Source organism: Ostrea edulis, chromosome 2 (assembly GCF_947568905.1).
Source record: "Ostrea edulis chromosome 2, xbOstEdul1.1, whole genome shotgun sequence".
Taxonomy (NCBI): Eukaryota; Metazoa; Mollusca; class Bivalvia; order Ostreida; family Ostreidae; genus Ostrea; species Ostrea edulis.
This window is the reverse complement of record NC_079165.1, coordinates 88,321,864-88,439,612: the sequence shown is the minus strand read 5'-3', so window position 1 is coordinate 88,439,612 and position 117,749 is coordinate 88,321,864. Positions and strand designations below refer to the sequence as shown.

The following is a 117,749-nucleotide window of genomic DNA, read 5'->3' as shown; positions in this document are numbered from 1 at the left end:
TCAGTTTACCCGATCCAGATAGAAAGCTCACAGTAGATGTCATTGTCTACAGGTGATGCTCACTCCTCCTAGGCACCTGACCCCCACCTCTGGTAGTTTCAGGGGTCCGTGTTCGTTCTACTCTTAATTTTGTTTTGTTTTAATAGGAGTTATGAGATTGATCTCCGTTTTCTTCACCTTTTCATATGGAGACCATCTGTATGTAAATTTGTACTGCCACAATTTTAGACTTCTGCATGACGATCAGGTCTGTAGAGTGAGGGTTCTTTTCATTAAGCCAACGCCTGCCTTGACAAGAATCCTCGGTTAGCAGAAAGACTCGCTACTCTCACTTCTCAGGACACTTTGATTGGGAAGATCAGGTAACTCTAGAGTGATACTTGTGCATGCGCAAAGGCTAGATTCCATGAATGTGAATATAACAACTGTTGCTCTAGTGCTATTCTGAAAAATGGCGATTGATATGAAAATCGTATCAATAACAATTTATTTATATGTGGTAGTTCATTTTGATAACGAGCAGTATTTAGTTCCTATAGGCAATTTCCGAGTTCCTCAATACCTCTTCCCCTTTGTGGAATTCTTACGTGCAGTGAGACGCAAAACGTACCATCGTCCACACGCAGTGGGTACAAATGCTTATCGCTGCCTTGAGGCCGATTATCAGACATCGTGTAACCACCCAAACTACAGGGACACACAATATTAGCAAGTTTATTAATGTTTAATAATAAAAACAAAAATTGATAATCACCATTTTTCCTTTGATTAAAATAGTTCTCGTGCAGAGGAGGAAATAAAAGATAATTTCATATTCAATTTGATGGTCTAATTCAATCAAACATTATTCTTGATACGGTCAGTTTAATGTATACCAACGGCCGATATAAACAAAATTTACACTTTCTTTACTTTTTTCCGTGTTTGCATAGCTAGTCTATAATATATGTACACATCTTGTACCCACCCAAGCGTTCAACAGACCACTGAACGTACCTCTATCACAGAAGAGCTGATATCTCGGAAGTTGCGCATTACACCAATATGCCAATATCTCACCAGAGGGCGTATTACGCTGCGCTACACCTCTGTCAACGTCTAAATGTCAAGATTCTTGGCAAAACTTACATATACCTATAGCATCATGGATAATAATTTTATAAGTTTAAGTTTTATGCTTTAAATCTTAAAGTAGGTTCACAAAAACAACGAATACCATGATTATACTAGTATTATTGAATGAATGAATATTTATATAAACCTTCTAATTCGCTCAGGTGTCTTATATTTACCATCTTCTGATTTTAAAAAATTCAGAGAAGAGTTTGATTTGCTCAGATATTATCATTACAGTTCGATATGCTAAGTTAGTTTTTGTACATTTTGATATAACTTTTTAGACGTTGACAGAGGTATTAGTGGAGCGTAGCGGGAACGATAACTCTGTATAGAGATTGCCAATATGCATGTACATCGAGTACTAAAATAGTGTAGATATCATGAAAATTAAACGAAATGTAGACCGTATATAATCCATCCCCCAAATTGACTTGATTCATCTACAATATATTGAAATCAAAACATACATCTAGCAATACTTACAAATATATCAAGAGTAAACCTTTCCAATAACTATGTTATGGAATACATGTTTTATTTACAACACTAGCAACTCGCGTTGTTCAATCAAACCTTGGCGAAGGAACAGCAGTCACTACCTATTATTTTTTACATCTTCGGTTTGATTCTGCCAAGATAAGAGCAGGATTCGAACTCACGACCCCCTGGTCAAAATGCGGCTGTTCTAGTCACTAAGCCATCGCAACTTGCTTATGCCGAAAAATGTCTATAACATCATTTAGCTATGCAAACAAATAGCATGCAATATGTAATATTATGGTTATTTTCTAGCATCCGAGTAATATTCACATTATCAAATAGATGGGCTGTCTTCTGTCGCGAGTGCGCGGAGCACACGTGTGAGAGAAGGGCCGCCCATCTCTTTGATAATGTGAATTTTACGAGGATGATAGAAAATAACCGACCTGTCACATATTTTAAAAGCTTCTCATTTTACATTTATTGAACCATACATTCAATACAATGGTAGAAAACCCTATTGATGATAACCAGATACAATACCTGAACAACAAAAGAAAATCGCTGTAAATATGTGACAAGTACTGAAACCCCGTGAACTTCTCCCCCTGGCACACACACAGTTTCGTCATCTGAATGCTTGAAATATACTTTACAAATAATTTTTAAATCTGAATTCAAATTCTAAATTCCTGGAATATACCACATGGATCCAAGATGGTTGAAAATGTTATGGCATACCGGTAGATGAATGACATCTAGCTGGTGCGATTGGGTGGGAGGGTCGGCTCTTTTATATTAATGGTTTAAAGAGCCCGATCACAGACAAATTAAGCATCACTTTGAATTAGGTCGCCTCCTGACTATTCTGTTTCTTTGTGAGTGACGTCAGCTAGCACACAGATACCTGGGTCCATGTTTAAAAGGCAACAGCATCGTATTAGTCAAGATTAATTTTCAAAATAATCATCCGATTACTAAATCTTCGCTTCAGGGAGGCTAGATCTGAGAAATAAAATTGTCAAAAGGTAGGCAAAGTACCAACACCGGATGATGCCGTTGCATACCCACTTTTCAATATGGCCACAAAATGTCACTATTTAAAAGCAGGGGTAAGAGTCAAGAGGAATCGCAGATAATGTCAAAAGTAGTTCCAGCTAGAATTACCTTATACACATTCACAGAATAAACAGATAGACTCTCAACTTCATCTTTCGACAATTGTATTGAACAAAACTTTATTAAATCCAAAACATAGAACAACAAACGCTTTCCTAAAGCGTATACAAAAAATAACACAGACATAAATACTACAAAGCAACCATGGTAACGAGAATGTGATGGAAACAGACGAGTGTGACTTAACTTGACTTGAACATGTCACAGAGAATTCTTTCTATCGGAATGTTACCAATTGTTCTCCGGAAGAAGATTTCCTCCATTGCGCGCGAACTTACATTGCGCAGAGCGGGAAGTTGTAAAAGTAGTCTTCCGAACCTGGTTTTAGCAAGTTTTTGGTTCGTGACGTAATCGTAGAGCATCATCTGCGCTTGGTCCTGTAATGTTTCCACTTGTAACGGATCACGTAGGCCTTTAACATCTGAATTAACAGAAGAAATTACAAGAATATATTAATACAAAAAAAAGTAAACATGTTTTATAAATCTAGGCATTTGATTGGACGACAAGCCGGGAATTTGAGGCCATGTACCCTATCAAGAATAGATGGGATATAAAATGGCGTCGATATTTCTGTATACTGAACCGCTTCGTAAAATAAACATTGCTCTGCAGTAGGACATATTCGTCATAAGGATTCTTGGCAGGGTATATGTACTCGCATTCCCTGTCAAAGTGTATATTCTCCCTCGCTTAACGGCTAGGGAGAATAAAATTCGAGTCAATATATCCTGCCAAGAATCCATTTAATGCGTTTGAGTGAGAGAAGAACTTGCCTGGCTTAAACAAAAGTAAAGCTTTGAGACATGCGTACTCTGTTGAATCGACCCGGATATTGTTCAGGCGGTAAATGATGTCCTGAACCTGCCTTAACTGCACAGACATCAGTGACGTTTTTTCCATGTGGGGGCCATCTAATGTGTATCCGTTAGCACTCAACAGGTAACCTACAAGGTAAAAAGTGGCACTGACATGTCAGATAATTATAATCCAATTCACCTGGTTCGTGAATAGATCGATCACATTGTAACAAGTTAAGGGTAACGATATCTTACCGATATCAATGTTAAGTGACCATTGAGCAGCACTGAGGACAAACAATTCGCACCACGACTCCTCCAAAAGAATGGCCTGATCTCTGAATAGCAGTTGGAGAAAAGAAGGAATGCTTCTCGCCCATTTGACTGACATAAACAGGAGTTTGGCGGTGGTCTCAAACATACACTCCTGGTTAGAGGGACTGGTGTAGAGAGGATTGTCCGTGGGTTTGTCTGTGAACTGGGGCGGCACTATGGGTGTGTTCTGGTCGATGCCACTTGTGAGAAGCAGCGCCATTTTGGGTGGGGTACGCTGAGTTTTTTCGTCAGCTACTGAAGTACTAGAACTTACTGGGGAAGACATTTCTACCCCCGATTTGATGTCCGTATCTGCAAAATTTACAAATACAGGTATTCTAATAAATGAAACATTTAAACCAATATTTAAGGTGCCTTACTACACCTTGGAAGAGTTTCTCAAATCAGCACGAAATGATTTCATTATGAAAGATAATGATGATATATAGATGTCAAAAAGGAAGAAATTATGCCATTTTGGATTTAAAAAACATCATTTCAGTAGATATGATCAATAGCCTCTAATGGACCTGCAGTTCATCAGTCCGATGTTTTAACCACTGAGATCTACAGTTCATCAGTCCGATGTTTTAACCACTGAGATCTGCAGTTCATCAGTCCGATGCTTTAAAGCTGTATGACCCTATGTTCATGTATTATTTTTGTACATATTTACTTTAAAGCAGATTAATTACTTTAAAAAGTAATTAACTTTCCCTTAATTACATGCTTGAAAACATCTGCATGTAAAAGAAAACAGTGGGAATATTATTTAGAAAGTAAATATAGTGGCTACATATATAAATCATCCCATAATAGACGTCTATAAATAGACCCACGCGCGTCGGGGGAATCCCAACATGATGTATTAACTCATACCCAACTGTCTAGTTTTAAGGCTGAAAGAGCGTAAAAACGAATTACTAAGAGGTATTTGATATTTTTATTTCTATTAAACTTATGGTACGGTACTGTTATAACAAAATACACAGCTTTACACAGATAAGACCACCGATGATCTGAAAGTTTGAGCTGGTCACGTGACTGTCACTTGAAATGGCAGAGTGGCGCGGTTATTTGTAAACATCGATTTAAAATCAAATTATTTGGGTTAAAACAGGTGAAATAATTTATGATAGGCCGTACAGTCTCATAACTACACACGTGCGATGATTTAATAGCGTTTTTACGAGATGGAAAAAAATATTGTAATTCGGGCCATACAGTTGAGCATTGATGATACTAGTATACAACCAAATCAATCGATACAAATAATTTTACAAAACATTTAAATCGTCATCTTTTGATGTGCCATAAAGAGGTATAGTGAGCTACCGTAAGACAAAGCAAGAGTTGAGATTTATTTGTATCTTTATACACGTGTACCTTTTTCGTGCTTAATGACACGTGGAGCAGGACTGGTATCACGCTGCGGTGACCCACTACTCTGGGTGGAGTCTACGGAGGGAGACGGTGAACGGCTTATACTTTTATCTCCCCCGTTAATTGAAGAGTTGGTAGAGGATACGCTGCTACTCCCTCCGTCACTGATATCCTGGTGTGGTCGGAGTCCGATGTCAATATTGCCGTTAGTGATGTTTGCCGACAGAAAGTAGTTCCGTCTTTGATCTGGTATGGGGACTGGGAGGGTGGGGATGTATGGGGAGTATCTAGGGACGGTGTATTCTGGGTGGTAACCGATGTTCATACCATAATTTGGAATCTGATTGTATGTATAGCATCTGAAAACAGTAAACAGCACTTTGAAGGAAGCTTATAACAAAGAGAACATGGCATCACAACGCTCAAATGAGTTGTCATGAATAAATTCATACTCTCTGCACTCTCTACCTGGGGTTCCAATCTCTCAAACAAACGCGTGATCCATGTTCTCCAACGTAAACTAAAGAAGTAGATATTTCTGATGAAACCCTACATTTGCTCGAACCTGTGACAATCCTGTAGTTTGAGGAACTAATAGTCATGATCGTGATTATATATCTTTACTAAGGCATCATCCTGATATAAATTTGCTAAGTTTCTTTGCTTTTTAAATCTCTTTTGAAATTTAAGCCAGAAATGAGGGACACAAAGGACCCTTATTCTACACCTTATCCTTTATTAGAGGTGGATCTAAAATTAGTAAACAAGCAACATGTTGCTCGAACTCTGAAGTTGGGTTGCTATAAATTATGAAGGATGTCTGATGTTTAATTCGGAGTTTATAGGAACGGAATTAATTCAGTTTAAGTCTTGGCATGGATTTCCTGTCGCTTTAAAAAACCTGTTTAATACATACCTCTGTCGCTCGAACAAGTCTCCGATGTGGTGAGGGAATGGGGCAGATTTCTTTAAGGGTTCGCTGTAGTGTTCAGGGTTGTCTCTCTTGTATTGGTAACATCGGGGAGCCCGCTCGTGCTGCACGGCTGAAAAATTAAGAAAACGTTTCCTAATAGCTACAATACATGTAGATTGTCTTTCCTTGGATTTACCTGTACCCAATTAGTAAAATTTTACGTGCATATATCAATAGGAAACAAAAACTATTAAGATGTTCACAAAGACATTGCGCCATGCAAACAACATCATATCAATATTTCTTTATAAATCCATGTAATAACCTTTGGAAAGCATGATACTTTTAGGAACCATGCAGAGGGGTAACTTGTAGGTTAGCACAGATGTAAAATTCGTTTTATAACACAAAATTTCGTTGAATGCTGAATGCTAATCAAATGAGTACTATCCCTTTTAATGATCTGAGTGGGCATTGGGCCTATCGAATTACCTTTTATTTACAAATTAGCTCCATTTAACACCAGGAGCTGGCGTTCGTTAAATATTTTTCTAATACTTCATTCGGTAATCTGTATACAAAACCTCTCGACTGGTCGTGTGCGCTCACAAAATCTCGCCTGCGCAGTGAGAGCAGACAGGTGAAACGAGAATGGTTTTGTCAATAGAGTGTCACTCTCAGTGAGGGGCTTTGTCGTCAGCCAGCGTATGGTCTAATTAACAAATCCTAAGCAAACTTGGCTTTGAAATATGTTCATCATACAACAACCGAATCTCTTATAACAAAGAAATATTGCAACAAACTTTCCAGCTTTGACAGACAATATGCTGATACTTGATCACCGAACGCCCCTTTGAGATCCGCGACTATAAATTGCTCTATTCATAATTGATTAGTTTCGAATTCGTTGGTGGGAGTCTCTCTTATTTCATTTTGATATACATTATTAATCTTTTACGATAAATTCTATAAAACACATCTGTAGAAGTTAATGCTTATTCAAACATTTTAATGAATATAGATATAAATTGAAATATGAATAAGATTGATCGACACAAGATCGATCCGGATTTAACGTATAATCATCAAATTCGATGGGAACGTATTTGTTTATCTTCCGATGCGGACCCACTTGGAGCTGTACATATTAGTAAGGTTTGGAAATCGCACTAGAGACACGATTTTTCTTCATCATTACACAAGGTTTATATTGACCTAAGCACTAGAACTCGCAATTGTTATGGATCATAGCATTTTTTCCTGGGATATCCGATCCCGACTGATTGATCACTCCGGAGAAAGGCATACTCGAGATGACGGATCGGGAAGTCTTCTGAGAAAGCACAGGTGAAGTCAACACGATTACCTGATGTTTGGTTGACAAATACACCCGGACCAATTGCAGAAAAAAAGCTACATGTAGAAGCCAAACCTCAAGCACTTTTATAACCATCCATCAATTCTGACAAAGGTATTGTGAGTACCCTATTGCCGTTCATAGTCACTAGAAGTAGCCACTGAAACATTTCCTTGCAAAAAACATTGTACACTTATATGCCACACGCAACATATCTGTCATTTTTATTTTAAGACTATTTTTATCTCCTTGATATGAAGAGTTTTTGTATGATTTCGGAAATGTGTTTAGATTAATATAACTATGCTTCGTACATCGGCCAGGTTACACGTTGCTTAGATTACCTGACTAGTATGCAAGGGTTCCGGGTTCAAGTTCCGGTTGATCAAATTATTTTTCTGTACTTTTCCATATATACAACCTTCCGTAATACTTAAGAGTTTACTTGCGCAACCGGAAATAACTCTAAAACAGACCTCGTGATATACCCAAGTTTTTGTTGTTTGTTGTAGAAACAAGATAGGATGCTATAGGATACAAGTGAGTTGTAAAAATAATATACTATGGAGAAACGTTGATTGTGACCTTAAAAGATTTTTTTTAACAATTTACCATCTCGGTTCATCTTCATTTCTAGACACTTCCGGAACCTACATGCTTGACATTGGTTTCTACGCGCTACATCTACCACGCAATTTCCGTTTTCCTTGCAGACATACTCCAAACTCCGGCGGATGCTGCGCTTGAAGAACCCTCGACAACCATCGCAGCTTTGGACGCCATAATGCTTCCCAGAAGCTTTGTCACCACAAACAAAACAAAGAATTTCCGGTTTTCTGTCTTGTTGATCGGAATCTAGAAAAATGTAAGAAATCACATGTACCAAATAAGATGTTAATAAACATTTATTGAATATAAACGAATCTTAGCAAAAAAATAAAAAAATAAATCCTAAACTAACTAAAAACGTGTTTGGTTTGGCAACTTAAGAAATTTTGTAGTCGCTCAATTTCTCGACAAAATTGTGTTTGATGAAGGTGATGATTACAATAAAAACCCAGCCCTGTTCATGCATGAAACACTTGAAATTCGCTCAAAAATATTTTAAAATACTTTCACTTTGCGTAAATTTCCGACGACCGGGGTATGTGTATGAATGAAACTGTACACACATTCCACTTTAACAAATGATTTAATTACATACATAGTAAAGGTAAAAACAGTAGTGGCTGTAATTCATTCATTCGATATTGCACTTTATGTATATTACATATGTATACCCACAATTGTGAATTGATGGCAAATAAAGACTGGGCATATAAAATCATATTTTCACAAATTCCCGGTCTCTCGTTACACATCAAATATTAGAAAAAGACGATAAGTCACAGAAATTCAGTTGTGATATTTTCGTTCATGATAAAGTATGATAATGAGACTTCTTGCATTATTTTTTTTAAAAAAAATTCCTTTTGTTTCTTTTCTTTTCCTGATCTTCATAAAGATAAAGTTACTATAGCTATCTACATTACTTGTAGTATACAAATTAATATTTTCATTGTCTTAAAAATCCACTCTCCATAATGTGTAGATATTCACCATTGTAATTTTAACTAAATTAAAATGAATCAAGAACTGCATATATATTCCTCGTAGGTTGTTCTTTTAAATCACATACATCAAAAATACATGTACTCATTAATTTATCATCAAAGCATATTTGTTAGAGCAAGAAATAAACTTATAACTATTTTACAGAAACATTTGGAAAGAAACTTCAGATGTGGATTGTTTTCTTCTAAGAAAATAACATTCAATTCGGAAAATAATAGTCGATTCGGAATATAACAGTCAATTCGGAAAATAACAAATAGTCAATTCGGAAAATAACAAACAATCAATTAAGAAAATAACAGTAAATTTGGGAAATAACAGACAGTCAATTTGGAAAATAACAGTCAATTCAGGAAAATAACAAACAGTAAATTAGGAAAATAACAGTGAATTCGGAAAATAATAGCAAAATCAGAAAATAATAGTCAATTCGGAAAATAACAGTGAATTCAGAAAATAACAGTCAATTCGGAAAATAATAGTCAGTCGATTCGGAAAATGACAGTCAATTCGGAAAATAACAAACAGTCAAATCGGAAAATAACAGTCAATTCGGAAAATAACTAAATGATAGATATCTACCTTGTTTCTTTTTCATTTTTTTCTTCGCACTTTGTGTATTTTCCCCCCAAAATAATGGTTTGGAGCAAATAGCTATTTTTGGGGAAATTGATATTAGAATGCATGCAATAAAAATGCTAAAATGTAAAAAAAAAAATATAATTAAAAAAAAATGTGAGAATGCAAATTACAGACATATTCATGATTTCCCCCAAAATTTTGTTGTTCACGTTTAATGATCAAATTTTACTATCTAATGTGTTTAAAAGGAGGCTTCTGAAAAATATTGTTTATACATTATGATAGGATCTTATTATGAGAGTTTATTATTTGTCGTGTAAACAAAGATTACAGGAGAAGAACTCATAAATAGTACGAACTTGATTCTGTTCCTTTTGTATATATTATATACAATAAAATACCTCATTTAAACGTATGTTATTGTTTACAAAGATGTATGATTATCAATCAAAGTTTAAGATATAATTATATCACATTTCAAGTATTCTTTAGGTAAAATGTGCCATTCAAAAGTTAAAACTGGTGTCTATGTAACATTAGAATGTTTTAAGTTACAAAATTAATATTCCACTAGTTTGTTTGTAAACATAACAAAATAACCATATATTTTCAAAACTTTGTAAACGGTAACATACCTCAATCTTTGTTCACACAACAAATGATAAACTCTCTACAATGACCTTTGTCATAATGTATAACCTTGATTACATAATGCAAAGTTAAGGCTAAAATATTGCTCTAATGCCTGCATGAATAAGGTCTAAGATTTTGATTGTCAACTTTAAATGAGTTATATTTTTAATGTTTAGCTTTACAAAATGGGGGGGGGGGGGGGGGGGGTCCTTTAAAAAAAAGTGACCCAGGCCAGTCCCTTTAACAGTTTAAGGCAAAATTTCTCAATAACTACTTCTTGCTGAGAAAATATTGAATTTATGTGAGACCTCATACAAATATGAAAAGTCGAAAATGGGATTTACAATAGAACAGAAGTAAACATAACGTAAGCCACGGACAACACCTGTTCCAAGTGTTTATTTACACGAGAGAAAGCGAAATACAGCACTATAAAAACCAACACCCCATGACGTCGCAGGTCATATGCAGATTAAGCAGGTCCCCGCTGTGATTGAGCGGGCCTTTTGACTCTAGTCTCTCAAAGCAACAGGGGTTAACTATTCATTTACAACTCTACCAGATTTTAGAAACAACAAACAACCTAACATTTTATATCACCCATGACAATTAATTCTCAGAGCATTCAAACTGCTTTTATTTATCACGCAGATAATTAGTATCCATAATTAGTTTTTCCAAACACAATTTATGAATAGATATGTTTTGTTTTTTTTCCAAATAGGAACAGTAAATTGGCAACAAATATGAAAACAACAAGCATATGAACTTAAAACTTTAAAATACAGTAATATATTTCAGCTATTTCCTTTGAAATGGATACTGCCGATAATTTCCAGTTCTCACAGCTTAAACACGATAAAAAGTACACCAAGAGCAGTGTAAAACACGATAAAAAGTACACCACGAGCTGTGTAAAACAATCAAATCTCACTTCTAATTATTTTTCACTTTTAAAACTATAATGCATGCAAAAATAAAGCGTTTTGCTCGTGTGGAATTCAAGAAAAATGATTATAATTTATTTCTTTGTATGTACAATCTGTTTTAGTGTACATGTAAGATATAACTGACCCTTTGATAGTCTGGGTAGATTTGGTTATGTAGATACACCCCACCCTCCGCTTTCGGGGAACCAGCCCTGGGCCAATAAAGCTAAGGCATGTATAGTGATAAAATGAAACCTACACCAAAAGGCATTACTAGTATGCATTTCTTTTCTTGTCCCCCCCAAAAAAAAAATCAAAAAATCAAAAAAAAATCCAGAGTCCGGAAGAAGATATAACTGCTATATGCTTTAGTAAGTAAACTGATTTGTAAATTCAACTTTGTTTGATATACACTTCAATATTTGAGCGTATATATAATGTTTTCTCTACTTTGTAGCATTTGCGCAGATAATACTTAAGAAGAGAAACTCAAGTTATGAAGACTTCTGTCCAAACCATTTGCACTTTGATGTAATATATTATGCTCAAACCAAGAGTTAACTTTTGATAATAATCAAGAATTTATTTTCATTACAATGAAACCTGCGAGAACTTTTAAGTTCAGGTTCACAGTCACTATGCATCTTTAACCCGCAGCGTATTACTAGCTAATATGTAACCAAACACTAATATCATTATTACCCGATATGGAGCAAATGCTATATGAAATGAAAAGGAGAGTTAATAAGTTGTTATTTTAGTTTTTTTCATTCCGTACATGTATCACTTACACAATATTATGGCATTTTTACCATGTCCCCACGAGTTCGTGCGCATTGAGAGGAACTTTTATGAAATGTTACATCACCGTCTTATGATGTTATATAATGTTGGAGAGCATACCCTATTGTCCTTAATCTCGTCCTTTGGAATATAATACAATATCTCATATTTATGATTAATTTAATGCTGTTAAGGATTACCGTTACTTTCTGAAATAAATTTCAGCAAAACAACTGATGTTTGGTTCACAAAACATCTTAAATTTGTGCACCTATTTACGTGACAGAGATACATAATTTTTTTGCGTGATGGTTTAAAAGTATTCTTCCTTCCTGTTACGTGTTTTATATATATAAATATATATATTTCTTTGTTTTCTTTTTGACAACACTCTATATATATTAATTTTGAAATAAAAAAACCCCCATCTAGCTAGTTTAGAATGCACAGAGTGTGATTTCGAAAAGAAAAAAGTGAAAAGGCTCAAGCAGCTGTGAAAGTGTGATATTATTTGAATATTTTATTGATACAATCAAGAGGATTAGAACCAAGTTTTCCAAAGTACCGAACAAGCTAAATGGTTTTTCTTGTTATTATATATCTAATTAGGATACTTTAGCCGACAATTTTTCTATGAAATTCAGCTTTGTCAGTCAAGTTCAAAATTTAAAAGAACTTCAATACTTTTCGTGACCTCGTAAAGCAGATAATACACTGTACCTACTCCTGTTTTTCCGCGAATTGTATATATCACATGATAAAATATATTCTAATAAATTTTTTCAACAATAGCAAGTAACACTTCAAATTTAAGAGCTATGGAAGCTTCGAGAATTCGTTTCGAACACAGCAATTTTAGCTCGAGGCCAGCACGATAATAACGAGGAACTTGCACCGCATGGGAATGGGGAAAAAAAATAAAATAAAATTATTTACTCAACTTTTTTACCAAAAAATGTCAAAGTAAGTACCTCTGATCATTCCAGGCGACAGGACCGGATTCATTTTAAAACGTTGACCCGTGGAACTCTATGTCTGGAAGTTGCAGGTGTAATGTTGTAATACACAACAGACAGTGCTGATTTCTCCTCACCCCTAACCTAGCGATGATCGCGTCAATCTCGTGAAACTTGAGCGCTGAATGACATTTCAATCCAGCGTCTGATTGGCTGATTGTATTCGGAGTCACCTCATCGACGATTCTCCGGCGGGTGATATTTTAATAACTTTTGCGGTAATCGCCCATTCTTTCTTTAATTAACCATTATTGATGACGGCTTTTAACCATGTAATATTTTAGCTATAAGGATTTTATATTTATGGTAAAGACTAAAGTTACCCGAGATTATCGCAAGATTATATGACATTGCGGTTTTGAATGCTCTGTCTAGTGTCCAGTGGGGGAATATGAGGAGTTTGGAGAGGGATTAACAGGAAGATTAATGTTGATATCACCTGATCAGAAAATTGAGGATTTAGATTTGGTGTTACCTGAGGAGTATAGTGGACAGGTGAAAGCTCGTCCCCCACTGGACACGTGGACATAGCGGAACAGCCTTTCTATTTATCTGCGACATTGTGTATGATGATAGCACACACACATTTTCAAACAGTTTCTAGCTAGCTTCGTATTTTCAATGATACACCAAAGCAATGTGGTCTATATCAATGTGCATGTATCTTTTTTTTTTAAATTGTGTAACTTGAAATGTTAAAACTTTAAATTGCACAAAGATAAAATGAAAATAAAAATGCCCTTAATGCATCTATCGACATACGTTTGAACATCTGTATAATTAGATAATCACATAGAAACATTTCACAGAATGCTGTCGATTTTTAATAAAAGTAAGAAGAGAAAACTGTCTTATTCGGCATTTAAATAGAAAATAAACGAATACCATTATAAACATAACAACATTGAAACAGGGAAATATTGATTAATGACACATTTGACGTCGATCCCATATCTGTGTAAAATGTCTCTAAGTAATAATCATACCAACCACCTACTTTATATCCAAGATATATTTTTTATTAAAACAAAGTTATCGAAAATATAGCAGATACATATAAATCTTAATTTTCACAGAATTCATGAAATTCTCAATCATTCTGAAAGAAACGTAAATACAGTTTCTTGACGAAAAATGTTTGGTACATTTGTTTCACAAAAAAACAGAAAAGCCATTAATGCATGATTGGCCTTTCGTATTATGCGATCGATTTAATTATCAAACATGCAAAAATCATGTGGTGTCTCGTAAGTATGAGGCAACTGGAACTTTGATAACTGACCTTGGGCGGATCCAGAAAATTTCAAAGGAGTGATGTTCCGATCCAAGTTCGTTCCTTTTCTGCCCAAAAAGGGGGAAGAATGAAGAGCCCAAAATGGCAAAAATTGAACCATAGAATCATTTTTATTAAAAGTGGTTTAACGAAATTTTACAAAAGGACACCTTCGTTGCAACCCCATTCTCTTTGAATCCGCCACTGAGTAACATCACAAATTAAACCATAATAAACATTACAGGCAAGAATAATCATTTAATAAGTCAACAGTGTAAAGATGGAATAAAAATATTGTACTTTTCTTAGTGACCCTGACATTGTCGAAAGTGACTTCAGGGTACAAATATATGATCACAGAAAAACAATCATAAGTAACACAGACTCCATATGTGTCTATTGTACAGATGTGACCTGGACAAATATTAGACTTCTCTCAAAGCGTTATTTTGAGCACGATATAGATTAGATTGTTATTTATTGGTGCATAATTATCAAAAATGGCTATAGCTCCCCATTTCTGTGTTAATTAGATATATTTATCTGGACAGTTTTCTTTATATCGGCAGATTCGGATATTTTTTAATGGGGAGGGAAGCGCATTAAACGACTGAGTGTCTAGGGATTGTCTTGAGGCCCTCGGTCGGTCCAGGGGAAAGCCCTGGCGGGGACCCAGGGGCAAAACCCCCTGAAAAAACCAAAATCGGACAAAATAAGACGTACACATTTTAGTTTATGGATAAATTTCTATAAAAAAGGGATCATATTTGTGAGGGGAGGTGACGCTGGATTCGCCACTAATACATACAATTTATCCCTATTCAGTATAGCGGTGGCCTAATGAATAGCGTGTACACATGGTGAGCGCGTTGTCCAGGGACCAATCCGCATCATGGCGACTGTTTTTGGGAATTTACACAAAGTCGTTTTAGTTTACTTTATCATGAAAATATTGAATAATGCATAAAACAAAGACATACAAAAACATTAGCGACAGTTCATGTACATCAATAACCATGTAATATACTAGAATTATAGGGTATCGAATATACAGAGGAAGACGCCTCACTGTAAAAGGAAGTATGATAGTTGATTTGAACATATTTTATTGTCTGGATGTTATTACAAACGGATTGAGCACAAGTTCTTAAAACTTTGAACGCCCTCTCCTATATGACAATTGATTACATATATGATAATGTTCAAGAAATGAAACACAAAGGTATATCAAATGTCAAAAATGATTAGCTTTCATAAAGCAATTATATCAATAATTATATCTGTAGATATATAAGTACAATTGATTAATATATACATGTATGTACAATTAATTAATATATGCATGTAGTACGTACAAAGTAATCGCTATGTAAATTCCATCAACTAAAAACGACCAGATCTCTTTATAAATAACTGAACATAGGAAAATAATTCTTCATTTTCTGTGGTACTGATTGCGTTATCTCCCCATAATAATAATAGTTGTCTATGATGACTTCCGTACTGAGTATATCGAAATGTCTGTGACGTTGTACAATCAATCAATCAATCAATGCTTTATTCCCATAAATGCACAGTCATACATTACAGAGAGGAGGTCGGAAAATACAGAATACTGCGTATACAACATGTACAGGAATAAATATTTTTATATTACTATGTATAAAGTGGAGAAACATTGATTCAACAAATGAACATTACCACGAGACCAAGTTTTATCCTAATGAGATTATCAAAGCTACGTAAGGTCCACATTTTCCTTTACAACAAATAGAAATTTACATAAACTTTTAAGCATTGCAAGATTTGTTGATGTAAATAGTTTGTGGAATTTTATAATATTTGGATTCTTTGTTAGATTTTCTGACAATAAAGATTTTCTGGCATTTGTTAAATTATGTTGTGTACACTCAAAATTTAGTGAAATTCGTCTCCTACTTTGTTTTGATTACATAAATAACAGAACCATCGACTTCTAGGAGAATTATTCCATCTTCCACACTCAATGGGTAGTTTAAAATTATTACATCTAAATTTACATAAAATTAGTGCGTATTTTCGAGGCAGAATAGTGAGATAATTCCCGAATACTTTGAAAAGTCTGTTTTAAACATTTGGGAGAAAGATAGATATTACTCCTCCACTCTTGAATAAATTGGTCCATTAATATTCTTTTAACTTCCTGTTTTACCCAAATTGGATTACATGTATATATAAATTCTGTTGTACACAAATATGAGAGTCCACACTCATTCAATATATTTTTGATAAATTTTAACTATTTGATGTCTTTTTTATAAACTAAATGATATATTTTAACGGACAATTTATCATTGTTACTAGAGAAATGAAGTTTCGCCCAAAACGCTATCAGTTTTATCTTGACTATTACTAGAAGAGGGTATCTCCCAAGTTCCCCATATATCATTCCATTTGTTGTCTTACTACTCAAACTCAATATATATTTACATAATTTTAAATGCAATTTTTCAATAAATATGTTTTTGTGAAACCCCATATCTCGCATCCGTGTAATGAAATTGGTTGTATTATTTTGTGGATTAAATCTAACTGACAATCTATAGATAAGCTGTGTTCTTTACATCTTGCGATGACGTTAAACATTGCTCTTGTAGCTTATCAAATCTTTCCTTTATATTAATTTTAAAACTTCCGGAATTTGTAAATGTTACACTAAGATATTTGAAACTGTCTACAACTTCTAAATTGAAACCATCATATGTGAAGGAGAGGTAACTCTTATTCGTATGTCCCTTGCCAAACATCATAATTTTAGTTTTATCTGCATTGACTTTTAATTTCCAGACGTCACAATAATACTCAAAGCAATTTAGAGCGTTCTGAAACTTTTCAGGTGATTCGGCATATACTATAGTGTCATCAGCATATAAGAGAATGAATAGTGTTTCGTAGATGTGCAATTCTTTCAAGAACATTCGGAAATATGTTGTGAGCCATTAACATTATTTGTTTCTAAGAATGATTACAAGTCGTTTAAATAAATGGAAAATAGAAATGGGGATATATTTTTACCCTGTCTGACTCCCAGTTGACACGAAAATGGTTCTGAAAGATCACCATTAAACTTTATCTGTGCTTTTATTCCATTATACATATTATTAATTATTCTAAAACATTTTCCACTTATGTTACCATCTAGAAAAATTTTATTCCAAAGGCCGATTCGCCAAACAGAATTAAATGCTTTTTCGTAATCGATAAAAGCACAATAGAGTTTCTTTTTACTAATTTTAAATAGTTCAATGATTATATGTAAAACGAATATATGATCAACAGTAGAATGGCTATAGTCTGGAAAGAAAGCTCTAACTACGTAGCGTCAATGACGTATACATGTATCTATGAGTTTCCTAGCGTCACTGACATATACAGATACCCGAGAGTTACCTAGCGTCAATGACGTATACAGATATCTGTGAGAGTTACCTAGCGTCACTGACATATACAGATACCCGAGAGTTACCTAGCGACAATATTATTATTACTATTATACATTTATATAGCGCTTTATCTAATTAAGACAATTACTCTAAAGCGCTTTCCATGAAACACAATAAAACAAACTAAAACAAAGAACAAGAAATACAGAGAAAAAGGCATAAATGATATTTAAACTGAGGTGATTTAAAAAAAAATAAAATAACTGTATCCATAAATACCCAATTACAGATTAAATGACAGTTTAAAAAGATATGTTTTAAGTTTGTTTTTAAAAACAGCTAATGAGTCTTCGACACGAAAATCCAACGGGAGGCAGTTCCACAGAGTTGATGAAGAATTATCAAACCGTCTTTCGTCATACAGTTTAGTACGAGCGCGTGACTTTAGAAGGTATAACGAATCCGCAGAACGAAGTGTGACGTATACAGGTATCTGTGAGAATTATCTAGCGTCACTGACATATACAGGTATCTGTAAGAGTTACCTAGCGTCAATGGCGTATACAGGTACCCGTGAGAGTTTCCTAGCGTCATTGAAATATACCTAGCGTCACTGACATATACAGGTATCTGTGAGAGTTATATAGCGTCACTGACGTATACAGGTATCTGTGAGAGTTTCCTAGCGTCAATGACGTATACAGGTGTTTGTGAGAGTTACCTAGCGTCAATGACGTATACAGATATCTGTGAGAGTTACCTAGCGTCAATGACGTATACAGATGTATGTGTGTTACCTAGCGTCAATGACATATACAGATACCCGAGAGTTACCTAGCGTCAATGACGTATACAGATGTATGTGTGTTACCTAGCGTAAATGACATATACAGGTATCTGTGAGAGTTACCTAGCGTCAATGACGTATACAGGTGTATGTGTGTTACCTAGCGTAAATGACATATACAGGTATCTGTGAGAGTTACCTAGCGTCAATGACGTATATAGGTATTTGTGAGTGTTACCTAGCGTCAATGACGTATACAGATATCTGTGAGTGTTACCTAGCGTCAATGACGTATACAGATGTATGTGTGTTACCTAGCGTAAATGACATATACAGGTATCTGTGAGAGTTACCTAGCGTCAATGACGTATACAGATGTATGTGTGTTACCTAGCGTCAATGACGTATACAGATATCTGTGAGAGTTACCTAGCGTCAATGACGTATACAGGTATCTGTGGGTTACCTAGCGTCAATGACGTATATAGGTATTTGTGAGTGTTACCTAGCGTCAATGACGTATACAGATACCCGAGAGTTACCTAGTGTCAATGACGTATACAGATGTATGTGTGTTACCTAGCGTAAATGACATATACAGGTATCTGTGAGAGTTACCTAGCGTCAATGACGTATACAGATATCTGTGAGAGTTACCTAGCGTCAATGACGTATACAGATGTATGTGTGTTACCTAGCGTCAATGACGTATACTCCTATAAGCATGTCCTAGAAAGCCAACGAAGAAAGATTTATAGATATTTAATTCATTACAGCCAAAGAATAATTGTTTTCGTTTAATTAAAAAGTGATTGCTAAATATATGTCACTAATTAAGAAATATTGTTTTTTTTTCTATAATAGGTACAACAATGAAAATGTTCGCTACAGGATTTGAACCCGTGATCTTTACTTCTAAACGAACGCGCCGGACATTAGTATTACCATTTTCATTCTAACAGAGTTCGGATGTGGATGTGGAATCAACAATAGAGTATGTCTAACACCTTGGTTGAAATTGGTGAGATGTTCTGATAATGAAAACGAAATGTTAGAAGCTGTACATATAACTTTGAGGACGAGAATTTGCTAACAATGTGGACAAGGTTTGGTAAAGATCAAGACCTGTAGCACGTGTGAGTCAAATGGGAAAACTAGCATAAAGACATTGTTCAATACAATCTAAATATGTATCCATGTTAGTATGGTGTTCTACAAAAACGATGCAAGTGGAAAGGCTCTTTAGGAAACCCTCCTTTTACTTAAAATCATTTGCTTAATGAGTTCACAAAGTTTAGCGCATGCCCAAGTACCACAGTCAGAAGTAGGACTATGTAAACGACAAATAATTCGAAGATAATTGATGTTGGTTTCTCCTCCATCAAAAACCAAACGTCGACGTGAAGAAGAATCACGGACCAAACGTCTGCTTCAATTCAATGGCAGAAGTGTCATTGTAAAGCAGACGATAGCAACAATGGAGAGTATGACGTTCCATGTTAAACCACACATCCAGTCGTCAAGAGCTGGAATTCAGCTCTAATTGGAGAGCATTGGATAATACGGGATTGGTTCGGCGGCCATTAGCGCGTGCTCGACAGCCCGCTCCTTGACGACAGGATTATATACTAACAATCATACCTCAATGACCGCTTCATTCGTTGTCTAGTCCATCTACACCTCTTCATCTTACCACTAATTAAGAGAAATGTTGGAATGTTTTCTGTTCTACGTATATATGTGACTAAGATGCGTCTATTTTGATCGAATTCTTTGTCGGAGTTTTATTCAAAATGTCAATTATATGTAACTACATGTACGTCAATGGACGACTGGTGGTTATGTTCTTTCTAGAATTGTTTGATTGTTTGTAGCCCCGGGGCTAGATAATTTCTAAAGCTTTTTGCAAAATATGCTGAAGATGGTAACGTAGTCCATGATTAAGAGTTTTTTAAAGAAAAGATTTTTTCAATCATACAATATTCTAAAGTTTATCTTGGTTTGATTAATTTAAACAATATACTATTACGTAAAACATGATGAGAACAAGGCAGCAGGCTAAGCCTATATAAATCTTCTCTTTTAAGGTACAAGGTAATGTCCACATAATGATGTAAGTGAGAAATTACAACGTCTATACTAATTAATGATAATGTCTCAAATTTAGGACACATGAAGTGAAAAGATTATAACATGAAAAGTACAATAATTATATAGGGAGTTTGAGTGAATACAGAACATTACTTCATATGCTTAGTCAACTAAACAAAACCGAGAAATGGGAAAAAAGAGGGAGGGGGAGGAATGGGAACCAAAAAAAAAAACCTTAAAGAAAAGAAAGGAAAAAGAACCAAAATTGATCAAATAAAAAAAAAAGAAAAAAGGTGGGGTACCGATGCACAGGAAAACATCAGGCATATGCAATATATGATTATACTTCTATAATTTGTGCAATCAGACACTTCTATGTTTCAAAATTATGTGGTTTTCAAAAGGAATTTTTGAACATTAAAAGAAAACCCATTGTCTTTGAAACTAAGAATCTCATCCGCATTCAGAAATGACGTCAGTGACATTGGGACTCGCAGTTGCATTGATAGACTCTGATATAGTAGTTTTTTGTTCTGAAAACTTGACACAAATGCATTTTCAGTATGATGACCACACATATCACAAGTAGCATCATCTCCTAAACAATGGCCATGCAGAATTGCAGATCTAGATTTAAATTAGTGGCATTATTTCTTAATTGGAAATGCAAGATATTTTCTTAGCATTTACCCTGATTAAAACGTTTATTTGGTTGTGTGTAGTACATATTTTTAAGAGCAGTTGTAAATGAGGTACGAGTAGGGAGGTTTCTAATATGGATAGGTATAATGTAGGACATTCCATAGGTAGAAAGACGAAGATATTGGGGAGTGTTGTAAGAGTTATCGCTCTTTCCCAAACGGTGGCGTTTAAGTCGGCAGCTATATTGAGGTGCTGACAAAGTATCGATCCACTGCAACAATCTCCCCCAGAAGGCGCTTTGAAGTTCGCATTCACGGAAATATTACAAAAGAGGGAGTGACAGGCAACTGCGTTATGTTTCATTTCAATAACAACCAGTGAAGATTAATTAAAGAAAAGTCGAAGGAAGTGCATTTTATATAATGAGTACAATATGCAAGATCGCGACTTTTTCCGTCTTGGTTTTAAATTTTATTTTCCCCTTTCAAAGTCTCGCGAGACCCAGAGTATGCGAAAATTTGGGCATCTTGGTAAATAATACCAGTTCTGCAACTTTGTCGTGATCGATTCACCTGATTTTAACAATGGTGCACTATCATTGCATTGCAGTAGACTGTAGTAATGATTCAAGAAAGAAACCTAATACGCAGAAATATATCCACAAATGAAAGATTTTAATGGAAATTAGGTGGATTTTCCCCCACTGCTATAGCTTCGCGAGCTAAATTCAGGAGTTCATTTTCTCTGTAACCAGACGTTTCACACACCTTTCATTTAAAAATGCTTTTAATTGTGGAATGCACAGGTTAAATCGTCTTCCGATGCCATGTTTGAATAAACAAAACTGCCCAAGATCAACACGCTTTTCCGGACTTCTTTACAAGAGAGTTCCGATAACTCGGTATTTACGATCTTGCGTATTATCTAGTCTCTCTTACAAGGGGTTAGTATGCAAATTAGGTATCTATATAGATTCGGAGTTTCTTAGTAGTAACTCGAAGAATTTTAATAAATAGTAATATATACATAATATAACTTATCGTATCCTGGAGCTGTAGTATTGATACTGTTATAATTGTGCGCCGTGCTTTCAACCTACCGGTATTAACGCTTTTACCGAAATTTCTCGTTTATTTGTTTCATTGCAATCTAGTCCTTTATTCTTGATTTTGTAATTGCTCTGTGACACAAAATTTCACTTTATATTATAAGATTCCATGTGTATTACTCCATTTCTATGTCAACAAATGCACCGTTGATTTTTTAATGCGAAAACGGACATCTTTTGTTTTCGACCTATATAATAAAGGACTCAAAATCGATACTGACAAAACAAATAAATCCCATTTACTTTGCGATTTGATGGAATAATTACCTACAATATGAAAAGTAAGTCATAAAATAATACTACATCCGGTTTTATTTTTATATTTACATTATTTTATTTATCTTACTAGATGCAGTCCAGTGTTAAAACGTGATAAGAGAATTTCCAAAATTTCGACTTGAGCATCACTGAAGAGACATTATTGGTCGAAATGCGCATCTGGTGCATCAAAATTGGTACCGTATAAGTTTTACATGCAAAAGGATCGACACAGAGATGATGCAAGGGTCGTTTTAGTTTGATTGCATAAATATTTACCCCCAGTCACCCATATTCACACGATGTAACTAAGGATGTAAATTTGATGCATATACATTTGTAAATAAATGAATAAAAATAGATAATAAATGGATGCATGGGGTGATATACAAGTACAAATATAAATTTCCTTTAAAACAATTGATTCGTAATTTTTTAAAATGATGTTCAACAGTTGAAATGTATCACTCCTCCATATATAATTAACCCCCTACTGTTTTGTTGATATAGAAATTATGAAAATAAATCAAATCCAAACAGTAAATTGCATTCATTTTACTTATAAAAACATGAATTTATTTCCCCCCCCCCCCCCCCATAATTTTGGAAAAGCAATATGACGTATTATATTCGATCAAAACATACCGGCGTTTATATGCTTAAAAATGCATTATATTATAGTGTTAGGTTAAACCAATATGAGACAAGATATTATCCAGTTGCCGGCTTTACGGTAGAAAAGTATCATTGATTACGAGACATGAATGAGAAATCGGTTATGTTAGAGGTTGAGTAGCACGATTAACAAAACATTGTCGTAAAGGGCATACTGCATAATGATCTGACGAACTTTCCAAAGTATTGAATATGTTTGTTTTCAACTCTTCATATGCGAGCACGGTGTTTGTTGCATCAGTGAAAATGTTGACATCATGAACCTCGTTGTGCACAATATTGAAATGGTTTTAATCCAGCGAAGATCCTGGACAGCCCTCTTAAATCTGAAAATTTCATGAAGACTAGCTTGTCAGGTTGAAATCATGGACTGCGGCTTTGAGACTTTAATCTTTTACTACAATGCTAATGAGATATTGGGCTTTTCAAATGTCGATAGGAAAGACAGATAATTTGAAAAAAATATATACATATATATCGGGTCAAAATATTACAATGTTCATTGATGTATTTAATTGATGAGAAATGTATGATTCCAGTAAAATCCGTTTAGCATGGTACAAACAACCCAGTATTAAATGTGTGGCTTCATGCAGAAGTCAGCAATAAGGGTCATTTTCGTGCATAGTTTCTTGACAATATCAAATCTGCAAGTGGTCCCACAATATTTACATTTGCCAATGCACTTCCTCATATGACAGTACTAATGAAATCGATGTTCAATTTCGTATGACATGAATTTGGTCACGTGATCAGTTTGTTCTTGCGTATGAATACAATCACCGCTTCAAAAGTCAGTTCCTGTATTTTCACCTGGGTTCTTGCTTATGCAATGCAGTGGGGGATTTAGAACCCCCCCCCCCCCCACTCTCGCCATAAATTTAGATAACAGAAATAGTGCGAGTAAAATTCCAGATTGGCACCCAAAATGGCTGAGTATTTTGGCTCATACTTGACTTTCACCCCCACCCCCCTTCGTAAAACCTGGATCCGCCATTGCAATGATATCATAAGAGAAACAAACGCAACAGGATATTTATACATATTTTATTTTGTAAACAAACAAGAATTTCATCAATTTATAAAAGAGACACATTAAACATATCATTCTGTTGTTTCATTTTATACAGTTTTAAATACCGTCTTCAACTTCTGCATGACAATTTTATAAAGTTCTATGATATTGGAAGCGAAGACATGTAGACAGAGTTATAAGCCTATTTACTTTATGATGATAAGTTAACCTGTTGTTTCCTGGCAACTTCCATCACGGCTATGACTCAGCATGATCATAAACAAGGCTGGTTTCGAGGCTCGAAAAATTTAGATGTTCATGTCAGGGTACCGGTGCGAGATAGTCTTCATTAAAATCCTACAACAGAAATTTCTCAAGTGAACAAAAACTCCGTCAGTTCGTTTTTATTTTCTTTTACACACACTGAAGGTAAATAAAAGACGCAACCTACCTGCACTTTGTCTAAATCTGTCCTACTGTCTTGAATCGTCTCCTGCATGGCTACGTTTACCACGAGTCCTAACGATGAACATACCGTTGTTTCTTTCCAAAAACCTGACTAAGAGCTTAACGTTAACTTGACCCATCATATCCACCATCAATTCTCTCAGATCCTTTGAATTTCTGTCGAAATCTGTGATCAACAAGCGTTTTCAACTTAGTAAGCTAGACCGACACCAGTTTCTCCATCGCTGATCGCGACCAAATCACATCACGGATGTAGTTTGCTCCGCTCTTCTTGTCGTCATTTCATTTAACTTTACGCTCTAAATTACCTTTATTTTACACATGTTTCGTCTTTTTTAAAAACATTTTCAATTAAATATTTCTATCTTATATTCTCTTTTATATTGTTCCTAATTTTTTATTCGATAAAACTAACGAACTATATTTTGTGTTCTACGATCGTTATTTTGGTCATCTGCTACATAATCATGGAAGCTCGGTAAGAACACAAATCAAAATAGAAAATATAAGAAATAAAATATCATTTTTGAATGTTATTGGGATATGACATGAAGTTGGTACGTGATCAAATCTACTATAACGCCCTTCGGGCGTTATAGGATTTGATCACGTAACCAAATTCATGTCATATCCCAACAACATTCAAAAATGATATCTTATTTCTTAAATATACATCAACATTATTTCTTCAATTTTACCACAAAAAAGGTTTTTTAAAAATAAAAGAAATCACGCGTATTCTACAACAGGTAATTGAAATATCCGAAATATTTTGCATTGTAAAACAAAGGAAATGGTTGTAAATCCTAAAGATTAGACATTTGTAAGTGGCACTGAAGCGTCTATATTCTAATTCCTTTTTCAAGGACATAGGATACCCCCGCCCAAACTGTTATCAAGGTTCGTAAAACTATTTGTAAATCTTTCATTATTGCTAAAAACCCATAACCGGGTATTTATTGCAAAATTTTCCTAAGAAACAACCTTTAGTTTTGCATTATTCACAAATCTTTGCTTGAAAATTCAATGGGAAAACATTACTCAAAATTTGAAATACTTCAAAAACGTCTTTTTATTGATGCATTTTAAAATGTATCAATTACCGATTTACATTGTTGTTTGATCAAATAATAAGAAATTCCACATAAACAGTATTTTCAAAAGTTTGTTTGAAGGTCATGTGATACACAACATTTTGGAGTTTTCATATACATGTACTTGCTATCCATTTTAATGCGGCGAAATTTTAATATTTCAAGAAGGTTAAATGCTGCAGTAACTTGAGTCCTTGATAGCTTTGCTGTTGAAAGTTTGGATATTCATCTTTCGATACAATGTTCATGATCCTAGCATGAATGGTTAAAAAAAAAAAAACAACCTAAAAACTCTGTATACATTTGACAGTTAAGAAACCGGTTAGTATTAGGAGAGGTTTGTCTCCCCTTTAAATTGACACAAGAAAGTTTTGTTTCCATACAGAGTGAATACGCCAGTTTCGAGATAAGAGCTCTTCTGTGTAGGAGGTGCATTTAGTGGAACTTTGAATGCCGAAGTGGGACAGGGTGGACCTACAGTCAGTAAGGAAGATGATAAAATGATTTAAAATGGGTTCTGTTTAAATGTGTAAATGTAAGAAATACAAAATATTTTCGGAAGAAATGTTTGACTAAAGTGGAAACAAAAAACGAATGTCATACTTGCAAGTACATGTAAATCCTAAATATGATACGTACCAGCAACGAAATAACGTGATATAATCAGAGTCCCATGTATTTTACTCCCTGAATACTTATCATTTACTTAGTCTGTGTAACAGTCGAATTCGGGTGATGATACTGCGTATGAGAAACTAACGGAAGCACATAAAGAGTTATGAGATTGATCACTGTACTTTATATACACTGATTTTAACTACGGATAATTACGTTTACCTGATCAAGATATAGGGCTCACGGCGGGTGTGACGGGTCGACAGGGGATGTTTTTAGTCCTCCTAGGCACCTGATCCCACCTCTGGTGTGTCCAGGGGTTCGTGCTTGCCCAACTCTCTATTTTGTATTGCTTATAGGAATTATGAGATTAATCACTACGTTATCTTCACCTTTCATTAGAGCAGCAACAGCATCTTTTTAAAGTTTGTTATAACAAACAAGGTTCCTTGGCAACTTCCTATTACTAAATATATGATCAAAGCTTGTACTCTTACTCGTTCTTTTCGTCCCTCAAACAACACAACCTAACAAAATATAAATTTTAAACATAGCTGCCAACACTGTGGTGAGCAATATCCAAGAATTAAATGTGCCAAATCAGACAAAATAAGCCCTATACTAAACCAAGTACCAACAACAAGCATGAAATTCTTCGACAAGAATTACAGGGTTATGATAAAGATTCACTTGAATTTCGTGTTCATGGTGTTAAATATAGCTTTGAACTTGGATGCACTGAGTTTAGCTCACATTTTGTATACAATAATCATACTTCTGTAAGAAAAAGTCCATTAGTAGTCAGAAATAAGTTGGAAAACGATCTGGGTCTTAATCGTATTTCAGACCCGCATACACCCAAACCCTTCCAAAATCTTATTTGTTCACCCTTTTGCAAAGAAGTTACCTGGATAATTCAGAATCATTCTTGATTTATCCTTTCCAGAAGATAATTCAGTAAATGAACACATACCTCGAGATAAGTATGATTCTATAGAGAATGTAATTCAGCTTATCAAGATATATGGAATAGGTTCTCTTATGGCGAAGCTGGATATAGAGGGTGGTTTTCGAAACATTCCTATTCATCCTTCAGACTGTCACTTTTTAGGCATTGTGTGGGATGGAAAATTTTACTTTGAGAATTCCTTACCATTGGGTGATAGTTCATGATGTCAATTGTTTGGGAATTTGAGCACAGCATTGCAGTGGATTATGCTCAACAAGTATAAAGCCTCTGGTATGCCACATCTCATTAACGATTTCTTCTACATAGGTCCAGCATCATCTTCCAAATGTCTTTCGGATGTCCAGAATTTGGAGAACTTGTGCTACGGATTAGGAGTACCCCTCAAACAATCCAAAACTTTCCTTCCAACCACCTGTCTAACCATTTATGGAATCGAGGTAGACTGTACATGTGGAAAGTCGGTTACCCGAAGAGAAGCTTGTCAACATTAGACAATTATACGCAAAGACAGTACATAGAAAGAAAATACAGTTGAAAGAGTTGTAATCCTTGAAAGGTCTACTCTACTTAACTTTGCTTATCAAGTGGTCACTCCTGGTCGGGCAGTTTTGAGACATTTGATTGACTTGACCTGCAATGTTTCAAAATCAACTCAGTGTATTGAATCTACATCTGAAGAACGTGCATGACATCTTTTCATTGACCATTTTAATGGTAAATCTATTTTGCTTCAGGATGAGAGGTTCTCTTCAGAGAAATTACATATATGCACTGGTGCATCAGATAGTTTAGATTTTACAACAGTATATGGCTCCAAATGGTTTGTTGAACCCTGGTTAGACATTCACACAGCGTATCATATTTCTATTAAAGAGCTTTTTGCTATTGTCTTGTTGGAGATCTGGGGCCCATAATTGTGTAACCAAAAACTTATTTTCTTCTCTGATAATATAGCAGCTGTCCGAGTTATCAACAAACAGTCATGCAAAGACAAAATATTAATGAGACTTTTTCGTCGGTTAGTGGTTGAGGTGATGAAATTTAGTATTTTGTTTAAAGCAAAGCACATTCCAGGAAAGTAAAATGTACTTGCAGATTACCTTTCTCGCTTTAAATTCCAGGAAGCCAAGAGTTATGTCCCATGGTTGAACCAAAGACCAACAACAGTGCCAGACAGCCTGATTCACATTTGAGCTCATCTTCACAAGTCAATGGTTGTTTATTCGTTACCTCGCACTAACCCTTCACATCAGTCCCCATTCAAAACATGGGTTTGGGACAGAGGATGACGCAATTAGCTGAAATTAAATCAGCCAATGAAAATCCTTGTTTAAGATGCAAGTTTGGTAACAGCGAAAACAGAAAGTAAAAAAATGGTCTTACGTGGGGTACCTTTCTCGACACCATGAACATTGTGTGTTGATTTTTATATGTAACGTAATGACTAATTCACATTTTCGTCCCCTATATTTATTAATGAAAGGTGAAGATAACGAACAGTGATCAATCTCATAACTCCTATCAGCAATACAAAATAGATAGTTGGGCAAACACGAACTCCTGGACATACCAGAGGTGGGATTAGGTGCCTAGGAGGAGTAAGCATCCCCTGTTGACCGGTCACACCCGCCGTGAGCCCTAAATCCTGATCAGGTAAACAGAATTATCCTTAGTCAAAATCAGTGTGCCAAGAACGACCTAACAGTCGGTATGAAACACGTCAGACAACATTTGACCAAATGATAGGTTGTATTGACGAACTAGATCGTTATAACGACCATAGAATTTGCAAAATTGCTGACTTCAGTCGAGACTGTTGAAACCCCATTATCATCAACTTCTTTGTCAGAAGCTTGCCTCGATTTAAAAACTGATCATACACAGAACAAGCTCTTGTGTATCGAATCAGTTGAGAGATATAAACACCATATGTAGGTGATAATTAAATATTGCTATATAAATATAGGAAGTTGACGATAGAGAAGCTGAAATCATCCCGTTCACGGTTTGTCATGCAGCTGAGTTGTCAGTTTGCCGTCAATGTCTACTTTCAATAAAATATTAAGAATGAAGCAGAAGTGGACGACTCCGTGGTGTCTTTTATTTCGAGCTCAAAGGGATATATCGAATCGACATATGAATGAAAGTTATTATTGTTAATAGACAAAACGTCGTCGATATATCTAAATGTCGAATTGAAGTCCACAGCAGGAGATTTTTTCTTCTCGCGTAGAAGTTTTTGAATAAATTCTGCCTCATATGAATATCGAAACAGTTCAGATAACAAAGGAGCACTATTTCATAGTCAATTTTAAATAACTTATTCAATTTGTTAAAACACAATCGACAAATATACTTGGACAATCTATCGTTTACATGCGGCTCCTATTCTAAACTTTGTCCAAATAGGTAGATTTCCGAAAATCAATTGACGGCCACCAATTCTATACCATGTTGCCGATGCTGCGTCAAGGCGTGTTTAAGTTTAGTTTTCGATCGATTATAAAGACCGATGTCTTATTTGCTCTACGCCACAGGTTGCAAACCAATCACATGGTCCGTCTCGAGCCCATGTTTTGAATGGTGACTGATATCAAGGGTTAGTGCGAGGTAACGAATCAATAACCCTTGACTTGTGAAGACGAGTTTAAGCCTGTCAAGTCCGCAGTTACTAAATACATCTTTGTCTGCATCATCTAAGCAATCATATCTCAGAAGTTGATTCTTGTTATACAAATTTTATATTTCTCAAAATTTACCATTTTCTCTCCCTGTTTCAGAAATACTTGCATTGTATTTGTAATTTTGTAGGGGAACTATTCACACTCATCTCTCACATTTCAAATATTTATTTATGTTAATAAACCGTATAACCTCTATGATATCTTCAATTGAATTAAAGAGATCATCAGATTATTTATACCGAGCTCTAAATTAATTATTGCCAGCAATATTTCTACTAAATTGATGCTCTCATCAAATGAATTGAAGAGAGCAATAATTGAATTAATGCGCGCATCAAATATATTATTGCTCTCATTAATTGAATTAATGCGAGCATCAATTGAATTAAAGAGAGCAATAATTGAATTAATGCGCGCATTAAATCAATTATTGCTCTCATTAATTCAATTGATGCGCGCATTAACTCAATTGATGAGAGCAATAATTGATTTAATGCGCGCATTAATTCAATTAAAGAGAGCAATAATTGAATTGATGATATCTTCAAATAATTGAAGATATCTTCAATTATTTGAGTTTATGTTAATTTGGCGTTCCATACAGATGCATAGATATTCAGAACAGGATTTTTTTTCTAGATTTCTTAGCCCATGGAAGTAGTGATACTTTTTCACTAGTATTCAGGTGATCGATAAGGCCCGTGGACCTCTTGTTTTATAATGAATTAGTAATTTGAAATAAAAAATTAATGATTCGTTGCAAAATTGATAATTTATATTCACAAATTTTTCATTATTTTAATCCATGTACATATAATGTAAATACTTTTCCGCAGCTTATTCTTGTTGCTACATGTAAAGCTTATACGGAACCAATTTTGATGCAGCAGATGCGCATTTCGACAAATAATGTCTCTTCAGTGAAGAAAAAATTGTGAAATACCACTAGTACAAAAACTTTTCAATCAAGAACATGCAGACATTTTTATAGTGGGTTTCCTGCAAACTGAAAGTTATGTGCTCAATATCAGATCTAGAATCATGTACTAGAAGTCTTCATAAGTTACAATAATTCACTAACTAAAGTGGCAATAAAATAAAACAAGAGGTTCATGGGCCTTAACGATCACCCGAGTCTAGGCTAATCTGCAAAAGCTAAATAATATATCAATAGAATTTAGTTTAGATATGCAACCAGGAGAATTACTATTGATTTCATAGTCTTTTGGAGTAGGGCTAACTAATGCTCAGGTTATTGATAAGGCATGTGGGCCTCTTTATAAATTGATGGTTTTAAATAGCAATTCAGTTATTTGAAATAACAAATTGATAATCTTTTATAACAAATTGGCAATTTGAAATTAATAATTTGTTATAACAAATTGATAATTTGTTAAACAAATTAATAATTTGTTATAACAAATTAATAAATTGTTATAACAAATCAATACTTTGTTATATTGATTGATTGATTATATATTGTTGATCGTCTCTCTTGATAATATTTCACTCATATGGAGACGTCATTACTGCAGGTGAAGGGCTTCAAAATTTAGGCCTATGCTCGGCGCTTATAGCCTTTGGGCAGGGATGGATCTTTATCGCGCCACACCTGCTGTGACACAGGACCTCGGTTTTGTCGGTTTTATTCGAAGAACCGCCCCATTTAATCGCCTTTTACGACAAGCAAGCCCTGCAAGGGGTATTGAAGACATATTCTAACCCGGATCCCCACGAGATGATAATATTTTGCTATAACAAACTAAAAAACAATACTGTTGCGGCGCTAATATTCTTCCGTAGAAACTTAAAGTCATTTATTTGTCCCACTCTCGCATGTACAAGCAAATTGTTTCGCGCCTTACTGTCTACGAAAGTCCTCTAAATGAAAATAACTTGGACGTAATCCGAAACCTACGTATTGGACCTAGTCCTATGACACTGTTGAATAAAACACATAAATATTCCACTAATATTGTTTTTCCATGAAGGAAAGGCCCCAAATAAATTTAATCAGGTCCAGAGGCTTCCTGTATTTCATTAGTGTAATAGATCCAAACACCCCCTTTTCCGCATTGCATTCGCCTGTAAAGTTAACAGATGTGTGAGTGTCGTTTGTATTGCTGTGCTATTGTAGAACTGATTGACGTATTTTTTCATTTTGTTCAGCTTGATATATAGTTGAAAAGGATTCAGGTGTGTTTCCAACTTTGTCCGCAAATTGTATTTCCGGGTATCACTTCGATTGCCATGGTTTCATGGGTTTGCCGATGACAAATTAAATTCCCAAACAATCGTATGACAACTCCTACAGCGGTGTTGGTCTTTATATGTGTCTTGGATGTATTGCTAAGAATGGCTTTCCTGGCATCATCGGAAGTGACGTTGGCACGTTTATAGTCTGCGTACGAGCTATGCTGTGTAGACCGCAGCCTTCCTTCGTTGACCTATTTAATGCTGGACCCTGATTTGTTTTTATGGGCTTCATTAACTATAGGATTTCATTAAGGATTGGTATGGGAATTGCTTAGTTTGCACTATCTAACAAGCGTTCATAACTGTAGTATATACAGCAATAGAATTTATAGATGTTCTTAAGCGAAAGGTGGTTACAGTAAGCTTTATTTGTATCTGTGCATAGTCTGAACCAGTCTGCCATAGATGTGTAAGGTATTAAATTGTGAGTGTTCCCTAATACTTCAACTTAGCTATTATAGGCTTGTAGTCCGAAATATTAAATAACAAGAGGCCCATGGGCCACATCGCTCACCTGAGTCACCTTGGTCCATATCAGAAGATTTTCCATATCTATTTGCATGTAAAACCGTAGTCCCTATTATGGCCCCAAACCTACCCCTGGAGGCCATGGTTTTTGCAAACTTGAATCTACACTATGTCAGAAAGCTTTCATGTAAATATGAACTTCTTTAGCCCAATGGTTCTTGAGAAGAAGATTTTTAAAGATTTTCCCTATATATTTGTATGTAAAACTTTGATCCCCTATTGTGGCCCCATCCTACCCCAGGGGGGCATGATTTCAACAAACCTGAATCTGCACTATATCAGAAAGCTTTCATATAAATCTCAGCTTTTCTGGCTTAGTGGTTCTGGGAAGAAGATTTTTAAAGATTTTTCCTATATATTTGTATGTAAAACTTTGACCCCCTATTGTGGCCCCATCCGACCCCCGGGGGCCATGATCTTAGCAATTTATAATCTGCACTATATCAGGAAGCTTTCATATAAATCTCAGCTATTCTGGCTCAGTGGTTCTTGAGAAGAAGATTTTAAAAGATTTTTCCTATAAATTTGTATGTAAAACTTTGATGCCCCCCTTGAGGCCCCATCCAATCCCCGAGGTCCATGATTTTAACAATTTAGAATCTGCACTACCTAATAAAGCTTATCTATAAATTTCATCTTTTCTGGCCCAGTGGTTCTTGAGAAGAAGATTTTTTAATGACCCTACCCTATTTTTACCTTTTCTTGATTATCTCCCCTTGGAAGGTAGCCTGGCCCTTTATTTTAACAATTTAGAATTCCCTTTACCTAAGAATGGTTTGTGCCAACTTTGGTTGAAATTGGCCCAGTGGTTGTTGAGAAGAAGTTGAAAATGTGAAAAGTTGACAGACGGACAGACGGACGGACGCCGGAATACGGGTGATCAGAAAAGCTCACTTGAGCTTTCAGCTCAGGTGAGCTAAAAAGTGAAAATAGTGTACAGTGATCAATCTCATAGCTCCTATCATATATAAAGAATGCAAAATTAAGAGTAGGGCAAACACTGACCCTGAGCACACCGGATATAGGATCAGGTGTCTAGAAGGAGCAAGCATCCCTTGTTGACCGGTCACACCTGTTGTGAGCCCTGCATTCCCGATCAGATAATCGGAGTAATCCGTGGTCAAAATCAATATGTATTAGATATCATATATTCATAAAAAATCATAATATACCACGTGATTTCCTAGAGATTCACTAACAAATATAATATTATGATCAGTCACGGATTAACAAGGTAAAAAATACACAAGAAACACACGCAGTGGAGCTGTTTATTTTGACACAATACAAATTAAAAAAATTATAACAACCTATCATTGGGTCAAATGCTGTCTGACGTGTTAAGCCGTTCTTGGCACACTGATTTTGACTGCGGACAACTCCGTTTACCTGATCAGGATTTAGGGTTCACGGCGGGTGTGACCGGTCGACAGGGAATGGTTACTCCTCCTAGGCACCTGACCCCACCTCTGGTGTGTCCAGGGGGTCTGTGTTTGTCCAACTATCTATTTTTTATTGCTTGTAGGAGTTATGAGATTGATCACTGTTCGTTATCTTCACCTTTCATGTACTAGTACGAAGAACTACTCCAAGACTTGAACATTTATTCATTTATTATTTCTAATTTGTTTGTTGATGCAGCTCTTGGTGATTTTATTTTCGCAGGCATTGGATTTCTCCTTATCAAATATTCTCGGTTTAAAAATTTTCCATCACCAAAAAAAAAAAAGAAAAAAAAAAAAAAAAACCCAAAAAAGAAAAAAAAAAACCCCACAAAAAAAACCCCAACAAAAAACAAAACAAAACAAAACACAATAAAATTAAATTATTTAGAACAAAAGTATTCAGTAACTGAGAGCTTTCTTATGATTTTCAATGTCGATAACCGTAACTAGTGAAAACCACTCGAGGGTAATAGTTTAACATAAAGATATATAGGGCATGCCTTTAAAAATCTTCTCAATAACAGCAGGGCCACTGGAATATGCATGTACATAATCTTTGAATTTTTATCAAACACTAACATTAGTCATATTGATGTGCAAAATGCCAATATAGTGCAGATTCATACTTGACAAGGGTTAGGCTTCGAGAGGAATTCAAAGATTCACATGAGAAGATATGAGAAAAAAATCTTTTTAAGAGTAGCAGGACCATACTAAATCATATTGATATGCAAATGTATCCAGGTTGTGTACATTCAATTTTTTTATGGACCATGGAATCTTGAAATTAAAATAAAATCTTCACCAGAAGAGTAATGTCATGTTAGTTATATTCCCATGTTGTGTGGATTCAAATTAGAAAAAAAGATCTTAATCTAATTAATTTTGGGTCGTGTTTTTTTTTGGGGGGGGGGGTTCGAAATATGTCATCGGATTAAAGAGGGTAAAATTCAGTGAAAAGGTGACTCAGGTGAGCGTTGTGGCCCATAGGTCTTTTGTTAACATAGAGGCAATCATACTAAAATTTGTCACCACCTTTTGAACAGAATCAAGAACACAGCTGGCCTTTCATATATAAAATGGACTTGCGCTTTTTTGGATTTTTTTGGGGCCAAATTAACAAACCATTTTCCAAGAAAGGCTTTCCTTCTCATTACGAGTCGTGACATATATATGACTTCGGAGCATATTATACATACATCCTCTTGTAATGTTCAAATATTTTACGATAAAGATTGCTCTAGAACAATATAATGTTTTCATTCTTTATCTAACAAATTTAATTAAATCTTGAATTAGATAAGCTACTGATATGGTGTTCATTCTTGGTGTTAGAGCGGTTTATTCCCAAGAATGAGAAGAATGGGTTTTTGTTTGCTCGTTATAAAGAATATTATCCTTCAACACAGCCTTTGATAACCTGCTTCGTTTTCATCTCGTCACGTGGCGTGTAGCGTGACACAAACAATACACCTAGCTAATCTACTGCGTTGTGTAAGAATATGTAGAAAAGGCCACATTTAAGTTGGATTGCCACACCCAAATTTTACCTAATGGCTCCTTAATGCATCTCATATGGAGTATGACTTCACCATGGAAAGAGTGATACAAGTTCGCGATTATTTTAAATGATTTTTAAGCGTTTTTCCGGAATAATAATCAAAGTACTGAGTGGAGGTGACGGTAAATAATGGAAGCAGTTAATGAGAGAAGAGTTATATAACAGATCAAGAGAAAATATTTTTAAAAACTTCATTTTAAACCAGGTTAAGTTTAATAATTTTATGAAAATGAGACACAGAAAAAACATAAAAATAAGTAGCTCTGTAAATTTCAAGTGAAAGTTTTAAACATGATGGAATAATGAATTTCTGAATGCTCAATATAAATTGATATTGTAAAATGGTTTAAAAAAAAAAAATATTTAACAACTTTTCCCCAGGCATTTGTGACTGAAACTAGAGATTGCCAGAACATAATTGGTATTCTTGAACCATGTCTTCCAAAGTACGGTGCATTGAAACAATTTACAAATATAATGATGTAAGTTTCAATGAATGAAAGAGCACAGTATTTACACTCAATGAAAAAATAACCATCAAACAGAAAGAAAAAATACGGGTCAAAATTTGGGACAATTACAACACAAAAACAGTTACTGTATGTATATCTCATATCTGTAAAAGATATGGAAATATTGATTATCGTGTTTAAAATGCCATGGGGATTATATCTCATAAGACACATTTTGGGCACTACTGGTAAAACAATTATACAGCTGTACATACTGGTGAAAAACACGGCACAGGTAGAGTATCCAAGTAACTAGCATCCAAATAAGAGAACATAAAGAATTAAACACTACTGTTGAACCAAATGTGCCATATATATGAGAAACATGTACTTACATGTAAAAATGAGCATAGATTTGTTGGAGGAGATTGGTTGAAATAATATTTGTACCTGCATTAATATAATATGAATCACAAATCATTATACAAAACTGCATACAAAGCAAAAGAAGGTAATAGGGGAAAACATGTCATTCCGACTCATTATGGTGAGCAGAAAGGATAAGACATAGCCAGGGAATATGAAGTGACTAATCAGGTCATGCTACAATTTTATATCAGTTTCTAGTAAAGACAAAAACACTACGATATTTTATGAATAAAATGAAATAAAAACGTTACAGTTGTAGAGATATAAGTGAAAATAATTTCAAAATACAGCCTGTCTTTTTTAACGCTTTCTGAACGGAACTGAATGCTGATCACAAGACTTGCCTATAGCATACCATATGCTGGTGCTTATCTAACTACCCTCTAGTGTTCCACACTAATAGTGATAGAGAGTTAGTGTTTGATCGAGCATAATGCATTTAATCTGATAGATCGTCTACAGTTGAAGAACTGTTTTCTGAAGGCGTGTGCAATGCACGCGTTATACATCATTTCACCTTTTTTTTTCAGCTGGGGTGAAGTTTTAAAATAATCTATGTTGTATAAGTTAAATCGCCGCCATAGATACATAAATCATGTTAGTTTATAAACCAAAAAATATTGATTATTAGTGCATATGTAACTTCAAAAACCCTTTTCGTAGAAATGTTGTTCACTACAACAATGATCGTTAAAACTTGGATTATAAAAATTCCATGCAAAATATGAGCATTCTTTTCTTCACAGATCATCAGTCAATCCAAAGTAAAATATTTAAAACAAATCACAAGCCACCTAAATGTGCATATTTTGTTTACAAAATGATCGAGTATATACTTTCCTATTTGTCCAGCAGGGATGTTTCTCAGTTTTGCGTCCCGTCGGGAACATTTCACTCATATTTAGACGTCACCAGCTGTAGGTGAAGTACCACACATTTAGACCTATGCTTAGCGCTCATGACCGTAGCAGCGAGGATTCTTTGCGTTTGGCGAAGGAACAACTACTAGTTCCTATGTTTACGACTTCAGTTTAACACGGTCACGGCACGAGCGGGGCTGGAACTTACGACGTCCCGGTCACGAAGCGAACGCTTTTCCACTGAGTTTCCGCGTCCGGTCCCAGTAGTTATTGATATATCATGTAGCTACTGCATCATATATCACTACATTGTAATAAAGAAAAACAGAGTATAGGAACTCTTCATCAGCAGGAAATAAACAATAACGCCATGGAAATCTTCATTTAAACGGAAAATTTAGAAACATTATTTTGGGAGTTACCTTTGTCTAGACGGCAAGCAGTGCAGCATAAGCCCTATTAGTAATAGAGAGTTAGTTTAACAGTCAAATTATTTCTTTGAAGCAAATGGCAGAGTGCCCGTGGATCCTTCGAATGAGACCGCGATAACCGAGGCCCCGTGTCACAGGATGTGTGGCACGATAAAAATCACTCCCTGCTCAAAGGACGTATAAGCCTCAATTTTGCAGACCTTCAGCAATGGTGTCTCCACATGAGTGAAAGATTCTCGGAGGGACGTTAAACAATATATAATTAATTAATCAATCAATCAAATGGCAAAGTCATCTAAGTACACATAGTTGCTAGAACCGGCTGAATGTAAATTTCCAGACATGAATTATGAAGAACCAAGCCGAGCTGAATTTCACCCTAGAGCTGTAATGACTAACTTCTTCCGTTTTCTTCTTAATGAAATATCTTAATTTCATTGGTATAGACTATGTTTGGCACGCTTATATGAGGAGATGGAAGGTTTAAACCCGCCACCTGGGCTAGACAGAAAATAAATATATTTGCCTATCTTATACACTTCCAGTTGTAAAATACTTAATGTTGGTCCACAGTTTCAATTGGATCCTTAATAATGCTAGGAGTGGACCCATTACCTTAGAGAAAATTTGTGGATCCGCCGATGTACATGTAGCTGCGTTCACTCTAACAGTAGCTCCGTCAGCATATTATTTTAACAACATAGGTAGCAAAGCATAAATAATTTTATCTCAATATATTATACAGACAGTAGATTATTCATTCAACAATGTGATGTTCCGTGGACTGTTTGTAAGTAAGGGTTAATGTACTCGTATCGCTCCATTCCTTAAAAGTAATGGACCGAGGCCCATTGCTTTTAAGGAACGGAGTGATACGAGTACATTGACCCACTTAAAATCCACTGTAAACATTAATACAAACTAAATTTTAATCACATCTTACGTTTTTCATTCTTTTGTTGCATGCATTTATATCTACTTGTATAAAGGTTGACCTACTTTCCGAACTCTCCATTCCTGAAAAATAATGGAGTGTTTGAACAAAAGAATGACGTCATAGGTGGATTTTAAACATGAAAGCATGGCGCGTAAGTAAATCCCGACAGTATAAGAATCTATAAATCCAGCTACTTTCGAATATGAAAGGCAAAGATAACAAACAGAGATCAATATCATAACTCCCACAATGAATACAAAATAAAGAGTTGGGAAAACACGGACCCAGGACATACCAGAGGTGTTATCAGGTATCTAGGAGGAGTAAGCATCCCCTGTCGACCGGTCACACCCGGCATGAACCCTCTGTTTGATCAGGTCAACAGAGTAATCTGTGCCAAGAACGGGCAAACAATCGGTATGAAACACGTCAATCAACATTTTTGTAGCATCAACTTGTTTATCAATAGTCTGCCTCGCTTTAAAAACTGATCATACGCAGATCAACTTTTTGCATATCGAATCAGTTGAGAGGTATATAAACACCATATGCATGTGATAATGGAATATTGCTACCTAAATATGGGAAGTTGACGATGGAGAAGCTGAAATCATCCCGTTTGTCATAAAGTTGAGTTATCAGTTTGCCGTTGATATACATTTTCATTAAAATATATAAGTACGAAGCAGATATGGAGTACTATATGGTGTCTTTTATCTCGATTTCACGGGGATCATTGAATCGACATATGAATGAAAGTGATTATTGTTAATAGATAAAACGTCGTAGATATATCTAAATGTCGAGTTGAAGGCTACAGTAAGATATTTTTTCTTCTCATGTAGAATCTTAGGAATAAACTCTGTTTCATAACAATATAAAAACAGGTCAGCTAACGGTGGATAATTTTTGCCCATGGGAATTCCAACAAACTGTTATATAAAGCCTCATTGGTAATTCGGAAACGCATAGAATAATTCATTTCATACATTTGAATTGTTATTTTACGCTAACGAAATAATTTGAATATTATGACTTATTTGTATACGAGTTGGGGATCCCCTAATTAACAGGATTTCCAGGCAGAGCGTGTGACTTTTCATAGGTACTTCAATTTACCCGAAAGGGACACAAAACACATAATTATATTCAAATGTACATATTTTATTTTACTAATGCAGTTGAATTTGAATGCATTTAAGTTCAATTTAGGGTCATATTAAAGCTATTTTATTACCAGTCAATAAGAAAAATTAAGGGAATGATTCATAACGAATACTGGTGTGAGATGAAGAAAGTTCCTCAACTCATCACATTTCTATCATTTTTCATTTGAATAGTATTAATTTGTTAATGTTCATGAAACACATCCTTTTCTCTTGATCTCAATTATAATATTTTTCAATGGAATGATTACTTTACAAATGACAGAATTGTATTTCAGCATAACCGCTAAGTCCATCTTCATGCGCCACAAATTCATGTTTTTAAATACCGTCATTTTGTTGATAACATTAAAAGTTCAGATCATCTGCACGGCACGTAACTTGTTACATAATTATACCCCCCGCAACAAGTTGTGGGGGGGGGGGGGGGGGGGTATACTGGAATCGGGTTGTCCGTCTGTCCGTCCGTCCGTCCGTCTGTAGACGCAATGGTTTCCGGGCTCTAAAGCATTATCCTTTCCACCTACCGTCACCATATCATACATATGGACTACCCATGGGATGAAGATGTTCCCTATCGATTTGGGGGTCAAAAGGTCAAGCGCACTGGACATCGAAGTAGCAATATGGTTTCCGGGCTCTAAAGCATTATCCTTTCCACCTACCGTCACCATATCATATATATGGACTACCCATGGGATGAAGATGTTCCCTATCGATTTTGGGGTCAAAAGGTCAAAGGTCAAGCGCACTGGACATCAAAGTAGCAATATGGTTTCCGGGCTCTAAAGCGTTATTCTTTCCACCTACCGTCACCATATCATATATATGGACTACCCATGGGATGAAGATGTTCCCTATCGATTTTGGGGTCAAAAGGTCAAAGGTCAAGCACACTGGACATCAAAGTAGCAATATGGTTTCCGGGCTCTAAAGCGTTATCCTTTCCACCTACAGTCACCATATTATACATATGGACTACCCATGGGATGAAGATGTTCCCTATCGATTTTGGGGTCAAAGGTCAAGCACACTGGACATCGAAGTAGCAATATGGTTTCCGGGCTCTAAAGCGTTATCCTTTCCACCTACAGTCACCATATTATACATATGGACTACCCATGGGATGAAGATGTTCCCTATCGATTTTGGGGTCATAAGATCAAAGGTCAAGCACACTGGACATCAAAGTAGAATATGGTTTCCGGGCTCTAAAGCGTTATCCTTTCCACCTACAGTCACCATATCATACATATGGACTACCCATGGGATGAAGATGTTCTCTATCGATTTTGGGGTCAAAAGGTCAAACGCACTGGACATCGAAGTAGCAATATGGATTCCATTTAAATTCTTTAATGGCTTTTTTCATCGCATGGAGATGCTGTGTTCCTAGATACCTTTCGGATCATAATACTGAAGTTTTACTTATTACCAACACCCTTTGGGATATTGGGGTAAGCGGGGGGTATTCTTAGTGAGCATTGCTCATAGTACCTCTTGTTAGATATGTTACTAGTATCCCTTATGAACTTTACTTTCACAATGTATGGTGAAAATAAACAAATCAAAGATCATAAAATTTCGACAACAATTTTAATTTACAAGTGTACATTGTAAAATCCATAATATAAACGAAAATTGAAAAAAAGGAAAACTGGGTAAATTGTCGGTCGGACATATAGAATCAGACAATAACTATACGAGGCTGACTTATATCATCTCATAAAAATGGTGTTTGGCCTGGAGCTTCATCATCAGCTTGTCCTGTGAGCCAAACATCTAATTCTCAAAATGTTGAGTTGACGTTAATGTGAATGCATTGTTGACGAATTTGGAGGACAAGAACTTACATGAACTCAAGTCATTTTTTAAGAACACGACCAATTTTCCACCAGCGTGTCTTTTCACCGATTGCTATAGAACTATAAATAATCTCATCATTAACCAAAAAAATTGTCCTACAACTTTTAAAATCGTTAACCAATTGTTAAATTGTTGTTACATTCATGTTAAAAAGATCACCATTTATTTCTTGTTGCCAGTTAATACATGTAAATGAATAGATTGTATTTCTTTCTTGTATATATTGTTTTGGTTCTCGACAAAACAACACTTATTAAGTTTGTTAATGACTGTCAACGCCGAGATGTAGCACTACACAGACAATCGCCTTGTCGGACTTTAACGACCGGACATATTTCTATAGAAGGTCAGTAACGAACCAAATACGTTCACAGACCGGTGTGAAATCATAAATGTAAAAATATGGGGTGGCTTATACGTGTATGTAAAATATATATACACTGTATATTCAATGTATTTTACTGTATATGTGGATAGAACTTGTGTATATATAAGTCGCTGAATGAAAAATGTTCCAAGTTATTGCACTAGTATATGGTGTGCGCTAACTACTGTACTTTGAATTTTGTGTGTATACTACATATAGGTAAACTGACGGGCATGTAGCTCAAAGTAATAAAGAAACTCAAATAAGCACATACAATCTAGGGAGTCAATGGAACACATGGGAATCTGCCGATTTTACCTCAACTGATTAGGTTCTTAATTGTAAAAGATATACAATTAATACTAAACTATGGAAACAAAATTACACCAAGGGATGGAGATCAATACATTTAATACCTGTTAATTTGTCTTTAAGATTATATATGGAATCACTGAGTGACACGCGGTGTCTCGTCCATGTTCAATGGTTATCATTTACAGCGAAAGGCGAGAGTTCACCGCTGTTGTCATATCACTCATTTACGTACATCAATAAAATGGTCGTCAGATTATTTTGCTTTGTCATATGTGTTATTATGAGTTATTGTCAGCTTTCAATTAATAAATATCAGGTTAGCATATGATATCGCAATTATTTCTTCATTATAAAATTACATGCTTTCACAAGGCTCGGATTACCTTTTATAAAGCAGCGGGGATTGCACGCAGCTTCGTTTAACATTTATTTCAAAATATTGACTGGATAGCTTCCATAAGAAATTTGTAATTTGATAAATAATATCAATTGTTTTGAATTTGATGAGAATTTCATAATTTTGGATATGAGGAGAATCAGAAATCTATTTTCATAAGATCTAAAATGCAGAAAGTAGTTCTTTTACGCCATTTTTTTTTTTTTTTTTTTTTGTAGAAAGTATGTATACTTAAAAAAATATCACTGTTTAAAAATTATCAGATGAAATCCCGATGGGGATATCCGGGTAAGAATAGGTCCTCAGTACCGTTTACTTGTCATATGAGGCGACTAAATGGGACGGTCATTCGGATGAGATCGCAAAAACCGAGGTCCCGTGTCACAAGTATGGCACGATAAAGATCCCTTCCTGCTCAATGGCTAAAAGCGCCGAGCATAGCCCTAAATTTTACACTGGCAATGGTGGTGTTTCTATATGAGTTAAAAATTTTCCAGAGGGACGTTAAACAATATACAATTAATCAAACGATGAAAACTTATCATTTTCTTACATTTATAGATCGATTAAAGAAAACTTACGATTGAAAAAGAAGGAAAAGCGGGCGAATTTTCGTTCGTTAAGATAATCATTCCGTAATTTATCCTTTAGTCATGACAAAACTTCTTAGCATTGAAAATGATATTACACATGCTCTTGTAAACCCTCTTTTTCAGTCCATTTGCTATGAACACCTGCATCGTAGTTAAAACAAATGTTGCCATGTCAGGAGATCACAACGGAAGAGACGTTAGGGTTTTATTTTCTACACCTAATGAAATCTCTGATTGGTCTTATTCTCCACATATACACGATTGGGTTGAGTATAAACTGAAAGTTACTGATGTAATACGTCACAGTGATGGTCTTTTCTGATACACTTTGTTCTGTAAAATGAGACACAATTTCTACAATGTGGTACGGAACATTAAACAACACTAGAGTTATCACCACAAGCAGTAAGGTTTTAGCAGACTCCTCCCGCTGTTTCGTGCTCTTTACGTGTAGGTGTCTACTTTGATTGTGGAAGGGGAACTTTTTTCCATCCTCATTGAATATGTCGCTAGAAGGCTCAATTGTATGCGTGTGTAACGAGAGGTTCTGAGACCCACTGGAAATTTTACTGTTGTCGTCTGCTTTCTGGGACATTTTTAGTTCGATAGAACGGTTAGTCTGGTCACTTCCGGTGGGTTGGAACCCTTGATTAGCGACACAAAACACATCTAACTTATCAGTAACTCTATTATTTGCCTTTTTCACCTCACGGTTATTTACTTTTCCGAAATTTCTAATATGACGTAGAAGTTGATAGACGGATAGGATCGTCAGGATCAGGACTCCGAGAATGATCAGAAGAGCAAGCAAAGAAAAAACAAGCCGTGCCGTGGGTAACTGAATACGAAGGGACTGTGTAAACTGAGGAATCTGGAAAGGGTAATACTGATTGACAACAATCACAGACATTACCGATATAACGTAAGTTATTAATAAGTACATCACTTGCCGCCACCTGCTGAAGTACAGAGAATACTTTGTCATCCGAGAGGCGCAAAATCGTTCTAATGAAATCAGTAAATGATGAAGGTAAGCCTGTAGACCAAGCACATCCATCAGAGATCTCAGGAGTACCCAAACTTTGTAAGGAACAGCATGCGAATAAAACATCAAAATGAAAGACAGTGGCGCCACGGCTACAGCATTTGCACACAAACATATTAGGCCACGGTAAAACACATCACGTCGGAGGTTTTTGCTACAACACAGCATTAGAATGGGGATGATGTTTGAAATCAAAATCAGGATAAAAAATCCAAGCGTTATGAAAAAGATATGATGCATTACGGACGTTCTTCTTTTCGCTGTGAGGAGCTGTAGTGAGTACAACTGTTAGCCGCTTATTGATGGATCAATGACGCGTCAGGTAGATCTGCTGACGTATTTGGAGACCTAGATTCTCTTTTTTCCACACGCATAATGGATGTTTTTGTTTTCAGCTCACCTGAGTTATACTAGTATGTTAAAGTGACGTTTTATCTATCACCCGTTACATGTATCCACGAAAGCACATTAGTATCAATAATATAAGAGATAAGAGATAATTATCTCGTAATTACAAGAAAAGATCTCGTAATTGCGAGAAAAGATCTCATTATTACGAGATAATTATCTCGTTAGTACGAGAAAAGATCTCGAGTTGATTATCTCGTAGTTACGAGAAAAATATGTATATAAAGTGGCACAACTTATGAATAGTCTTGGAAGCATTTGTTTTAGTAATTGGGAAAATATGCGATTTGATTAGTTTAATTGAAACATGTTCGAAACAAGGAAATTCTGCATATTTTTGCTTATTCAGAGGGAATTATTATTAGTATTTCAACACTGAAGAAGAGGAAAATGAAATCTTTGGGACTGTTTCGAAGGAAGAAGCATTGTGATTTATTGGACGTAGCTAGTTTTATAATGCAACAACAAGAAACATCCGGAGCCTTACATGGGTATCGCTGGATGCATTCAAAATGTGTATAGACTGGTCTCAATATTCCAAGGGACACAGTTTACGAATTAATGAAATTATTGGATCCGGAAGGCATGGAATCCAGACTGCGTAAAAGATTAAAAAGACGACGTTACTCAAATCCTGGTCCTAATTTTGTGTGGCATGTTGATGGCTACGACAAGTTGAAACCACTGAGCGGCTGTATTGATGGGTATTCAAGAAACACGCTATGGTTGGAAGCTGCTACAACCAACAACGATCCGAAAGTCATCGCAAACTACTTTATCAAGACTGTTAAGAATAAAGGTAGGTGTCCAAAACGAGTAAGAGTAGACCTTTGGACTGAAAATGTGCATTTTGAAAGCATGCAACAGTTTTTTCGAAGAAACGGCGAAGATTCATTGGCAGATGATCGAAGTTTTATTTTTGGAACAAGCTCTCTTAACCAAAGGATAGAGTGGTTTTGGGGCCTCTTGCGAAAGGAAATGGGTCAGTTCTTCATGGATTTATTTGCAGACCTTGGTTAAGACGACAATGACCTTTTCAACAGTAATATGATAGACAAATGCATAATTCAGTTCTGCTTCATGGATATTATTCAGGTACGTTTCATAATTTACATTTTGTATAAAAAAAAGATAACGCTTACACACCCTATCATTCGTCGTTCTACATGTAATACTTTCTAATGGTTTAATTATTTTTTGTGTATACAGAAAAATCTGGATGAGATACGGGATACATGGAACACGCACAGACTGCAGTCCAACGACAACGGCGTCGGTGGAGGCAAGCGTCCAGTATTACTGTACCATCTCCCCCATTTGTATCATGCGCATGACCATCTATGTCCAGTGGATGAATACGAAATCAATATCTGTGAAGAGGATATAGCATCAAAAATACTATGTGCTGATGAAAATATTTCAGAACTGTGCAAGATTTTAATGGAAGAAGGCCAAATGAATTATCCGACCACTGCAACAGAGGCAAAGGAGCTACATGTATACATACAATTGAGAGAAATAATTTTATGTGAATTAAAAGATTTTGCTTAATTCATATTTATCAGAGATTTATCAGGCAAACATGCTCTTCATTTTTATGGTGTTTTCTCTTCACGAATTGATTTTGTTTACATGGAATTAGAATTACAGTTACAGTTATTTGTACGTAATATTGTCTTGCATATAATTATAGATAATAATCACCTTACGTGCATACTAGCACGTTTATGCAAACTTTTAAAGAAAAGCAGACATGCATTTATTTTCAAACTATTGTATAGTACAAGAACCCTTAAAGATATGTCTTAAAGGTTCGCCCAAATGCATATAAATTGTAGTATGAGTTGTTAACAAGGATGAGGTTTATATATGAATATATCCTTTTTCAACTACATATATTAGTCTGAGTTTACATCAAAACAACGAACTGTTATCGACGATGTCATCAATCCATTTAATTTCACCTTGAAGAAAAGGGTGCGCTGTTGAGAGAGAGAGAGAGAGAGAGAGAGAGAGAGAGAGAGAGAGAGAGGATTATGCATTAAAGGATTAATAGCACGTGCATATAAAATGACATACAATACACATGTAGGTACATTTGTAGGATGACTGGCTGGAGCTCATAGACGAGGATTTCTTATTATTGAAAAGAAATATAAAAAATATCGCATATTTTCATAATTGCCATATTTAAAAAAGGCAATATTTCAATTTATGGACATTATCATTCAATCCTCGATTTAATATAAAACATGAGAATATATAGGATAAAACTTTAAAAGTATTCTTCTCAAGAAGAGGGTTATGGAATTTTATCGGGAAAATCTTTAGATATCTTATTAGACTGGAAGGGCCATGATTTAGTCTTGTCAATGTGTATACATTCTCAGGTAGTGACGTGATATCGTCTTTCGTACAGAGCGAGTTATACCAGGTAGGTCATTGAGTTCAAACAGGTTTCCATAATGGAGAAGTTCTAGTACATTTTTTGTTAATCTTTACTTTAAAATATCATCAAAATAAAAAAGCAAAGCGACAGTTTCGTTACACTCAAAATGAAGAATATGAAAAATACATGTGTACTTGTTTATCGTTACCTTGACAATTATACATGTAAAATGCGGAAGAATGTGACAAGCGTCTATTTTGGAAATTAGCCAAACGCAGAAAACCCCGAACCTCTAGAATTTATCCCGAAATAGAAGACGACAATTGCCATATTCACAATGACTCAAACAGTGTAGGGGGATTCTTTGCTTCTTATTTTGAAAGAATTTATAGTCCTTTAAATGAACATTTTGATTTTAACTTTAAATACGAAGTTAAGAATAATATTAGCAACATTATAAAAGAATGAGCTTGATGTTAGTGACTTAGCGGGTGATAAAATAAAATTGGAATAACTTGCATCAATCATAAATAGTTCAAAGTTACGGAAAGCACGTGCCCATGATTCAGTAACAAATGAGCATATTGTTCACGGAGGTAATATTGTTTACTCTCTGTCTTCTGAAAATGTTCAATGCCGTCATAGCGTGCGGTAATATTCCTCATGAATGAAAGCGAGGCTTAATAGTTCCACTATACAAAGGTGGTGACAAATCGAAAGCCACATGTAACAGTTATAGGCCTCTATCCTTTTTGCCCAACTTTAAAAAAAAAAGATATTTGAGAAGATAATTCTCTCTCGTATCTCAGATTCAACTCTTGTATCAAAACATTTCCCAAATGCTCAACAAAAATATCTAGGTTGTTCAATCGCATCGTTAAATTTACAAGAGACAATGTTTCATAATATAGAACAAGGCAACAATGTCTAAGTTAGCTTTTTGGATAGCAGTAAGGCCTTTGATACTGTTAAGAGGGATGGCCGCATGTTAAAGCGATACAAACTTGGAATAAAAGATAAAATCTGGTAACTGATTAATAACTGTCATCAAGGAACATCTAGCTCTATTATTGTAAATCAAACTCAATCTAGATGGTTCTCTGTTGATCAAGGTGTAAGACAAGGTGGTGTTTTGTCAACATATCTATATTTTGTTTATATTAACGATCATATTGATGAATTTAATTAGAGCTAAGTAGTCCTAATACAGGCGTCCTTAATGTTATGAGCAGCTGCCTCTCATTGGCAGGTGATATATCTTGCATTGGGTTATCCCCAATTGCCCTCCAAAACTTGTTAGAGATTGCATACGCATATTCGAATAAGTGGCGATTTTCCTTCAATGCGTCAAAATCGTGCGCAGTGAAATCCATGATAAGAGAAGTAAAATGGATAACAACTTTTTTGGGCATCTGGGACAAGTATTGATTCCACGTGAAGAATCCTATAACCACCTTGGTATTGCGATTCACCAGAAAAAGAATAGACAGAGCCTATGAAAGGGGCAGAAGATCCTTTTTTGCACTATCTGACATAGGATCCCATTTTCTCAACCCAATGACTATATCTCATCTATATAAAACAATCGTTATGCCTACACTAATTTATGGATGTGAACACTGAAATATGACCTGTTCAGACCGCCAAAACCTTTGTACTTTTCAACATTTTATGTGCAAAAAATCTCCGAATTTACCAATATTGTGCAGATCCGATATATGCGAGTCACTTTCTGATGTATTGCCCATCAGCGCAGAAATAGATACAAGAAAACTACTATTTCTAGGAAGGCTCTGTCGAATGGACATAAAACACTCTACCAAAGACAATATTCTTGACCCGATTATTTGCTTACTGGCAAAATCTTTCAGAAGTGCAATATGGTTTTATTTCAGACGTTATCAAAACCTTACAAACATACAATCTTACCAATTATTTAAGTACATGGCTTGACAACGGATTCTTCCCCGATCCTGGAAAAGAATATTCAAAAATATTGTATCATTGTATCACCAAGACCAGCGGCAACTGAGGATGAACAGTCCGGATTTCCATTTATTCAGACCGATATTTTCAGCTATAAAACCTGCGACAATTTGGAATTTAGCTAACAATGAACTTTCCAAATTGATATGCAAAATATACACAGGTATGCAAGTAAATGGCCTTGTTCATGTGTGCCATTTATGTGGTAATTCGTTCACGGATGTTTTCTATCATTCGTCTTGTTCATGTTCATGTACAACCAACATACGAAAACAGTGGTGGAACGCCATCGTTAATAGCTTCAGTGTCGAACTGTGTGCATAACTCTGTGGGCTCTCGGAATTTGAATGATACCTTGTACTTCTGGGTGGCCAAATATCTACACCTTTAAATTAGATGGATTCTACATCATTCCGTCTGCTGATCTTTAAATTGCTGTGCAGCACTTCAGTCCTATATTACAAGTGCTCACCGCAGTAATTATTATAATTCATTAAATATTTCTTGGCATTAAAAGGGACAGCTGCTACCGTTTATACTCATCTGTTGAGGTGTACAACTAGGAATATCCTTTTCTTTTCTATTTTGGTTATATTGTGGACATAGTTTTTCTTCTTTGTATTTATTTGTAATTATATCGATGTAAATCTATCTTTATAAGCTCCTAAAGGAGGAAATAAAGTATGAATAATGGGCTACAATTACCACCAGACGAAATCAAAAAGGTTTTTTTTTTTTACGAGATACAAGCACAGCCTAAATTATTTAACTGTACCCACTATCGTCCATTGATTTCCAGATTTGTAAAAGTATGGGCTGGACCAAATGCCTATATGAGAATTTCAGCTAATGAGGAATCCCCAAGCTTTTATACCAGTGGGGATGATATGTATGCTCCGTGTAACATTTAAATAATAAAAGTACAAATGTTAATGAGTTCAATCACGTACATTTTAACATAAAACATATTTTTAAACCAATTAACATATTGGGGCCATTTCATATAGCCATTTTACTTCATACTTTGCAATAAAATCTAATCAGATATCATTTTTCCAGTAGACAACAGATCTCTTGGGCGGCAAAGACGATTCATAGTCAATGAAAATCGTTTTCTGAACTTCCAGGTCACCCGAGAAACCGTCCTTCAGAGTTCCTGTGTGGATCCGAACTTTGCTGTAAAACCGAGGTGACAGGAGGCTGTGGAGGAGATATAAAGATGAGAGAGAGAGAGAGAGAGAGAGAGAGAGAGAGAGAGAGAGAGAGAATCGGAGCTTAAAAATACTTATTATATACGTATATCACAACTTACGTCGAAGTACAATGCTGAAATTACATGCACAAGATTAGCAATTCTAATACTCTCGCATTTTAACTACGTTTCGAACATGTTCGATGGACTTACTTGATAGCTAACGCATGTGTCTGAGAGTTCCTCCATTCATTTATTGCATCAAAGGAGTTTAAAACCACGAGGTTTCCCCAATTACACCCATCCGTTCTCTCAGCCGAAAAATAACCAAGTATGTTCGCATGTTCTTGGAGTTCCTCTATCAACTTAAGATCAACGTCCCATATTTCTTTCTTTATTCCCTCATCTAATTCTGAAGCGTTCTTTACGAAACCAATAAACCCAACAAATTCCAGGCAGGATTGTTTTTTGATAAGTGACACCAGCGGTTCTCTCCCTTGCGGGAATACCCTTCTCAGTGGACGCTCATTGGGGAGGTAACCGTTGGTAACTTCCGGTGATGTGCCTTCCGGGGAACGATTTAAATTGTCCAGTACAGATGTCCTTACTTGCCGTAGGAAATCTATGTCCTCCAAATAAGTGAATGGAAACTCCATTTCTTTAAGCTGAAACAGGGAATTAGATACAGCCAATGATGAACGTTTAACACCTACCGTTTTGTTTATCACTGTTAAAGAATATTCCCTCTACGCTTTATATCTTCTTTTACATATCAGTTCTCATCAACCGTATTTGGGAATACATACAATATATAGAGTGTTTTCTATCGAACCATAAAGAGATTTTTTTTATGAAGAACTTCCGACTATACTATAACTATACTTCCGGTTTTTTTATATTCTTCGATTGTTGATGACAATCCTTGAACACAAAACAATATTGAAACTGTGCATTACTGTGAAATGGTCTTGATCCCGCTGCATCGTAAAACCGAAAGTAGACTGTTAGTGACTGCTCCTCCGTCAAGTATGGTGTCCGGATAAGGCCATTTGCAAAAGCGTGACTGCGCGTTAGTCACAACACGCCGTCACGCCAACAAGCAACGCGCCTTCGCGCAGACAAGCAACGCGCCAACAAGCAACACAGCGCGAAGGCGTGTTGCTTGTTGGCGTGATGGTGCGTTGCTTGTCTGCGCGAAGCTTGTTGGCGTGAGAGCGGCATAGGTAAATGTCTTCTTTATGAGGTTAAAATTATCATTTCAATTTTGAACAGTAGTTTCACAATAACACGCTAGCCAATAAAAAGAGTTTATCTCAAGAATTAAATGATCAGTTAGCTAATGAAAATAAATGATTTGGGAATGTAAGGGAAACCAGATTGTCTTTGTCAGCTTATGATCAAGAAATTATACTAGGAAAAAGAACGGATCAATTGCTAGAGTATCTCACAAAATTGAAACTAGACACAAATTGTGGAAGAATTGTTTGACGAACCAACTTAAGAAAAGTATGGAGATTTATTTTTTATAAAGGCATGGCTGTGAGGTCTACTATGATATGTACAGTATTCCAATTCAGTTTAGGCATGTATGACTTGGATCGAAACCGTAAGACATCTTTTAACTGCATTGAAAATATCGGAGATGTGATTATAAAAACCATGCTATGAATGTGAAATACAAATACCCCAGTGATAGCAGTCAAAATTACAGCAAATAAATTGCTACTGTATATCAGGTAATGTCTACGATGGAAAAAAAAAATGGCTGATTATACAATCATTTAATTTTTTAAGTGGTGATTTAACAACAATGCATCCCGTGGGGATCCGGGTTAGAATAGGTCCTCAGTACCCTCTTGCTTGTCGTAAGAGGCGACTAAATGGGGCGGTCCTTCGGATGAGACCGCAAAAAACCGAAGTCCCGTGTCACAGCAGGTGTGGCACGATAAAGATCCTTCCCTGCTCAAAGGCCATAAGCGCCGAGCATAGGCCTAAATTTTGCAGCCCTTCTCCATATGAGTGAAATATTCTCGTAATCAATATTCAATCAATCAATCTTAACAACAATGCTGATTGGATGAAAACTTCGTGAGATTTCTTTATTTAAAAAAAAAATGGTCCGGGAGTTCATCTGCACTAAGCACCCGGGGCTACTTTTCGCTGGAATGGGTCTGTCTTCCCCGTTGTTCCACGTCTCCTCTAACACAATGCAGCATGCATCGAGTCACCTCGTGTCCCCTTCCTTCCTATCTAACACAATGCAGCATACATCGAGTCACCTTTTGTCCCCTTCCTTCCTATTTAACAATGCAGCATACATCGAGTCACCTCTTGTCCCCTTCCTTCCTATCTAACACAATGCAGCATACATCGAGTCACCTTTTGTCCCCTTCCTTCCTATTTAACAATGCAGCATACATCGAGTCACCTCTTGTCCCCTTCCTTCCTATCTAACACAATGCAGCATACATCGAGTCACCTTTTGTCCCCTTCCTTCCTATTTAACACAATGCAGCATACATTGAGTCACCGCTTGTCCCTTTCCTTCCTATCTAACACAATGAAGCATACATCGAGTCACCTCTCGTTCCTTTCACTCCGTTTACCTCATCAAGATATATAGGGCTCATGGCGGGTGTGATCGGTCGATAGGGGATGCTTACTCCTCCTAGGCACCTAATCCCACCTCTGGTGTGTCTAGGGGTCCGTGTTTGCCCAACTATCTATTTTATATTGCTTATAGGAGTTATGAGATTGATGACTGTTCGTTATCTTCACCTTTCCTATCTAATTCATCTTTTAACCATTTGGCATCCAATGCATTTAATTTAGCTCAGCAACTCTACCTGACCTGAACACACAAACATTTTGAATTTAGTGTTGTTTTCATTGTTACGTACATGTATTCCTACGCGCCATTTACAAATGTTAATGAATGCTTTTTGATGAAAGAAATTATTTGTTTTACTATAGTAACTAAATATGTAATTAAATGATAAAATATGAATCTTACAATTCTTTTCTTGATGGCAGTATCATAGGAAAAATTGAACGCCAAAATAATTCTAAAATTCATTTTTTCAATTCACAGTAGTTAGGAATGTTAGTGCCGACCGTATTGCCGGATTTTCATTTTGCGAGACAAGGCCAGGCACGTAGCATTGTTTTTCAAAAGGAAGACAGCCACGGATCCAGCTTTTTTCGCCAGGGTGTGTCCAAAAGGCTGGAAATTTCTCCGTTAAAGCTGACATAAATTAATAAATACGTACACCTTTCTCATCTTATCCGCCATATTTCTCTCAGGTAGCCTAATTTACTCTACCCGTATATACCCGAAATGTGATTGTCACACCTGAGTGATTTTTCTAGGTGGACTCGACCAGTGCACATCTCCGATAGTAATATATAGGGAATGAGAAACACATTTAAAACATTATGCTTTCTTCAAAATTACAAAATATTTATTGTATACCAATGCAACATTCCGAAAGTTTAGATAATTTAGGGGAAAAAATGCAAAAAAAAAAAAGGAAGCTTTTCTTGCATACTTGCAAGTGCATGCAAGTATTTGCAGTTTCTTATGAAATAAAAGCGGAGAAATCATTTGCCAATTACATATTGATAAAATATAATAAGCAAAGAGCATAAAATATATTATTTATATCAATTCTTGCAAAATACAGGTCCATGTCATATGCATAATATGTAATGCACATGGCATATTCGACCAAAAAACCCCAAAAAACACCGTATCAAATACGGACGTCTATTCAACAGGTATCGGAGATGTGCACTTACCGAAAATATTAGATTCTCTTTATTCTGATAAATCCACGAAACAAAATGATAAACTCCATTTGTATATCATTAGAACTTTACAACACGTTGTCATTCCATTATACAGACTGCGACACACTTCACCCGTGCCAAACAGGTGTCTTCAATCAGGGGAGATGTCAGAGTCGAAAAGTTTCCTGTATTGAATGCTTGTCTGGTCGAGGTTTTGCAGTTTATAGAAATCGGGAATCTAATCATATACACTGAGCATCTGGTTGGATATATTGCGTGCTCAATTCAAAATTTATCGATGATCATATACAAATTTGGATATACAAATAAGGGAATAATGATCGAAAATATACATCTGTTTAAAAATGCGGGTATTATATTTGCAATCCATAATAAACAGTTGATTACACAGACACATATAAAAGGAAATGTATAAACGAAAATATAGTTTTATTGTTTCTTTGGGAACCACATAATTATTTACGATCTCTGTATGTCCATATTCATTGATTGAACAGGAGAGAGAGAGAGAGAGAGAGAGAGAGAGAGAGAGAGAGAGAGACTGTCCTACTTCGATGTACAATATATCATTTCACAGAAGGAAAGAAAATTGATCACTGATATAATGGTAAGCTAACAAACATTAAAAAATTCCAGCTATTTAAAAATTTGTTATTGACAAATATTAAAAACTTACAGGAGTTGATGCTTATAATTGAATTCATTACAAATTAAAAAAAAATATCAGTTTAAACTGTGCATGTAGAAAATACTGACTTTGTATGTTAGAATAACGGAAAAAAGTAAATTGTCAAAAAAGTGGGGAGAGGAGACCAGCCCAGCCTCCCTGCCCACCCCAAACCCCCTGTATACGTGCCTGAAACAACATATCAATTCGTGTTGAAAGAAATATCTGCATTTCATTAAATTCCAAAGGAGCTCGAATTTATGTGTTCCCCTATTAATTATTTTGTATGCAAGATTCGTTCCCGAATTTAGAATCATGCCTTCAGTCAGAGCAGAAATGAATTCATTTTGAAGTACATCTAGTTTGAATGCAAATGTGGGGTTCCTTCTTTTAATTTTATCAGACTCATTATAACCCCCTCCCACAAACTATGCAGCTTTGTTTTTATTGATATCTAAATCGGCATATGCATCCGGATATAAATTATATAATGTTTTTTCGTGATCATATAGATATCGATACTAGAAAATGTTTATACTCTTGCCTTTTGCATATCCTACTACTGCATTACAGTAGATTGACACTGTATCATATTAAATAAAACCTCAACACGAATTTTACTGATTTATGAATACGTGTACTAACATCTTATCGAATAGCTGCAGAACTGTAGCTCTCTGAAAAAATATTTTGTTCCGTCAAAATATTTTTTCAGAGAGCTACAATTCTGCAGCTACTTATCGAATACATTTGAATTTGAAATTTCGACGTACAGCGGTATGTCTATTTTCAGAATAAATCCATTGCGCCAGATCTACGAAATGAAAATAATCATTATGGCATGTTACAGAAACGTTAAAACACACATATGCTATAGTCCTGCAATGCATGCATTCTATTTTTCTGAATACATGTATCTATGTATTCGTGAATGAAATTCCTACGCTTAAAACTATCTTGGCCTTTATGCATTTTGTTTTGTGATTTTGTTTTACCTTTCCTTACACTGTGTAAATGAAGAAAAATTTGTTAAAGGGTGCAATTCTACACCATACAGTTAGTATGCATGCATGTGTTGAAAAGCAAAATAACCAGACATGTATCGTCATTTTTCATGGGGGGGGGGGGGGGGGGGGGGGGGTGTTACAAGAGGAAGAAAAAAATGGAAAATTGGATTCTTAAAAATTTCTTGCCATTCAAAATAATAATTAAAAAAGATGAACAAAAACAGCAATAAAATAAAACAAAAAACCCAAACAAACCAAGATGTTTTATCCGATGTTCAAAGTCCTAATGTGGGGGTGAAGGGTTAAGAGTCTTTTACTTTGACTGTCTCAATGATTTCGCCCTACACTTTATTTTCTTCCATCGTTGGGAGTGGGATGGGGTGGTTAGAGTCCTCTACTATGAGTGCCTCACAATATCTTCATTTTCTTAATTGGTGGTGGTGTGTCTTCTACTATTATATCAGAACTTTCAAGCTGGGGTCAAGTTTTGGGGGTGGGGGGGGGATTGTCACCCAATATATTTTTTACTTGTGTTACAAAATAACGGCCTCTCATTTCTGTCGGCGCTAGTTCGAAACCCGCTCGCGCCGGTAAGTGAGAAAGTTTCCCAGTTTACTTTCGGAAGGTCGGTGGTCTCTTCCCAGGTACATTGTATCTGGTTTCTCTCTTCTACCAACAAAAACTGGGCGCCACCAGATAACTGAAAAATTGTTGAGTGTGGCGGAAAACATAAAAAAACAAACAAACAAAATAACAAAAAAAATGGATATTGTTATCAAAGGTGGAGGACAGACACTCTTGTCCCCTCCCCTTGATTCCATGTACCTTTGTACTTGACCTTTGTATTTTGGAGAGGGCCTACAAAGGATATGCCTGTTGCCCAATCCTGTTGAGTTTCTCAATAAAATATATTTAAATTAAAAAAAATATTCTATGTGCTTGATAACTACTCATATGATAAACTCAATTATTACATTTTGCATTACTACAATTTGCGTCGAGTTCAACCCAGAATGTAATAAAGCAAAATGGCATAGATATATAAGATCTATTGAGCGCCGAATTAGCATAAAATGAAGTAATTGAAAATAACATGATTTAAATATATGTTTAATTTTTAATTATTGCGTGTTTTAAATGAATCAAATAAATCTGTAACATTAATTAATGAGAGCAATATTGAGTTACTGTTCTCTTATATTGAATTAACGATATAATTTGTCTTAATAAGAGCGCGATTATTACAAGATCATCGTTTGAATCTTCTCTCTCTCATCCCATACACTCGTGCAGTGTTGTATATGCAAATTATATATGCACAAACAATTTATGTACCTAAATGATTTCCTGATTTATAAATCTGCAATACTCTGACAAGTAAATCATACGGTATAAGGATTCATGCACAATACAGGGTAAATATTCTACTCTGATACTTCCCCTGATTGAAGATAGCTGATCGGCACGGGCTAAGTGTGTCGCAGTCTGTACAATTTACAATGTTGTTTACTGTTGGAATACAAATGGAGTGTATCGTTTTGTTTCATGGATTATGCTAATAAAGGGAGTTTTATATTTAATGCAAATGTACACACATTCACGTTCACGTAAAGAAAAGGCATTCTATATTTATCTATCCAAAGCTTTTAGAATGATTTACTACTGTACGATATGTTTATTGTAATTTTGAGCACTGCATGGTATTTCAAAACGTGATTTCATTTCTTGTTATTCAACTAATATGGCGGATTAGCAAAGAAATATGGCGGACATATAGAATTATAATATAGAATTATACTATATTTATTAATTCATGTCAGCTTTAACTGCTACTGTAGACAATACGAATTAATTACCTTATCTGAATCACAATAATAACCCTAAATTTTCAAGCAAATTATAGGGCATCCCCTAGATTCATAATAACCTTGAATTTGGTCAAATGACCTTGACTAGCTATTGCATAATATTTGGCAACAACGTTTGCCTATAATATGGATTTTTTTATAGCTAGGCCAGCGGTGACACTGTTGAAATATAGATGTCACACGGGGCATATTTGTTTGTTTATTTAGAGTTTGTCACATATTTGCAGTGGTTTTATTTTGATGTTCAGGCATTGTATCTGGTTATTTTCAACAGGGTCTTGTTATTTGCATGAAAGGTTAAGATAACGAACAGTGATCAATCTCATAACTCCTATAACAATACAAAATAGATAGTTGGGCAAACACGGACCCCTGGGCACACCCGAGGTGGGATCAGGTGCTTGGGAAGAGTAAGCATCCCCTGTCGACCGGTCACACCCGCCGTGAGCCCTATATCACGATCAGGTAAACGGAGTTTGCATACATGTATGTGATAAGAAAAGCTCCCCCCACTCTGCTATCGCATGGGCGTACTAACATCAGAATTACACAATAAAAGCAAAACACGTATATTTCAAATTTTAATAAGTGCATTTCTTACACAACTTCAAACAAATCAGAAAATTAACTTACGAAGAAAATATGTAATGCAAATACTACAGTTTGTAAAAGATGAGGCACATTCCCACGGGATTTAACCCATTCTTGCCAACACTTTACAGCAATGCATTATACAGTTAAACTGGTTTATTTCGAACATGGATTCAGCGAATTTATGGATTTATAGAAATTGTTTTGAATCCCCCTTCAACATTCGTATGGTTTTTTTTAAAATAATGTTTATAACGAATTAAGAAATTGTGAATTTACTGATATAACGAGCAAATTTTCATTTTCTAAAAGCATATATCTGTACCTGTTCATAACGATTGATTGATTGATTGAATGTTGTTTAACGTCCCTCTGGAGAATATGGGGCCATAAAACTTAGCTAGCTCACTTTTGAGATTTAAAAAAAAATCTCACTTTCTAAACTCAACTTAGACCGTCTCACTTTTGGTGTGCCATAAAGCTAGTTTTAGCTCATTTAGCAATTTCTAACTTGAGACAGAAACCGAGATCATTACCATGGAAACTGAGCAGGAAATTGGTTGAATTATGGGATGTGTTGTTTACATTTTATATTTTGCAATGCCACGCCCACTAAATATTGTGCAATGCATGGAAAATTAAAGAAATATACTGCTGTTGTGTTTTGTTTTTTTACAACTTTTCTATTGTTACGTCAAATTTGACGTTGTTGACGTCAATTACGTCGTTTCATCTATAAGTCAGCTGCTATTTTATAAAAAACGCTTGGCCGAAAAGGATATCGCTAATCTAATTAGTAAAAGTTCAGAAAGCAGCAACCACGAGCCCTACTGGAGTCAGCTGGAGAAGGAAATTCTTCACGAAGAAGTAACTTCAAGAATTGAAATAATTGAAGGGAAATTCAAAGGCTCCCAGAGTGGGAAATACGAAAAGGAAAACGCGTGGCAAGCGGTGACTGCCACAGTGAATGCGTAAGTACAAGTCTGAATAATTGAAGTACCCCCCCCCCCCCAATAAAGACAGAAGAAAGAGTTATTAATTTATAATTTAGACCATCAAACACGAACTTGGTTGTCAGTTTTGCATCATTTGTTCCCGACTAATAAATTGAAGTTAGATATTTATTCATATCCAAATGATGAACAATCTAATTAAAATTGCGATAGTAGATGAGCGGATCAAAGGATCTAATTCTAATTAGATTGCATGATGAATTATATAATTTTTTTATGTAGATCTTTATCATACACTTTTTTTTAAACGCTCGTTATCACCGTGAAAAGATTCAGTAATGGAATGAATATATTTTTCTTTTCGTAGCGCATAATACGCAAGTTTTCCTTCCATTTTTTTTATGATACCTCTGTCCATGTATGAGTCTCTCGTCAATGAAACGATTAACAAAAACGCAGTCAATCAGAATCGTTGGTATAACCACAGGAGTTTGTACGAATATCTCATGCATGGCTTGGTCAATCGAGTACATTTTATTAACTTTATCGATAAAATTTCAAACTCCTGTGGTACAACGAAAATGAAATGATATGGAAACCATATAGGGGAAATTGGGGCAAGTGGGACACTTTAGATTATTTTTGATATTCCATACTAATAGAGATGTATTTATAAAAGTTTAATGTCATGCAATAAAAGATAGATATCTTAAATTTCATTTCTCAGGTATGAAATTCTTTCAGAAGCATTACTCCAAAAAGAAGGGAGACAAATCGTATAACTGCTGAGTGTCCCAGTTGCCCTTCTGTAATGGGGTAACTGGGACAACAATGTTGATACCTAAAGTTAGAAGATTAAGTGGGGACAAGGACAAACAAGGGGTTCCTCCTCTCCCTCCAACCCGTTTTCCTAATCTCTCCTCATCCCATCTTGTCGTTCAGCCCCTTAAATTCTCTCCCCAGCCCGTTTTCCTCCCTCCTTCTCTCGATCCTTCAACCCCCCCCCTCCTTTCCCGATCAATCTTGACATTAAACACAGGTAAAACCGGCAAAGTGCTTCAGATTTGATTATCTATTAAATATTGAGCATAAGTTCAATTATATTCCTATCAATTGTCAACCCAAATCCACAGTTAGCCATTTCTAGAATATGACCAACAAGCTGATTCTCTTGATCCGATGTGAAGTACACGGTTGGTCGGGAGGCTGGGGCATCAGTATCTTGTTCTCATTTCGCACTCATTTCATGCGTATATTTTAGTATTGCAGACAGTAATTCTGCAGCTTTGCGAAAGCTTAGTTTATCACATGTAGGCCTAATTTTTAATGCTTTTTTCATAGACGATTAAGACCACTTTACTTGTTTGGGATTTTGGATTTTCTTTCGTCTTGCCATTACACCTACTCAAAACACTTGTTCAAACATGCACATACCATATACATATAATCATAACCAAATTATAACGACCTTTATTATGTTTGAAATCTAAGATTATTAATTGAATCAAATTTGCTGTGTTTTAAAATAGAGAATTATAAATTTATTATTTATCCTTTAAACATTATGAACTATCCAAAACCCTGCACAATTCACCAAATCTAAGGATATAATTTTATTTGAAATGCATAAAATCTGATTTTCTAAAATACAACTTGAACACCTGTCCCACTTACCCCAATTCAAAAAGGAAATAATCATGTGGAGAATAATATACATTTAAATAATTATTATTGTAATTATTGTACTGGCATTACTACCAACACGTTAAATGAATAACGAAGATTTGGAAACAGCAGTGGTTTTAACAGAAATGGTTGAGAATAACCCCATTCGCAATTATTTAATTGCACAATGTGTTTATCAAAATTATCAATTTGTGACGTCACGATATCTCAGACCACAACATCCGGTACGATGTCGTATATTAATTCAATTTTCGTAAATACTCTAGTCAATTTTAATGTGATAAGATATAAATACTTTGCAAAAAAAATGTTTATATCAATATTAACATATAAATTTTCCGCTTCTAAGTATTTTATAAGGTGCATGGTTGTGTTTTGTAAAAGCCGTCATGAAAATAAATGGTGTCTTTATCCCGAAGGAATTTCTTATTCTGAAATGCAATGGGTCATTGATAAATTGCATGGTACTCAACATTTTTCGCGAGTGTTTGTTACGTTTTACAAATCGAGGTATTGGAAAGTGATTAGAACGTTTATCCATATAATTTTAACAAATCAAATTGTTAAATAATTTGTATGATAACAGTTATAATATCTACATCGACAACCCCCCTTCTTATTGCGTAACATACACAAAATGTGCTTACCTTTCGGATCAAAGACCCGATAATTGTTCTGTTTATTTCGTCTTCAGCTGCCAAATTTCACTTTTTAGCAGACGACACTGAGGTAATGTTTTCAACAGAAGAATTTCATACTAGGGCTATAAAGGATTTTTTAACTACCGATGAAAAATATTACAGTGTCCCAGTTACCCTGATGTCCCAGTTGCCCCAATTTACCCTATAGTTAGATCTACTTGTAATTACAGGTATATTTGCCTGTACCTATGTATTCTTGTGACAGATTATCATGGTTCTTTCTCAAATTATTTCAAACCTTGAATTCAGCTCATGAAACAAACATCCATGTGAATTTTCGTAGGTACTCGATATTAAGTGTTTGAGAAAAGTAACTAGATCTCCTTTCATTCAAAATCAAAGTATGGGGCATATTCTGTTTCTTAATACTTCTGCGCATTCCGTGCGATATGTGTTAGACAAAGAATACTCTCATTTATGTTGTTTTTGAGAAAAATAAATTGACCGATCGCTTAAAAAATCTAGTAGATCTACTCCTGCGTTACTGCAATCTAATTAAAATTAGATCTTTGATCCGCTCATGCAATCGATTGCATGAGCGGATCAAAGATCTAATTTTAATTAGATTGGCGTTACTGAATCTTTTGTCGATGTGCAGAGCGAGTATCAAATGCTATTTATAGAATTGTTTCTAGAGGCGGATTCGGTAATATGAGAAGGGGATCCGGGTTTTGGACTCAAGGGGCGCATTGATTTCCAAAACTATGATTCTTAAACAATGTTATCACTTATCCTACCATATTTTTAAAAGAAACCTCAGTACATTCATAGACCTACGTATGGAACTATCAAAACAGGTGTCATGTAATTCCGACTCCCCTTGCATTCAGACCAGGCTATTTGATTACAACAAACATACACAAGAGTCAGAGTGCAAGACCATCATTGTATAACTTCATCTTTGTTTCAAGTTCTGTAATATTTCTATTTTACTTTATATAATCATTAGGAAACACTCTTGTACTAGCCTTATAGTTATCTGGATATCAGAACTACCCACCCACCCCAACTTATTTTCAAATTCACTACTAATTCAAATGCAAATATGGTGAAGTTGGATACTTCCCCTTTCCAATTTCATATTAGTATTACATGGCAACAATTTAAGCCTGAACTTACCAATTGTACACAGTACCCCCCCCCCCTTTTTAAAGGGATTTTATTCTCAAGATATCATGTATATAAAGATATTTTATCAAACACTTCTAATTCATATCTATGATCTAAATCTATTCTAAAAGTTTAAGTAAATGTGTCAGTGGAACATTTAATTAGCTTCAAGTTTGATTTATGTAATAAGACTTATGTATACAATATTCACAGGAAAGGGGCATGCAAGAAGAGGACCATTAAACAGGCCAAGAAGCAATGGTCAAATATGAAGCAGCGAGGTAAACATGGATTTATGGCAAATATAAATATTTAATTGTGCATCAGTTCAATTAAGATTTATATAATTACACATGTTTAAATCTCATTTAAGGTGGCTCAAAAATTTATTTCAACACATATGAACAAAACATTTAAATCGCCATCTTGTGACGTACATGTAGTGTCATAAAGAGTATAAGCTTTAGTGTAGTGAGCTACCTTAAATTAAAATATGCCATTTTATTACAGCAAAGAAAATCAACAGTAGCGGAAAATATCCCTCGACAGGTGGAGGTCCAAAGCCCCCATCTCCTTTCCCCATTGATGAGGCCATGCTGGCATTTCTATCTGGAAAGCCATCTTTAGAAGGAGTGGAAGGGGGGATGGAGACAAGTGTAAGCTTGCACATAGGTAAGCAATAATAGTATACAGATTTTGAAATTTACTTGAGAAAGTGTATTTTAGTAAAAAAATAAAAATACAAACAATGTCATATATGAGAGCCTCAAATTTAATTGTCGAAAAGTTTACGAGCAGACAGACAACAAAGCTCACTGGAACTTTCAGGTCAAGTGGGCTAAAAAAATAATATGTCTCCAAACTTGGTTTTAGAGAATTAATGGTAGAATGTCTGCAATAATTGTAGAGGAAACGGGAACTGCAGAGAAGGAAGGACCGTCAATGAATGTAGAGCAGTCAGGACCATCCACTTCCAATGCCTCAGGGTGTTGTCCCCGACCTGTAGAGATGAACACACCCTCTGTAAAAAAACAACGCCATTCAAGAGAAATTGACACCATACATCACGATGTACTTGTAACAGAGAAAAAGAAATTAGAATTTGAGATGGAATTAATGAAATTAAAAATGCAGAAAGTTAGATCAGAAATAGAGCTTCTAGAAATGCGAAAAAATTCATTTCAATCTTCTTCCTACCTGTCTCTGTCTCATTTTTCAGAAATTTAAATACATGTAGGTAATGTACTAGAACAGGCTTTATTATATTTATCTGGAATCGATGATATGGTGGCATCTAGTTTTGGCCTGTCTGTCTGTCTGTCTGTGTTTGGTAAAAAAACTTCCACCTTGGTCATACATGTACTTAAAGATGTTCCTTATATATTTGCATGTAAAACATTGATCCTAGATTGTGACCCCACCCTATCCCCAGGGGTCATGATTTAAACAAACTTGAATCTGTACTATGTCAGGAAACTGTAATGTAAATTTGAACAGGTGAGCTGAAATGGGAGGGGTGGTATGCACAACATGACAGTTAAATTCCAATTAAAAAAACAACTTGACTGATTAAAAGTATTGTACTCTATATGATATACCTGAATTACTGAACAAAACCATTTCCAAATATATTCTTATCCTCAATATTATTATTACATGTATCATTATAATTATATTTGATTTGATGTAATTCATGATTAGATTTGTGTGTTATTTTGAATATCCTGTCTTGTCTTGTCTTCTGTGTATGTCACACTGCAGATAATTTGTGAGCAATTCTGTGTAGACACATTGAACCTAGGCACTGGATGGTTCATGGTAATAAACGATTACAAAGCAATCAGACAATGGCTTTTAGTTATTATTACTTGTGTAAAAGGCTCTATAAACTGCTTGATCAGTCCTTATTTTAATTAGAATAACTACACATGCACAGTGTAAATAAATAGATGTAAACAATACTATATCTTACAAAATAGTATTCTTTACAGTTTACCTGTGGTAAATACTGAGCTAGTTAAGTGCATAGAGACTACCATTGTGTGACATAATCAACAGTGAACATGGTATTGTTTGATAATGATTAAAATTACCATTGTATGTCATATTCAACAGTGAAAATGACGTTGTTTAACAATGATTAAAATTATTAGTGGTTTGAATAAAATTTAAAATAACTTTGACTAAATGTTATTTTACCTAGAAGTAATTTCTTGCAATATGGTCCCGTACTGCTTTACCATCAAGAACTCTAACATTTCTCTCAGCGTAGTCTGTGGGATTCTGGGGACAATCATTCCCTCTAAACTGTAGGATATCACCCCTGACAATTCCAATGTTGTGCAACACACAGCAAGTTACAATGGCATTACAGGCCCTTTCTGGGGAAAGTCGCAGCTCTGTATGCAAACCAGCAAACCTTCTTTTCAATATGCCAAAGGTTTGCTCAATGAGAACCCTAGTTCTGCAATGTGCACCATTATACCTCTCCTGGTGGACATCTGAGGGATTCAAATATGGCGTCATGAGGTACTTCTTGAGAGCATATCCTGAATCCCCCAACAGTATGCCTTGTATATGCCCTATATCAATAAACAATGCATATTATCAGAAACACAGCAATAAGACTCCCGCATCTCAGAAGAAGAGTTGCTATTATTATATATACTATAATGCCAAAGTTAAATCTTTAAATGATATGCAGAATGTAAATCGGGCCAAAAAAATATATATATTGGTTTTCACTTTTCCGACCGACCCTACAAATTTCTGCTGACCCTTAGGCCTAACACATTTTTTCCCCATTCTCATAGATTTTGCAAATGCCATCACTACAACAAGAGTATATTTATTGACTTATGAAGTTATTTATAATGCACTAACAGATTATAAAACACAGAAACAGTTTTTGTTTACCATATTATAACTTTTTATTTGATTACTAGGCAATCACTATGTTTTAGGCATAGTAGAATACTAATTAAAATCATTAAAAAATGATTCAACATATAAAAAAAAAATACTTCCCGATCATCAAAAATGTTGAGGTGAAAGTGGAATGGAAACCAACATTTTTTTTTGGCCTCGTTAAATATGACCAAGATGACAAAGCATATCAGGTTGTAACTTTCACATTATTCTAACGGGGTCAGATTCCTTGTCATTTGAAATTAAGTACAGAAAAAAATTATTATGATAGATTTCTTTTATAAGAGGTTTTGTTCCTTAGAACAAAATATCAAAGTTTCAAAGGTATTGAACTTCAGGAAAACTTTTACGCATCTGTTTGGTACTACCTTGTTGCAGTAAAAATATCAACATACCATTTTCAAATTCTCTGCATAATAGAGACTCCTTAAACATCCTAGAGTCATGAACTGACCCTGGCCACTTGGCCACAACATTGGTGATATTGAAATTGGGTCCACATACCATCTACAATAATGATTAATTGTGAATGTCAACAATTGTTTTTTATTAAGCAATATATGGCAATTACTTAACATTATACCTGCCTTTTACAACTGCAAATTTACAAGATATGTTTGTGAAACACAAATGCCCCCGATAAGACAGAATTACAGTATGACTGACTGGACAAAAACAATACCCCCCCCGATCTTCGATCTCGGGAACATAAAAATATTTGGTTTCATGGGAATATCTAGCTGCAGAACTGTAGCTCTCTGTTATGTCAAAATATTTTTTCAGAGAGCTACAGTTCTGCAGCTAGGGAATATCCAGGTCAGTACACAGCATGAATGATATATACACCAAAAATGAAATTAAAAATTCTGAAACACACTCAAAAAAATTCTTGAGTTTGGGTTTGTAAGGGCATGATGTTAAAACCCTGACTGTCATAATGTGAATAAATGTTGTATGAACCTAAAAAAAAAAAAAAAAAAAAATTCTCGTGTTTCAAATCTTAAAAATATACTGTAAAGACAATTATCTGCACGAAATTAAGTTTTACAGGGATGATCCCTGGTCAAGATACCTGGAGCAGATGAGTAATTGGGTACAAAACAATGTCTAATTTGACTGCATGAAAAAACAAATAACATGGAAATGCGCCTTACGGTTTTAATAAATTAAAACCTTGATTTAATGGTTTGTATAAGCTATTGAATAGAGTATAACTGCATATCAACTGCGACCCCATTGCTTTACATTTTACTACTTTTCAAGTTTATATCCAAAAACATTCTTGTGTGGGGTATGAGTAATCTCAGCGAGATTCGTCGAGGCTGGATATTTGGACTGACGCCTCTTCCGAATCTCAGACCAGTGTCACATAAAGTGATTCGGGAAATCTTGCCTGAACTTCGGCCGCTTGTTGCGATTAAAATGGGTTAAATTGAATTTCTTGCCCGCTTCAACTTTTCGCCTCAGACATCCTATTAACTCCCTATCACAATGAAACATGCATTTCTTACCTTTACAAGGTGTAAATCCCACAGTAATTCAAGTTGGCTATTTTCGAAGCCATTGCAAACGGCCATCATTTCATATTTTACCTTCTTAACACTGAAGAGTTCCGATAGTTTAGGACGCCTTCTAATAGATTGATTAAATATTACACAGTTTTCTTTTTATTGCTTTTAATTTTTATGCTTAAATGCTTTGTACAAAGTAATTGTCAACCAATAAGTTCTGTATTTTCAATCATAGTACAAATTGTCATGAAGTAGTATATCGGAACTCTTCAGTGTTGAGAAGGTAAAATATGAAATGGTGGCCGTTTGCAATGGCTTCGAAAATAGCCAACTTGAATTACTGTGGGATTTACACCTTGTAAAGGTAAGAAATGCATGTTTCATTGTGATAGGGAGTTAATAGGATGTCTGAGACGAAAAGTTGAAGCGGGCAAGAAATTCAATTTAACCCATTTTAATCGCAACAAGCGGCCGAAGTTCAGGCAAGATTTCCCGAATCACTTTATGTGACACTGGTCTGAGATTCGGAAGAGGCGTCAGTCCAAATATCCAGCCTCGACGAATCTCGCTGAGATTAGGGTATGAGTACCTGAATATTAAGTGAATGGAATCCTTTCCTGTTGATGAAATCTCCCTCGTTTTCACTTGGTGCTTTGATCTTGATCTGAGTGCCATCCACGCAGCCAACAACGTTCGGAAACCCTATCAAATACGAAGACTTAAAGGCACATTGTTCATTTCCGATAGTGATATACTTGTAAAATATACCTCACCAATTTATTTTCTACTTATTGCTTCGGGAAAAGAGGATGTAAGCAGCCAATACAACGAAGTTTGAATGTAGAAATAGGACTTTGACAAGAAGAATAGCCACAAAAGTGAAGCTTCATAAGCAACACATCCGTCAAGGCTGTTGTATACATGTGCAATGCAAAACAGAGGAAAATCGGATTAAAACTCTTTTTTTTTTTAAATTAATCAAATATACTTATCCTCGAGGACATCTACAGCTGTATAGGAACACTGAATTTTCAGGTGCGTGAACTAGATAAACATAGGATAGAAGCTGAATGCATTGTCACGTTGAATCGTTGTGTGAACTGAATGTGTAATAATCTCCGTGTACATAGCACACAAACAAAAAGGGAAATAACTCGACCAGGGTAATTCACTCACCCGAGAGAAAAATATCTTGGTCATATTTATTTATTTCCTTATTTACATGTTTATCCACAACAAACTGATATCGTGAAATATTTGTAATACCTTACAATTAGCTTTAAAAACGAAATACAATAACACACACACACACACACACACACACACACACACATATATATATATATATATATATATATATATATATATCAAACCTTAACATAGCAGTGCAGTAATTAGTCTAACCCTGAAATAGACTGGTTCCCCTACGGAATACTACCCTACTCAAATAATGCAATGCTTACCTGCAATCTCAAAAAAAGTACGTTTGTACGAATCCAAGTTGGCTGGGAAATTGATAAAGCGCGCAGCCATGGATGATAACAAACGGCATATCATCCGAGCAGCTCTCCCTGTCGCTGACTTTGAAATCCCAAGAGACTCTCCGACAATGTTGTAAAACGAGCCAGTGGCGAGAAATCTCAGGGCGGCGAGGACTTGTAGCAAAGGGGGTAGGGAACAATTTCGATGGGTCTGTCTCTGTAAATCATCAAATACTAAGCCAACAATCCACAGAATTGTATCTGGACGAAACCGGAACCGAATGAAAACTTCATCACCTTCCAAATCCTCTAGGGGATTGGATCTATCTTGAAAAATCCGGGGCCGGGGCGCTCTTCTTCTCCTACGGATGATGTTATACCGATTCAATCGGGCAGCTGCGGAAGCCATATTGAAAGTGAGAAAAAAACACGGAGTTGAGACACCTTTCCAGCGATCTAACTTTCTGAGCTCATAAGTGAGATCAAACTAGAAATATGAGATTGAGACTGAGACGAGAATTTTTTATGGCACACCAAACTTGAGACTGAGACCGAAATCTGAGACGGTCTCAGATTTTGGTCTCAAAAGTGAGCTAGCTAAGTTTTATGGCCCCGGGGCCACCGTAACAAGGTAGTCTGATGAACGCCCCAGTTTTTGCAGATTTTGTGGGCATTGCATTCATTCATGTCTAGTCTCTTTAGTATGCCAAAAAATAGGACAATGGTATTCTTTACCAATGGCGGAAGTCTTTATGTATATACATGTTGATCTTCTTTATTTAGTAACTTTTTACATTTGGAGCAATTTTGTTCTACATGTTTATATTTTGTATATATGTTGCATTTGCCTTTTTGTCATTTATTCAAATAATGAATGACCAATTTTACCTTTATTATGAGTTGCGTATTTGTATGAGGGCAGGCTGGCATAAAAGATAAGGTTGAAAATTGTCGTTTGTAGCACAGCGTCACCTATAAACATAGATAGGGAAACGAACGACAACTGCACACAAGCCCTATTGACACCGTGGCGCGAAATATCGAATATGGTGCGAAACCTCAGAAAATTTACAAGAAATAACTCTACAACATTGTGTATGTGTATATATTTGGTTTTAAACACGTCATTCCCAGTCAACAACTTTCGATTGGGATCGGAATACGAAATAAAATTTCTTATATCCGGTGGCAAAGTGAAACTGCTTCATGCTTCAAGTTATTGAATTACGTAGTAATTGCACGTTACACATTAGAGAACTGTTCCTTTTAATAAAGAAAGTCACAAAATAGATACAAAATGAGTGTACCTTATTCATTACTGTTACCGAGCTTTCGTCGACTATAATCTCGAAATGGCGTGTTTCGCTGCGCTTGATGATCTGACGGTAAGGTCCACATTTTCTACGCGAGTAGTGTGATATTTGTTTATGAATTTTTTGCGCATACATGGTATGTCTCGGCTAGGAATAATGGAAACTTTCTCACCTATGTATGTAAAGACATATTAATCTCTATTTTTAAAAATGTAGAACACTTTTATCAAATGACAATGTTTGAAAACGCTTAGAGCCCCGATGTCAGAATTTCCTTTTCCAAGACATCAATATTTCAAATTCATTATCCTTTTTGAATAGTATGTACCATATTTTGTACCAGTTATCCATTTTGAATCCCCTATTACAATGGGATTTTGCTGCACTCTGTAATGTTAGAGTGGATGTCATGAGTGTGTGTCAAACAGAAATTTTAAGAGCATGGAATAAGGTGCTGCCATGTATTACTTCACTATCAAAGTTTAACCCAGTTGCCACAATGTTGAATTTATGCTGCAAAAAGGATTGGAAATTGCTCTGGTCAAAACACATTGTTTATTTGTCTACAGATGAAAGAGACATGAGGATTCTCCCTCACAAACTGAAAAAAAAAAATAGTTATGGATCTTGTACATGTATAGTTTATTAATCACTATAGATTTCCAGCATCACAAGTCTGATTCCATTATATGCTTTCCATACTGTCAGGTTCATTCACTCCCTGTTTGAGCCACAGTATAATATCCCAAATACCTTGGCAATAAATAACATTATTTGACTAGTATTTCATTTTTAGCGGAGTTGCGATGAAGTCGAACTCGGCTTATGATCTGATGAAGTGCCTTTGGGCGGGCACGCATCAACATTTCATTTCTGCACCATAGCTCTTGAGCAAATTATAGGATCTCATTCAAACTGAGATGGATTGTCACCCTCAGTAAGATGAGAAAGCCTATCGATTCTGGGGTCACTAGGTCAAAGGTCAAGGTCACTGGCTATAAATAGACTGAAATTTGGAGAAAATTTTGTTTTCCGCACCATAGTTCTTGAACGAATTATAGGATCTCAATCAAACTTAGATCGATTAAGTAAGAGAAGAAGCCTATCGATTCCGGGGTCACAAGGTCAAAGTCACAGTGGCTATAAATAGACTGAAATTTGGAGAAAATTTTGTTTTCTGCACTATAATTTTTTAACAAATTATAGGATCTCAATTAAACTTAGATGGATTATCGCCCTTGATGAGACAAAGAAGCCTATTGATTTTGGTCAAGGGTTAAAGGTCAAGGTCACAAAGGATTTAAGTCGGCTGAAATTTATGTACGCAAAATTTTGCTCCCTGCTTGATAATTCTTGAAAACTTTTCTGCCGGTTCCCTCTATGCCCATTCCTTGTGCAACTCGGCTTGTGCATTTCCGATGCCCGACAATTTTTAATTTTTTTGCATTTCATTTATTTTGAGTTATTATACAATTATTTACCATTCCATTGATCCTCTACAGGACTGTAGTATACTGAGGTGACAGTTTAGCATATTGGACTACCTTTTCAAGTAATGAATCCTTAGAATTAGCTATAACTAGGATTAAACTTGAATGTATATATACAGGGGAAAAACTTCTTCATAACTGCAAGGCATTGGTAACCATATTGATTTGAATGTTTGGGCCATAATATGTGGTCACATTTTTCATGAGAATATAAAGGGGTGAAATTCTAGAAAACAACAACACGACTTCAGTTACTCGAGGAGCGTTGTGGCCCATGGGCCTTCCATTATCCATGTTTGCTGTTGTAACGCTTTGAAAAACAACAACAGCTGATTTGTATCTAAAATCATGATAATATTCAGTCATTTATCCCTCTACCCTTCCAGTACTATCTTTTCTAACTGAATTTCCACAATGTTCAACTCCCACGAGTACTTTAAGTACTTTGATTTATCAGAGTCGGTTTTTCTTTTTAAAAAAAAGTAGGGACATTTATGGTTATATTTCTTGGTGCGAAAATGTCTTGGACATTAAATCCCTTATCAGCCATAATACTATCATATGGATCACAATTGTTGAGCAAAGAGCTGCATTCAGTAATCTGTCTGTCGCTTGCACTATCTCCGTATGCACTTGACACAAAAGAAATTAGTCCACCAGGTGTTGCACCAACACGAACTTTGGACGTGTTACGATTTTTATAAAAAGAAAAAGTTAACTGTTGTGTTTTCGAATTTGTTGGTTTTTTGATAGGACATTGTCCCATCGATTATAACTCTAGTTTTAGGATACGACCTTTTAAATCCAGACGGGGTAAAATGGCGAACTAGTTCTTGTATGGGCTAGATATTTACTTGTCGCCATTGATAAGAAATTAATCCACGTATCTATGATATTTTGAACTAATGTCTCCGATATGCCAAACATGCGCGATAGCGCAAAATTTGTGGTATTTCTTCTTAAGTTCATCAGCGAAAGAAAAAAAAAATTATTTGGAACATCCAACTTTACAACCTGGTTATAAAACTTGTTAATATCCTCTAAACCAGTGTAATAATGTACACCAGCAGGATCATTGTCAAAATTTTCTATAATGAACATGGGTAGTTTAGTTGTTTGAGTTTCGGGGGGAAGGGGGGGGGGGGGGCTGAAGTCGTACTTCAGAATGACCGTTTCATATTTTGTCAGAACTGACTAGTGTATGGTCCGTAAAAGTTGTAAAAGGTGCAAATAGGTGGCGGTTTGATTTGAACTAGATAATCTAAGTGTAGTTTCAGAATTCGGGAGAAATAAAATGGGAAAAATAATCATTTTGAATTAATTATGAGCGTCGGTGACTGGAGTCGCACTTCAAAATGACCGTTTCATATTTTGTCAGAACTGACTAGTGTATGGTCTGTAAAAGTTGTAAAAGGTGCAAATAGGCGGCGGTTTGATTTGAACTAGATAATCTAAGTGTAGTTTCAGAATTCGGGAGAAATAAAATGGGGAAAATAATCATTTTGAATTAATTATGAGCGTCGGTGACTGGAGTCGCACTTCAAAATGACCGTTTCATATTTTGTCAGCTGATCCAGCTGCTGGGTCACAGTGCAGTTCAATGGCATACACATCTGTATTGTACATGTATGCCTCAGTAACAAATATTTGCTCTTGGTCTGCAGTTGATGTCAACCGTGTTATGTTTCAAGGCCATACCCTGCATACTAATCAATTAATTTCTTTACACAGGGATTTGCCAAGCTCGGACTTTCGGCTAGCCATTTATGAATTGCCAACACAGTCAACCATCCTCATTGACAATTCACCCTTTTCTTTCCAGATTGAGAAATCATCTCCAGCATTCTTTCTTTTTCAGGATTTTCAGTCGGAGTTCATCCCAATCTGTACTAAGTTTTAAACCAGTTTCGAACACTGCTTTTCTGTTACTATAATTCAGAAAAATATACTGACACCAGAATATTTCAGTGGGAGGGGGGTCTTCTTTTTTGTTTTACCACACCCAAACATATAAAAGATGTGGTGACTACAAATGAAGGGAAGAAAGAACAAGAATTTCAGTCTAAAATGCATTAAAGTGCACCATTTTAAATCATTCTTTTTAAATGGGTTAACCCCCACCCCACAGTAAGGTATAGATCTGCCACTGTATTTGAGTGCAACCTGGTGTTATAATAGAACATACGTACATGTAGCTCAAGAATTGCAAATTCACATGAAATTATGCTACTCTAAAGATTTCTTCGAAAAAAATATAATTCAAATCCAACAAAAAATCAACAGACTGATTGAAATGGATCACAGATTAAAATGTATCACAATGAGGGAAATTTGGATGTTTTGGAGAATTGACAAATTCAATGCAGAAAGAATTAAAAGGATCAGTAAATGATGTCATAATACTTGCCCTTTGACCTCTAAATATCAGGGCTCTACCTAGCTGCAATAATGTAGCCCTCTCTGCTTTTTTGTTTTTGTTTTTTTGTTTTTTGGTGTTTTTTTTAGGGAGAGGGCTACAACTCCTTAGGATCTCCGTAATGGTGCAAATGCGGGAGTGCGGGAACATTTGCGCTCATTCTAAACATTTCCTGACTTTCTTTACGTAAATAAAATGATATTCTATGTTTCTTAGTCAATATATAAATTTACAACCTTCAACTTTAGATTTGTGAAGCTCTATTCTACCGTTTTCAACAATTTCGATAAATTCCAATTCCTCGATTCATATTTGTGCGCCATGTTTCATGTACTGAAGTGTCAAGTCATTTGCATATGCCATATAAGGTAGTATTTACATCAATGGACAAGTATGGAGGCGAAAGCTATTTCGTCGGTATTGAAAAGGTTTGAATTAAATATCAAGTTAAAAACCGAACAGCAGATTGTAAATTCTTTCTGCAACAATATGATTTTCCTTTCTTTGTCGAAGTGGCTCGAGTAACTACATTTTCGCGCTGATTGTCAATGTTTAGGCTTTCATTAGATCCACCTACGAGATCTCGCGATAACAAGCATGGCGGAGCAGACGAAGAATTTTGCATGCTGTACATTATATTTAATGACAAGAGGCCCATGGGCCACATCGCTCACCTGAGTCACTTTGGTCCATATCAGAAGATTTTCCATATCTATTTGCATGTAAAACCGTAGTCCCTATTATGGCCCCAAACCTACCCCTGGAGGCCATGGTTTTTGCAAACTTGAATCTACACTATGTCAGAAAGCTTTCATGTAAATGTGAACTTCTTTGGCCCAATGGTTCTTGAGAAGAAGATTTTTAAAGATTTTCCCTATATATTTGTATTTAAAACTTTGACCCCTATTGTGGCCCCATCCGACCCCTGGGGGCCATGATTTTAACAATTTAGAATCTGCATTATATAAGGAAGCTTTCATATAAATCTCAGCTTTTCTGGCTCAGTGGTTCTTGAGAAGAAGATTTTTAAAGATTTTCCCTATATATTTGTATGTAAAACTTTGATCCCCTATTGTGGCCCCATCCGACCCCTGGGGGCCATGATTTTAACAATTTAGAATCTGCACTACCTAATAAAGCTTATCCATAAATTTCATCTTTTCTGGCCCAGTGGTTCTTGAGAGGAAGATTTTTTAATGACCCTACCCTATTTTTACCTTTTCTTGATTATCTCCCCTTGGAAGGTGGCCGGCCCTCTATTTTAACAATTTGGTTGAAATTGGCCCAGTGGTTGTTGAGAAGAAGTTGAAAATGTGAAAAGTTTACAGACGGACAGACGGACGGACGCCGGAATACGGGTGATCAGAAAAGCTCACTTGAGCTTTCAGCTCAGGTGAGCTAAAAACACCTTTATTAGACATGCCCGAGCACAAAGTTGGTACTCCTTTTGGTGTAAACAACATTTGGGACTAATACACAGTGCAGAGTTTATTATCGGTTATTCATAAAATTATTTTGCACCATTACGGAGATCCTATGGAATTGTAGCCCTATCCCGAAAACGTCAGAATAAAAAAAAATTGGATAGGGCTACATTATTGCAGCTAGGCTCTACCATATAGAAATCTCATGCAAATGGTTATGCACATTTTTAATGTAGGCTCGAGATTTCCAATATATAGGATGTTTTCTATTCGTTTTTCACAGGGTAAATAATTCATATTGATCATTCCAAATACATGTATAACTGATTATTGCATTAGTATACCTTTTTTCTAGCATGTTTTCAAAGAAATGAATTTAAACTAATTTCACGTGTTTTGAACTACGTGAAGTAAATTACTTTAATGGAGTATGAACTCCATATCTCCATTCTTAACATTAATTCATCATAAATTATCCACATTTTCGAATACTGAATGTCTGATATCATCATTGAAAAACACTAGATATCTATAGATATGATGTTTACCTAGAAATGTAAACCTGAGTCGGTCAAAAACAGGCACCTATCTTCTTAGTCAGGTTAGTGTTACATAACTATGATAAGTTTATTGGATTGGCTAGTTGTGCTTTGTGCTCATTTAATTACAAATGAAAATTAGTCTTGGGGCATCAATTATTCTGACCACAAACTATTGGAATCTGCTTTAAATCCATAACTAGGCCTAATTGCTCAAAAAATTAAAACTAAATACCTAAGCATTTCAACTTCTATATAAAAATACTTCATTGACATAGTTGATATGAAAAAGGTAATTACTTTTCAATATTAAAAAACACAATAGAGGAAATTCGAGTCACAACTTTGTTTAGAATTAGACTGGTACAGTGTGATCATGATTCGCATTTATTCATACTAGCAATTAAATCATCGACAATATAAACAATAATATTTACTTTTTCTTTTTAAACCACTATCTTACTTTCAAGGTATTGTTATCATAATCATAATGGAATAAATCAGTCGAGATTCGAGTACAGGACGACATAGGTGGGGTGCCGATCTCGATGATTCTTGCATGTAAAATGAATAATTATTAGTAAGTTTCTGTTGATTTTTTTCTATAGGAGCTGCACTAGTTATATAATTTAATAGATTAGTTAAAATGCACGTCTTCTCATTAAAATATGTACATAAATGAAGTTCATATGCCGATCACAATTTCAGATGTAGAATTAAAAACCAAAGCATTTTCTTGTTTTTTGAAAACAAAATAATTCAATAATACAAATTGTTTTATTGTCTTCTGGTTTTTCTTTTATCACCATACTTCAAAAGAATTTGCTGATTATAACCATAAAACATGTTTACAATTACCTATGGGTCGAATTATGCGAGCGTCGAACAGCAGGGCTACCGCTATATTTAGAGCGACCCTGATCACCAATCCAATCGGAACTCCTCGAATGTCTCGCGCACTCGACATAGATCTCGGATGTAATACGGTGGCATCCATGAGTGAATTTGATGCATTGCCAACTGGCAATGCATCAAATTCACTCATGGATGCCACCGTATTACATCCGAGATCTATGTCGAGTGCGCGAGACATTCGAGGAGTTCCGATTGTCACCAATCTCTACCCAGAGTTATCGTTCCCGCTACGCTCCACTAATGCCTCTGTCAACGTCTAAAAATCATATCAAAACGTACTAAAACTAACTTAGCATATCAAACTGTAATGATCATATCTAAGCAAATCAAACACTTGTCTGAATTTTATAAACGCAGAAGCTGGTAAATATGAGACACCTGAGCGAATTAAAAGGTTTTATTTAAATATTCATTCATCCAATAATACTAGAATAATCATGGAATTCGTTGTTTTTGTGAACTTACTGTAAGATTTTAAGCTTAACACTAAAACTTGTAAAATCATACTTTAGTATGCAATAGGTAGAAATAAGTTTTGCCAAGAATCTTGACATTCAGACGTTTACAGAGGTGTTGTAGCGCAGCGTAATACACCCTCTGGTGAGAGATTGCCTGATCATCAGCGACAGCGATCACCGCTACAGCTGTCCTTCTCTCACTCGTGCGCTCCGACAGAAGGACCGTCCATCTATTTGATAATGTGAATATTACTCGGTTGCTAGAAGATAACCATTACTTATCACATTTTCCTTTTATCAGGTATTCCGTTCTCTATCGCGTTTTGTGTTACATGTATCAGGTAAATCATAAATATGCAAATGTATTGTGTTTCCTGGTTTACGTTCATCAGCTTCTCCGTGTATCGTGGGAATCATTTATGCCTCGTTCACACGAAGAATTTAATTCGCATTAAACGTAAGTTAATGCGAATTAAATCTGAACCGCGTTCACACGGATATTTTAATGCGCATTAGTTTACTTCGAATTAAAATTGACGTCGTGATTTAATGCGAATTAAATTTACTTCGCATTAGCTCCGTGTGAACGCTAAGCGAAGCTAATTCGAATTAAATGTAGACGCATGCGTAATGGCCAATTCGGGTCACATGCATCATACCCATGGTCAGCTATATATATTAATGTTAGTTTTGTACGAAAAACTAAGCAAAATGATAATAATCACTAAAAACATGTACAAACAGCATGTCATTAGATAACGTCAGACGTAAATCTGTGCTCTGCATATAGGCATACTGAGTAATACATGTGGAAGGAATAATTATTGTTTTTAAATACGACAAAAATGTTTCAAAATAGTGATAATATGATTTTCTTTTTCATTTTTTAAAACAAATATGCCGCTCATTGTTAATTTTTTATACCATATGACGTCATAGTAGACTTATAATACGTATTAGTAATTAAAAATTACGTCACAACAGTAGTCAGCGGAATGGTGAAAAAGACGTTTTAAAATTGGGCCCATGAAGAAACAATATATTGTCTAGATTGAATGCTGGTCGTCAGAGGAAATTACAAGTAATTTCTTAGGAACTTATAAATAAACACGACAAAACTCCTTATGTGTAGATCAGCATGTAAATTGTAAACATGTAGTATACATGTATATAGCGTTTTGAACAAAGAATTCTGTATCTACACAATATTCATTAAAATATCTATAAAAATAATTTTCAATAACATAGTCTATTCTTTAATTTATTTCGCGCACCCTATGCATACGAATTTAATGCGCATTAGTTTACTTCGCATTAAATATTACCGCCGTGTGAATTTGATGCGAAGTCAAATTTAATGCGCATTCGTGTGAACGAGGCATTAGTGTGTAACTTCGGAAACTATCAGTTTCATCGTATAAATGTAATCAAAATAGCACGATATTTTCCGAAAACCTTCTTCGTTTTGTCTCAAACAGTTACATTTCGGAATCACTCGAACAGTGGCATAAAGCTGAAGATTAAAAGGTACAAGAACAGCACTTTGTCTTTCGAATGGAGAAACACCGTTTACTACGAAACACAGTAATTGGAATATATATATATATATATATATATATATATATATATATATATATATATATATATACAAAGCACTAAAATGACCAATGACACGAACAACCTTCTTCAGGACAAACGAAAAGAATTACATAATGTGGCCAATATCAACAGAGAATAATAACAAAAACTACATATAAATATATCTAGCACTACAACTACACTAATCTACAAACGTATTTACAACGCAGACTACATATTTTTTGGTCTTGTCAATCAATGTTAAAAGTGGAGCGAATTAGGACATGCCTTATTCGTCCAAAGAGCTGATCCAAAATCTTTGGACGAATAACCAAATTCCGATCAGAAGGCCATAAGTATATGTATTAAAGTTTTATAAACCATGGGTGTACTTTACATATTAATTAAGAAAATCTACAAGAAATGAAAAATAAGAAAATTACAGTGTTCATAAATTTTGATCTTAGTCGTAAGATATTTTGTGAATAGTATAAAAAAAAATGTAAAACTAGGCAATTATGTGTAATTTCGAAATTAATGTAAGTATTTATTCTTTAGAAATAGAAAATAATTCGTACTCAAATGCATCAAGGAATCAAAGACTGTCTGAAGTTTGTAATCAGTGACGGATCCAGAGGGGGTCCGGGAGTTAGACACCCCTCCCCCCTTTCGTCACATGATTTTGCTAAAGAAAAGTAAATATAACGCATCTTTAAGATGTACCCCCAATTTTGAAAACCAGAATTAATTGTAGCCCCCCCCCCCCTCCTTCAAAATTCCTCGATCCGCCATGGGATGAAAAATTGTTTGAAAAATTCCTTTTTAAGTGCCTGTATTGCATAGATAGGGCCAGCTTTGGGTGGGTACTTATTGGGGGAAAAATCACACATCATAATAATTATGTATTTTCTGTATAATCTAGAAAACACACAACTTGTTGAATATAAATCAATCAAACCACAACCTATATTCATTTCTACAGTACAAAGTCTTACTTACTCTATAAAATTTAAGATGAAATCACCAGGTTTTTTTTAAATTAGTCATTAGGTAAATTAAATCAAGTTAAATTAAATCAAGTTAGATCTATTCTCATTCTGAACTTTAGTCAGAATTTAGAGATTTCATAGTTAAAAAAGCAGGTGTCCGGGTAGGGCGGAGTTAGCGCTCTCGCTTCTACAGTAACATTTGCGACCCGAGTTCGATCCCCTAGTGCTAATATCCGTGCATCAAAGGGCCCCATTGCAAATCAATTTCGAGCTTCCGTGGGTTATCCCTGTACTTATGCATGCACATTATATTCATTTCTTATTTATTTAGAAGGGTCATATCGATCAAAGGTTTTACATTATTCATATTTTTCTTTCATTAAGTTAAATTAAACATTTCTCAAAATAGCAATGGCTTATACGTCACCTATGTAAGCTAACTTTCCACACTTACTTTTTCATGATTTATAAGGATTTATTCATGACTGGAAGAGGGGGGGGGGGGGGGGGGGGGGGGCAAAGGGACATAACCTTTGAATAATATTACGTCATTTCAGTCAATGACGATGCATATTTCGACATTTTGTTTACTGTGTATAACTTTGTGCATACTGCGATATTCGAATTTGTTGAGGATTTGATTGCTGAATACAGAAACAACATATGATATTGGGCCTATTTGGATACATACTCGATGGTACGGTAAGATAACATACAATTAGGCTACCCTCGATTGCCTAAGCTAGGTCTAGGAAGTTTATGAAAACCTGGAACCTATAAGATCTATTTATTTCTAAATGCGATAGTAAAGAAACATAGTTGGTCATCGGCACATTACGGGGAATGGATTTAGTGCCTGTCTTGTTCGTGTATGTTTTTCAAGCAAATTTGAAATGCATACTATATATATACTATATAGATTTAATATATATTCGTTTGTACCCGTTTGTTTCACACTACGTCGTGCGTCTGATAGCTCTGCTTTCCCCTTCTTTAATGTCGTAACCCCAGTTCCGAATTTAACTCGAAGGATACTTTTATGTTTTTCTTCACACTTGCTTAAAAACAAGCATTCATCTGCTGTCCAATTCGGTTTTCTTTTCTTAGTTGTCTCTAACAACTGACTCTCAATACCTTTTTCTGCCATATTTTCAAGGATCAATGCAGATGCAGACGATAAAATCGGATATAACGTCATATAAAACGACATTTAATTTTTGGTCTATTTATTTTATTAACCTTGCATAACACAAAAAATTATAGTATTTCATCATTTATTAGCGATACAAGAGAGACTTATCAAGAAAATGTTCAACTCCATGCAATCTATGTTTACGGTAAAGTGAAAGCGGAAATGATGTTTGACATAGCAACGATAAACTTAAGCAGATTGCGATGTACTTAACTAAGAACAACTAAGCATGTTGCTTAGAGGTGCTATGCAACGGAACTTAAGAATCTTACAGTTTAGCTGTATTTACTTAAGAAATTTAAGTATATACTTAAGAAAATTCTTAGATTTCAATTTTTATGCATATGACTCCATGTTTTAGAGTTAGACTGGTTCCCCACTGATTGGTACATGAGAGAAGCGAGGTCAACAGGGTACCAGTTTATTTTAGAGGGAGATATGCAAACTCAATCGTAACCAAATCTAAATTCAATAGATATATAGGATATATGTTGATTTTAAGATATGTCCACTATGGAAGCTTATAACGGTTATTTATATCTAAGAACAGACTGTTACTGGACACATAACAGACGGTAGACTTACAATATAGAATAATGACCACAATTTCGGACTGTATTTAAATGGGTGTGTCAGCAATGCACGTATCAATGGCGGTGCTAGATATTCTAATTCAAACAACAGCTTGACAGTTCGCTTCACTGAGCATGCGAGATTTTCGTACATTGGTTACCATATTACTCATCGATTGGCCGTTTGGTTTCAATGAATAGCAAACACAGTAGCCTCCCATATCACCTGTAGCACTGACCAACCGGATGGAATTTTACCGTGTAGCATTCTGTCGTAAACAACAACATATATGTTGCATAAAACTGATCAGATTACCTTTTAATTAGGTTATATGATGCACTTTCTTTTGAAATATTCGTATTTCAATACAAATAATATTAATTTTTACGGTGTGTATGTGGTACAAGGTGATTTTAATGTGAATAAGTTTGTGTTTTAAAATCAAGAGTATCGTTACACAACAAGTACTTAAACAAGTTAGTGAAATAGGAAGTAACATTAACCTGACTCAGCACAGGTAGGAATTGAAGAGTGCTGTATAGTACTCTTGGTGATATCAATTTCAATGAACAAGAAATTTTAGATGTTCTCTGTAATATTCCAGTTAATAAAGCAATAGACCCTGATTGTATCAGCCATAAAATGCTGAAACATACAGTAAAATCTTAATCTAAAGCACTATGTATATTAGATCTCTTTCTGAAAAATGTTTTCCAAATCCTTGGAAACTGGCTCATGTATTACCATTGTTTAGAAAAGATGATTCATGTAACTTGATCTAAGGTGGCTCGTTACACTAAAATTTTATTTAATGAATGAAGCATGATTTCATCATCGGAATAGTAATACACGCTCTCAACTATTTTATATGATTTTAAAAAAAATTCCGGAATCATAAAAAAAGATATTTTGTTTGCAAATAAGGTATTCTAAAGTCCAAACGCTAGTATTGGATGCATGATATGAATATCAAATAAAACATGTATGAAAGACTCAGATAGACGTTCTATTCTTTTTATAGAATAAAAAATATTTATGAAAATTGAAAATGTTATACGTTAATATTTTTTTTTCAATTTACGGATAAAACCTTTTAAAACATGTCAAGTAGAGAAAAGATACATGTATGTGTATTTTATGTGATTTATATTTGTCTTCAGAATGACTATTTATTACCTTTTCATTGTTGAATGAAAGAGTTGGCAAACTTTATACTGTATCGAGAGTTGTTGCCCTTTACTCACAATGTTAATGCCGATATCATGTTGAAATTATAACAACTCATATCATCACTCTCTTTGTTTATGCCATTTTCTATAAGTCATAATGTAAATATTTATTGATGCAATTGTTTTATTTTAGGTTTGCAATGCGATACAGTGCAATACAAACTGTACATAGTTGATAAACTACAGAATCCTCAACATTCTTGGCTTTACACCTCTTATATGTAGACTAGATATGTTCATGGCATACCCCTCCCCCGGCTGGTATTAATTTGAGATTCAAATAACCTTACCAGGTCTACCTTACAAGCTAAACCACATGCACCAATACATGTACAACACTCTGTTCTTGGGAAATTGTTTGAGTTCTGGTGTCTTTGAAGTGTAGAAATCTAAAATTTAAAAAAGTGCAAGGACCCACAAACAAATTGTGAAGGCGTGTAAGAAATTCGGAGAGGAACTGTGTTTGGGCAATAACTCGAAAGTCTGCTATTCCGCGTGCTCAGAAAGATTTATCGGACTTTGGAACTGAAAAATTAATCCACACGAAAAAGGATAAACCACATCATTTCGCGATACAAATTTGATCAAATGACCCGGTACCTGGGTTAAAAGATGTTTCTAATATAATCAAATGAACAACAAATCTAAATATGTTTGTTTCGCTAGTCAAGGTCATTTGATAGCTGTTGAAAATACACTGCACAAAGTATAAATACTGCATAGGGTGTTTTATGCGGTTGGAAATATTTGTGATTTGATCCGTAAATGGTAGCAAATTATATTCTGTTTTTCCAATTTCTGTGGTTGCATTATATCTATGTGTACCTATGTGCATGCAATATATATTTCGTGATTGTAATTTTTGCGGATTATTTCTATCCGTAAAATTCTGCAAAAACTGGACAACCACAGAAAAAAACCGTTATACGGTATTAAACTCTGTATGCGTCGATTAGGATGATTTGGTAGCACACCGGTATGTAAATGAATATAGAAAATACCATCCTGATCCAAAGAACCTGGAAACATTTATGCACCCGGAGACAGCATTCGATGCAAAATTATTTCAAATGGGTCCAGGAATAGAGTCGCTGTATCCATCAGCCAAACACTAAAATGGGGCAGCATTTTTGCAGTCGAAGGATTTAATTAAAAGCAGCACACGATCCCGTTGACAAAAGTTGCACCCAGGGGCGGATCCAGGAACTGCGGTTACGGGGGGGAGGGCGCCACTTTATGAGACAGGGGGGTCTTAGGGCCGCCTTGAGGCCCCCAGTGGGTTCAGGGCAAAGCCCTTGGGGGGTCCAGGGGGCAAAGCCCCCGGAAGCTCCTGGATTTTATAGATTTTATAGGGCTTGAAATATGTCGCCTATTTAGTCATTTGTACTATTTTCTATCATTTCTTTTAAGGTGAAATTAATAAAATGACGCAAATTTTAAGGTTTTTTTTTCGAAAAAATTAGTTTAAACAATATTTATTCGTAAATAATTCGATAATGTTTACAAACAATGTCTTATACATGAAATAGATTGAGAAACAAGCCAAAAGGCTTATATTAATCTCGCTCTAAATATCTTACAATTAAGAGGGGAATGAAAATTCTAAGTAAAATAAGTCGTATACTAATTATTACAATACATACAAGAAGAAATAGGAATAAGAGAGAAAAGCTGGAATTGAGTATTGGGAGAAAAAATAACACGTTTATATGTATGATAAGTGTCGATACAGATCAAACGCATATAAACTATAGACAAAGCTGAAATAATAAATTGTAGAGTTATGCCATATAAACAATGAGTAATAAACACAGGTTTTCCACTTATTACAACCTTGGTGCACATGAGTATATTTTATATACAATATGACAGTATTACATGTAGATTTAGTAGAACAGCTTTCAGGGGTATAGGCTCAGAACCTTTTACTTTCAATAAGAAATTTCTGGGCTAAATAAAAAATGCTGTTGTTCTCACTTTCAGATAAATTTTCATTACCGTATAACAATAATTCTACATTAAGTGGATATGGCAGTGTCAGAATTGTATTGGTCCTAACTCTTGAGTACATATTACAGCGTAAAAGAAAATGATCAATACTTTCTACTTCTCCACAAATGCAAAGGGATGAATTGCATAATTTTCTTTGAAACATATGAAGATTAAGAGCACTGCATTCTAATCTCAATTTTGCATGAAGAGTTTGTCCGATTCTTGTTGCTAAATAAAAATAATTTGGAATATTAATGACACTTATATTAAGATATTTCTTAAAGCTAGATAGAGAGGGATTTAATTGGACATTTCGAGGAAGTGCATTTCATTTCCTTATTGTAGATGGAAAAAATGAATTAAAGTATAGCTTGGTTCTAGAGTTGATTTCTTGCAGTGAATTAGTTGCTCTTGTGTTGTAGTTGTGACCTTGATTTCTCAGAGACTGAATTATATTGTTCAGATAATTGGGAGTCATTTTATGGTATATATTGTGGAGTTGAATAAGTCGATGATTTTCTCTACGCTTTGACAATGGATCCCATCCCGTTTCCTTATATAGAAGATGCCTGGATGCTAGTCTATTACCTCCCGTAACTATTCTGGCTGCTTCTAACTATGTTTTCAATTTTATTAACTAAATATTCTGGTATATTGTCCCATATAATGTCAGCATATTCTAGGACGGGTCTTACAAATGAAAAATATATTTTTTGCAGAGTTTTTCTGTCTAAGATAAACTTGACCCTTCGCAATATACTCAGGCGTGAATAGGCTTTTTTCACTATTTCGTCTATATGGACTTGCCAAGATAAATTGCTACTGAAAATGACCCCTAAATGTTTATGAGATTCGACTTCTTTTAGATGAACATCTTTGAATATCAATGAAGAATGGAAAAGTTTCTTGACCTTATTAGATATAGTTAGACATTTTGTTTTAGTGGGATTAAAAGATAAAAGCCATTGTTTTGACCATTTGTTGATTTTTTCGAGATCTTCATTAAGCAAAGATGCTGAAGTGTCTGCATTATCGACAACAGTATAAAGTGATGTATCATCAGTAAACAGTTTGACCACACATGCAATATCTATGACCAAGTCATTGATATAAATAAGAAAAAGTAGAGGACCAAGTATACTCCCTTGGAGTATCCCAGACCTAATGTATCCTATGTCTGATTTACTACCATTAATAACGACATACTGTTTCCTATCATATAAGTAACTTCTAAACCAAGCGAGTAATTCACCACGAATTCCAATTTTTTCAAGCTTGTATAATAACCCCTTATGCCATACTTTGTCAAAGGCTTTACTTATATCAAAAAATATAACTCTAACTTCTTTTCCCTGATCGAGTGCCTTATAGAAGTCACTAGTAATACTTAATAATTGATTGACTGTAGAGTCGTTAGGCCTAAAGCCAGATTGATGTGACGTAAGAATAGCATTGGTATGAATAAAATTGTATAAATATTTAAAGACAAACTTTTCCATGCATTTACCAAGAATGCTTAATAGAGATAGTGACCTGTAATTACTGACGATACTACTATTGCCTTTTTTGAAATACAGGGATAACATTTGCTATTTTCCATTGGTCTGGGACTTTAGACCTATGAAGCGATGAATTATAAAACTTACTTAAAGGTAAAGCAATAGTTGATGATGCTTGTTTAAGTAAAGTAGGATTGATGCAATCCGGTCCAGTGGCCTTGTTTGTATCGAGTGTTTCCAAGACATCTTTAACGTCTTGAGTAGAAATCACTATGCTTGAAAGAGTGTTTATGTCACAAGGATTGTCATCGTAGGGTAACTCAATATTTTCATCGTTTACTACTGCTTGGGAACAAAAATAAATATTAAATAAATCTGATTTTCCTTTAGTGTTACTTATCGGCGGGCTGTGTTCATCAATTTTAATTGGAGGATAAGTACTTGAGTTTTTAGTACTAATGATTCTTTTTAGTTTTGTCCACCATTGTTTAGAATTTACTATACCTGATTTTAATTTATCAGTTACTTTTGTATAATAAGTTTGTCTTGCGTTTCTAATTTTGTTGATACATATATTTCTTGTTTTTCTATACCGTGCCCAATCACAAGGACAATCAGTTTTTTTAGCAGTTGAATGGTGACGTTTACGAATTCTAATAAATTTCCGAATATCGTTGTACATCCATGGAGGTTCATTAGGGCGTGATGTAATGATTTTATTTGAATTGTTTTTGTGGCTGAATCAATAATGCAGTTTGATATGTTATTGCATGTTTGATCAATATCTTTACAAATCAGAGCATCCCAATCTGTATTCTTTAAGTGAGTTTGGTAATCTCGGAAATCTTTTTTAGAAAAAGACCATATCTTTCTTTTATAAGTTCTTGTATGTGATTTGGGTAGTTTTAATACACAAAAAATGGGGCAGTGGTATCTTACTGTGTTCGGGAGAATATTATCCCCAACACCTGAAAATTCAACAATATCTATATTATTAACAATCAATAGGTCCAACAATGTTGCGGAATTTTCGGTAAAATGCGTACATTCTGAAATAAGTTGTGACATTCCCTGATCACTTATAATATCTCCCATTTTGGAATTGGATGTGTTAAATAAATTACAGTTAAAGTCCCCAGTGATGATTATATCATCAATGCGTTTATCTTTGGCCTTTTCCAGTGAGTAAGCTATATATTCCCATTTACTGACCTCTGAATTAGGTGGTCGGTAAAACGTTCCTATGAGGAATTTCATTTTGTATATACATGTACAACATTCAAGCCAAATGCATTCTATTTGTTCGAAAAAATTAGGTTCTCCTAATAACGTAAATCAAGAAATCAAAAGATTTTGTCATTTATTTCTCCGAGAATGGAAGAAATTATTGCTTCTTTTATCGTTTAGTACATTTTTCTAAAGAAGATACTACGATTTACCTTAATTTGAAAATTACCACCTTAAATCCGCCACTGGCACAACTGACGCAATTTTTTCACAGCAATTGTGTGAAGAGTACCTGACTCCAGTAATATATCTTAAATAGATATTATGCACTGATCGAATATATTAAAAATGTTTACAATTACCTATGGATCGAATTATGCGAGCGTCGAACAGCAGGGCTACCGCTATATTTAGAGCGACCCTGATCCACCAGCGACAGCGATCACCGCAATCTGACTAAAGTACAGACCTATATTATTATATATATAGGATCTGATAACTCCCCATAAGAGGTCATGTTCTGGTGAACTTTGTATTTGCATATTGCATCATAATTTGATCCAATCAGATAACGCGTTTCAAATGAAGCGCGGCGTATAAACAAAAATGGCGGATATTGAACGAGTAGTGGAAGAAGTTTTGAAAAAATTTGGCGTTAAGTGTTTAAAGGATGAACAGCGGATGGTTTTGGACTGCGTGCTTGATAAAAAAGACTGTGTCGCCGTGTTACCAACAGGTTTTGGAAAATCGCTCCCATTTCAAGCGTATTTGCCAGTGAAGAGAGCTTTACTCCGTGATGATAGCTTCGGGAAAGTAATTGTTTGCTGTCCTCTGGTGTCTCTTATGCAAGACCAAGTCAGAAAATTAACTTCCTTAGGATTAGTAACTGCTGCTTTTAAAGGTATGTATATATTTATTCGTTTATATTTATATAATTTAATTGAAATTGGGTCTCATGGCCGGTCTTAAATCGAAGTTCACTAAGGATCATCTAAATAATAATGGATAGTCATCATACTTATATATGCTTCTGACAAGCAGTAGACCGTTAACAATACATAAGAAATTCTTGCGTGAAATGTGTTATCCACTATATGTTGCACTGCACCGCCCAAATTTGATTCCAAGTTCACTGTTGAACTGGTTCATTTATAGTTATCATTTCATTCTTTAAATATTGTGTTGGAAATGTTAAGAATGTATAAACACAGTCACTCTTGAATGCTCCAGGCACAGACAAGGAGACCGATGAATTGATACAGGCAGGAAAAGTAGACATCATCTATGCATCCCCCGAGTCATTAGTTGGAGACAGCCAATGGAGATCAACAATACAAAGACTTAATGTAACTGTCATCGTAGTTGATGAATTCCACACAGTTGTCACATGGTAATGTCTTCCTATTCATGTATTTTACATTTATGAGAGTTCTTTAAAACAACCTGAGTTAATAAATCAAATGAGATATTGTATACTGTCAGTGCTATTTTTTCCATCAATATATTGATATTATTTTTTTTTTTTTTTTTTTTTTTTTTTTTTTTACATTTATTGACGAACAAATTGCTCACACGTCATTGACACAATATTTTGCTCCAAAGGTGTCTTAGGTCTTTATGCAAAATATGTAATCATATTACCCAACCAACTATCAGCATTGTAAATTCCCTAAACTATAATTATCTTAACTCTCATATTTTGTTTGATTTTTATAGACATACTTGGATGTCTTGAATTTAGAATATGTAAAAATAATTTTAAACATCATTAAAAACTGTTGCTTAGTGTACTGCAACCCATTTTTTTGAAAAAGTGGAAGGAATGTTGGTAGTTAAAATTTTTAAAACATGTTTAAATGGTTTTAATTTAGATTCTTATTCATAACCTTTATTATCAAATTTAGGGGTGGTCTAGAAGCAGATAAGGAGGATAAAGTGTTCCGAAAGTGGTTTCGGCGTGTTGGAGAGATCCGATCGTACTTTCCTGAGGCATCATTATTAGCACTAAGCGCGACTTGCACAAAGACAATTAAAAAGAGGGTGATAGAAGTTTTGGGACTGAAGGACTACACGAACATTACAGTTTCCCCAAATAAAGAAAACATCAAGTACACTGTGAAGAAAGTAGACCCTAACATTGAAAGTTCTTTGTTGTGGATTTTGGACTCATTTCGAGATTTAAAAAAGGAGTTCCCACGGACAATATTTTATTGCAACTCAATAAGAGATGTTGGGCGTGTGTACAACTTCATAGTGTCTGAACTATCAGATGTTAGTAACATTGAAAACATGGTTGAAATGTTTCATTCTGAAACAACAGAAGATAAAAAAAAGAAGAAGAAAACCCTTGAAAAATTGACTGAGGACAGTGTTTTGCGCATTATTGTTGCTACCAGTGCACTGGGAATGGGTGTAAATGTTTATGCATGTCACAATGTTATAATTTATGGACCTCCTAGGTGTTTGATAGACTTTGTCCAGGAAACAGGGCGAGTGGGAAGGGATGGGGAACAATCATGTGCCTTTTTGATGTATTATGGTCAACAACTACGGAATGTTGACCAGGACGTCAAAGACTTCCTCACTTCAACTGATTGCCGAAGATTGCAACTGCTTAAGACATTTCTTTCGGAGAGCGAGTTAAAGCTGGTACAAGGTACCAGAATACATACTTGTTGTGACATTTGTGATACACGATGTTCCTGTAATTCATGTTCTTCGACAATTTTAGAAAAATATATGACAAATCTGTCTTTAGATGATGTACATGTAATGGAAACCTCAAGCAGTGACAGTGATGCTGTATCATATGAGTATGAATCTGATGAGGATCTTGATGAGATTAAATCAACTTAAGGTTCAAATTTACACAAAACTTGTTAGTGTTTATTTTTTAGGTAAAAATTGTATTGTTTACAGTTTCATAACAATGCAACAGTTATCTAATGATCAGATACAAAACTGTTTTATCAGTCTCTAAAAGACAATGTCCTGTTTTCTTCTGCATGATACTAATTATAATTATGTGTACCAGAATGAATTGAAGCATATATAAATTACAGAGTAATGTTGGGATTTGTGAAGAAACAGTAAACAACACATTTTTTCTGGGACCCGTTTTCTTTGGGTTGATCAAGTCTGGGGCAAAAATGGTAACAATTGGCATTGTAGTTTTTAAGAAGTAGTTACAAATGTAAAATTGTTAATGGATGACGCACGACGACAAACAAAGACCAACAGCAATGAGTAATCAAAATTTGATTTTTTTTTTTTTAAAATATGGCCAACATCAAGTTGGATCTTCAAATATTGTAAGTTATCAAAGATGTTATTGATTAAATCCATGTTTATTCCATTTGAAAATTTAATTACTGTACATTGTATATGTGTGCATGTAAATAGGACAAGTCTTGGCGATAATCCTCCATAATATTTAATTTGATTTTATGTCTCATGTACCAGGTAGATAAACAATCACATCATTATAGTTGTTTATTCCTTAATCGACGGAATGGAAGTAAAGGTTTATGTCTGTATATCATGTTCACCAACTGTTTATAACTGTCTGCAAATGGATTGCTTTTCTGGACTAGTTCTCTGCACTTGAGCTTGCGTCCTTTATGTTGGGAAAAACCATCGATGTCAAAAAGGTCTTGTACAATCTTCCGAACATCAGATTTATATGAAGGTATGTTGTGGAATCCTTTTCTTCTATGTACATCATTAATCATGTCCAAATTTTTCACAGCTTTGATTAAAAGAGGAAATTGTTTCGAGTGCGCAATTATACTCTCCTTTGTTTGGAATCCAGAACAAGTGTTTTTTGTATCTCTGTTGACTAGTTCTACATACTCATCTAGTGCCATGTTCGAGTTCTTCCCACCTGACAAATTTATACAGCGATTTGCAATAAGTCTCTCTGTTTGAGGAGGCGGCAAGGTTCCTGATATGAGGCCTGTTAAATGGATGCTGCCGATAAGATATTTTGTTTTGTGGGTCTTGTTGTACAGCGGGGTCTCGTACTTAGCTGAGCGAATAGATCTATAGCCATCAGCCATATCCACTGCCGTATCAAGATTTCGATGTAATGCTGACAGACGGAAAAGGGCTATCAAATAATCAAAAAGTTCATCTTGCAATAGGTTTGCTTGTTTACTTTTTCGTAATGCTGGTTTGGAATGGCCATGGACTTCTTTTTCATGAAATTCTGCACTTTTGATATGACAGTAAGTTTTTTCACAGTAGTGGCAGGAAAAGCGACCATCTTTAAAGTTCCCGAACCAATAATTTTCTTCATGATCTGGATCAGACAATACTTGTCGCAACTCTTCAAACAAGTCACTGTCTCCAAAAAACCACTTGTTCACAATTCGTTCACATATGTTATTCATCCACTGTATTTTTTCCTCTCCTGTCCATTTGGAGAATTCATCAGGCAGTGGTATGCTCTCTGTTAAGTTAAGAAGTCCAAACTCTTTCAAGAAAAATGCACAACACATAGCATCAAATATAGTACGGTATAGCATTTTATATCCTCTGTAAGAGTTCTTTACTTTCCCCTTCACATTGCGTGCATTTAATATGTTCTTATAATAATACACTGTTCCTCTGTCATTTGCTGACTGGGTGCTGTATGTTTGCAACACAATTGCCTAAAAAAAAAAAATAATTGGTATATTTTTACCTATATTCATATCAAGTTCAACATTATTAACAAGATCATACCACATCGCTCACCTGATATCATGTGAACAAAGGAGGCCCATGGATCATATCGCTCACTTTAGTAACCTTGCATATTCGCATGTAAAATTGTGATCCCTATTGTGGTCCCATCTTACCCCTGGGGATTATGATGTTAAGAAACTCGAATCTCCATTATGTCGGGAAGCTTACATGTAATGTTAACTTTTCTGGTCCATTGGTTCTTGTGAAGAATTTTGAATGACCCCACCCTATTTTTGTGATTATCTCCCCTTTGAAGGGGGCATGACCCTTCATTTGAATGAACTTGAATTCCCTTCACCCAAGGATGTTTTGTGCCAAGTTTGGTTGAAATTGGCTCAGTGGTTCTAGAGAAGATTTTTAAAACTTGTTAATGTAATTTTGCTATTATCTCCCCTTGGACAAGGATGTTGCAACTCAGTTGAATAAATTTGATGCTTTATGCCAAGTTTTAGTTGAAATTGGCTCAGTGGTTCTGGAGAAGTCACAAATGTGAAAGTTTACAGACAGACGATGGACAGCAAGTGAGCTAAAAAGTGAACCTCACTTTATGAAAAAGGAAATCTTAGTTGATAAATATCTGTTATATCTTTTATTTTTAAGTGCACATAAGAAACTGTTTGACTTAATTTACCTCAAGGAAGTTCATGAGCCGATGAAAATCTTCAATTTTGGAAATGAATCCTTCAAACTTATCCAATGGATTTTCATTATTGGTCATAGCTTCTTGGGCACTCTGTATTCTCTCATCAGTCAATCTGTCTCCTTTAAAGTGAAAAAAAATTTACATGAGTTACTCTTCACTATCTTTTTCAATATTTCATTTCAAATAAAAATCACAATAATTCTAACAAATCTATATAACTGCAATCAGGGCTTGAAACTAACTTTTCACATCACCAGTTTAGCCAGACTGATACGATTTATTTTAAACAAGTCTGCAGAAATTTTTACCAGTCCACCAGGGTTTTCCAGATATAATTAAAGATATTTCGTTAATGTTATTCAAATAAAATAATGGGATTTAACTCTGTGCCTTGGACAATTTTGCAACACTAATCAGGTTTGTCTGATGTCTATAGAGGAATGCCAAAAGCAGAGTTTAAACAAGTTTTTCAAAATGACGTTTTAGAAAATTAACCAGTCCCATCGGACTTACTAAAACAAATGTCAATCAGTCTGCCAGACTTTTATCCAGTCAGTGATAAGCATATGTTAATTTTGAGCCCTGCTGTTGATGTTCCTCTTGAAATGTTCCCCTATTAATTTTTACTTGCCTCCAAAAACACTTCCTCAACTATTTCCCCAGCATCGTCAATGGGCACATACTTCTTTGATATGTCCTTTAGTAGCCTGATCACATCTTGGGTAACCATTTCATTACAATCAAAAAGTCCCAAAGAATACTGTAAAAACAAATGAATATGCATGTATTTGAACTGGATTTGTTGGAGATAAAAACATGCCTAGAATTGTCTAGAAATTTAGTATACATGTGTCTTACTTGTTCCGTTTTCATTCCTGAGAATTCACTATACTTGTGATTCAAGTGTTTTGGATATATATATCCAAATGCTCCGTTCAGCTGCTCAATATTTGCAATCACTGCATTGGCCACTAAAAAGGTCAACTCATGCAGAAGAATGTCCTGATCAGCTACTGAGGGAATAAAATCCACAGGAGTTAATTCTAAAATATCTAGGAGCTGTGGATCAAAAGCACAATTCAGAGAATCCACCCTATCAACGACTCCAATAACTTGAAACAGGTGCAAAGACAATGTCTTGTCTTGAGATGTACGAGAAGATGGAATAATATTTCTATCCCAATTGTCTCCAATTAGCTGATATTTCTTGTTTCCTCCTCGACTCCATTCTGTTTTGTACTTAAGTAGTTCTTCGTCCAAGTATTCGTCCCATGAATTCAGCTTTCTTCGCAATGTTTCTGGGTGAACTGAAGCACCAAATTTGGCAATCCTCTCGATATCCTAAAGAAACATGTAAAATCAATTTAATTAAAGCAAATATCACATGTCAAGTAATAGAATTTATCAATCATACTAAAAATCATACAAATGTATATATATGTAAGAATGCTGAATATAAAATTTAAAATATCCAATATGCTTTAAACCTTGACAACTGTATTAGAGTATATTGGAATATTTGTCCAATCTCAACAATGCTCAAGACTTAAAAACAATATATAATTATTAAACAGATATATTTGCAATTTAATAAATCAAGCTGTGCCTCAGATATTCAATAGCAATGTGTTAATGAATAGTTGTTTGTTTATCTGGATATCTGTCTAAATATGGTTTGTAATTATCACTTTTGAATATGGTAGACTAAAGTACCTTAAGGGTGCATCCTCCATGCATTAACACTAGTCCTGACAAGTACTGTACTAAAGACATTTCTTGAGATCTGGCATGCAGAATCTGGGACAAAGTGTACATTACAAGTTGAAATGGTTTGTTATTCACTTGGATTGGAATGTCATTAACCATTGCTGATACTATCTTCAGGATATTAGGGGCACGTATTTGTAGTTCTGTGTACAGTTTGTCCCAAGTGAATTCCATAACATTTTGAATTGATTTGTCTTGAAGCACACTTCCAGAATTTCTCTTGCACAAGGTTTTGCATTCATCACCTGCAAAACATGACAAAAATTGCAAGGCATGCTATTTGAAAAATACAAAATTTAATCAATAAAATCTACTAACATACATTTATACACAGAAGTTTACAAATCTGCTAATGACTGCTACCATATTTTTCATACATGTCTTTCTTAAATAAGATTTAAAAAGAGTTGATCACTAGACTTTCAAGTCCATACCTAAAATTGCTACAGAACCCTCAATTAGTTCTTCTGGATGACTTGTCTTTAAAAAGTCCCTCAATCCACTGCCTATGTCTTTTCCCCTAAAAACAATTTTGCAGACCTTCTTCTCCTTTTCATCGGTGATGAACCTACTTTTGCGACCACTTGGATAGTAAATACTAATCTGCAAGTAATTTAAGTACATGTACATTAAATAACACCTTTTCATTCTAAGCCTAAGACCATGACAATAATAACTAAGGTATGCAAACACACTACAGAGAATCTGTTCGTTGGATATAATTTTCATCAAACCTTTGTTTTTCATCTCAGAACATTGGATAGGAGATAAAAACTTCTATATCTTTATTTTGATATAAATTTTGTTAAATATAATGATTTTCTAATTTGTGTACCTTTTATCATAGTTGAGATTTATAGAAAATCCAAAATCTGAATTGAAGCATAATCTGAAAGAACAACATGCACATGCATAATTAGCAAATACAAAAGGTCAACTTATTTTCAAATTCATTCACAGCTACATCAACTACAAACAAGAGGCCCACAGGCCTTATAGGTCATGTGAGTACTAGTAAAAAAGTATCACTACTCCCAAGGGCCATGAAATCTAGAGAAAACAAATTCCTGTTTTGACTAAATTCTAATGTTCAGCAACAGTATAAAACAAGATGTGAAATTCACCGTACATCCTTTTCTGCTATTCCTAAGTATGCATTTAGATTTTATACAGTACCAGCAAAATTACACATAAACAATATATACAAAGTTTAGTCCCACCCTAGAGTCAGAACCCCTACCCTGGGTATCATGAAATTTACAATTTTGGTAAAGGCCTTCTCGCTCTACATAATTATGCATTTAGTTTTTCTTAAACATTTGCGGATCTAAAGAAGAATTTTGAAAATTAGTCAATTTTGGGCAGTTTTTGCCCCACCCCTAAGGCCCCAGGGGTGCAGGAATCCTGAAATTTACAATTTATGTCCCCTTTGTTCCAAAGATGCTTCACACCAAATTTGAAAAGAATTAGTATAGTAGTTATCAAGAAGTTAAATATGTTCAATTGTTATCAAACAACAATGGACAACAACCAATTGCAATATGAGTTTACTCAGGTGTCCTAAAATATATAGATCTGTACTTTAGTCAGATTGGGTTGTTCACTACAACATGAAAAAGCTTATCAAATCGGCGCAAACTGATTTAATTATGAAAGATGTGATGATACGTAATGAGTACATATGTCAAAAAGCCAAAAATATGCAATTGGGATTTTAAAAAAACATGATTTTCAAAAATTTATATCAGTAAATATGAACTGAAGACTGGTGGATTTGAACTTGTGATCTGTGGGTCACTCACCGGTAACTTTATCCACTGAGCTACGATGATAGACAAACAAACTGATTGATACAAATAATTTTTTAAAAAACATAAATCGCCATCTTGTGATGTAGTTTCATAAAAGTATAAGTCTTGATGTAATGAGCAACCCTTACAAGAGGCCTATGGGTCTTTGATCTCCTAAAAGTCTTCTTGTAGCCCAACCCTTCTAACAAACTTGCATCTACACTATGTCAGGAAGCTTTCCTGTAAGATTCGACTTTTCTCACCCAGTGGTTCTTGAGAACATTTTTAGATCAATCCATTCTTTCTTTCTTTTTTGCATTTCCTTCATTACCTCCCCTTTGAAGAGAACATTCCTGTGAACAAACTTGAATCCCCTTTACCCAAGAATTGATTTGTGCCAATTTTGAATGAAATTGGCTTCATGGTTCTGGAGAAGAAGTCAAACATGTGAAAAGTTTTTGGACAGACAGATGTGATCAGAATAGCCCACGTAAGCTTTCAGCTAAGGTGAGCTAAACTGAATCATGATTAATGAAATACTATGTTAGTGACTAAGTATAACATGAACATCTAGTAATGAACTGATCAGTAAAAACTTTTGCTACACTTTCAATTTACAAGTTAACCTCAATCGACCCATCTAAAGGTGTGGGTTGAATGTCGCTTTGGTCTCTATTAGTCTCAAAATCTAAAGATCGCTTAGATCCTTTATTTGTTGATGCACCCTCTAGAAAGATAAAATCCAGTATTTGTATACAGGAATTTTTGCATTTTCTTTTCATTCTGATAAGGATGTTTTATTGAAATCTATATATGTTAGATTCAAATCATCCAATGAAAATAATGTGTTATTACAGGTTATGTTATAAACTACTTACAATCCACTTTCATGAAATTAATCATCTTTTGTCCATTTATTATACAACTGTTGACATTATACATCTACAGTATAGTGCTATAAATGAGTCAAGTTCTATATTTCATTGAAAACAATCACTTTTCTACATATTTCTCATAAAATCATCTAAGGTCAATTTTTACACCATTAAAAATACAAATATCTGCAGTTTCTGGTCTCAATGTCTTGATTTTGTTTTCCTGAACAGTCAAACACATTATATGACTGTAGGAACACCGCACTCAATGATTTCATTCCATTCTGACAAAGGATAATATTTAAGGAAATGGAGTGCTCTAAGCTGATATTAAAGTTTCAGTTGTCATATTTCTGCAATTGTTGGTAAAACTTTAAAAAACATGAACAGAATTTATGTCTAAATGTTATGTATTATATGCTTTAGATTTCATAATAATTAGACCAAAAATGGATTCAGAAATATTTTTCAAATGAAATAATCATTGTATGGCATTATGCTGTATTGTGACATAACCTTTTGTTTCCATAACTGTGTTTAAAATCAAGTACAATGCTGTTTAGTAGGACAACATTTCAAACTATGACTCTGTAATTCCTTTTCTGGTCACATTCTGATTGAGGTTCTCAAGATGCTTTGTAGGATAATGCAGGTGCTGTGTATAAGAATGTGCGAGTTGTTGAACTGCATTGAGATTCAGATAGCTTTCAAAGACACATGTAACACACTGCCATGTTGTCACATATTTCCTATATGTCCCATATGTTTCCTGCAATTACTTAAATTTCTTACTGGCCTAATATAGTACCTTTAAAATGCTTCGTATATAGTTAATGTTGATAAATAAGCATTGATACACAATGTGAAACAAACCCATAGGTATATCCCTAAAAAAGTCAAGTACAACAGTTAGTATATATAATGAAAGCATGCACTTTCAGTCTTGAAACTTTTCATGTCACAGAAGTTAATTGTTTTCAAACAGAACGACTGCCAGGTGGACACACTGTAAGGTTTTTTTTTTTTTTTTTTTGCATTTCATGACACACCTTGATTATTAAAAGCTCTATTTAAATCAATCATTCATTCTATCAATTATGATTCACATATTTTTATACATACCAACTTGTTTCTCCTGTGGTGCAATAGGGATACATGCAGTATGTACAGGCATAGACAGCTGTCAATTAAAAATTATTTAAGATAATTTTTGAATGTCTAATTATATATTTAATGGTATGTTGACACATACAGACATTTGACAGTCACCCTAAGACTGGGGTGTATTGAATTCCTAAATTTTCCTTTGATCCACTAATTAATACACCTGATAGTAATTAGCATATCTAAGGATTTAATTTTAATTGTAAATAGTCTTGGATTGTGCCCGAGAGTGTGATGACAGTAACACTTCTTTCAAGTGGTATCTGTGTTTAAGACCAAGCCTAGAGATTTTTGTTTTCAATTTGTAAATGTTTACCATGTTTACATATAAATGTTAATATAACACCAATATGCTTAGATAACTTACCCCTGCTTTCGATGAATCCGTTCTTGTATTCGTCAGATCTTTAAAGGGCGTCAGTTGTACAAGCTTCATAACAGATACGTCGAAAGATTTCTTCTTCGTAGAGGGCACATGTGTATCCGGGCTCCGGAGCATTCTTTTCGTTATTGATGTTCTTCGGGGAGACGGCAGTTGTAACATTTTTGTTTTCAAAGTTCGCACTGCCATTTCACGAAAACGTTCTTTAACAACTGCATTTTTGGCTTCAATTTTTAAAACAGATTCAACCTGTCGATAACATTTTTTGCAAACCCCTCCAAGGCCTTTTTCATCCAAATCTGTCAACACACCCGTCAGTTTCCTGATATTCCCCCCACCTTTCTTCATTTAAACGCAGTTTAATTTCGCTAAACTTTTGGATTTTTTCACTACCGTCACTTGCTTTCTCAATTTGTTTAAAACAAAATCCACAGAGGATACACGCATCCGACAAAAGACATGTTTTCCTCGGCGTGGCACTTATCGACGCCATTTTTAATTGTGTTATTTGCTTATCGGAACTGATCGGGTATCATCTCATACGTATGAAAATGGAATGACTTCCGAAATACCAGACAAGCAAAAGGAAGTTATGATTTCATTGGCCAATGCAAAATTCACCAGAACATGATCTCTTATGGGGAGTTATCAGATCCTATATATATAATAATATAGGTCTGTACTTTAGTCAGATTGCACTTTGTCCCAGATTCTGCATGCCAGATCTCAAGAAATGTCTTTAGTACAGTACTTGTCAGGACTAGTGTTAATGCATGGAGGATGCACCCTTAAGGTACTTTAGTCTACCATATTCAAAAGTGATAATTACAAACCATATTTAGACAGATATCCAGATAAACAAACAACTATTCATTAACACATTGCTATTGAATATCTGAGGCACAGCTTGATTTATTAAATTGCAAATATATCTGTTTAATAATTATATATTGTTTTTAAGTCTTGAGCATTGTTGAGATTGGACAAATATTCCAATATACTCTAATACAGTTGTCAAGGTTTAAAGCATATTGGATATTTTAAATTTTATATTCAGCATTCTTACATATATATACATTTGTATGATTTTTAGTATGATTGATAAATTCTATTACTTGACATGTGATATTTGCTTTAATTAAATTGATTTTACATGTTTCTTTAGGATATCGAGAGGATTGCCAAATTTGGTGCTTCAGTTCACCCAGAAACATTGCGAAGAAAGCTGAATTCATGGGACGAATACTTGGACGAAGAACTACTTAAGTACAAAACAGAATGGAGTCGAGGAGGAAACAAGAAATATCAGCTAATTGGAGACAATTGGGATAGAAATATTATTCCATCTTCTCGTACATCTCAAGACAAGACATTGTCTTTGCACCTGTTTCAAGTTATTGGAGTCGTTGATAGGGTGGGTTCTCTGAATTGTGTTTTTGATCCACAGCTCCTAGATATTTTAGAATTAACTCCTGTGGATTTTATTCCCTCAGTAGCTGATCAGGACATTCTTCTGCATGAGTTGACCTTTTTAGTGGCCAATGCAGTGATTGCAAATATTGAGCAGCTGAACGGAGCATTTGGATATATATATCCAAAACACTTGAATCACAAGTATAGTGAATTCTCAGGAATGAAAACGGAACAAGTAAGACACATGTATACTAAATTTCTAGACAATTCTAGGCATGTTTTTATCTCCAACAAATCCAGTTCAAATACATGCATATTCATTTGTTTTTACAGTATTCTTTGGGACTTTTTGATTGTAATGAAATGGTTACCCAAGATGTGATCAGGCTACTAAAGGACATATCAAAGAAGTATGTGCCCATTGACGATGCTGGGGAAATAGTTGAGGAAGTGTTTTTGGAGGCAAGTAAAAATTAATAGGGGAACATTTCAAGAGGAACATCAACAGCAGGGCTCAAAATTAACATATGCTTATCACTGACTGGATAAAAGTCTGGCAGACTGATTGACATTTGTTTTAGTAAGTCCGATGGGACTGGTTAATTTTCTAAAACGTCATTTTGAAAAACTTGTTTAAACTCTGCTTTTGGCATTCCTCTATAGACATCAGACAAACCTGATTAGTGTTGCAAAATTGTCCAAGGCACAGAGTTAAATCCCATTATTTTATTTGAATAACATTAACGAAATATCTTTAATTATATCTGGAAAACCCTGGTGGACTGGTAAAAATTTCTGCAGACTTGTTTAAAATAAATCGTATCAGTCTGGCTAAACTGGTGATGTGAAAAGTTAGTTTCAAGCCCTGATTGCAGTTATATAGATTTGTTAGAATTATTGTGATTTTTATTTGAAATGAAATATTGAAAAAGATAGTGAAGAGTAACTCATGTAAATTTTTTTTCACTTTAAAGGAGACAGATTGACTGATGAGAGAATACAGAGTGCCCAAGAAGCTATGACCAATAATGAAAATCCATTGGATAAGTTTGAAGGATTCATTTCCAAAATTGAAGATTTTCATCGGCTCATGAACTTCCTTGAGGTAAATTAAGTCAAACAGTTTCTTATGTGCACTTAAAAATAAAAGATATAACAGATATTTATCAACTAAGATTTCCTTTTTCATAAAGTGAGGTTCACTTTTTAGCTCACTTGCTGTCCATCGTCTGTCTGTAAACTTTCACATTTGTGACTTCTCCAGAACCACTGAGCCAATTTCAACTAAAACTTGGCATAAAGCATCAAATTTATTCAACTGAGTTGCAACATCCTTGTCCAAGGGGAGATAATAGCAAAATTACATTAACAAGTTTTAAAAATCTTCTCTAGAACCACTGAGCCAATTTCAACCAAACTTGGCACAAAACATCCTTGGGTGAAGGGAATTCAAGTTCATTCAAATGAAGGGTCATGCCCCCTTCAAAGGGGAGATAATCACAAAAATAGGGTGGGGTCATTCAAAATTCTTCACAAGAACCAATGGACCAGAAAAGTTAACATTACATGTAAGCTTCCCGACATAATGGAGATTCGAGTTTCTTAACATCATAATCCCCAGGGGTAAGATGGGACCACAATAGGGATCACAATTTTACATGCGAATATGCAAGGTTACTAAAGTGAGCGATATGATCCATGGGCCTCCTTTGTTCACATGATATCAGGTGAGCGATGTGGTATGATCTTGTTAATAATGTTGAACTTGATATGAATATAGGTAAAAATATACCAATTATTTTTTTTTTTTTAGGCAATTGTGTTGCAAACATACAGCACCCAGTCAGCAAATGACAGAGGAACAGTGTATTATTATAAGAACATATTAAATGCACGCAATGTGAAGGGGAAAGTAAAGAACTCTTACAGAGGATATAAAATGCTATACCGTACTATATTTGATGCTATGTGTTGTGCATTTTTCTTGAAAGAGTTTGGACTTCTGAACTTAACAGAGAGCATACCACTGCCTGATGAATTCTCCAAATGGACAGGAGAGGAAAAAATACAGTGGATGAATAACATATGTGAACGAATTGTGAACAAGTGGTTTTTTGGAGACAGTGACTTGTTTGAAGAGTTGCGACAAGTATTGTCTGATCCAGATCATGAAGAAAATTATTGGTTCGGGAACTTTAAAGATGGTCGCTTTTCCTGCCACTACTGTGAAAAAACTTACTGTCATATCAAAAGTGCAGAATTTCATGAAAAAGAAGTCCATGGCCATTCCAAACCAGCATTACGAAAAAGTAAACAAGCAAACCTATTGCAAGATGAACTTTTTGATTATTTGATAGCCCTTTTCCGTCTGTCAGCATTACATCGAAATCTTGATACGGCAGTGGATATGGCTGATGGCTATAGATCTATTCGCTCAGCTAAGTACGAGACCCCGCTGTACAACAAGACCCACAAAACAAAATATCTTATCGGCAGCATCCATTTAACAGGCCTCATATCAGGAACCTTGCCGCCTCCTCAAACAGAGAGACTTATTGCAAATCGCTGTATAAATTTGTCAGGTGGGAAGAACTCGAACATGGCACTAGATGAGTATGTAGAACTAGTCAACAGAGATACAAAAAACACTTGTTCTGGATTCCAAACAAAGGAGAGTATAATTGCGCACTCGAAACAATTTCCTCTTTTAATCAAAGCTGTGAAAAATTTGGACATGATTAATGATGTACATAGAAGAAAAGGATTCCACAACATACCTTCATATAAATCTGATGTTCGGAAGATTGTACAAGACCTTTTTGACATCGATGGTTTTCCCCAACATAAAGGACGCAAGCTCAAGTGCAGAGAACTAGTCCAGAAAAGCAATCCATTTGCAGACAGTTATAAACAGTTGGTGAACATGATATACAGACATAAACCTTTACTTCCATTCCGTCGATTAAGGAATAAACAACTATAATGATGTGATTGTTTATCTACCTGGTACATGAGACATAAAATCAAATTAAATATTATGGAGGATTATCGCCAAGACTTGTCCTATTTACATGCACACATATACAATGTACAGTAATTAAATTTTCAAATGGAATAAACATGGATTTAATCAATAACATCTTTGATAACTTACAATATTTGAAGATCCAACTTGATGTTGGCCATATTTTAAAAAAAAAAAAAAAATCAAATTTTGATTACTCATTGCTGTTGGTCTTTGTTTGTCGTCGTGCGTCATCCATTAACAATTTTACATTTGTAACTACTTCTTAAAAACTACAATGCCAATTGTTACCATTTTTGCCCCAGACTTGATCAACCCAAAGAAAACGGGTCCCAGAAAAAATGTGTTGTTTACTGTTTCTTCACAAATCCCAACATTACTCTGTAATTTATATATGCTTCAATTCATTCTGGTACACATAATTATAATTAGTATCATGCAGAAGAAAACAGGACATTGTCTTTTAGAGACTGATAAAACAGTTTTGTATCTGATCATTAGATAACTGTTGCATTGTTATGAAACTGTAAACAATACAATTTTTACCTAAAAAATAAACACTAACAAGTTTTGTGTAAATTTGAACCTTAAGTTGATTTAATCTCATCAAGATCCTCATCAGATTCATACTCATATGATACAGCATCACTGTCACTGCTTGAGGTTTCCATTACATGTACATCATCTAAAGACAGATTTGTCATATATTTTTCTAAAATTGTCGAAGAACATGAATTACAGGAACATCCTGTATCACAAATGTCACAACAAGTATGTATTCTGGTACCTTGTACCAGCTTTAACTCGCTCTCCGAAAGAAATGTCTTAAGCAGTTGCAATCTTCGGCAATCAGTTGAAGTGAGGAAGTCTTTGACGTCCTGGTCAACATTCCGTAGTTGTTGACCATAATACATCAAAAAGGCACATGATTGTTCCCCATCCCTTCCCACTCGCCCTGTTTCCTGGACAAAGTCTATCAAACACCTAGGAGGTCCATAAATTATAACATTGTGACATGCATAAACATTTACACCCATTCCCAGTGCACTAGTAGCAACAATAATGCGCAAAACACTGTCCTCAGTCAATTTTTCAAGGGGTTTTTTTTTTTTTTTTTTTTTTTTATCTTCTGTTGTTTCAGAATGAAACATTTCAACCATGTTTTCAATGTTAGTAACATCTGATAGTTCAGACACTATGAAGTTGTACACACGCCCAACATCTCTTATTGAGTTGCAATAAAATATTGTCCGTGGGAACTCCTTTTTTAAATCTCGAAATGAGTCCAAAATCCACAACAAAGAACTTTCAATGTTAGGGTATACTTTCTTCACAGTGTACTTGATGTTTTCTTTATTTGGGGAAACTGTAATGTTCGTGTAGTCCTTCAGTCCCAAAACTTCTATCACCCTCTTTTTAATTGTCTTTGTGCAAGTCGCGCTTAGTGCTAATAATGATGCCTCAGGAAAGTACGATCGGATCTCTCCAACACGCCGAAACCACTTTCGGAACACTTTATCCTCCTTATCTGCTTCTAGACCACCCCTAAATTTGATAATAAAGGTTATGAATAAGAATCTAAATTAAAACCATTTAAACATGTTTTAAAAATTTTAACTACCAACATTCCTTCCACTTTTTCAAAAAAATGGGTTGCAGTACACTAAGCAACAGTTTTTAATGATGTTTAAAATTATTTTTACATATTCTAAATTCAAGACATCCAAGTATGTCTATAAAAATCAAACAAAATATGAGAGTTAAGATAATTATAGTTTAGGGAATTTACAATGCTGATAGTTGGTTGGGTAATATGATTACATATTTTGCATAAAGACCTAAGACACCTTTGGAGCAAAATATTGTGTCAATGACGTGTGAGCAATTTGTTCGTCAATAAATGTAAAAAAAAAAAAAAAAAAAAAAAAAAAAAAAAAAAAAATAATAATATCAATATATTGATGGAAAAAAGAGCACTGACAGTATACAATATCTCATTTGATTTATTAACTCAGGTTGTTTTAAAGAACTCTCATAAATGTAAAATACATGAATAGGAAGACATTACCATGTGACAACTGTGTGGAATTCATCAACTACGATGACAGTTACATTAAGTCTTTGTATTGTTGATCTCCATTGGCTGTCTCCAACTAATGACTCGGGGGATGCATAGATGATGTCTACTTTTCCTGCCTGTATCAATTCATCGGTCTCCTTGTCTGTGCCTGGAGCATTCAAGAGTGACTGTGTTTATACATTCTTAACATTTCCAACACAATATTTAAAGAATGAAATGATAACTATAAATGAACCAGTTCAACAGTGAACTTGGAATCAAATTTGGGCGGTGCAGTGCAACATATAGTGGATAACACATTTCACGCAAGAATTTCTTATGTATTGTTAACGGTCTACTGCTTGTCAGAAGCATATATAAGTATGATGACTATCCATTATTATTTAGATGATCCTTAGTGAACTTCGATTTAAGACCGGCCATGAGACCCAATTTCAATTAAATTATATAAATATAAACGAATAAATATATACATACCTTTAAAAGCAGCAGTTACTAATCCTAAGGAAGTTAATTTTCTGACTTGGTCTTGCATAAGAGACACCAGAGGACAGCAAACAATTACTTTCCCGAAGCTATCATCACGGAGTAAAGCTCTCTTCACTGGCAAATACGCTTGAAATGGGAGCGATTTTCCAAAACCTGTTGGTAACACGGCGACACAGTCTTTTTTATCAAGCACGCAGTCCAAAATCATCCGCTGTTCATCCTTTAAACACTTAACGCCAAATTTTTTCAAAACTTCTTCCACTACTCGTTCAATATCCGCCATTTTTGTTTATACGCCGCGCTTCATTTGAAACGCGTTATCTGATTGGATCAAATTATGATGCAATATGCAAATACAAAGTTCACCAGAACATGACCTCTTATGGGGAGTTATCAGATCCTATATATATAATAATATAGGTCTGTACTTTAGTCAGATTGGCGATCACCGCTACACCGGTATACCATCAATCAAAATGATTTTATGGTAGAATGTTTTTCCAAACGCGGTTTTCAATTCCCCACATCCCTTTCTGTTGATCTTTTTACCTCTGATTAGGAAATTTATTGAAATAATTCATTGTTTTCTAAGGAACTCTCTGATACCGGTACTACTTCCTGAGGTGCAATGGGGTGGACGTTCGGGTAGCGCATAGGTACATGTAGCGCTTTGACTTCTCATCGCCCCTACCCGAGTTTGATTACCGTGATCGGCAGTGGTTGTATGTGAGATGGTATGCCGGCCGTCCGCTCGGACACGTTAGTTTCCTCTTGGTTCTCTGGTTTCCTCCCACATAAATGACGCCCTAGCGCAAACATCCGTGCATCAAAGGACCCCATTGGAAATAAGCTTTCGAGCTTTCATGGGTTATCCTTGGTATTTATGTATGTATGCTTGTATGTATGTATATACCGAATAAACATTTATTTATTTACCCATATGTGAAAAAAAATTGAATTGGGGGTACATATGTAGTCTTGCTTGCAAGTGAAATAAAAATGAAAAAATGTCGCGTAGGGTGTCGTTGAAATCCGGTGTCGGTAGACGAGACGTAACTTAGAATATTTCCGAATGAGTTATTTCGCATCATTTCTACAAACAGATAGATAATAGATAGATAGATAGAGAGAGAATAATTACCTTAATTTTGCACCTTCACTTCTGTGATTGGGAGGATGGTGGCCTAATAAAATGATAGCAGATATGGGGATAAATGAGCAATGATAGCTAAAGTTGACTTGAGACAGTAGTATGTTGTAAGGCTTCTGTCTTTTTTCTAGCTAATGGAATGTCTAGACTTAAACTTATCCCTCTCAGATACACGCCCCCCCCACCCCCCCCCCCCCCAATGTTATATAGAAATTTGTAAAACTATTTGTAAATGTTTAGATATTGCTACAATCTATATTTACCACAACATTTTCCTATGAAACCACTACCTTTATTTCTTCAAATAATTAGATATATCTTCAATTATTTGAGTTTATGATAATTTGGCGCTCCATACTGATCCTTCTCATTTATTCTGCGTCTGCTACGGACTAGAATAATCTAGTAGACATGCGCATATAAAAGGAAACAGTGGTCCGATCTAATGGTATCACATCGGTAATTGTCCAATCAAAATGATTAGTCAATAACGTAGTTCCATATAATATATATAAGAATTTTTTTCATGCCCGAGTTTTCTCATTTCCTCTTCTTCTCTTCTCTTAATTTTTGTACCCCTCATTAGGAAATTTTACGCAATTTGTAGAAATAATCAAGTGTGTACAAAGGAACTATTTGATGTTGGTAGCTGAGGCTACTTCCTGAGGTGAACTTCGGCTGTTTACACACCTGTGAAAACACGTGGATTTGAATGCAGTCTTGTTTACGGGTACAATTTTTCGAAAATGTCGCGTAGGGTATTGTTTTTCCGGTGTCGGCAGACAAGACAGGTAACATAGAACATTTCCGACTGCGTTATTTGGCATAAATTTTGCAAACTGATTTTTAATTTAAAAAAATTATCTCAATTGTAAGTATATATTGAAAATAATTACCGGTGTGATACCTAATACAACCTATTCGAAAGAAGAGTTATCGGACTTTGGATATGAAAAGTTAACCTGTACAAAACAACCATTATATTATTGTCAAAACATTTATAAATGTAAATATTCTGGAATATCCATTGTTTCACATCTATAATCATCATTTGAAACTTCAGGTACCCAAATATTTCAACATGGTTAATGGTTATTAGAGACCTGTTCATATTTAGTTTATTTTGCAACATGAATAAATATATATACATGTATTCTCGATACTGTCCATGTTTATTTGGAACATTACTCTGCAAGTTTTTAATTGTAACTCAATTTACCGTAACCACAGAATTATAGATTTTTTTTGCAAAATCATGCGTTTTAAAAACATAACTGTGATGTCATTTGTCAAAGGATCGATCGTTTTCTAATTCCTACAACCACTATATAATTATTGAAAGTTTTAAACAGTATAATTGCTTTAAAAATCATACATATGTATACAAACAAGTAGCACTATTTTTGTTACAAACAAATCTGAATAGAGTTTGCAACTCAACATTGGTACATCATTCACTTCTTTTTAGACGGGGTCACGTGACCCCGTTATTAGTTTACTGTCAGTCGAGGCCTCAAAACGGAAGCCGTGCGGAGAACGCATGAATTGAATCTACGTGGCGGAAGAAAAGAGTGCATTAAATTGCGCTGATCATTTTGTCCACATATTTGAAAAATATAAGATCAATATTTTGAAGAAAAAAAACCAATCTTTTTATTTTTCATTGATTTATTAGATGAATTCGAATTATCTTTCAAACAGAAACAATTGTTTTCATGAGCAAATATTCTTACTTTGTTTACATCCGGTCTTTTTTACGGAAGAAACCGAGAATATGCGAATGTATCCGGAGTTTGTCGTGTAATTTATTCTATGCACGCAAAAAATAGTTTTAATGCAAGCCAACAATATTACCCCCCGACAACTGTACAAGCGAGTTCTTTTGGACGTTTTTCTTATTTATTTTGAGGTCTAAGGGTCAAAATCTCTTTTTCACTATATACTGTAGATATACTGTAGATTTGAGCTTGCCTCTAACTTTTATACATGTACTTGCTGGTGCATGTTTATCAGACTTCAAATCCTGATGACATTCAAGATTCATGTTGCTTTTGAAATCCAAAGGCCAAAGGTCAAGGTCATTATCACACTAAATACCTATTGCGGTCATTCAAAGCTTCATACTTATAAACTATATAAAATACGTGCATGTTTTTACCTCGTGAATGCAAGCGTGCATAATTTTCCAAACTGCAACTCGGCCATACGCATCTTTGATGCATAATATTTTGAAATTATATAATTTACAGCTCTTTATATTATATTATTTTAAAAAAGATGTCTGGCTTGTGGACTTGTATATTTATGATTGACTATCACATGTATATATCTTTCATTGCATAGGAAACTTCTAGTCCTAATGTGTGTCAAAAAATTTGAAATTATGTAAATATTTGTTAAAATGTTTACAATTTACATGTACATATTTACAGCTCTAGTAGTTTAGAAACTATTTTTATGCCCCCGAGATCGAAGATCAGGGGGCATATTGTTTTTGTCGTGTCTGACATTCTGTAATTCTGTCTGAAGCTTTAACCTTGCTAATAACTTTTGAACAGTAAGTGCTAGAGCTTTGATATTTCACAAGAGGATTCCTTGTGACAAGACCTTTCCGTATGTACTAAACCTTTTGACATTGACATTTGACCTACTTTTAAAAAGATTGACATTGGTCATTACTTCTAAATGGTAAATATTACAGCTTTCATGTTGCACTTGAGCATTTCTTGTGACAAGATCTTTCTACTGGTACCAAGATATTTGTCTTTGTGACCTTGGCCATCTTCGGAATTGGCCATTATCGGGGGCATTTTGTGTTTCACAAACACATCTTGTTTTATACAAGTTTGGAGTGTTTGCATGTCCATCTCATTATAACATTTTCTGTGATACTGAAAATAGCGATGAAAACTCAGCATTGCAATTTATTTAACCCTGATCAGGCATCAGTCTGTATTATTAACTCAAAATTACACATTGCAACAGTATTATATTCTTTTCACAATCATAGTTCACTGTTCTGTATCGATGTTATTACTATCAACAGTAATGCTTTTACAATTGTTAATTGTCCAGATACTGGTATATGCATAACATTCTAAAATGCCTGAATTTGCAGCACTTCATGTTATATTTTTTCACTTGAGGGGACAGTTGTCTGACTTGTGGACTTGTTTATTTATGTTGGACTGTAACATGTAAATATTTTTCATTACATAGGAAACTTCTAGCCCAAATGTGTGTCAAAAATTGAAATTACTATGTTACCAATTTTGTTACAATGTTTACAATTTACATGTTCTTGTTTACAGTTTTAGTAGTTTAGAAAATTGTCTTTACTAAAGAAAGAATTGGAGTGTTTACATATCCACTTGATTATAACCTTTCATGTATTATTGACAGGTTGTATTGTGCAATTCCAAAGTATGCCATTATCAATTTTATCTTTAACATTTGGTTTCATTATGTTGGTCCATAAAAATTGATCTATTAAACATATACTGTCATATGTCAGCCTATCATATGTTATCTTTCTGTTCTGTTGACATATTAAACTTTGTTCCATACTTTTATCTATATTTCTTTTCATTTACTTTACTATAGCATTCATGCTTTTCACAAGAGTTCAGCACCTGATTTGGCTATTATATATGAATAGCTGAAGAGCTAAGTGCACAAGTTAAAATGGCGACCCTCACTATAAGATACAAACCAAGAATATTGAGGTTTAATAAGGAAGGAACTATCTCGGCGAAATGATAACCAAGAATATCGAGTTCTGGATCATATTGATTAAACAAAACTGGCCACAAGACTAGGAGGTCACAATACAAGCATTCCTTTAGATATTCGTTTTGGCCTCAAAACCATAAAAAAAGGAACAGACTTCAAGAACATTTCGATATCGAACACTTCTTTTCTTACCGGTATATCAAAAACACGAATAGGAAGTTGTACGTAAATCTGCATTTCAAGAACTATGTCTGATTAAAGTATTTGTCTAGAGAGTTTTCATATGAATTGTCATATTAGCATAACTGCACCATTTCTGAAAGTTATGCATTGAATATTTTGACCCCGTCTTTCAGTACTTTGATTATTACATGTGTTTGTTGGTAAGCAAGCCTCAGGGAATCTAGTTTTTCAAAATCAAAGATTGCTTATACCTATTTATAACACATCTAGCATTTGAAGAGATTGGGATGGGGGAATTTGATTGATGTCATCCCCCCCCCCCCCCACACACACACTTCTTTCTCTTTCTCCCTCTCATTGTAAACAATATTCTGCTCATTACTGTTCTATTCAAGTATAGAGTAAATTTTCGATCTTGAAAACTTTGTATCAAAATTTTAAAACATGCTATATAACTTACTTATATCCCAGACTTGCCTTCACTTTGTCGCCTTCACAGCTGGTAGACATCTCATAGGAAACGCAGCGACGGAAATGAAAGCCACAATAACAACCGAAAACAAAAGAAACAAGAGGCCCATGGCCACATTGCTCACCTGAGTCACATTGGCTCATATTTAAAGATTTTGCCTATATGTTCGCATCACAGGCAACTGTATCGCTTGGGCTCGAATCTACTATTAAAGAATAAAGGTATAGAACTCTAAATATAGGGAACCCTAGTTAGCCGTTGTAAAATCAATAAACCAAATGATATAAAATTATACTCTGTATTCTAATATATTCATATATAACCAATCTACATTATCATCAAAATTCATCCCGAAATTCCGTATATTTCCCAAGATTAGCTGCAATAATGTAGCCCTATCCAATTTTTTTTAATTCTGACGTTTTCGGGATAGGGCTACAATACCATAGGATCTCCGTAATGGTGCAAAATAATTTTATGAATAACCGATAATAAACTCTGTGTATTCACTGTTATGATCGTGTGCAGGATTGGACAAAACAAGATGGCAGACGGAATTTCCAAACAAAGGTAGGCTCTTAAAACTCTTCATTTTACCGACTTATTAGACGACGAATTTATGAATTTAAAACACTGCCGGGCCAGGGAGGCATCATTAAGTTGATTGGTTGTTGGAATTCTTACTCATGTACACGTACAACTCTAAATTCATTGATCGAAGTTGACGATGTTGCCTCGATAGAATTCGAAGCGGGCGAAGATGTTTCTAATCATGTTTTCATGCATTTTCAGAAAGATACTTTTTGGTAAAATAGACTCTGCACATATCTTTTGATGAAAACTTGAACCAGTGTATGCGATTTGTCCCTTAAATTGCCTTGGTTAGATAGATATCTTGACTTGAACATTTGCTAATGTGCAGGATTGGACTGTGGTCGTTTCCACGATATAAGTGCCGGATTGGACCTCGATTTTGGTTCAGGATTGGACCCTCTTTTTATCTTTATTTTCAAAATCCTTTATATTTTCGAATCTCGACTTCACTTTATCATATTTTAGTTTGATTAATGTATCTTATTAGATTCTCAGACATTTCCAACATGACCATGGTGTATTTTGAATTTTTTTTTTACTGTTATCAAATTACATCGTCGTTTAAGTTCCCAACGACGACAATTGCTACTGTAAAAATATTCATTCGCTATCTCCTTCAAATTGAACCAATATAACAGATCTATACATGAATCACCAATCTTTGCTTACGACAGATGTAACGTTGACTGTTCGTATCCAGGATATATAAGGCCATTTTGACCTATAAAACACGTGAGAAATTATCATCATTTTATAATCCTCTGTAACAATATATATTCGACGTTTCCTGAATTCAATTAACCCGCTTACATATTCCCTAATTCCAAACTCTGTTATATAGATTTTCTCCTTTGTTTCAGGTATCAAGCCCTAGAACTTCATTCCATGAGATGGGTACACTTCGAATGTGCGAAATTGGTGGTGAGGAATTCAAGACCAATTCTGAATTTCGTAGGCATGTAAAAAGGAAACATCAATCAGAGAAATTGTCTTCGTTTGTGACCAGTGCAACACACGCTTTTGCACATTATAAAAGAAACATGAAGTAAAAAAAATTACATTGTTTTCTGAATACACGAAGTGTATACATATACCATGGCAGCCGATTTATATATCCGTTAATGTACATTATGAAACGATTATTTTTACGGTATTATGCTTTGTTTTACAGAGATACTACTAATCTTTTACATTGCATTTTACACATGTTGATTTGTTATTTCATTGAACCAGAAGTGTTCTTAATTTTTACTTGTTATTAAATATATTTCAATGTTATTGCGTTTGTATTGAACTGATAACAACTAGTGAAAAATTTGTATTGAAGAGTAACCTCTCATCTGAGCAGCAAATATTGAAGAAGAAAAAACATCATGGACAAAACTGCTTTTCATTTAGGTTCATATTTCAGCTACAGGAGTGATATTGCGAATTTCTGAGAAAATATCCTTTTTATTTTCTTTCATCATTATATGCACTCTAAGGTTGAATTCAATGTAATTACAAGAAACGAAAGGTTTTTAAATACAAAAATACTGATATTTACTACATTCCAACAAACACTTTTACCGTAAGTAATTATCCTTGTAAGTGAGTTGGCCTCGATATCTTGCACGACATATGCACTCAAGATTATTAGAATTAAAATGATAGGGAAATTTTTCAAAAGATAATAAATCCCGCTTTAACAATCAAAACTGGTTCCAGCAGAAGCATACATATGAAAGGAACAAGTGCATGTGGACAAATGATTAAGTATTGAAAACATGAACATCTCAACATCTTATAGTCTTTATTGTCATTGAACAGCTTTGTGAAATGTAAACCATCATGCCTGAAGAGATTATTATACGTCAAACCATGCTCAGTTTTAATAATTCCATGCAGATATCACAAACGTTAAGTGGTTGGGAATCGAACATGGTTTACATGTGTATATACAATATAAATGTATTTGCTTCTGAAAAATGAAGACTTTTCAACACGTTGATCTTCGAGAACAAGGCTCCTTCTAACGTGTGGCAGAACTTTAGATTCATGTGCGCGGTGAAATTCTCAAACACTTAAAGATTTTCGAGCTGGCTCTTCCGGCTTACTGATAGTTCCTTGCTCCACGTGCTCTTTTAGGTTTGTCAAAACCATGGTTTTAGTAGGAGACATAAAATAGAACACACTTCATTCACTTGCAACTTTTAAGCTTAAGGAAGTCCGCTCCTGACTGGATCTGTAAGAAGAAAAAAATGCATATATTTAAGAAAGGGTCCAATCCTGAACCAAAATCGAGGTCCAATCCGCCACGTTTATCGTGGAAACGACCACAGTCCAATCCTGCACATTAGCAAATGTTCAAGTCAAAATATCTATCTAACCAAGGCAATTTAAGGGACAAATCGCATACACTGGTTTAAGTTTTCATCAAAAGATATGTGCAGTCTATTTTACCGAAAGTATCTTTCTTAAAATGCATGAAAACATGATTAGAAACATCTTCGCCCGCTTCGAATTCTATCGAGGCAACATCATCAACTTCGATCAATGAATTTAGAGTTGCACGTGTACATGAGTAAGAATTCCAACAACCAATCAACTTAATGATGCCTCCCTGGCCCGGCAGTGTTTTAAATTCATAAATTCGTCGTCTAATAAGTTGGTAAAATGAAGAGTTTTAAGAGCCTACCTTTGTTTAAGAAATGCCGTCTGCCATCTTGTTTTGTCCAATCCTGCACACGATCATGACAGTGGTATTAGTCCCAAATGTTGTTTACACCAAAAGGAGTACCAACTTTGTGCTCGGGCATGTCTAATAAAGGTGTTTTTCATTAAATATAATGTACAGCATGCAAAATTCTTCGTCTGCTCCGCCGTGCTTGTTATCGCGAGATCTCGTAAGTGGATCTAATGAAAAACCTAAACATTGACAATCAGCGAGAACATGTAGTTACTCGAGCCACTTCGACAAAGAGAGGAAAATCATATTGTTGCAGAAAGAATTTACACTCTGCTGTTCGGTTTTTAACTTGATATTAAATTCAAACCTTTTCAATACCGACGAAATAGCTTTCGCCTCCATACTTGTCCATTGATGTAAATACTACCTTATATGGCATATGCAAATGACTTGACAATCGGAAGTTTATATACTTCAGTACATCAAACATGGCGCACAAATATGAATCGAGAAATTGGAATTTATTGAAATTGTTGAAAACGGTAGAATAGAGCCTCGCAAATCTTAAGTTGCAGGTTGTAAATTTATATATTGACTAAGAAACATAGAATATCATTTTATTTACGTAAAGAAAATCAGGAAATGTATAGAATGAGCGCAAATGTTGCGGGAGTGAATCTCTCCCGCATTTGCACCATTACGGAGATCCTAACGAGTTGTAGCCCTCTCCCTAAAAAAAAAAAAATCAGAGAGGGCTACATTATTGCAGCTATTCCCAAGATATGCAGAAATGAATTCCGAAAAAATGCCTACTATTTTTGGTCGAATTTTAGCTGGACCCTGCCACTATACGACTAAACAGAATGTTTGAGCATTGCAACAAGCTATTACATAGAATTCGCAGCATTAGGTATCATTTCTAAGTTGAATTTCTTACCCCAATTCATGAACTGAAGTCCATAATAGTTCCAAGTGACTGAAAATTTTAAAACCGTCTGTACTTTCACCTATCACAGCATTTTAACCGGTGCCATTAACTACCCAAATTAACATCAACATTTTAAATCGTCAAACACATGTGTAAATGTGGTTTGGATGAAAATAGACACAATAAGACATTTTGTATCTTTTATATAAAGACTTGTCATTAGCATAATTTATGTACTATAATGAATTAATATTGATAAAAATTAGTATTTGAGTCTCTAAATCGTTTTTGGTCATTTCATCCTTTTTGGGTTATTAGTTGCACCGGTCACAATGGCTGTGGTAAGTGAAAGTACAGACGGTTTTAGAATTTTGAGTCACTTGGAGCTATGATGGACTTCAGTTCATAAATTGGGGTAAGAAATTCAATTTAGAAATTGACGGACAGACAGACGACGGACAACAGACGATCAGAAAAGCTCACCTGAGCTTTCAGCTCAGGTGAGCTAAAAAAGAAACACCCAAAAATTCACACACATACCTGATTGTGGGTGAAACGGCATTACTATTATGTAATACCGACGAGTGGCAGCGTGACATGGGTAATTAAACTGATTATTACATCACAGGTTGACAGGACAATCTACACTCTTATAATCATATCAAACATAAATGTTAAAATAATGTGTTGTTCATTTGGGTTTTTTTCTCTTCCTTTTCTATCATAATTTGATTTTAACAAAAATTCTGATTAATTATTGATCCATGGTATAAAACACAGCCTAAAAACAAAACACGTGGACACACTAAATGGTTTATATTCTTTTCAGTTGTCTCCTTGTCTGCTAAATGTGTAGCGTGCCTAAAGGATAATTTAATCTGTGATTCACTGTGTCAGACGGCCATTGAACATTTAGACATTTAATCTACGAATAACCATTGCATCGACGATTCCGAAGACAAATTGAATATAATCATAAAATCTGTGTAACACTGACATAAATCGCCATATATTTGTGATTAATTACTTGTGGACAATATCAGTTTGGTTTATTGTAAATTTTGATGTTTTGAACCCCTCCCCCCCCCCCCCAAAAAAAAAACTCAGTCGGTACGATTCTCATTCACAAAACCTACCATTCCTTTTATGAACCTCTACACACTCAGAAGTTGTATCACTACGTCCCAAAGGGGTTCCTTTCATTTCATGCAGAATCGAATCGTAATTATATTGGGTGTTGTAATGTGATAACTCCCAGTTAGAAATAAACACCATTGAAATGCAACATCTGTGTAACATAAATCCTTAAAAGATAAAAGTAATCAAAATTTTGACGTAAAGTTTATGGTCTTGAGATCTAATATCCTTTCCGGGGCTATGGGAATTTTACTGAAGCTGTCATGTTTGTTGTCGTCTGCACATTAGTGTATAAATTCGAAACGAATATAGTGTTTTCCGGAATACGGTGATCGGTCCGATAGACAGCTGGTCAAATCCAGAATCTTTTGTCCAGTGCATTGGGTGGCAGAGGACAGTTTTTTGGTTTTTCAACATGTGGAATGGGGGTATACATCTAAGTCAAGTTATGACAGGTTAACGAAAAATCATACTACCCTGTTTTCTCAATATTTGTATTTCATATTAGTGTAGTTATCAAATTAGGGCCCTAAATTAAATGTCATCCATACATG

General features: G+C 35.0%; 7 protein-coding genes, 3 long non-coding RNA genes and 1 pseudogene across 16 annotated transcripts; 3 read left to right on the top strand and 8 right to left on the bottom strand.

Moving 5' to 3' along the window:
- Positions 1-2,805: 2,805 nt before the first annotated feature.
- On the bottom strand, positions 2,806-13,230 carry LOC125682065 (photoreceptor-specific nuclear receptor-like). 2 transcript variants are annotated; one of them, XM_048922450.2, is made up of 7 exons: positions 13,059-13,230; positions 8,159-8,401; positions 6,193-6,319; positions 5,280-5,635; positions 3,834-4,205; positions 3,555-3,725; positions 2,806-3,199 (listed from the first exon to the last, which is right to left on the bottom strand). In XM_048922450.2, the coding sequence occupies exons 1-7, from the start codon at positions 13,090-13,092 to the stop codon at positions 2,961-2,963; spliced, it is 1,542 nt and encodes a 513-aa protein (XP_048778407.1). In that variant the 5' UTR covers positions 13,093-13,230; the 3' UTR covers positions 2,806-2,960. The 2 variants fall into 2 exon arrangements, with proteins under 2 accessions (XP_048778407.1, XP_048778408.1); XM_048922451.2 differs by having other exon boundaries at positions 3,593-3,725; positions 13,059-13,217.
- A 14,515-nt stretch (positions 13,231-27,745) lies between these two features.
- LOC130051955 (uncharacterized) lies at positions 27,746-49,597 on the bottom strand. Its single transcript, XR_008800238.1, has 4 exons — positions 49,580-49,597; positions 39,147-39,184; positions 28,622-28,819; positions 27,746-28,152 (listed from the first exon to the last, which is right to left on the bottom strand). It is a non-coding gene; the product is annotated as an uncharacterized LOC130051955 (long non-coding RNA).
- Positions 49,598-50,565: 968 nt separating this feature from the next.
- LOC125678264 (uncharacterized) lies at positions 50,566-111,926 on the bottom strand. 4 transcript variants are annotated; one of them, XM_056155350.1, is made up of 3 exons: positions 111,857-111,926; positions 51,042-51,493; positions 50,566-50,836 (listed from the first exon to the last, which is right to left on the bottom strand). In XM_056155350.1, exons 2-3 carry the CDS (start codon positions 51,482-51,484, stop codon positions 50,677-50,679), a joined length of 603 nt encoding a protein of 200 aa, XP_056011325.1. In that variant the 5' UTR covers positions 51,485-51,493; positions 111,857-111,926; the 3' UTR covers positions 50,566-50,676. The 4 variants fall into 4 exon arrangements, with proteins under 4 accessions (XP_056011325.1, XP_048772535.2, XP_048772536.2 ...); XM_048916578.2 differs by lacking the exon at positions 111,857-111,926 and adding an exon at positions 70,030-70,108; XM_048916579.2 differs by lacking the exon at positions 111,857-111,926 and adding an exon at positions 51,785-51,931.
- On the bottom strand, positions 63,978-70,028 carry LOC125678262 (putative nuclease HARBI1). Of its 2 annotated transcripts, none has more exons than XM_048916575.2 (5): positions 69,124-70,028; positions 68,250-68,362; positions 66,545-66,656; positions 65,421-65,803; positions 63,978-64,242 (listed from the first exon to the last, which is right to left on the bottom strand). In XM_048916575.2, the coding sequence occupies exons 1-4, from the start codon at positions 69,548-69,550 to the stop codon at positions 65,421-65,423; spliced, it is 1,035 nt and encodes a 344-aa protein (XP_048772532.2). In that variant the 5' UTR covers positions 69,551-70,028; the 3' UTR covers positions 63,978-64,242. The 2 variants fall into 2 exon arrangements, with proteins under 2 accessions (XP_048772532.2, XP_048772533.2); XM_048916576.2 differs by having other exon boundaries at positions 63,978-64,221.
- On the top strand, positions 88,347-91,459 carry LOC130051952 (ATP-dependent DNA helicase RecQ-like). Its single transcript, XM_056155346.1, has 3 exons — positions 88,347-88,876; positions 89,206-89,365; positions 89,880-91,459. The coding sequence occupies exons 1-3, from the start codon at positions 88,582-88,584 to the stop codon at positions 90,829-90,831; spliced, it is 1,407 nt and encodes a 468-aa protein (XP_056011321.1). The 5' UTR covers positions 88,347-88,581; the 3' UTR covers positions 90,832-91,459.
- LOC130051954 (uncharacterized) lies at positions 91,307-95,715 on the bottom strand. Its single transcript, XM_056155351.1, has 6 exons — positions 95,548-95,715; positions 95,060-95,358; positions 94,205-94,687; positions 93,860-94,106; positions 93,335-93,465; positions 91,307-92,627 (listed from the first exon to the last, which is right to left on the bottom strand). Exons 2-4 carry the CDS (start codon positions 95,285-95,287, stop codon positions 93,963-93,965), a joined length of 855 nt encoding a protein of 284 aa, XP_056011326.1. The 5' UTR covers positions 95,288-95,358; positions 95,548-95,715; the 3' UTR covers positions 91,307-92,627; positions 93,335-93,465; positions 93,860-93,962.
- Positions 95,670-100,027, bottom strand: LOC130051953 (uncharacterized; annotated as a pseudogene).
- On the top strand, positions 100,027-103,871 carry LOC125680116 (uncharacterized). 2 transcript variants are annotated; one of them, XM_056155348.1, is made up of 5 exons: positions 100,027-100,117; positions 100,490-100,972; positions 101,071-101,317; positions 101,712-101,842; positions 102,551-103,787. In XM_056155348.1, exons 1-3 carry the CDS (start codon positions 100,058-100,060, stop codon positions 101,212-101,214), a joined length of 687 nt encoding a protein of 228 aa, XP_056011323.1. In that variant the 5' UTR covers positions 100,027-100,057; the 3' UTR covers positions 101,215-101,317; positions 101,712-101,842; positions 102,551-103,787. The 2 variants fall into 2 exon arrangements, with proteins under 2 accessions (XP_056011323.1, XP_056011322.1); XM_056155347.1 differs by lacking the exons at positions 100,027-100,117; positions 100,490-100,972; positions 101,071-101,317 and having other exon boundaries at positions 101,718-101,842; positions 102,551-103,871.
- LOC125680963 (ATP-dependent DNA helicase RecQ-like) lies at positions 101,166-107,400 on the bottom strand. Its single transcript, XM_048920821.2, has 3 exons — positions 106,320-107,400; positions 105,831-105,990; positions 101,166-105,307 (listed from the first exon to the last, which is right to left on the bottom strand). The coding sequence occupies exons 1-3, from the start codon at positions 106,612-106,614 to the stop codon at positions 104,350-104,352; spliced, it is 1,413 nt and encodes a 470-aa protein (XP_048776778.2). The 5' UTR covers positions 106,615-107,400; the 3' UTR covers positions 101,166-104,349.
- Positions 111,927-112,835: 909 nt separating the features above from the next.
- Positions 112,836-113,740, top strand: LOC130051951 (uncharacterized). The gene is made up of 2 exons (XR_008800237.1): positions 112,836-113,194; positions 113,323-113,740. It is a non-coding gene; the product is annotated as an uncharacterized LOC130051951 (long non-coding RNA).
- A 500-nt stretch (positions 113,741-114,240) lies between these two features.
- On the bottom strand, positions 114,241-115,579 carry LOC125682458 (uncharacterized). The gene is made up of 2 exons (XR_007372557.2): positions 115,140-115,579; positions 114,241-114,686 (listed from the first exon to the last, which is right to left on the bottom strand). It is a non-coding gene; the product is annotated as an uncharacterized LOC125682458 (long non-coding RNA).
- Positions 115,580-117,749: the final 2,170 nt, after the last annotated feature.

Coding starts and splice junctions, on each gene's coding strand:
- LOC125682065 (XM_048922450.2), bottom strand. CDS start 13,092: ATGAATCCGGTCCTGTCGCCTGGAATGATCAGAG. Junction 8,402..13,058: donor GTCGCCTGGAATGATCAGAG/GTACTTACTTTG, acceptor ACATTTTTCTAG/ATTCCGATCAACAAGACAGA. Junction 5,636..6,192: donor GACTTGTTCGAGCGACAGAG/GTATGTATTAAA, acceptor TACTGTTTTCAG/ATGCTATACATACAATCAGA.
- LOC125678262 (XM_048916575.2), bottom strand. CDS start 69,550: ATGGCTTCCGCAGCTGCCCGATTGAATCGGTATAACATCATCCGTAGG. Junction 68,363..69,123: donor TACTTTTTTTGAGATTGCAG/GTAAGCATTGCA, acceptor CGTATTTGATAG/GGTTTCCGAACGTTGTTGGC. Junction 66,657..68,249: donor TCCATTCACTTAATATTCAG/GTACTCATACCC, acceptor TCATTATTGTAG/ATGGTATGTGGACCCAATTT.
- LOC125678264 (XM_048916578.2), bottom strand. CDS start 70,071: ATGCCAGCCTGCCCTCATACAAATACGCAACTCATAATAAAG. Junction 51,494..70,029: donor ATACGCAACTCATAATAAAG/GTAAAATTGGTC, acceptor TCCCTGTTTCAG/CTTAAAGAAATGGAGTTTCC. Junction 50,837..51,041: donor ACACATGCGTTAGCTATCAA/GTAAGTCCATCG, acceptor TCTCCTCCACAG/CCTCCTGTCACCTCGGTTTT.
- LOC130051952 (XM_056155346.1), top strand. CDS start 88,582: ATGGCGGATATTGAACGAGTAGTGGAAGAAGTTTTGAAAAAATTTGGC. Junction 88,877..89,205: donor AGTAACTGCTGCTTTTAAAG/GTATGTATATAT, acceptor TGAATGCTCCAG/GCACAGACAAGGAGACCGAT. Junction 89,366..89,879: donor TTCCACACAGTTGTCACATG/GTAATGTCTTCC, acceptor TATCAAATTTAG/GGGTGGTCTAGAAGCAGATA.
- LOC130051954 (XM_056155351.1), bottom strand. CDS start 95,287: ATGGAATTCACTTGGGACAAACTGTACACAGAACTACAAATACGTGCC. Junction 94,688..95,059: donor ATGGAGGATGCACCCTTAAG/GTACTTTAGTCT, acceptor ATGTTTCTTTAG/GATATCGAGAGGATTGCCAA. Junction 94,107..94,204: donor CAGGAATGAAAACGGAACAA/GTAAGACACATG, acceptor TTGTTTTTACAG/TATTCTTTGGGACTTTTTGA.
- LOC125680116 (XM_056155347.1), top strand. CDS start 101,756: ATGACCAATAATGAAAATCCATTGGATAAGTTTGAAGGATTCATTTCC. Junction 101,843..102,550: donor GGCTCATGAACTTCCTTGAG/GTAAATTAAGTC, acceptor TTTTTTTTTTAG/GCAATTGTGTTGCAAACATA.
- LOC125680963 (XM_048920821.2), bottom strand. CDS start 106,614: ATGGCGGATATTGAACGAGTAGTGGAAGAAGTTTTGAAAAAATTTGGC. Junction 105,991..106,319: donor AGTAACTGCTGCTTTTAAAG/GTATGTATATAT, acceptor TGAATGCTCCAG/GCACAGACAAGGAGACCGAT. Junction 105,308..105,830: donor TTCCACACAGTTGTCACATG/GTAATGTCTTCC, acceptor TATCAAATTTAG/GGGTGGTCTAGAAGCAGATA.